The following is a 144,179-nucleotide window of genomic DNA, read 5'->3' on the forward strand; positions in this document are numbered from 1 at the left end:
CGCCATCGCCTGTTATCCTCTAGAGGGTACATTACTTGGAGGCTGGAATAGAAGTAGGACCAGGACTTGAATCCAGGCTCTTTGGTGTGAGATATTGGTGGCACATATTTGCCCCTATGATTTTGAATGATTGAAAAGATAAAATAAAAGACTAATTGTGACACGTGAATATTTTATAAAATTCAACACAACTATACATTTATTTATATACATTTTTGTATTTGTTTACCTAGTGCTGTTTTCATAGCACAAAAGTTGTATGATTCTAAAAGCAATGATATCATGCAACAGCCTAAAGCAGTCACTATTTGGCATTTTTCTGAAAAATAGCTGTTGACCCTTTTTTTTACATTATAATTTCTGGGAGACATAGGGAAAGTAAGTTAGAAAAAGGAAAAAATAAGATCAACAGTATGTGGAGTAAGATTTGCCTCCACTGGAAAAAAAAATGGTACTTCATCCTGTGTACTTGGGAAAAGAGATAGGATTGTGGAAATATAAGCCAGTATGTAGGTGTTGGAAAAGAGAAGGATGGGAGCCCATCACTATCAATTACATTCCACACTCTACATTAACATGTTGGCTTACATTCCAATGGACAAACACTGTTGTGTTTATCTCTGCCTCCCCAACAGTTTTCAGCACAGCACCTTTCTTTCAGCCACTCTCACTAAATATTTAATTGAATCTCAGGTGAAACTCTATTATAAGCTCATTCTAAGAAACCTCTGCCCTTAGGGCTTTGCATTTAATTCTCTTACTATCTAGACGGCATTTATTAAAGTTTGATGTTGTGTTTAGAGGTGTGAAGAAAGTGGAAGCTGGCTTCCTCTTTGTTTAATTTCTAGTTTTCTAAATGGTCTCCGTTAGTCAGAGACAGTTAATATTCTCATGAAAATTGTCCATATTTCTGTATTTTCACTCTGCATCATTAAGCAATTTGAAATAAAAGCAGTATAAATTTAATATTATTAAAGATATATTTAGAATCATGTGAAGTGAAAAAAGTAAGAACGATAAGGAGAATTTGAAAGGTGAGGAGAAGAAAACATAGCAGACAAGCTATAGCAACACATGTTTTATTTTATTTTTCCAGCATGATGGATTTTGAAAAGTGAAATCTGATTCCCTTGAGAGTATACGTTACAAACACTGGCATTATCACAGTTGCTAGAATCTTACACCGCCTCACACATTTTGTCAATCAGTTCCTCAAAAGTGCTTGTTTTTAAGTGTTTATGTTTTTGTAGATGACCAATTCTACAAATGTACAAAACCAGTCCATGAGTATACTGAAGTTTATTTTTCATTGATGGCATATAAGCAAGGTAATTCCAAAAGATTCATAGAAAAAATAAAATAAAACATGTATCTTGTCTGCTGTAAGCAAGGTAATTCCAAAAGGTTCATAGGAAAATGAAACTAAAGCATTAGTTTATTCTGGTACAAAAATTTGAAATCCACGCATAGTTTTTCCACTGTATTCATTTTCTTAAACTTTTGATATTCCTTTATAGTTTCCAAAAGATTTTATACAAGTCATTGAGCAATTTCATATATCTGACATACATATGTAATTTAAAATTTATATTTTGGTTTTAAAAACATTTTTGGAAAAAAAGATATCATTCTACAACTTAACAAGAGGAAATTGTGCAGGCAAGTCAATAAATAAATTTGTAAGATGCATGCACATGAGACCATGCACACATACAGTTTTACAAATACACATGTATGTTTCAATTAGCCAAGCACTTGATAGCTCATTCTTGGTTGAAAACTAGGCAATTCTTAAGAGAAATTAATGCAAATTACTGTGAAAAGTGGTTTTAACAATTGTACGCACTCAGTTAGCTAATGTTCTTTAGTCCTCCAATAAATGTTCACATCTTCAGAGATTGCTGTGTATTCATTTGGCCTAATCATCTTTCTCACCAATATTCAAATACTCATATATTTCTAAGTGACTGATGACAGTGGCATGCATGTTTCTGAATGACAGGAAATACCCATCTATCTGTGTAGCATCTGACATAATAGTAAAAATGTGTATGTTCATACTCCCAAACCTTGACCTGTATAAACTTACCTAAGACATGTAGAGTAGCATACACTTATGCTACAATGTGTTGGAGGTGGTTAAAGAGTGAGGTGCAAAGGGGAAAAGAAGAGAAAGCCATTTTGCTGGTTAATTTATATGGGAATAAGAATATAAAAGTTTTAATTTTATCTTTTTATTTTTGTTATATTTAGCATCTGCAAAGTTTGGTCACTTCTGTGCTTTATCCCTCTCTAGTGAATCACTATTGGTACTAGGGAAAAAACAGCTTGGTCAGTGAGGATGAAGGAGACAGCAATAAAAGTGCAGTCTGCCATCTGTTGATCTCTACTAATGAAGATGTACATACAATTATTCTGAATAGTTTTAGACTAATCAGAGACAAAGGCTCATAGAAATAGGTTATGGTCGTCTGTTGAACATACTTTTTGTTAATTATCTTTTTTGGAGGGCTTTCTAACAAAACATTTAAATTCATTTCACTAAGACAAATGTAGGGAAACTGACTTTTTAAAAAAGTGAGCAAAAATAATTTACTAGCAGACTACTCTTGGAAGGAATCCCAGAGTGATCCAGGGTAAAGAAGAGAGGCATGATAAAAGGAATAACTTTGTCAAAGAGGAAAATGGAGCCCTATTGTCACCCTGTAGCTTTGAAACATTAGAAGGCAAAGAAAGATTACTAAATCAAGAGATTATAGTAATAAATATGAAATATATTAAACATGCATTTCAAACCATTTTCTTCTTTTTGTGCCATTTTGCGGAATTTCTCTGAATGCAGTGAGTGAGACTGTTTCTCATTCATCGTAATTCAAGAACAAAAGGTTGCAGTTGGCCTGTATTGCTTTCCTTAGGGAACTCAAAGACGCTTTTATGGTTTTTCCTGGAAATTTCCCCATTGTTAAATGGTAAAATGACAGACTTCTTTCCTAAAATATTTTTAAAATAATGACATCAATTTAAATGTGCAGATATAATCCCCCTGGAGGCCCAGTGTTCTCTGTGTAGCCACTTTGAAAATGACCCATGACACTGACCCATGTAGTGAGAGAATTGGTCTGCCACTACCCCTCCCTAGCTGTCACCTCAACCATGATTTTGATAGTCATTATGAACAATCAGTGTCTGTTTCTTCTCCTGCATCTGCTTCTGTCTTGTTCCTTTACATCTAACCCAGGCTTTATAGGATCTCTTTGTGTACCCGTAAGCCTTACAGTTCCCACTGAGAGATTCTATCTGTCCCTAACAGCTCTCGGATGTCTCCTCTCCTTACATCCACATATGACAGTAGTTGTGCTGCATTTGCTAACAAATTGAGCTTGAATTATTCAAATCATTCTATTTCTGATGGAAAGGAAAACCACACAGTGATCAGGTGGTTAAGTACTATCTAAAAGCAAAGCTCAAAATATATATGTATGATCGTGTTAACCATCAACCATGGAGAAAAAAGACCACTTCCCTTTATGGACATGGCTTACAGATGTACTCCTTTAGTGATGTATCAGTCTCTTCAAACTGTTTCATGAGCATTTATGATGTGATTTGAGTCACTAATGTTAATATTATAGGTTCACAAGTTAGTATTGTTTGTATATATAGTTACAACTGTCCAATTCCACATAATGCATTAAAGGCCAAAGAAATGTGAACTTAAATTGTATATATTCATCTTAAATAATATGAAGTTCTTTAATTTTTTATGATAATAAAACTTGTCCTGGTAAAATTCATTGAAATGTAATTTAAACTTTTCTACATTAAGCAGCAGAAAGCAACAATACTTGAATGAAAACAGCATAAATCTAAATAAAGAAGTAACTATTTTGAAATTTTTTAAAAGATTTATTTACTTATTTTTTTATTTTTTTTAAAGATTTATTTTTATTATTTTTTCATTGGAAAGGCGGATATACAGAGAGGAGAGACAGAGAGGAAGATCTTCCATCCGATGATTCACTCCCCAAGTGAGCGCAACGGTCGATGCTCTGCCTATCCGAAGCCAGGATCCAGGAACTTCTTCTGGGTCTCCCATATGAGTGCAGGGTCCCAAAGCTTTGGGCCGTCCTCGACTGCTTTCCCAGGCCACAGGCAGGTAGCTGGAAGGGAAGCGGGGCTGCTGGGATTAGAACCGGCGGCCATATGGGATCCCGGGCGTGTGAGGCGAGGACCTTTAACCACTTGCGCCACCGCACCGGGCCCAAGATTTATTTATTTTTATTGCAAAATCAGGGATACAGAAAGGAGAAGAGACAGAGAGAAATATCTTCCATCCGATGAGTCACTCCCCAAGTGAGCGCAACGGCTGGAGATGAGCCAATCCAGAGCCAGGAGCCAGGAGTCTCTTCCAGGTCTCCCATGCAGGTGCAGGGTCCCAAGGCTTTGGGCCGTCCTGGACTGCTTTCCCAGGCCACAAGCAGGGAGCTGGATGGAAAGTGGAGCAGATGGGATTAGAACCAGCACCCATAAGGGATCTTGATGCATTCAAGGCAAGGACTTTAACCACTAGGCCATCGTACCAGACCCACTATTTTGAAATCCTTATGCCTTTTTTTTCCCCACTGTGAAACTTGATAAATTTCCAAGGGGTATTTCTACCTTGTCTGGCTGTTTAAGGATGAACACAAATGTTTAAAACTTCTGAGAAGAGATCTCATGTCCATCAAGATGTTGAAAAATTCAAGTTAGAGAGCACAATTCCCCAGAAAAGCTGCATGACAGTTGTCCAGTGCAGAGAAAAGGGTTGAGAACCATCTTATCTCTTCTCCAAGAGTATTTTTTTTTTTGCTTCTTTAATTAAATTACAATTTTTCATTGTTTTTTATTTTCTACAAATGGCATTTCAACAGTTTATTTCCTGAATTCAAACGAAACTGTTCATTTGGATTTTATCCCATATGCAATTACTACAAAGTTAATTTACTATTTAAAAGATGCTTTAAAAATAGTTACAAGACCAGAGGATGCTTTATATTCTCTTTTATGCTTGGGCACTTTCATAACAAAACAGAAATTTTAGTACTTCACACAGTACCATGTATCCCATGCCTCAAGAAAGGAGACTCAGTGTGAAAGACAAAAAGCCTTAAGGAATTCCTGCTTTACAAATCAGTCGTCCTCTTATCCTTTTTTTTTTTTAAGACTCATTTATTTTACTTGGAAAGTAATAGTTACAGAGAAAGAAGACAGAAAATAGAGACAGATCTTTTCCTCCGCTATTTCACTCCACAAACGGCTGCAATGGCCAGAGCTGGTCTGCTGCAAAACTGGGGACCAGGAGCTTCTTTCAGGTCTCCCACACAGGTGCAGGGACCCAAGGCTTTGGGCCGACCTCAACTGCTTTCCCAGATCACAAGCAGGGTGCTGGATGCGAAGTGGAGCAGTCAGGACATGAACCAGCACCTATATGGATGCTGATGCTGACGGGTGAAGAATTACCCTGTTAGGCCATTGCACCAGTCTTCCACCCTCCTTCACCCCTTTTTTTCTGGTCAGCCTGCTATAAATTTGACAGATGGAGTGAATCTCATTATTAATTAATATTTTCAAAATATTTCTTATACTAATGACTATTAAGAGCCAGTGAAATTATAAATTTTCTAAAAAATATAAACACATAAGTATATAAATATATTTATATATACATATATACATGTATGTTACCTGTGTGTGTATACACACATATGAATGAACTAAAGCATGGACAGTATAGGATCAGTACTGTGTCATTGTGTGGAAACCTGCCCTCTGCAATGCTGGCATCTGATATGGATACTGATTTGAGTCCTTTTTGCTCCATTTCCAATCTAACTCTCTGCTAATGCACTTGGAAAACTCTCAGAATCCCTAGACCCGAATACCCATTGGGAAGGCTAGAAGAAGTTCCTGGCTTCTGGCTTTGGCCTGGCCCAGCCTCTGCCACTGTGGCCATCTGGGGAGTGAATGGGTTAATGGGAGATCTGCCCCTCTTTCTTTCTGTTTCCCTCAGTAGCTCTGCCTTTTAATAAATAAATTATTTTTAGAAGTATATCTTAGTTTTATGAATTGACAGAAAGCTTCTGTTGACCAAAATAGTATTCTTAAAGTGGCTTACATATCAAAAGATGTGCTGACACAAATTGTGAAGGGCCACTAGCAAATCCTGAACACTCATTAATGTGCAATTATCTCTGCCCTAAAGGAAATCTACCAGTGGCTCCAGAGAAACTGTATTCCGTATTTTAGTGTGTACAAAATCATAAGGTCTATTTGTGAACATAGGAATAGGCTAAAACACATCTTCTCAGTGTGTGAAAGAAAATGAGGGAAAGGAAAAGAGCTTTTGACATTGAGGATGGCAATGATGCTGGCTGCTGGAGAAAGAAGTCTAAGAAGTTTTATCAGTGGGAGAAATTTTTCACAAGACTCAAACTATGTTGTCAGCTTGGAACAACTGCAAGAGGAAAAACATCACAAGGTTTCTTTTCTGATCCATTGCTTGTTACTCTGCTGTTGAAGAAAGAAAGGCTTATGAAGTATGTGTGGCTTTTCACGTGAAAGTGCTCCGAGAAGCCTGTTTTACCAGCATTATCAAACCTTCTAAAGACAGTTTTCTCCAAGTTTGTGAATACATGGCATTGCTTTTGCTTGTTTGTTTGCTTGTTTTTGATGGTTCTTACATAGTTGATTAGGGTGGGGAAGGGTCCAGGATCAGGGAAAATTGGGTGAGATATTTGTTTCCACATTTTCTTTTCCTTCTCCCTGTATCTAGGTGGAAGGCAGAAGCCACATCCAACCTCCCAACAACTCAGCACCTGGGGATGTTTTCGCAAGAACTCGTTTAATTGTTATGAATATCCTTATTGGAAAGTTTTGTGATACTTTTTAAGGGCATAAATATGAATCAGGCAAGGCCTTGTCCTTGAGATCCTCTAGACTGTGGATTCTAGAAATTCATACGTATTTATTATAGAACAATCCTAAATTTACCCAGGTGAATTATTATACATTCCACTGCCCAACTGAGTCTGCTGAACTAACACACTGACATTTGCAAAATGTGAGTAAGTGGGTGTTTGCTGCAACACTGAGAGCAAGAAACTCAGCAGTTACTGCTTAATTCTTATGCTTCTCAAGGAGTTAAAGGTAAAATGAAGCTGGATTCAACAGGTACATAGCTCATGTCCTAGTGTCCAGCTGGTCTGCAGTGCTTCCTTGGATTGCAAAATGGTACTTTGTTCTTCAATGAATTTTGATGATGGCAAAGTGAGCTCCAGTCTGTCTAAGGGCTACATACAAATAGTAGCTATTTTTGCTCAGGACCTGTAGCTTTTAGAAAAGAAACCCCTCAAGACAACCTGAGCGTTAAGATACAATCTACCAAGGGAAACAAGTGACCAATGAGGCCGATGATTAGGGATCTTGTAGAACTAGTAGTACCAATTCCTCAATGCAGCGAGTTTTAAGCTTACTGAAAGCCCAGCAAAGGAAACAAAGCTACAGGATGGAAGCTGGGAGACTGTGGAAGACTTTGAATTAACAATATGTAGCATTTGCATTGTAACACACTGTTTAAGGGATTGACTTCCACATCCCCTGTTTCTTGTTTCTATAACAGGAGTGACAACAGGTCTGGCTTCCTCTTACTGTTGAAGAGTTGAGAGGTGTCTTTCAGAATCAAAGGAGCAAAAGCTATAGATGTTCCAATCAAGAAATTTCCTAGATCAGGAAAATTCCTAGTCTTCACTTAATTGCAGAGGTTTGTGGCACGTGATAGGAATGGGCCTGGTTAGTCTCCATATGGGTTTATGTTAAAGGTACCCTGTCAGTTCACAGTAACAACATACTGATATTCCTCTGTCTCTACTACAAACCAGAAATATTAGTAGTTTTCACCACCAGGGACTTCCAGTGGAATAGAGGTATTGATTAAGATTGGGGGTCAAATAGAGCATTCATCTAGGTGTGTGGCACTGTCATTTAAGACATAGTGATTATAATTTGTCAGCACCTTATTGCATAAATCATATACGCGGCCCTATCTCTGGAACCAAAATGAATAGAGCAAGTAATCATATCAGTAGAAGACAGATCTCTACTTTCCAAGCAAATTTGGAAAATTGGCAGGCTTCTTGCATTTTTCTCCCAGCATCCTTGAACCCATAGGAAGCCCGCAGTCTTCCTATACTAAGGGAAGCCAAGGCCTTTTTTTCCTCAGAGCCAGTGTTAATGTTTGTTCTCTGCAGCCTCTAAGCCATAAGGATTGGGTGAGGACCATGTGTTCAGTATTTGGGCTAAGACACCTGCTTATAGTTTTCATTTCCCAAGTTGCCAGAATCACTGTTGCAAAGCCAGTAATTTTTTCGGGGGCGGGGGGATGTCCTTGAACTGCCCACTCTTCATGAGGAATTCCAGCTACAGTCGGTAGGGGACATTTGTTTCATCCACCCTTTGAAATATACTAGTTCAATGAACTGTAAGAAATTGGGTCTGGGTGAAAAGTGACTGGTTTTAAAGATGATAAAATTTTGAGTAATATTTTGGTCATTGAATAATGTGACTTGGCATGTCCTCAAGTGGTTTTTCTTGGGCCAGCAACCTCACTTTGTTCCAGATATCACGGCACAGTGAGCTCTGTGTTCTGCGGTTTGCTGTCCAAAAGTGAACTGCTCTGTCTCCAGCAGTACATCACAAATGGCTCTTATTCTCAGACACATCAACCAGGCTTGGCTGACAATATCCAGGTTTTCCAAAAGCCTGTCATTGATCATTCCATGTCTCCTCAAATTTCAAGCCAACACTGCCAACCTTAATCCTTGCTTCTCATTCATGAAGAGGTCAGGATTCCTCAGCATCTTAGTGTGAGTGCTGTTCATAGATCACTAACAATATGATTTCCCAGTGATGTCACTGGCTAGAAGTTGTAACTCTGGCAGTCTTTTTGTGACTCTTAGCTTTAGCTAAAAAAATTTTTAGGGTTCACACGAGTAAGTCCATCTTAATTTTTATTCCATCCTTGTGATTACGATCTTTCTTCTCTAAAACACGACTGATAATCATGTGTAGCTATTGTCTGTGTGTTCCTCATGGCCATGATGGACCTGTGCTGGTCTCATCTGATCCTGTTTGGGAGAGGAAGGGTTTGACAGCTAGATTTTCCTTTGGTTGGTCAGTGATACAGTATTCTGATGATGGTGAAGTGGGCCCTAATTAGTCTAGGGTATGTGTACAGGTAGTTGTTATTTATCTTTTTTTTTTTTTTTTTTTTTTTTTTTTGCTCAGGACTTGGGGTTTCAGGAGAGGAAAATATCAAGACAAGACTGAACTTCAAAATGTTATCTACTGGGGAAATAAATGACCTCATGAGTCCAGAGATTAGGATTTTGTTGAGTAGGTTGCACCGCTCCCCCATCAGTGAGTCAATTTTAGGGAAAATAGGGCAAGGATACTTAAAGCAGTTTGGTACACTGTAGGAAACTATGACCCATGAGTATCTAGCATCTACATTCAAAGCACTATGTAGGGTTTTGGTATCACAATGATAGAGAGAAGTGCACAGGGGAGAGTTCACAGAGTGAAGGAGAGAAGAGAGTGTAAAAAATCAAAAGGACCACCTCCCTCCAACTCTTGTGCTTATGTACTTAGAATGGGCTTCCATTCCAGGCTGTCTTTATAGTTGAAGATCTATTGAGCAATAAAGGGGTAAAGCTGCCACTGAAATTGTTGCCTGGGAAAGTGTCTCCAGTTATGTAATGATTAGCTCTTTCTCAGTATATAGTCAATAACTATAGCAAAATTCAAAACAGATAAGTTCAGAGTCACGAATCTTAACAATCATGCCTTAGTGTGATATCAAGAGAGTAAAGGTTTAGCTGCTACACTTTCGCTACTCAGGAAACTTCTGGCCGTAAAAGAGACTTAACATGAGACTTTAGTATTTTGTCCATTACAGTGTTTTATTTATAATAATTATTATTATCTGGTCATAGTTTACATTTATTACTACAGATCCTTAATAGAAATTTTTGTTCTAAATATATCTCTTTTTTAAATTCTGTATGTTATGACAGTCTAATAGGTATTGGGGTTTCCTCTTTCTCTCCCCACCATACCCTCCATTGCCCTCCTCTCCAGTCTTTCAATAGCTGTCTTTCAAGTGCCCTCAGAAGCCCATCATTCTGCCATTGAGGTGTCTCCCAACAATGTAGGGGCTTATCTGTCGTTTTGCTGTAAGACCATCCTTGTATTACAAGTAGGAGTATATACTTCTCTCTGTTTCTACCTATGGACATATTTATTTCCTCTGCGCTTTCATTATACCTCCCCTTAGGTACAATCCATCACGGGTTGAGATGAAAAAAAAATTTTAAATAAAATGAAATAGTCTTTACCTCCATGGTGTTGTCAAACTCATAGCAGGGGTATCAGTGTGACACTAGGGTGGCGCAAAACTGTCCAATATTTTCCTACAGAAACTCATGCTAGCGTATGACCCACGTGATTCAAAAGGGAGTACAGTACAGACTAGATGATCATTACCCATGGGTAGTAGTAATAACAGTAATAAGAGGGATATTAACAATCTCAGGTGATCATATGCAATCATTTTATTTCATGAATTATTGAATAATAGGTTATATCACAAGATCTTATTGTGCATAGTACAGACAGCTAGAAGTGTGATAAGATACAATTTACAGGTAAAATTTTTAGATTTTACATCGTATTATCTTATATTAAGGCAAACATGATATCTGACCCTTTTGAGAGTGGGCTCATTTCCCTCAGCATAATGGTTTCCAGTTGAGCCCATTTGGCCACGAAAAGATACACTTCACTTTCTGAATAGTTGAGTATTATTCCATAGAGTAGATGAACCCTAGTTTCCACATCCAGTTTTTTGTGGATGGGCATTTAGGTTCCTTCCATGTTTTTGTGATTATTGATTGTGCCGCTGTGAACATAGGGGTGCATGTTGCTTTCACATATAATAGGTATTTTTGATGTATTCCTAGAAGTGGTATAGCTGGGTCATATGGTAGGTAGATTTTCAGCTGCCTGAGTGTTCTCCATACTGATTTCCATAGAGGCTGTATCAGCCTACAATCCCATCAGCAGTGGAGTAGGGTTCCCGCATCCTCACCAGCAAGTGTTGTTGGTGGTTTTCTGTACGTGGGCCATTCTTACAGGAGGCCTTCTCTTTTTTCTGCTGCTAGATTTCAGTTGGAGTTACAGAATATGTAGTTACAGATTTTTCTACATTCTCAAGCTTTTGTTTCAGTTTACTAAATACCATGTCTCCACTGTTTGCCAATTTTGTGATTACTCCACCCCTTAGCCACATAGGCATATGCCAAATCAAGTAAACTGTTATCATGAAAGTCTCAGAGTTGTTACTCTCCGACCTCTTGATGTGCCTCCGGGAAACAATTCTTTCAGCCCATCACCACCAGTGGGAATCTAGATATGAGAACTTCCTTGTAGTGATTGGAAAGTGGATTTAGCAAATTATCCTAGTTCATGGGCTAATTTTAAGAAAATATTAGACAAGAATCTGTTAATTAGTGGAATACAGCCAGGTCTTTGGAAATAATAGTGGAGCAGATACCCCGGCATCAAATCCAAGAATGAATGTTCAGGCAGAGGTCAATTTCTTCTATACCTGATAGCTTAAATCTACAGCAGTTGAAATTATTTAAATGATATTTTTATTATTAAGTTTTTTATTGTTAAATTAATATTTAGCATAACTAATGCTAATAATTCTAATAGTATTAAATTTTGCTCAATATTGATAACAGAAAACAGAAAATATAGAAAACAGTAGAAGATTGAGATCATTTATTACCAAAGATATAACTACCTTCATGATTTTAATCATACATTCCAATTATTTTATTTTTATTTGTATTTAAAATACTGAGAGTATAATGTACACAAAGATTTCATAAATACTCTTAAATCCTTCCTATTCTTCTCTCTCTCTCTCACTTTCTCTGTCTCTCTTATATTACTTATAATCCCATTCATTCATAATTATAACTCTGGTACTTTTTACTAATTATTGTGTTGCAAACTTTTTATATTTTGCATAATCATAATAAATTCTAATTTTAATAGCTGTCTGATATTCTACTACACTGATAAATACATATTAATTAGGTGATTCCATGCTTCAATTAAAAGTATGATTTCTTAAAACATCTTTGGATTTAAAAGTGGTATTACTCTTGTATACCACAAAGCCATAAATTTATTGCTGCCCTATACTTCCATAGAGTCCACAGCATATAGTAAATTGGATAACATTATCACAGGCTTACAAGATCAAATAAATAGAGCAGAAATTTAGTAGCACAAAAATATATAGGGATATATAGAAACATTTGAAAACATCTTGCTGTGAGTGGCTGTGAAACTGACAATATAATGGCTGGTTTTGTCTGAGGCATCCTTGCTGTATGTCCCTTGAATAATGGTCAATAATTAAAGAGGCAAAGATCCAAATCAGACTATGACCTACAGAAAATGGCAGTGGTGTGCATTGTTATCAAGTAAAATCATCAGGGGTCATAATATTCTTGTAAAATACATTTACTCTTCTCTCTATTCTTACTTCTTTCGGGCTTATCTTTTTAAAAGACACAGAGGAAGACAGAAAGAGGTCTTCCCTCTTGTATTTTATACTCTAAAGGCAAGCAAAAGCTGTGTCTGGGCTTGTGCCAGCCCAAATCCAAGAGCTGGGATCTCAATCTGGGGGTCCTGCAGTGGAGGCAGGAGTTTGTGTCTTAAACCCCCACTGAGTTTCTAGTTATGTTATAAATTATTAGAATAACTAAATAGAATATATTGAGACAATGGTCAAAATAACTTGTTTTATCATTACTTTAAGGTTAATTTCATTTCTTCAAAGCATTTTGATGTTCCAAACTGATTTGGTTATAGAAATAAATATTTGTTTTTTAACCAGGCCACCATTTTCTGTTATTAAAAAATATATGGGTTCTGTGAAAACAACTGTGCATAACAACATGCCCCTGTATAATCAGGCTGTATAAATTCCTTCTTTCTATAAATAAAAGCCAGAGCCAAACATGCTTGGTTTCGTGTAATGTGCTCTTTGATAAAAACAGACATGAATAATGAATACTAAATAGGAAGCTGACTATATGAACAAGAAAGAAAATGCATGTTTCATATCAAAGAAGCCAGTCACTAGCATTATGCTTATTAAACATTTGCCTAAAGGAGAAATCTAATTTATTTCTTGTATGTATTCATGTTGTAAGGTTAATATAAAGCATGGAAGTGGATTTCTTGATCAGGACCATGATTCTAATCCATATAGAATACTTTCATATAATTTTCCAACATGAGTATCACACTCAAGTTCAAATGATAGTATTCCAGTTTTATTGTGAAACAGGAAGTCACTCTCAGTTCTTTCCTCATCTTGGGTCAAACCTTTCAGAAAAATTCTATACTCATAAAGCCATTTATGAAGGATAGAATTTGTAACTGGTATTAGACTTTTTCTTTGAGTTTCTCTACCAGATATTGTGCCCATAGAAGCCAGGATGGTGCCTTTGTATCCTTTGATGGGTGAATGGTAGACATCCTAAGTTTACCACTGAATGATAAATAAATAAGTTTCCTCTTATTTTTTAAACCTTGCTGAAAGGTATAGTTTTCCAGGCTGTCTCAAAGTAGAAATCTAGATTCTGAATTGTCCCTATTCTCTAGGCTAAGTATCTACCAGTGGTATCTTCATTCAGTGAATTTGACATCTGTGAGAGCTGTCAAGGTCTTCACTCAAGGATTGACTCACTTTTTCCAACATATTTTGACAGTGTCCTTTTGTGTCCCATCATCCTGGCCTGCTTTCCAATTGATTCTATGTAGTCTCGAGATCTACTTAATAAAACACAGATGCAGTCATTTCACATAAAGAACTTTCCCAACTAAAAGACTGATTCTAAGATGAATTAAAAATACTGCAGCATTACACATGCAAAATCTCATCACCATTATACATCCTTGGCATTTTTAGAATAATTTTGCCTTAGTTTCTTTTCCACCTACAGTAATTAGTTATACTTCAGAAATTGTATGTATTCTAGTTCTTCTGCCTAAAACACACTTACCGTTTTCCACAAAAGAACTTTTGTTCGTTCTTTTGTTTTTCTTAAATATTTTTTTTTCTTGGAAAAGCAAATATATAGAAAGAACTGAAGATAGAAAGATCTTTCATCTGCTGGTTCGTTCCCCAAGTGGCTGCAGTGGCCATAACTGAGCCGATCCAAAGCCAGGAGCCAGGAACTTCTTCCAGGTCTCCCACATGGGTGCAGGGTTCCAAGGCTTTGGGCCATCCTTGACTGATTTTGCAGGCCACAAGCAAAGAGCTGGATGAGAAATGGAGCAGCTAGGACACAAACCTGGCACCCATTTAGGATCCCAGATGTGCACAGCAGAGTTTATTCACTGGGCCATCACGCTGGGCCCTTATTCATTCTTTATTATTTATTTCTATGCCATGTCTTTTGTGAGCCCCTTCTTTCTTATTTTACATGACATGCACAGTGGAGTCGCATAGTAATATAATCACCCTGCCTTGATTGAATTCTGATTCAGTTGTTTGGCAAATCACTGATCCAGTTTATAACACAACTGTCTCACCACCACCAACAAAAAAAGACAGTAAAACTAGTTACCTCATAAATGCACTGTGGGCGTAAGTTAACACGTGAGAAGAATCTTTTTTTTTTTTTTTTAGAAATATATTTTTCTCTTTCTCAGCTTTTTTTTTTAAAGATTTATTTATTTTTATTGGAAAACCAGATATATAGAGAGGAGAAGAGACCGAAAGGAAGATCTTCCATCTGATGGTTCACTCCCTAAGCAGGCCGTCCTCAACTGCTTTCCCAGGCTACAGTCAGGGAGCTGGATGGGAAGCGGGGCCGCCGGGATTAGAATCGGTGCCCATATGATATCCCAGCGCGTTCAAGGCAAGGACTACTGCTACACTATCGCGCTGAGCCAGAGAAGAATCTTTTTTTTTTCACCAGAGTTGGTGAGGGTTGTTGGGGCTTAGTTGTAGCACCAGCTGGTGGAAGCTGGTACAAAGGGTTAGACACGTTGAGTTGAACCACAGGGCCAACTGGAGAGGGCACAACTGGAATGGGAGCGACCTGGGAGGGAAATAGTGGGCTCCTCCCTCGTGGGTCATCACCTTCCACGGGAGGGCATGGGAACTAGGACAGGGGCTGGGGTGGCTAGACAGACACCCAACAATATCCGTTAGGGACGGTAGGAGGAGATGGTTGGATGGAAGTAGGTTGCAACACCTGTTGGCAAGTATATGATCAGAAGGGTATTTGGGACAGACTGGGCTAGTATGCCATACATACTGGCAAGTCAGGGTAGGGGGTGGGCCTGGTTGGAGTTACTGTGGGCCGCCCTGACTGGGCTGCAACTCCTACTGGTACATGCGAGGGACAAGTGTGCCCAGGGCAGAACCAGGCGGGACTGCAAGAGGACACGGGTGGAGACAGAACCGACCCAGCAACTGCAACCACCAGCTGATCGGGGCAATGGACTGTGCCGAACCCTATGCTACTAGAACATGCAGGAATCTGGACTGGGAATACCTCAAAATTTCTTCGAGGATCTTCCCATTCAAGACACCGGACTCAGAGTCCTAACCAAGGAAAGACAGAACAAGTCAAGCAACAACCTCAGCTATCTGTTGGCAGCGAAATACTGGGCAAATGGAGACTCTAGAAGGGACTGTGTCAATCAATGGACTCTTCAACGACCACATCGTGCTTGGAGTGGCGAGACTGGCAGTGACCCATGAATGGTGAACTATTGGAACCACTTGATCGAGCATCTCGGAGCATGCCCCACGTCCGGGACTTAGGGTGGGTGGGAAACTGGGTGGGGCTTCTCCCTCTATATCCCCCTTTAGGCCTTGAACCTTTTTTGCCCCAATTAAATTTGTAAGGATTGTCAAAATTTAAAAAAAAAAATAAAATTATAAGAATAAAAAAATAAAAATAAAAAGATTTATTTATTTTTATTGGAAAATCAGATTTGCAGAGAGAAGGATAGACAGAAAGCAAGATCTTCTATCCCTAGTTTACTCCCCAACTGGCCACACATGCCAGAGCTGAGCCAATATAAAGCCAGCACCCAGCTCCAGGAGCCAGGAGTCTATTCCGGATCTCCCATGCAGGTGCATGGTCCCAAGGCTTCAGACCATCCTTGACTGCTTTCTCAGGCCACAAGCAGGGAGCTGAAAGAGAAGTAGAGCAGTTGGGATACAAACTGGTGCCCTTACAGGATCCCAGCAGTTGCAAGGCGAGGACTTTAGCCACTAGGCTACCACACTGGGTCAGAGAAGAATCTTGATGTTAGTGTTTGATAACTATTAAGTGGTTTTAGATAGCATTATTTGCTTCTGTCTTTATGTCCATTTATTCTTCAGTTATAGAACTTATTCCATATGCTATAATTATCTCTTTACATCTACTCTTTCCTCTAGACAAAACCCACTTAACTTGAAGACTGTGACTTGTTCATCTCTTAAAGTATTTGAATATCAAGTTCCAAACACATAGGGTGAAGTGAATGTAAAGTTAACAAGTATGTGAATAAATGAACTCAAATAGATAGTATGCTAAAATCATTTGTCTCAGTTCTACAAGCCAAAGTGATTTCAATTTGAGAAGGCAAGAATTTATGTGCTTATGCTGGTCAAATAAAACATAAAAGACAATTTTTTATATAGTCCCAGACTTGAAAACAATGTTGTAACATTTTCTGTTACAACCTTGAGTGAATATGGGAAGTTATTAACTCCAGCAGCTTTTGTACCTACTCAGTTCATGTTTGGTTTTAGTATACATTTTATTACATACTTTATTTTTTTAAGATTTATTTATTTTTATTGGAAAGGCAGATCAGATTTTTTTTGGAGAGGAGAGACAGAAAAATCCTCATTCCAATGACTCACTCCAAAAATGGTCACTGGCTGGTTACTGAAAGATGATATCCCATTGCTCCAACAGCCTTTGTTGAAGGGATGAAACTTTTCTTCTGATCATTTTCAGTTCTCTTGTCAAAAATTAGTTGCCTGTACTTGTGTGGATTTCTTTCTTGGGCTTCTATTTTGTTCCATTGATTTTCTTTTCTGCTGCTGAACCAATACAGGACTGCTTTGATGACCTTTGCTCTGTAGTATGTCTTGAGGTCTGGAATTGACATTCACCCAGCTTTATTTTTATTCTTCAAGATACTTTTAGCTATTTGTGGTCTCTTATGTTTCCAGATGAATTTTTCTATCATCTTTTTTATTGCTGAGAATATTGTTGGGATTTTGATTTGGATCTCATTCAATCTGATAATTACTTTTGGTAATATGAATATTTTGATGATATTGATTCCACTGAACCTGGATCATGATAAATTTCTCCATGTTTTAATGTCTTCTATTTCTTTTTAATGTTTTGTAATTTTCATCATGGAAGTCTTCCATGTCTTCATTAGGTTAATTCCAAGGTATTTTAAGGATCTTTTCCACTATTTGAAAGGGGACTGTAATTACAAATTCTTTCTCACCCATTGAGTTGTTCGTGTATACCAGGACTATAAATTTATTTTCATTGATTTTCATTGACTTTGTACCCTGCTACTCTTTCAAACTGTCTAAAGAGTTCCAATAGTCTCTTATTGATTCTTTTGGTTCTCTTCTGTGTAGAATCATATCATCTGCAACCAGGGATAATTTTTATTCCTCCTTTCCAATTTGAATTCCTTTCATTTCTTTCTTGCCTGATAACTGATAACTCTAGCTACAACTCCCAGTACTAAGTTGAATGACAGTGGTGCAAGTGGACGTCCATATGTAGTTCCAAATCTTAGTCAAAGAGCTTCCAATTTTTTTCTTCATTTAGTATCATTCTGATGTTTGATTTCTCTCATATTGCTTTGATGTTATTGTGGAATGTTCCTTTTTGCTTATCTTACTTAAGGATTTTTGCAGTAAGTGATGTTGAATTTTATCAGATGCATTCTCGACATCTATTGAGGTGATTATACAGTTTTTATTCTTCAATTTGTTTATATGACGTATCACATTTATTGATTTGCGTATGTTAAACCATTTCTGTATGCCAGGGTTAAATCTCAATTGGTCTGGGTGAATGATCTGCCTGATGTATTGTTGCGTTCTGCTTGCTAACATTTTGTTGAGGATTTCTGCATCTATGTTCATAAGTGATATAGGTCTGTAGTTTCTCTCTTGTGTCTCTGTCAGGCCTTGGTATTAAGGTGATGGTGACTTCACAAAAAGAGTTTGGAAAGATTAGTTCCCTTTGTATTGTTTTCAATAGCTTGTGGAGAATTAGGTAAGTTATTCTTGAAACATTCAATAAAATTCAACCATGAAGTCATGCGGTACCAAAGTTTTCTTTGTTGGGAGGGATTAAATTGCTATTTCAATCTCTGTTTCAATTGTACATCTATGGAGATTTTCAATTACCTCATGATTCAATTTTGGTAGATTTTATGTGGCAAAAAATCTGTCCTAATTTTGTAACTCTTTTTTTAATCTATTATTATTATTTATCATCATCATCATTTTATAATACAGTTCCATAGGCATAGGCTCTGGGATTTCCCTCCTTCCCTTCCCAATTCCCTCTTCCCTCACTGAGTTTCCCTATATCATTACTAAAGTATAGTCCTTCATACATAGTCATATGTCCATTATTGTGGGCATGGACCATGGCAGAGAGTCCTTCATCCTATTGTCATATGGTAAACAGTTTCATTGGGAGACCATCTAAAGGCTGGAAATAGGGATGCATACTGCACTGTATCCTCACATTTGGATATGTTAGTCTCCATTACACAGTTACTATACATCCCCTTAAATAAAAAGCCACAAAACAAAATCAACAACAAGAACAAAAATAGAAATTAACAACACCATGAAGTTAAATAAAATGCTACTGAATGACTAATGTATCAATGAAGAAATGAAAAAGAAAGTCAAGTACCTTTTTGAAATTATGTTATTGTATGATCAATGAGTCATTGAAAAATTTAATCAGAAAGAAGTGTTTTGAAGAGATGAAACTAACAAAAAAATCAAAATGCATGAATATAGTTTCCATTGACTTTTGCTGGTGAAATGTGTCTCCTGTAGTCAACAGATAGGTTTTATTTTTCAATCCAGTCTACTAATCTATGACATTTGATTGAACTTTAGCCATTTACATTCAGAGTTAATATGAATGGGTGGCAATTTGGTCCTGTCATTTTAGGAATGGGTTGTTCATTGATTTAGTCTTCCGCTGTTATTTTTTACTGGGATGCTCTTCCCATTTGCCTTTGGCTTTGGATGCTTTTCCTCTTCTCTGTCAAGAGAACATCTTGAAGTATCATTTGGAGGGGCAGGTTTGAAAGAGGCAAATTCTTTTAACATTTCTTAACTGTGGAAAAATTTTATTTCATTTTCAAAGACAAAAGAAAGCTTTGCTGGATATGCTATCCTGGGCTGATAATTTTTTTCTTTTAGAATCTAGAATTTATTGTTCCATTCTCTTCTGACCTGTAGAGTTTCCTGTGAGAGGTCTCCTGTGAAATTAACTGGCATTCCTTTATAAGTCAGTTCATTTTTTTTTTTATGTGCACATTTAAGAATCTTTTCCTTATGTTCGGTTGAAGAGGGCTTGATTATCATGTGTCATGAAAATCCCTTTTGATCAGTCCTTTGGGATTTCTGTACCCCTCCTAGATGTTGTTTCCTAATACTTTCTCCAGATTAGGGAAATTTTCCATTATTATTTTCTTGTAGCTTTTCTGATTTGTTGGCATGTGACTGCTTTGAATAGTTTCAGATTAGTCTATGTGTGTCTGAGGTATCCTTCATTATATTTCTTTTTTCATTTCTTATTCTACTGATTGATGTCATCTTACCTTCTTTTGATTAGCTGGATTAGTGGGGAATCTATTATGTTTATTTTCCCCAAGAACCAGTTTTTTGATTTATTGTTCTCTTGGTCTCTTTTTGGTTTATTACCTCCCTTATTGTGATATATTTTCATGTAAAACTTGTGATTATTTTTGTGTTGATTTTGCAGCTCCTTCAGATGTAGGTTTAGTCCATTTAGCTGATGCCTTTTTAGTTTCTTAATATAGGCATTAATTGAAATGATTAAATGATTTTTTTTCACATGCATAGTTAAGGATCTTTTCCTCATATTCATTTGAAAAGAGCTTGATTATGATGTGTCATGGCAAAGATCACTTTTGGTCAGTCTTACTGGGAGTTGTGTTTCCCTGCTGTATTTCGTTTCCCAATTCTTTCTCCGTATTAGAAATTTCTCATTTATTATTTCACGGAATTCTTCTTTAAACCCAACTTCTCTTTCTGCACTTTCTGGAACTCCCAAAACTCTGTTCAGACTTTTGATGATGTCATTTAATTCTTGGATATTTTTCTTAGTTTTATTTAGTTTTCCTTCCAGTTTTCTGTTTCAACATTTTTGCTGTAGGTGTCTTCCAGTTCTGAGATTCTTTCTTCTGCCTCATGCATTCTATTCTTGAGACTTTCTGTTGAATTTTTAAATTTGCTGTATTGTATTCCTCATTCCTAGTAATACAGTTTGATTTTGTTTCAATGCTGCCATTTCTTGTGTAATGTATTCCTTAAATTTCTCAAACTCCTGTATTTGCTTCTCATTATTTTTAAAATGATTTATAATGATTTTAAAAATTATTTATCCAGCAGTTTGTTGATATCTTCCTTAGTTAACTCTGAGGTTGACATACATAGTCTTTGTTCCTTTATTGAGGAGGTGTTAGCAACCTTATTCATTGTGCTTGTTCTTCTTTTGCCCTAGCCACTGCAATTCTGATTAGTAGATTCTTCTCCTTGGGTCCAGTTTTAAGCTTTGCCATACATAGGTCTGTGGGTCAATGTTACTGATCCCATTTATTACACAATTTTCCTCTTCCAGCAGTACCTGGTACCAGGGAGATATCAGCTGTGACATTAAAGAGATCGCAAGGCTGTCAGTGGTTCCTGTGACATGGATTTTTTTTCTTGCTGGAAACTGATGACAGGTTTGGGAGCAACCCAGAACTATTTTGGATGAAACCTTTGGGATATAAGTCAGTATTACTTTCCTGATGGGATCAGTGCAGTATGTTGAGGTGCAAGTAAGCTCTCTTCTGGCTTGTCATATGCACAGCTCACTGTTGTGCCTCTCCATTCGCTTTGCCACTGAAATCAAAATGGAACCCAAGGTGACACTGGTGGGTGGTCTGTGCTGTGAAATTTACCCCGTTCCCACACTTGTTCAATAGGACTCTTGCACTCTGCTTCTGCTCATATTGGAGTAAAAACAGCATGACCCACATTGTATGACTGGATTCACCTTCTCTGTACCCAGTGATGCCCCCTTCCCACCTGACCACCGATGCAGCTTTCATAGCTCCTGGGTATCTTGTTTGCTGTAACAGTACTCCACTGTATCTGCTGCTTCCCCATGTTCACAGAACTTCAGGTGGCCTTCTAGCATCAGGATGCCCTCTCCTATTTCCCAGGAGTGTGCCCTCTCTGCTTCTCCTCAGTTAATCCTTCTCCATCCATTTAAATGTTTCCTCATGCTATTCTGCCATTTTGTTCTTTCCATAAGTATTTTGTTTTAAAATGTTTCATTATTTTACAATCATACATAGCATCCCAAACACATCATTAACAATATCAGATATTAATATTTTTCACAACATTGAAATGCTCGCAAACTGTGCCCCATAAAATCAAAATAACTATAAAATTTCCAAATCTAACAAAGTTAGTTGAGTCAATTTGATCCAGCATTAGAATTGGTACCTGAACCATTGAAATGTTGATGTTTAAGGCTATAAAAGAAAACCGAAATTGTTTTCTTCAAACAGATTTAAATATTCTGTGTGTCTTCCTGATGGATTTCTGTCTCCTCTTCCCTGGGTCACTGCCTTTACTGCAGGTCCTACAGTCCTTTTCTGGTTCCTCCTCGGCAGACTCCCTGCTGCTTACCAGGAGTTCCAGAAGCTGTCTGTTCCTCAGTTGCAAAAATTGTCTTTGTACTTCATATTTTGATCACATATAGGTATCCCTTCATGTTCTAGTTGGGAATGCTAGATTTTTTTTCCTCCAGACTCCCACCATATTCCTAAATTTGTTCTCATTGAGCTTCCTTCAAGTCTCATACTTGGTGAAGTCTTTATCTTTGTTTTTGTGCTCTCCCCACAATATCACTGTAAACCTAGGAATTCCCTCTTCTTCCAGAATGCCTCTCTGCGACTTCTCCAATGTGTCATCTTCAGGGTAGTCAGTATAGCTCAGGGAACCTGAAATAGTTTCAAGAGATTTCAGTGGGAATCTTACGGTTTCCCAGTATCCAGCCTAGGAATTTCGAAGAATATAATTTCTGCAGTCTCTAGTGTTAAAGGAAATCAATAAAGCCAGCTAAGAACAAAGGTGTGGAAAAAGTAACAAAGAATTCTCAGCCATTTTTTAAACGAGATAATATTGCATTATATGTTGTATTAAAAGAGCAATATTATGTGTACTGCGTTATAAGATCCAAGCACTTATGATAAATAATGACATTGGTAAGTCATTTTCCACTATAATAGTGATTCTCCGGATTTTAGGGAACAATATTGAAAATAAGGAAAGAGCATCGATTCTACATAAAATGCACATTCAATCAATAAAACACTCAAACTTATAAAGGACTTCCTACTTAGTCACCTTTTGATAACATGCTCACCATTTTTCTTACTCTCTTCCTTCCTTCCTACTTTCCTTTCTTAATTTTTTCTTATTTATTTTTTAACTAGTGAGACTATGATCTTCTTGAAAAAGTTTATATCTCATTTCATGTCCCTACTCACTGTCTTAGAGGTTGGCTGAGCTCTGCGTTAAATTCTCAATAAATGATTGTTGTTTTGAATTGGATTAATTCTGAATTCGGTAGCTGAAAAAGCCAACATATCAATTTCTCTGAATGTGTTAGGAAGGTAGATGAAATGTGTCAAAAAAATTAGGCTTGATAAAGAATAAATCCAAGGAAAAATATCCACTAATATGACTCCAAACAGTATACATGAAGGTGTCAGTAAGTCTTCCGTCATGCCATCGGATGCCCAAGGAATGCTTATATTTTTGCATGAATTAGACAGTAAATGCTTAATGTTGCTTCTGGGAATATTTGCTTAATTTTGGAAAGTGGATCAAAAGAAATATGATTCTATTATGCTATGTTGTCTTTGGAGAAAAATCAAGCTAATATGAATAAACAGTAAGAGTTGAAATGATCCTTGTCAATTTATAAATTTTGATATATGAATTTAAATCTACATATCCTTTTTCTCTTGGGTGCCATATATTTCCTTAAACTGTGATCTTGCATTTTCCTGCTAATTCCCAATTTAAACAGTTTGTAGGTCTGAAAAGTTTTATATAAGGGTGGGGGAACTGTTGTTCATTGTACAATGTGAGAGTCACTACTGCAGTTGTCACACTTTTAGACTGACAGATAATTCTGTATTATAATTGGAAATATAGGTATATTTCATAATTTGTTATAGTCTTTAGGCCTTTTTATGAGACTTCAAATGACATTCTAAATGTATCTCTATTTTTTTTTCTGTGTGTACTAGTAAAAAGATCTGTTATTCTCAAAAGTCTTAATTGATTTTATGTGATTGTGCAATTAAGATGAGTCCTTTTAAATTCTTTCAATATTAGAATTATATATAATATTTGCATTTTATTAATATTAATTGACTATGCTTAGCAGAATTAAAACATGAAAACATGGCTGTATATTTCCATGACATGGTCTCCAAAGGCTTTTCCATTCCTAGTGTGAACACTTGAAAACTAAGACCTAAGATGCCTTTAACAAGGGTGGACACTTGGCACCGTAGTTCAACTGCCTTTTGGGATACCTATATTCCATACGGGAGCATTTATTTCAAATCCCAGTCATTTTTCTTCCAATCCAGCCTCCTGCTAAAGCATTCTGGAAGGCTGCAGATAATGACTCAAATACTTGGGTTCCTGACACCCATGTGGCACAACCTGACTAATTCCAGGCTCATGGTTTTAACATGATGGGTCCCACCCTAGCTGTTTAGTGGCATTTTATTAGTGAACCAGTGAAGAAAAGATTCTCTCTTTCCCTTGCTTTCACTCTTGCTCTCTGTCTCTCTTTTTCCTCCCACCCTCTCTCCCACTCTCTTCCTTTCTAATTAGAAGCAAATAAATAATGTTAAACATGCTAGAATAATTCACTAAATTCACTTATAACAATAGTAGAGCTACAGGGATTATTCCTGGGTGATGATTCATGCTGTTTCTTTATCTTTCTAGCTCTGGTGTCTACTTTTAAGTATCTTTTTCAACAATTAATTTAACAAATTTTTATATTTAATACATAATTTATGAACAGTAATCTTCCCACTGGACACTTACCATTTTATTCTTGTTTTCATTATTGGCTCTCCTCATATTCTTTGTAGCTATTTATATATATTTTTTCTTAGTGTTTTTTTTTCTTTGCATATAGGCACACAAAATTCATACATATGTATGTGTGTGTGGTTTGTTTTTAAGTTCATACCTCGTGTTTCCAACTCTTGTCTTCTAAGGACTAGGAAGTAACTTAATCTTCTGTTCATTCTTTCCTTTCATTGGCAACCATTTTGTTTCACTGTTTTGAAGTGATGCAGTAAGAGAAAAATGGCTGCCTTTTGTTTATTTCCTTGTACATTAGCGTAATGACATCATCAAAGATATTAACTTGAATGTACATGTCTCTATGAGCCCGAAGTTATATTATAAACAAGGAACATTTTGTTTTTCTTTTTTTTCTAATGCCCTAAGGTTTTTTATGTTTAGCATAGCTACTGTGTGCAAAAGGAAAAATGAAATGAGCATACTGCAACACATGCAAAAGAGGTATCCTTTAAAATTTATATAAACATTTCTACAAATGTTAAGAAAAAACAAAAGAAGATATTTGACATGAAATAGTCTTGATCAATGCGAATCCCACAAATAATATCATAAGGAATGCTGTAGAATATATATTTAAAGACTGAACTATTTAACTATTTTGTTTTTTCTGGCTAAAACTTAATTTTAAAATTCCAATTGATTTTTTTTTTATTTTAATGGATGCTTTTTTACGCAGAAAGCAATTTTTAACAAAAGACTTAAATGCACTATCATGCAAATTTTTTGAAGATTAACTATTGCATATTTTACAAACACTATCAGATTATTGTATAAATCTATAAAAATCTATTTTCTGATTAAATGTATGATGCTCCTGGCTTTCAGTTCTGTGCACATTGTTATACTTTGCATGTATTTATCATTAGATTTTCACCAAGAATCACAAGCAATAAGCTATCAAATACTAATTAAATTTGAACTAATTATTACAGAGAAAGGATATAGACTTTTTATTCAGTTATAATAACAAAATGGCTTTCTATTTTGAAATGCATGCTGTTTTTACTTTTTGAGAAATAATTTTCAGTAATTAAGATATCTTAAGAAAAATTATCTAGGTTTGAATACATACTGTATACCTAGGCATATAAAATATATAAATGCAATGTTTATACATCAGAAATTTTCTATAAATATTGAGTAGTTATCTCTGAAACTACTTGTTAGCACTGAAATCAGATAAGGTAAAGCATCTGCTGTATTGAGGCAATCTGTCTAAAATAAGTTACTGCAATTTTAAGAATTAATATGAAGCATATGTCCTGGAGATCTTTAAATTGAAATCTTCATTGTTCTTTTAACTCAGCTGCTCTAGGAATGTGTCATCTTTTCATAGATAAGTTAATCACTCACATCACTTATATACATCAATTAAAATGACTCATCTTCCCATCTACCTTATCAAAAATAATTAGGATGCCTGCTTTAATTCATATATACTATCTTTTGCTGATTGAGACCTTAGCTGCAGAGTATTTGATGGAAACAACACATACACGTTTAGGAAAAACCTTAAGAAAAAGAGGCATCAGCAATCTAAAGGTTAAAATGATTTGCCAAATCATTCGTTAGGGAGACTCTGTAATGTCATTTGTAGGAAATGCTTCCAGAAATCATACAGCAGGAAATAGCTTTTTACAAGTTCTCCTTCCTTAAATTACTCAGGCTCTTATTAAAATAAGATCTAGCTAAGTTCTTTTGAATGCCTGCTTAAACATTTTCTATAATAATAATAAAAAAATATGTGTGAAAGGTTTTCCATAAGTTGTGCTGCATTAATGACTTGGAGCAGTTTCTTGATCTGTTATTCCTTCCTCCTAGTAGATCTCAGCTGATAAAAATATCCATAGACACAGTGAAGTCAGTGGCACGCCTGGCTTTCTCAGACAAAACTCCATGTGATCACATATAGGCAGCCTCAGAGAGGCTGATGCCGTGCAGCAAGCAGTAGGTAATGAGTCTTTGTGCAGAGTGAAGCTCTTGTCGCTGAACAATAAAGCATATGGTACCAGCAATAAAACACAGGGCTGGGAAATTTCAGAAGATTCCGCTGAACCAGGAGGAGCTGTACCGTCTGTGATACTGACACATTATAAAATGATAATCAATTTATTTTGGATTCTAATGAATACAGAGTGCATGGACTAAGACATCAGCTATTTGAACAGGTTGGTGATTTTGTAAATTACTCCAACACTTATTTGTATTTGATGGGATTTAAATTAGGTGGGCTGATGTGTGTTTTGCTTTAAACAAAAACTTTGAGAGGTATTTGTAGTGTGCGGTGTGATACATGCACTTGAATTGACCAAATATGATTAAATTGTTGATGTAGTCAGATCTAACACACAAATGCTGCTATCATTAAACTTAAAAATTATTCTTTTAAGCATGTATAACAAAAAAAATTCACTAATTTTTGTATTCTATGTGTACAAAAAATAACATAAGATAGAATATTATTAAGAAATATGTCAAATAAAGAGCTTCAAATTTATTTTTCAATATTAAAAATTCTGTATTGCACTAGTTTATATGTCTTATAAATTACATAATATATCATTCAGAATTCATTTATAGCTTTCAGTATATTGTAAAAGAAATGTTTGAAATAATTAAAAAACAAATTTTAAAATAAAAATTTTGAAATGTTAATATTGCTAGCCATTGGAAATTTATTTATAATTTAGTAAGCCTTATCTATGCCAATTTTTATGCATTTAATTAATTGTTTCTTTTATCCTTTGACAATGGAATAATTCTATTAAACCTTTTATTTTGTAGATACTATTCACTCAAATGGAGGAAAAATAGCTAATTTTAAAAATGAGTTGATTAATTATGTGGTGATGCAGGTTGCTATTTGTTTGCCATTTAGAAAAGAATATGTGCTTTTATGTATATCTACAAAAATCTTTATAAACATGACACTCCTTTATCTAATCTAGAAAACAGCCACTTCTTGGCTTTACGAGCAATAGAGAAGTTTATGTGTCAAATATAGCGATTGCTGCGTGTAGGAAGACAAGGGAAGAAATAACTCCAGCAAAGAACAGCATAACATTGAACATCTTTGCCAAAGACAGACAAGCCTTAGGGCTATAGGCATCCCCAGATTTACATGCGTAGTTTAACTTTGCTCTTCATTCTCACTGCTGTATTGTTTTAAAGGCAACCTGGGACCTAAATTCTTCACAATCAATTTTTTGGACACCATTTAGGATGATAGTCTCTAAGACACTAGGGTGCATTTAACATTTTACAGAATTGCTATAGTGACCTCATGTATTTGGATAGTGACTAATATAAATTTATGCCTGTAAGGTGCTGTTTAAACCACAACAAAAAGAATAGCCGTGTGTCTGATACATGCGATATGTATTTCAACTGCAAAAAAATAAATAAATAAATAAATAAAAATAAAAGAAAGCTATGTTTCAAAAACATGAGAAGTTAATGAAAAATTTAAACTGGACTGTCACACATATTTAAATGAAGTATTTGACTATTTGGGTTTCCTTGGTTACCATAGTCGCTGCCGATTGCTTCTTTTTGTGGGAGGGGGTAAGCAGCGAGAGGAGTACTCTAAAGCAGACGCTAAAATGGTTGATCCCTTAACCTGCTTGGGGAGAGGGGATGCTGACAGCCCAGGAAAGCGGCGCCCACTCCCCATCGCCGTTCCTTCTCTCCGGTGATTCAGGTACCCGGCAGAGCCGCAATTGCACAATCCCTTACCCAGCATTCCGTTTCAGCTGCTGGAGGATTGCCTGAGCTTTATGCAAACGAGACCAGCTCCGAGGCTTCGACTGCAGAAGGGGGGTGGGAGGGGGCGGGAAGCAGCAGGGAGTTCAAAGGTCACAGGGCTGGTGGAAAGCTGAGCAGTTGCCTGGAAAAAAATGTACAAGGCTCCTCTGCAGCAGTGTTTTGCAGCAGTTAAATGAAGTGGGCTTGATTTTAGAGGGTGAAGATTTTACAGCGTCGGTACGTAAGTCCTTCAAAGTACGTGTAGGTATGGTGACATTTCATGATGCGCGTGATTTTATTTATTAAAGACACTAGTGAGAATTGGCTGGTTTAATTCACTGTGGTAGTTGGCAATGTGTTCCTGGTTTTCAGAGTTCCATTAAATGTTTTATTTAATTTTCGTCTTAGTTTTTTTTGAAACATGAGTGTTTTGTTCCACTGGAGCAATTTCCGACGAGAACAAATTGGATTTGAGCTTCTAAATAATATTTTTATAAGTTTCTGATTGCAAAGAGATATCTGAGTTGCAACAACCAGGTGAATATCAAGACTTACAACTTTTATAGGATTTTCACATTTTTAAAGAAATGTGTTTTAACGAACTGGTTTGTTAGCCTGAGGTTTTTCTGAAGTATCTGGAGTTAAATAATGAAGTTCTTTTGTTTCTATGCCACACAACATCGTGAGGATAGTTTTAATAAGTTGTGCTTAATTCCATGTCAAGAAAAGGTTTGGATCTTGAGAGTTTTCATATTTTATGTCTTCTTAGAAAAATAATCACTCATTGTTTAGAGGCTAAAATTTTCATTGATTTGTCTTTTACTGTAAATTATTTGGGTGGAGGGGGAATTTTTCAATAGTGGTGTTTGAACTAGTTATATTCAACTTCCTATGGTGTTTCAGCTAAGTTGGATTATAAAGTGATCCTCATCAGTGTCACTGGCAGGACAAAGTCTTTCTCCTTGCAGTAGACATCACACTTGTAAAATGTGTGATTACATCATACCAGCCTGCTCTGCACCAAACAAATGTGTACTCACTTTGATTCTTCATGGCGCTTTTTAATTTCCAAAGCATTGCTTGGCCATCTCATCAAAAATGTAAATATGCCAATCCAACTGTTACAATGTAGATGGGAAAAAAGCAGTGTTTTTATTTGCCTCAACTGTGCATCTTACTACATTACGGATTGTATGTATACAAGATATATGGAAAACATGTAGAAGCAAGTTAGCATTTACTCATAAAGTTATTGCTTTATGATTTTGTTTTTGCATGACATTTAAAAATAAATTTTATGAAGCTTACAAAGAATTGTTATACATTTAGTTAACCTTAATTATTTTCTCTGTCCTGGGAAATGGGATTTAATTTTATTAAAATGATTATGATGCGCTTTTATATGAAAACATTAGGGGTCTTTAGGCAGGATCAAAACAGAAGGACAGTCACTTAGAACAGTGAAGGACAATTATCCCAAATATTGATAAATTCACTTTGTGGTGACTATCCAGGGCCAGATGCTCAGACTGTTATCACTTTGTGGAGGCATTATAACATTTTTTTTCTGGACCTTAAAGATTAAGAAAAAGAATTCATGTTTTGTATCAGCTTTTAAAAAATGCAATAACTGCCATTTTGTTTTCATCTTTCCTTTGAACTTTGAATGAATTCAGCTCAGGGGAACGTTTTTAAAATAATTTCTTCTTATGTTGGTTAAACCGTGAGATCCTCTGGTCCAAAATAATGTTTATATCCTTTTGTTTATATATGTACATATATATATGTGTGTGTATATATAATACACATGTATTATATACACATATACTATAATATTCTGTATTTTATGGTGTATATAATATTTGCATGCACATAAATACATATAGGTGGTTCATACAGCTAAATAAAATATCTCCAACTGGTTGGTCATATTTAATCCAACTATTGTTAATAGCTAAACTTTTACCTTTAATACGGGTAGTGACTGTAATTTTCATCTTTTTAGCCCTGTGTTGTAGACAGAAGGAAAGGGAAGTACCAAGTTCAACATTCATTTAGGCAGTGCATTACCTTGAAGTTCTCAAATGCATCTCAAATGCATCAGCAACCACATTGTGAATGCAAAACTGAAAACTCAGTGCAGGCCAGGAAGGGGAGCCCACCAAGAATCCTGAAGAAAGTGTGATAATCGACAAATGTGAAATAAAGAGAATTGTTGTACTTCTGTGAGCCACGAGAGAACTATATATGTCTTGCCACTAATTTACAGCTTTGAATATCCTGGATAATTTATGTCCCTATGCAAATACACTCAAAACTAGTCTTTTTTTGCATCAGCTTGAGCCATACTATTCCTATACAAATCTCAGCAGCATGTATATCAGTAATTTCTAATCTGGATATTTAAAAGTACATGGAAATATGTATTGTGTAAATACAATTCAAATCAAACTTGAAAAGTAAGTGAGTAAATAACCTAAAAAAGAATTATTAGTGCTATGCAGTTAGAATATTTAAAGAAGCAGTGTTATCATATTTCAAGAAATCTTTAAAGAGTCTTCAAAAATGAACTTCCTGCTTCCTAATTACCAATCTGTCTTTGTCATCATTGGAAACTGCAGACCATATTGTAGGATTGGAAAAGATTTTAGGACAAACATGTTGCACTCAGTTTAGCGGCATGGAGCGTAGTCTAGAACTGACAACCTGTCATTTCAAAATCACATATGTACAATGTATGTTTTATTATCACTGTATTTGTCCTTCCCCTAAAATCTTGGAGACTATGAAAGAGAAAGAACTAAATTACTTGTAATGTATAGGAAAAAGTGCTCAAAGTAAATATTGAGTATTCAAAACTACCATGTTTATTTTAACATTGCATTTTAAAGAAACAAACAGTTGCCTTTTTATTGCCTATTCTAGATTCCTAATATAATTGCAATAATTTATTAAAGTGTGTAAATACAACAAAAGTATAAAGTGTTTTGAAGATCTTGTTAGGCTTACAATAATGTTTCTCTCATACTCTATATAACATAAATCAATTTTTCCAATAGCTAAAGTTTATAACTTCAAAGGCTAGTTTTAAAAAAAAACTCATAATTTCTTGAGAAGTACACATCATTATGCCTTCTGGAGTTAAGAGGGAATCAGCCTGTAATTGTTATGTGTGATTCCAAGCTATATGATGGGGTGCGAAAATTGACAATGGGTTAGTTAAGAGCTAATGTTTAATTCCTAATTCTGGTGCCACTTTCAATGTGTGCTCTGTTGCTACATGCAATGCGGTTTAGACATGACAGTTAAAAGTCACAAGTATCATCTTCTTCACCTGAAAGGTAGTAATAGTTTCTGAATTGATGAATATTTTATAAATATAAAATGTTGTAATACAGTGTATACAATAGAATATTATTCAGTCATAAGGATGAAATTTTGTCATTTGTAACAACATGCATAAAAATGGGTTATTATGTTAAGTGACATAAGCCAAGAGCGGAAAGAAAATATCACAAGATATTATTCATATGGAGTTAAAAATATATCATTGTGGTTACCTGAGACTGGAAAAAAGAAAAGGGGCAAAGAAACAGAAAAGGTTGAATTACAGGTATTAGGCTATAGTTAGATAGGAGTGAAGAGTTTGAGGATTCTATTGCCTGGTAAGGTGAAGACAGAGAAAGTTAACCTGAATATTTCTCTATAAAAACCCTAAAAGATAAAAATTGGGGGATATGTTCACTATAAATAGATGTTAAATGTTTTGCCCTGCCCTGATTGAACATTATACAATGTATACATTGTACCCCACAAGTACATATTCTTTTCACCTGTTAAAATTTATATAAATAAAATATTTAAAAACAGAATAGTCTGATGCGTGCCTGGCACTTATAAAAACTAACATTAATGTTGTTTTAATACATGGGAGTTGATTTTCTGGTGTTGACAAGTTCGATGTAAGCCGTAGCTGTAGAGCATCTTAGTTTTCAACAGCTGAAGAAGCACTGTGTTTACCAAGATAGAAACCTGCTAAGGTTTTACTGGAGATCAGGAGAGAGAGAGAAGGCAAGCACCAAGGTCACTAGGGTTCAACCTGTGTGAGAAAGCTTGAAGCATTTCCACCTAGAAACACAATCTTTAAAATATGGTGCAGCAACATCTACTTTTCCGAGCTCTCGTTTTCAAACTTTCCATCCTTGTGCCTTGGCTTCAGTTTTCTTAAATTTTGATGTTCTAAAGTGAAGGCAGTGGTTGTTCACCTATGCTGCACCTATGCTGCCAGAATATCTATTTCATCTGTAAATTCTAAGCTTTTCAAGGAGAGAGCCTGGTGTATATTTGGTGCCCAAGAAATGTTTGTTGAACCAATGCCATTTTGGAACATAAAGAGCTCAATTTTATCTAATGACATAAACATGCTGATTTCCTTGAGTCATGAAATGATCTTTGTGCCACAGATTTACTGCTATTTTGAAATTCCAATGTATCATAATGATGCTTACACATATAGTATCAAATGACTTACTCAAACATCTTTTTAAAAATATATATTCCAACGCTATATTCCAACGTCTTTTAAAAAATGTATAAAATATATCTGTGATTTTTCTTATGAATTATTTTAATAGTACCATGCCGAGACAGGACTTTCTGGTAAATACACACTGTACTAAGTGGGAGTAAATCAGAGGCATATAATGACTTTTTGCTTTTTTGAAATGTGCTTGAAGGGAAAAATTCCCTTAAATAACATTTCTGTAATATTTAAAAGAACATGGCTTTTTGTGACATATCTACTATAAACAAGTTTTAATTTGTGCCAATAAAACATTCAGAGACTTGAAAATCCAGGTATTTAATCTTATATTACATATTATCACTACTAATTGCTGCTTAATTCAATGTCAAATTCAGGTGGAATAACTACTGTATTCTGCCTTAGATTAAAAAATCTATATCTTGCCTTAGGTGGTGATTCATTTTAAAGATTGTCAAAGTACTTTTTTTTTTACTTCTAATTTTTAATCTTTTTAAATTTTTACACAATATCTCAAGTAGGATCCCAGTATTTGAGTGGTTATAGTTGTACAACTTGGTAATGTTTTGGTCTGGCCACTGTTTAAGAGTATTTTATAATTGCAATGTTTGGTTTTTAAGTTCCTTTTCCTTCACACATTTCTGCTTTCTCTGCAGGAAAAGGATATTATTGCTTTTAAATACCCTTTGATAAACTTTTACTAGTCCTATTTTATTGCTTCATCAGAAGCTTTCTAGAAGATTGAAGGAAACTCTTTCAGTGCTAGGGACAGGGGGTAGAGAGAATTATATTCCAATGCTACCATAGTTTTACCAAATTCATTGACGCTGGCATAATCTTTTTCCTTAATAAAGTTAACTTTTCCCAAATTAGGCTAAGTGCTATTTTCAAGTTTTAACAACAAGTATGTAATAAACTTTTCTTTGATTTTCCTTGGTATTCATGTTGTTAGAGTGCAGAAAATAAGCTTACAACTAGCAATTGATCAATTATTGGCATTTTAGAAAGACTTTTTCTAGTCTTGACTGTTTTTTCTGCTCTTATAAACTAAAAGCACGAATCTTAGTTACATTTACAGTTAGACTTTTGGCTCCCAGGCCAGGATGTGTCCCATTACTTCATATGCTATGAAATGATGATTGATATTTAGAGCCACCAGGCTTCAAAAATACTTTTTTTATGTGAATACTAATCCCAATGATGCAGAAGTATATGGCAACGTGGAGAACTTCTTGGGACCCATAAGTCAGAGTATAGGGAAGCTCTTTACTATTATCAATCCATCCTTCAGTCAACAGAACGTAAGTCAGTTTGGTCATTGTTGTTTCACATAGTAAGGGAAGAGGAAATAAGCAGAGGCACCAGTCTGTGTACAAAATTCACGTGGTTTTTTTTTTTTCTGATTTACTCTAAGTTAATGGGGGGTTCACTATACATTTGAGATTTTCACTAGGTCAGACCACACCTTGTACTCTAAGAATTGGAAACTAAGAATCACAGATGCCATCCTCTTCCATAAAAATTAGGTCACTTGTTAATAGCTGATCCAAGATTAGACTCTAATATGACAGGTTACTGAACAGGTTCTGAGAAGCATATTCTGTCTATAATGAATGTTAGACTCAGATGTGATAAAATGTTAACTAGCAACTGCTGATAAATACATGGGCCAGGTGCTGTGAAATCGGAAATGTCATTTAACTCTAGAGTGGTGCACAGAATATTTCTCAGAGAAAGACTCTGTCAACCCTAAAAACCCAAACTAGTGATATAGATTCTGAAGTTTCAATTTCTTTGTTAAAACTACATTGTAGGTTTGGGGAGAAAATTGCAGGGAATGATTATAAAGTATTGCAACAAAGTGAGTGCTCAATAATTACTCATAGAAGTTATTGTAAAACAACATGATGTGATTCAACCACTTTTTAAGAAAGACAAACACAGTTTGGAAAAGTGTTTGCTACTTAGATCCTTCCTGTCTAGAATCAAAATCAATTCAGAACATCCCTGAAGATGTAGTAGACTCATATGGAGCTGTAAGGTCATGACCCTGACAGGAAAGGGAACAGAGGCAGCAGATTCTGACTTCACTGGTACTCTGAAGGGTTGTGCGTACACTAAATTGTTTCTCTCAGTTCTGGATAATTCACCAAGTCACAAAAGACAATATAATCTCTAGAGCAGAGGTCCCTGTCTTAGGAGTCTATGAATAGATGGCATGTATTTGCTCTTAGTTGTCCCTCCCCCAAGGAAAAACATTTATTTGTTATTCATTTTACCAAATTCTAAAACTGCAAATTGTCAATCTGTACAATTGCTAAGATCAACTGCATATGAAGCAAATGAAACCTTCCACTCAAAATCACAGGCAACCATAGCAAAGGAAATTTATACATAATTGGGGAACTCCACAATCATTTTTTCTCCAACAAAAATATTTATTAGGCCAGAGTGCTCCCAGGGTTCTTGGCTTAAACAGACACCTGGACAAGAGAGGTACATTTCAGCCAATTTACACTACTCACACTGGCAATCTACCAGCAGCATTTTTCACATTGGTCATGGCCATGGAAACACCTTGCAGGATTTTACCTTGTAAGATCATTGCCAAATCCCTCTTCTCTTGGCAGGAGATGCACTAATTTCTTGCCAAATGGGTTTAAGCAGAAATGACCCCAGTATTTTGGAAGAACATATCTTTTTGTTTTTCAGAGAAATACATATGCATTTCAGAATGTATTTTGAGAAATAAATCTTCAAGAAGTACTTCCTTTCCCCTCATTTTCCTTTCCTCTTTTTTCCTTTTTATTATTTTCCATGAATTGCTTAAGTGACCTAAGTGTGATGGTTTATCTCATAATAAATGATTACATTAAATACCAAATTTGTAGTAGCATTCCTCCCAAATGCTTCCGGTAAAAATAGTATGCAATACAGTTACCATCTGTGATTCATTGGAGAAAATTTCACTGGGAGAGAGCCTAGTACACTCCTACTGAATTCTAATACTGGTTTTCTAAGACACTTGTAAAAAGTAGCTTACCTGCCTCCAATTTGGGTTATTTGACTTGAAAATTACAGTAACAATTCCAAGATTGTTGTACAGATTCAATAAGATAAAGATTGTAAAGTAAGTGGCACATGACAGATTTCAAGAAACTGAAGTCTTCTTTTGTCCCTATCACTTTACATCAGAGTTTAGCATTGTGCATTTCCTGGTCTACAGGTATTATATACTAGTAAAAAACACAATAACATAACTATATATTATAAGTGACATTTAAACACTGAAAAGAAACAATAGAATATATAATGCAAGCACAGGTGCATATAATTTCTTGGCTGGCTGCCTTTGAATAATTATCCTTAGGGAGAGGAGCTGAGATAGAGATCATTATGGCTGAAGTAGCCAACCAGGGTAGTAAAAAAAGGGAAAACTACTTAATGGCAGTTGGAATCTTTATCCGCTGTGGTTGGTGTCAGAGAAATGTGAGGCCACACAGTACTCAGGATTGGCCAAGTAGTCATATCTTACCCCTAGCTCTGCACACTAATATGCAAAAGTATGAAAGTTAAAAGGAAAGAGGGGAGAGATTTAAAAGTGTACACAAAAAAACTTGTAGAATGGAGTCAAAGGCCTTGTAAAAAGTTGAGATTTGTTCAGCTATTATAAAGCCTGTCAAGGAAGTCATTTTCTTTAGAAAGGCAACTGCTTAAAATAGTGATTATGCTATGTAACAAAAGCTTTAGACTATCCTCATTGTTTGAGTAACATAATAGTGCAAGGATAAAACACCACAGATAATTCAGTCATGTTTTAATAAAATTGGAGGTGACACGGATTTAATACAGATTAACTTAGTTTAAAATTTATCCAGATATTGAGGAGCATTTAGGTAACTGAAGATAGTACTCAAAAGAATCAAAACTACATAGCATATTAATTTTTAACTGAGTTCTTCTTTCTTAGGTATTAGAATAAAACCTGCATCCCATCAGTTGGACCACTGCCCTCTATCTGGCCCATTACAAAATTTGGTTGATGATTACATCCATGCACTTTTTTTCACAGATGAGTCACTCACTAGCATTTTCATCAAACTGTTTAAAATGATTTGGCTTCATCATTTAAACTTGATGAAGCAATAAAAAGTATCAGTTTACATTCTGAGGAAATGGAAGAAGAAACAACTTCTGTACAACTCATTCTAGATTCTGGTGCTTCTTGCTCCTGAAATGATCAACCTTGCCCTATCAGGTTTATTGGAATAGAATATTATCATAAGTTTCAGCATTTTGTGCTGTCTGGAAGAGTTTATTGGGAGACAAAGCAAATTATTTTATTCTTTGACAAATGATGAAAAAAAACCCATCATATGCCACATTCTTACACAAGTTTTTCAACAAACCACTTTGTCTATGCTCCATCAAAAGGGTGGTGGAAAAATCCTTGATAATGACCTTTGTAGACAAGGGTCACCTTTGCTTTGCTTAATCACAAAATTAGGAAAATCAAACAGACAAGAAACAACAAGCTCAGCATCCTAGTACAAGTGAACCCAGGGACCCTCTGTATTTCTAACAGAATGACCTTAAGGGCTCCTGCACAAAGGAAAGTGGAGGCAGGGGAAAGACCTAGCCACCCTGAAAACAGAACTTCTCATCTCTTTCATGCAGTAAACCAGGGGAAAGAGAATTCTCACTGAAGTATCTCATTACCATGCAACAGATTCTTGCTACTTCCTTTTAAATTCACATCTTCCCACATCAGTGAGATATGTAACCCATTAACTATAACCCACACCTTCACTTTTTCTAATTATTCTCCTTAATGATACTACTGCATTATTTCCTGGATTTCCTCTTTTTGATAAAGAGCAAAGCTGCCAAATCATGTAAGTGATTTTAATGGGAAGGTGGCTTTTCTTCCATAAATGTTTTTGTTGCTTGCAGTGTTTTACATTGTCACCAAAAAACATTAATTAAGATTGTCAGATAATATGTAAGATGCTTAGGTAAGTTGGAATTTCAGATCAACAAAAATAATTTTAGCTTAAATATGCCCAAGTATCATCTTTTTAAAATTTGAAATTCTAATTTGATTCAGTGTTTTTTATTTTTAGTTGTTAAATCTTTGCAATCACAACGTGGTTTTGAAATTAAGGTAGGCTGCTCCTCTGAATTCTCAGATTGACAATGTTAAGGCATACTTGTCTTTTTTTCCCAAAGTTTATTTCTTTTCATTGGAAAAGCAGATTTATAAAAGGAAGGAGAAACAGAGAAAGATCTTCCATCCACTGGTTCATTCCGCAGATGGCCACAATGGCTGAAGCTCAGCCATGTCAAAGCTAGGAGTCAGGAGTTTCTTCCAGGTCTGCCCCACAGAGTCAGGATCTCAAGGCTTTGGACCATCCTCCATTGCTTTCCTAGGCCACCAGCAGGAAGATGGAAGGGCAGTGGAGCAGCTGAGGCAATAATTGGCATCCATATAAAATGCCAGCAGTTGGAGGTGAAGGATTAGCCAGCTGAGCCAATATGCTAGCCCAAAGTTATATTTTCTGTTGCCATTGCCTTGTGATAGATCACAAAACATTAGAAATTAGGGACAAAATATAAGAAAACCTGACTTAAGACTTGATGAGAATGAAATGGAATAATTAGAGTCCATTGAGTTATCTGTGAAAACTGTAAAAAAAAATTAGGCCATCAAAAGACAAGGAATAAAAAATACTAACACATAAACAGCATCTAGCTTCAGTAATTTATCCAAAGCATTAACGGGCATGCTTTTATACATCCTCATTGGGTATCTTTAGCTGAACACTTGCTCATGGTCTCTTTATGCTTTCTTCCTCCTGTTGCTTCTCCCTTTGAGTTCACTGTTCTTTCTTTCCTTCCCATTAGACCAGTATTTAAATGAAAACATGGGCCCAGCAGTGAATTGACAAAGTATATTGATAAGTACAAAATAAGACAAATCAGCGTTGGACAAGCAGAGTGTATTGGGTTTCAGAGGCAGTGAAATGTATTAAAGCCTGTGAGTGATTGGAGGGCTCCCTGATCATAATGCTTCCCTTTCTGCCTACTGCCCATCAAGTTGGAACAGCGCAGCAGTTAGAACATTAGGTTTTAAACAGGACATATATAGAAATATAGGAGCTTAGATCTTGTAGTCATAGAACTCCAGAGGGAAAAAAAGGAATGGCCATGGCCATGAGCCATGAAGCTCTCCTAACCCTTGAGATAGCTGAGTTTTGTGATCTTTAGCTATACATTCAATTACATGACATAATTCAGTACTTTTTCAGCAGAAGTATTTTATTTAAGCTAGTTCAGAATTGGCTTTTTTGTTCATTGTGAGCAAAATTACTTTATCCAATTTTAACTCTTAGCTTGATTTTCCTTCAATCAAATAAGCCAGATACAATTTAAAGTAGGGGAGACAGACTGGTAAATGAGATGAACATGATTTGTGCCTGCGTGGAAATTTCAGTTTGAGAACATAGACATGAGAAAGTGAAGTACAGCTGTGGAAGGATTCCATTTATTTATTGGCAAATACTTATTGAAAATGTATTGTGTGTGTGTGTGTTTGTGTGTGTGTGTGTTTGTGTGTGTGTATCACTATTCTAGGCCCTTGGATTATCAGTAAAGAAAACAAAGATACCTACTTTTATGCCAGTTAACAGTGGATGATGATAGTGAGCACAAACAGAAATAAATGTTAATATACTATGAATTTAGATGGTGGTAAATACTGTGGGGAAAAAAAGTATTAAGTAGACGAAATAAATAAATAAATAAATGGTCTGTGAAATGACCTAGAGGCCGGAGAAATGACAACTTGGAGAAACTGGAAGATTCTTATGGTTAAAAAATAAAGCACAAGTCCAGTGGCTCAAAATGAGGATCAAGAGGTTAGCCAGCTGCATTGTTAAGGGCTTTATAATTCATTCTGAGGATTTTAAACTTTATCCTAAACCAATCTAAATCCACTTAAGAGTATAAACTATTGACTGATGTGACGAGTTTCACATTTTAAATTTATCATTTTGTCTGTAACCTGGAAAACATGTTGAAAGCCAACTGCAGGAATGACCGAATAATTAGTCCATGTGAGAAACAGTGGTGCCCTTGACCAGCTTGTTTTCCTGATAGTGGTAGAAGTGATAAAATGTTTCTTGTCCAGGTGTAGAGTTTTAGTTTTTCTTGTTTAGGATATATTAATGGGAATTCAACTTTATCTTTTATTCTGTGGGATTTGAAGTTATATAAAGCCAATTTGAAATGTTTACCACTGTTCCATTGCCTTCGTGATTACCAAGTTTAATCATGCCTCATCTTTGGGAACCAAAGTATTTGTGGGTGCTGAAGACACACAGCAGCAATAATTTACTTTTGCACAGGCATTCATTCTACCCCCCCCCCCATTTGTTTCTGTCTACCTGGCCGCAGAGTATCATTCTCAGATTGTAAGAGAAGAAACATAGAGGACTAATTAAGAATGCAGCATTTTATTGCAGAATCTTCTGCCTTGTGTTTTGTAAAAGAAAATTGCTTTTTAGTCTGGAATAAGGACTACATACTGGAAAGCAATAAGACATTTGGTCACCATATTGTGTTATGACATTTTGTAATGCTCACACAGTATTTTTCAAAGATTTATTTGAAAGGCAAAGTGACATAGAGAAAGAAGAGAGATCTTCCATCTGCTGGTCACTCTGCTGTGGTTGGATCGGGAAAGACAGGAGTCAGAAATTCTATCCAAGTCTATCTTGTGGATGGCCAACATATAAGTACCCCTCATCTACTGCTTGCCAGGAAAATTAGCAGGAAGATGGTTCACAAGTGGAGTAGCTGGGCTCAGGGTGACATCCTGATTTGGGATGGGATCTTCTTCTAGTAATGGCTTAACTTGTTATAGTCTCAAAACCAGACCATTATTACATTTTATTGCTGCAAAAGCAATTTAACAGGCAACCATTTTGATAGGTGTGTAGTAAGATTATGTTACTTCCCCTCCATTAGTTATTTGTTTTATTTATAGTTTACATACTAATCGCAAAATAAACAATCAGTATCTTACTTTGAAATGATCTAACTTGGGCCATTTCAAATCTAAAATTACATTCAAATTTCAACAGCATTCCCTGATGTTTTGCCAGTTGGTTACAAATCTAATAACAAGAATTGGGACTTTTGAATTTTTTATTTGTCATGCTATCTCTTTCAATTCTTGAAGATGTGAAGACATGTCATCTTCTGTGATAATGGGATATGGATTCCTGTAGCTTAATTGGGTGTCCTCTATCCTTGAGAAATCTGCTTTCTATTAGGATTCTGGAGATTGTGTTGTGCGGACGTGGAGTTTAGGAGGGTAATAGTTTTTGACTGTTCTCATTGTAATACCTTGTTATAAACATGTACTTTTAAAACATGGGCTTCTATCTTGTATTACTTTTTGCCTTGGAGTCTCTCCCTCATGAATTACTTTGCAACTTGTTTGAAGTGAATCATTTTAAAATTTATATCCTGTCCTACTTTTATTTCAAGTCTTTACTTAAAATATCTTCTTTTTCTCTTTACCCTGCTCAGATATGCATGAACATTTTATGCATTTCACACTCCTTGAGATGGAAAAAAATAATATGCTAATCTGAGTAGTGGTAAAATCAGATACAGAAAAGAGACTTTGTCCTCCAAAGGGTGGACAATGGTATATCAGTTATCACCATTGTTAATGTGGCAATCATGTAGATTTACAATACCGGGAAAGGGAACATTCATTTGGGACTCTTCTCAACTTCGAAGAGGTCAGCGTTGCAGATATTTTCTGCTTGAGTTCAAGCATCATGTTCTAACTCCCTTTGGTATCCCCTACTCTAGCAGTTAGCATCAATATAGGCTCATGCTAAGGTGAGTGAGTAAGTTGAAATTAAGAGTCAATAGGAAACATTAAATACTGTACTTATTATACCAGAAATCACACTAGGGATGGCCAAAGAAGAGGTATTGACTAGAAATTGAGTCCTGGGTTATGTGTTTCTATAAACTTGGTGTGTGATTATCTGCAGAGTCTAGTAAAATCCAAAAAGGAAATTGCTATAACACAGGCTGCATGTTAGACAAGTGATCCTCAAATTTGAAGATGCATCAAAACCACCTAATCTGATATTTCCTGAAGCATAAAGTGTTAGGCACTGCTTCCTCAGCAGTTCTGATTCTGTTGGATCTAGGGAAGAAAATGAAATTATAATACTAACTTTTCCCTCCCTGGTGATACTGCCACTGCTGATGTAGGTAGCACACTTTGAAAACACTGAATTAGACCCTGGGGAGCTGCAGATCCGGGCAAAAAACTTGTTCCATGATCTACACAGTAAAGGATGACTTCAGACACTTTCGAGTAGGTCTGAAATGATGTAATTAAATAAATCTGAGAGTAGTTAAGTCTTTCTTCCTGTAGATCTACATGACTGATGACCGTACTTTGACAGGAAAAGGAGACAATGGCTTCAGGAATTCAGATAAGAGTTAAAATTAGTTGACATAAATATGGTAGAAAATACAAGGCATAGAGCAGCCGCAGTAATACTTTCAACTAAGCTAATTGAACAATGTCGGGTCACACACATTTATTAAACCTAATTTATATATCACGTGTCCTTACACTGCAAAGAAACTTTCTGTGCTTTAGCTGACTGTGCAAATGTCAAGATAAAGTGAGGGAAAGTGGAGAAAGGGCAACCCAAGGAAAGGGAAAAGCCCAATCATCCTCAACAAGAGGCTTAGAAGAAACTGCATCCATTCACCATCCCCAGCCCCAGGCATTTAATGTTATCTCCCAGGTAAATAGCCTTAGGAGGTTTCTGAAAAAGTGGCAACAGCTTCAGCAACCAGTTAGCAAGGGGATTTCACTGTACTGCATTACTGAAATGAAAGCCATCTAAAATCAGTTGATTTCATGTGCTTTGTTGCGCTTAACAAATTGTGTGTGTTGAATTTTAAAACCGGAGCATAAAGTTTCTGCTTAAATTTTTTTCCATATTTATTCCATAATTTAATATCATGCCATAATCATTTAGGACCTTAAACAACATTGGTATTCATTTTCTTTCCAGGATGTCTTGAACTCAAAATATTGGTATTGCATTCAAATGAACTATATCTTAAAAAAAAAAATTGAAGCATTTTAGTAGCAGACACTGATTCAATTTTATTTTATTTATGTGCACTTAAAAATAGAAAAGAAAATGTGCTTAATTCTCCTTTTAAGGTAAGCTAAAGCTCAGCTTCTGTCTAAAGAGCCACATAAAAATGACCCTGGAGACCTTGGCTACACATTCAGGGGTCAAATATTTCAGTGCTTCACTGCTCCCATTCCTGTTACAGGTACATGTGACAGCGCTGCAGCGATGAGTGGAATTTTAAAGAGGAAGTTTGAAGAAGTTGACGGCTCCTCACCCTGCTCTTCTGTGCGGGAATCGGATGATGAAGTTTCCAGCAGTGAAAGTGCTGACAGCGGGGACAGTGTCAATCCATCCACTTCCAGTCACTTTACCCGTGAGTGCTGAAGCTATAGCTTATGATGAAAGCAGGTCTGCTTCTACAGTAAAAAAGGATTGTTCCATGTGTGTCGCTTTGACTTTCATTGCCCCCATTTTTTGTCCAATACAAGCAAAATTAGCAAGAATAATTAAATGTTTCTTGGAGTAATTCTGTGGATTCTATGCAAATGTGAAGTAAACCCAGGTTCAAAAAAGCATCTTCTCATAAACTGAAAAGGCATTCTGGGAGGACACGAGGACTATTTTTAGGAGTGGGGTATCTCAGTTATAATGAAAAAGGACTTAGGAGAACATTAAAAAGAGCTGTGAAAGCAGCCAGTCTCCTCGGTGTGCAAGCCTATGTAGTCGACCACCTCTTTCTTGCTCAGCCCTTTGTTCTGTGCTCCCCAAGGACAACTATTAAAACCTGCCACAATGTCAGGTATCCATTCCTGTCAGACATGGTAATGTGAGGTTTAAAGGAATAGCGGGAAAAACTCTGAAGTTAATACAGTCAAAGAAAATTAGACAGGGCTACCAGACACCCAAGTAGGTTTTATTTTGTTTTGTTTTGTTTGTTTAATTTTAAGTGGAAAGGCAGATATGCGGAGAGAAGGAGAGACACAAAGATCTTTCATCAGCTGGTTCATTCCCCAAGTGGCCACAATGGTCAGAGCTGTGCTAACTAGAGCCGGGAAATTCCTCCGGATCTCCCAAATGGGTGCAGGGTCCCAAACTTTAGGTTGTTCTCCACTGTTTTTCCAGGCCACAAGCAGGGAGCTCTAAGAAAGGTGGAGCAGCCAGGACACGAACCAGCACCATATGGGATACTGGTATTGCGAGGTGAGGATGTAGCAACTAGGTTATTGCACTGGGCGCCTAAGTAGTGTTTTTAAATGTATGCTTCTGAAACATGACAGTTTCACTATGTCACCATCTCATGATATATAACTAGTTTTAGTTTTTATTTTCATATATAATTATATAATACAGGATTTTATTTTGAAAGTGTGGCAACTCGAAAACCAATTGTCATTCTTTTTTTTAAAGATTTATTTTCTTTTTATTGGAAAGTCAGATATACAGAGAGGAGAAGATCTTCCGTCCAATGATTCACTCCCCAAATGACCGCAACGGCCAGTACTGCACCGATCTGAAGCCAGGAGTCTGGAACTTCTTTCAGGTCTCCCACACAAGAGCAGGGTCACAAGGCTTTGGCCATCGTTCACTGCTTTCCCAGGCCACAAGCAGGGAGCTAGATGGGAAGCAGGGCAGCCAGGATTAGAACAGGCACCCACATGAGATCCCGGTGCATTCAAGGTGAAGACTTTAGCCACTAGGTCACCATGCCAGGCCCCAAATCCAAATTTCTTTCTACATGAGGGGCCTTCAAAACTTCATGGGAAATGCAACTCTCCCAAAAATATTTGTATGGGATTCAAAAGATTTTATTGTCCTACCAATTGTGGTTCCCCTATGCCTACATGTGTGTATTTATTATATATATATATGAAAATAATAAATTACTCATTTTTAAATTTTTTAAAAATTGATTTAAAATAAGTAGAATGAAATAAACTTATTTATGTTATTTTTCATGTTATGCATTGTCCATTTTGTTTTATTTCAAAGCCCAAGAGACAGCAAAAGAGCCAGAGGTTGCATGCCCTGGTTCCTGCTTTAACTATCCACCACAGCCAGGGCTGCCCCAGCTAAAGCCAAAATGCCAAAACTCAACCTGAGTTTGCTCTAAGGGAAGCAGAGAGCAAGGTACATCAGTCTACCTGCTGCACACCATGGTGTGCATTAACAGGAAGATGGAGTAAGAAACAGAGCCAAGGCTCAAATCCGTACAATATGGGGCATGGCTTTACTTACTGCTGCACCAAACTGAAACTAATCTTTTAATTCCACTTTTTAAAGAAAATCTTTCTGATGTATACATATTTATGTTACTTCTTCTCCTTTTAACAATGCTGATAGTAAGTAATACTTCCCTAAAACTACAGAAAAAATAAATGAGGGTCAGAGAAGTTAAATATCTGGCCCAGGATCATACAGATTTGAACTGAGGTTAATCAATTATATATCTACCTCCCTACTGACACGTCCTGCTCCATAGTCTCTGATGTTGCTATTATTTCATTCTGCTCTCAATTATATATATTGGATGTGTCTTAAAAATTTTATTTATTGGGGCCTGGTGCAGTAGCCTAGCGGCTAAAGTCCTTGCCTTGCACATGCCGGGATCTCATATGGGCACCAGTTTGTGTCCCGGAAGCCCCACTTCCCATCCAGCTCCTTGTTGTGGCCTGGGAAAGCAGTAGATGATGGCCGAAAGCCTTGAGACCCTGCAACCCTGTGGGAGACCCAGAAGAGGTTCCTGGCTCTTGGCTTCAAATCAGTTCAACTCTGGCCATTGTGAATCACTGAACAAAAGACCTTCTTTTCTGTCTCTCCTTCTCTCTGCATATCTGACTTTCCAATAAAAATAATTTTTTTTTAATTCAAGTTTTCTGTTATAATTCAGAAACTCCTAAAAAGGAGTCAGGGCTGGCATTGGGGTGTTCTGAGTGGAACTTCTGCCTGTGACGCTGGCATCAAGTTCGCCTGTTCATAGCCTGCAGCTCCACTTTGAATCCGTTTCCTGTTAATGACCTGGAAAGGCAGTAGATGTCTGGGCGCCTGCACCTATGTTGAAAACCTGGAGGAATCTCCTGGCTCCTACTTTTAGCTACCCACCCTGTCCATTGTGTATGCGTCTGTGTGTCTCCCTTTCTATAACTCTTTCAAATAAATAATACCATTTTTTTTAAGAAAAATCCTGAAGTGAATTTTCTTAGACAGTGATAGAATGGTAAAAATCTATTTGGAGAAATAAACTAATGAGAATAAATGAATATTGTTTAAAAATCATAAATGTTAAAAAGAAGAGGCAAGTTTTGCTTTTAGAATCTAGAATATGTCACTCCATTGATTTCTTGCCTGTAGAGTTTCTTGTGAGAGTGAGAGGTCTCCTGTGAGTTTAACTGACATTCCTTTATATATCCGTTTATTTTTTTCACATGCCCATTTAAGAATCTTTCCCTTATGTTCGATTGAAGAGAGCTTAATTATCATGTGTCATGGTGAAGATCGCTTTTGGTCAAACTTGTTGGGAGTTCTGTGCCCCTCCTGGGTGTTGTTTCCCAATTCTTTCTCCAGATTAGGGTCATTTTCCCTTATTATTTCATTAAATGCATTTTTAATCCCAGCTTCTCTTCCTGTGCCTTCTGGGACACCCGTAACTCTTATATTTGGCCTTCTAGTAGTGTCTTTCAATTTTCAAATACTTTTTTTTGGCTAATCCAGCTTTGCTCTCCGAATTTTATTTGTTTCCCCCTGATGACAGGAAAACCCATGTATTTGTTGCCTACAGGAGACATAACTCACCAACAAAGGTCAATGGAAACTAGATTTCCTGGATTTTGACCGTTTTTTTGTTAGTTTCATCTCTTCAAAACACTTTCTTCTAATCAAATTCTTCAATGACTCATTGATCATACAGAAACATCATTTTCTTCAAGAGGGTTCTTGATTTTCTTTTTAATTTCTCCAGCGACACATTAGTCATTCAGTAGCATGTTATTTAATTTCATGGTGTTGTTAATTTCTTCTTTTTTTCCTGTTGTTGCTTTTGTTTTGTGGCTTTTAAGGGGATGTATAGTAACTCTGTGATGGAGACTATCATATCTAGCAGCATGTTATTTGACTTCATAGCATTGTAAGTTTCTATTTTTGTTCCAGTTGTTGATTTTGTATTTGTGGCTTTTCATTAAAGGGAATGTATAGCACTGTGTAATGGAGACTATCATATCCAGATGTGAAGATACAATGCTGTATGCATCTCTACTTCCAGACAAAGATGGACTGCCAATCTTGACAATAGGATGCTTAACTCTCTGCCGTTGTCCATGCCCACAATGATGGACATATGATTGTGTATGGAGAACTATACTATAGTAATGATATAGGGAAACTCAGTGAGGGGGAATTGAATTAGGGAAATCCCACAATTTCTGTATCATAAAATGATAACAATAAAAAGAAGTAAAATTAAAAAATAAAAAAATCAAATGTTAAAAAGAAAACTGCAGAAATCAGGTCTGAGTAGGAAATTATTTGATGGAATTTTGGGTCAGTGCTTTATCTAGGAAAAAAAGAGCCTATTATGTTTCAAGAATAATTCAATATTATTTAGAAAATGAACATTATGGAATAATGGAAAAGGAAAGGATTATTTAATAAATGTTTGCAGTGGCAATAAGTTGAAAAAGAAATAACTTAAACTCGTCTCATTACATATGCCAAAATATATTCCAATTTCATTAAATAAATTCTTTTTAAAGCTTTTGTAAAGTTTCATATTTGTCAGACGTTTGGTGGGATTTGTGAGCTTTAAAGCAATAGGGAAAAAATTCAATGAAAAATACTCAACATAGTGATTCTAAATGCTAAATTTATCTGCACAATATAATAAAATCAAAACAAGAGAAAAGCAATTCATATTAGAAAAATATTTTTAGTTAACATGCTCTGGTTTTTAGATTGCATCTTAAAAAAAAACAACATGTAAACTTCTGAAAAAGCCATACAATATACTTCCCAAACATAATCTGCGTAGGAAGAAACATAATTAACAAATGTTTTAAAGCACTTAACAGAATAAGAATAAAAATGCAAGACAGAAATAATACTACTCAGATTTTCTCCACGTGAAATTAGTATTCCTTCTACCAGTTAAGTAATATTGATATTAAAGTTGTAATGAACTTACACATGTAACGTGCTATTAATGGTAGTGATATTCAGAAAGCGCTTTAGCAATAGAAAAGATATAAAATAATTTCAGCGATGCATTTAAGAGAATTTATCTATAGGGAAACAAAATGTTAAACAAAAGGGGCCATTTGTATATAAGTTAAAATGCAAGCAGATAATGATAGCACCAAAAAACAGAGGTAGTAAAGACAGCAAAAGCAGATGAAATGTCTGAGAGAGAAATGATTCAGTATCTTCTGGTAACTAGTTCAGTTCATTTATTTTTGTGGTAGTTATGAATACTTCATGAGTACTGTCAAATGCTTATGAGATAATGTTCATAACAAAACACAAAAGTTTATCTGTAGTTTCAGATAAAATCTTTACAAGCATAAAGGCCAACAATGGAAGACTGTCCTAAAAACTAGAAGCAATTCTACTCTTGGGAGTTTAGGATGATCTCCTATGAATTTCATATTTAGCACTCTTGATTTTGTTAACATTTTATGTGTTCTCTAAACAATAAATATTTAAATATTTTATTGTTCCTACTTATTTTGCTTTTTTGAAAGGCAGACAGAATTCAGTAAGAAAGTTTCCATTCTGCAGGTTAGCTTGCCTTAGTCAGGGTCTATAGGAAGTCAGGAGCCAGGAATTCCTTCCAAGTCTCCCCTAAAGGATAGCAGGGATCTGTTACCTGAACCATCACCTGCTGCTTTCCAGGGCCAAGTTAACAGCAAGGTGGAATCCAAGAGTGGAGCCAGAACACTAACCCAGGCCCTAAAGAAGCAGACATTGCATTGTTTGTGCTACATCTCAGAGATTTTGATATTTTTGTTTTTATTTTCAGTTATTCAAAAAATTTTTTCCCTCACTGACTCAGGTCACACATAGCATCATTTGCTTCAAGAAGATTTTTTGTTTTCCTTTTCATTTCTTCAGTGACACATTGGTCATTCAGTTATTTAACTTCATGATGTTGTCAATTTTCCATTTTTTTCTTCTTTTTGTTGCTTTTGTTTTATGGCTCTTCATTTAAGGTAATAGAGACTATCATGTTGAGATGTGAGGATACAATGCAGCATGTGTCTCTGCTTCCAAATCAAAGATGTACCTACAATGAAACTGTTCAATGTATCTTGACAATTGGATGCTGGCTTTACCATTGCCCATACCTACAATGTCAGGAAACACTTAAATAGCAGATTGATGGACTTGTGACTGTATATGAAGGACTATATTATTGTAATGATATAAAGAAAATCAGTAGCAAGCTGGGAATTTGGAGAGGAGGGAATGGAAAACCAAGAGACTATGGAACCATATCACAAAACAACAAAATAAATAAACTTAATTAATACAAGAAGCAGACATTGCAAGTTTTGTCTTAACCATTACACCAAACAAGACCCCAAATTTCAAACTTAAGCATCTAAAAATAGTAACTATAACTCATTTGTTATTTATTTATGCAAAGTAGCAGATTGAAAAGGCATATTATTGTAACTTGCACTGTGCTTCAACCAACTAATGGACATTTTATGAGTTATGTCTAGGAGAAATTATTTTCCTATTGCCAAAAATGCAGATATTTTATGGTGTCCAAGAAGTTACTGAAAAGTTTCACCTCATCATTTAGCATCAGTGTTAATAGCAGTGCTTAGATTACTAAAATGCTGAATCCTATTTTATCAAATAGGATATGACAGAGATTTATCATGAATTTTAAAGATAACTAAATAAATTACTTAATTAAAAAGTTGCTCATTACATATGTATTATTGAGAGATACAAGGTGAGAAATATAACAAAGACTCAAGACAAAATTTCTATCTAGAATATTAGCTTTATAAAGGATTTAAGAAGAATATAAAGAAAGGTATTTTTAAGAATTTTATTTTTTTATTTTATTTTTTATTTATTATCTTATTATACAATTCCATAACCTCTGGGATTTCCTTTACCCCTCCCAAAATCCCCAAGAAAGGTTTTTTATTCCTAGAAATGCATTTGTTCGTCCAAATATTGACATACTAATTTTGGAAAAATCACATTATTTCATTTACATAAAAGTTGTTTCTTATCTATGAAAGCCTTATTCAATGTGAATCATGGTCATGAACCTTCAGAAGTGTTACTGATAAATCCTATTTCCTTTAGTTATTTCTCTACATTCAAAAGGAAACATTTTGTCTCACAGTGAAAATTAAATATTGAAGAATACCAAATCTCTATCATATTAAGGAATATTTAAGTTTCATATTGAAATTCTTTAGCATCCTTCTGATATTACTTAAATCTTCCTCATCATGAGCTATCTTTTTTAAATTTCAAATATTTTAGCTACTTAGTACTTTGTAAATAATAAGTTGTTGGGCAGCATGACATTTTGTTATAGCTACAAACACAGAAATTGATAGAGTGGTTCATGTCAGCAGCCATGTTAGTAGAACATTCCATGCTATACAAAGCTTTCTGTTAAAATACTCATTGTGTAGCACACCACATTATGATAACAACAGCTTCAAAATGTAAATCAATAAGGGTATTATGGCTTTTTCCTTGGACTTCTGAATTTTGCTAGGCAACTAGCATACTTACCAGTAATCAACCAAGGTCATGTCTTGTACTTCCCTTGAGACAGCAGCAGCAGATTCTGCATTGCTGTGGAATGCTTTGTTTCATCAAATCCCTGTAGCTTTATAACCAGTCAACTTGTACTTGAGCACTGTCAAAAGGAGAGCTACAGAGAAACGCAGGAGGATAATTTTTTTCCTGTCTTCTCAAGGCTCTTTGCACTTCATGTAAGTAAGGAGGAGCTGTGTGATGAAACATGGTCCCAAAAGGAGCACATTATATTTCCTGAAGCATAGTATTTCTACAAACGAATGTATAGTATTTACAGTTTAAAATAGCAAGAAATAAAACATTTTCATGAAAGTTTGTAGTGGATGCCTTATATAGGAAAATAATTTTCTGATCTATAAAATACTTGCAGATTTGCAGATTCTTGAGTTCTTTACAATCAAAGGTGTTTTATAATTAGGAAACATTATTATATCCATATTATAAAAGTAGAAACTGAGAGATGCATTATAACTTTCCCAAGAGCTGAAATTGAAAGTTAAGACTAAGTAAAAAAAAGGAAAGCAGCATATATGAAGATAACTTCAAAATTCTGCTGTTAAGAGATCCTCAGACCCTCTGAAGCCCCTATGTTAGGGGTTGTAAGCTGAGACCAGGAACCAGTTGCATGCCATATGTATGATTATACGGATCTTGACTGCAGACATGAACCAGCTGAACCGCTGGGTGGGAAGCTCAGTCTGTTGCAAATATGAGAGTCATATTGGGATCATTATGACTGCAGGAAGATAGATTCAAGCCAGCAATCTTTTCAGAAAGTGTTCACTTGAATATGCTATAGGATCCCCTGAAGGACGCAATGGAACTAATATCGGATCGTTTCATCTGAGGGCTCATGAATTTCAGTTCCTCAGAAATGTCTTTTCCTCTTTCTTCCATTCCTCAGCTATTTAAATCCTATACCTTTCTAAAACGTTCATATCAAATATTTGTTTTTCTGCAAAAACTTCACTAAGCATCTCATGTGCATCCTTTTCACCAACCCCTCAAAACCTCCTGATATTTCACTGACAATGATTTCCCTTCCCTCCAGGCCAATGTTTTCCATCAGGAGCTATATGATGCCTCGATGAACCCATTTTGTCTAGTCTTTCCTTGATCATTCTATCTTTGTTTCTTTCTTTTTATTTTTTTTTCCACATCCTTTGTGAGCATTGCATGGTTTCATTTGCAAGACTTTCCCAAACTATAAGGGCTTCAGAAGTTTCACTATTCCAAACTCCAATGATTTCAACATCTCCCCCTTATCAATTTTTTAAAATTTATTTTCTGTATTTGATTGAAAAGCAGAGAGAAAAATGATAGACAATCAGTCCAAGGGTCAAAGATTCACTCACTAAATGCCTGCAACAGTTAGGAACTTTTAAAAATTTATTTGACTTGAAAGTCAGAATTCAGAATTATAGAGAGGAGGTCAGGGAGAGTGCTCTTCCATCTGCTGGTTCACTCCCCAAATGCTGCCACAGCCAGCTTTCCCAAGCCATTCACAAAACCTGAGTCAGAAGTGGAGCAGCTGGGACTTGAATTGGAGCCCAGATGGGATTCTACCACCACCACAGGCAGAGAACCAGTGTGCAACACCGTTATGCTGGCCCCTAACAGCTAGGAACTTAATCTGTGTCACCAATGTAGGCAACTGGGAACAAACTAATGGAGTACAGATTAGCAAGATTTTGGAATTAGAAAAAAAGAGCCGAGACTCCAGCCCAGGAACCCTGCAATGGAATACAGTCACCCCCCAGGGCATCTTCCCCACTATACCGAATACCCATCTCCAGAGGTGCCTCCACTTTTATCTCATCATCTAGTTTTTACCACATTTCATTGCGTATTTCCCACTTGCCCCATTATTTGTCATGCACCTTGTTTGAACATAAGAATGCTTAATCCACCCAAATAATTCCTCACAAATAATTCACTCCATATCCATTTTTCATTCCACACATCTGAGAGTATGACAAAACTGTATGTTTTCCAGTTTAGCTGCTCATTATTGTCACACAACCATCCTAAAGCTGTCTACAGTCTATTTTTCTCTTCTTTCTGAAAAAATACAGCATGTCAATCAGTCTCCTAAAGTCATTTTCCTCTCCAACTTCCACCTCCAGCACAATGGATCTCCTTGCCTTCCTGTCATCCGTACCCTGCATTCAGCTTTGTTCTTCTCTGCATGTCCTTATTTTAATGAGGACACACAATGTGAATTTTGAAAGAATTACATGTATGGTCATTAAAGGGAGGACAAGCCCTTAAGTGCCTAGCATCTATTAAGTGTTCAGTAAATACTTTTGTAAAGGGATAAATTAGGATAAATTAAGTATTTGCTACTTGCCAGTCACTGCATTACCACCAGGGTCTGGAAATGCAAAAGTAAATGAAACATGATCCAGGTTCCATCAAAACTCACAGTCTAATGACACATTAGCACTTCTCAAATCCTTACTGCATTCTCTTCTAAACCATAGTTACTTTGTTTTCCTGTGAGATTTATTCCTGTGAGCTTTACTGTTCGTAGTTCTTACTACCTAGGCCCTATTTCAATTACTGTTACTATTTGATAAATAACATTCAGTTTTGTGAAGAACTATAGATTTAGCAATTTGAAATCTTATAAAATAAAAAGATGCTTTTATTGTAGGACTTTATAATGGTGTGGATGTTAGTGGAAGTAAGTACCAACCTGTGAGCTATGTGTAATTTCTGTTCTTGATAAGGGTCATGATGATATGCTCATGCATCAGTTATATGTGACTGCCTATAATGGTGAGCTCTATTTTAAATGGGGCTGTTGAATTGGATTCTCTGCAGCTATTTTTGAAGGAGCTATCAACACACTTGAGAGATGCCACATTTCTGTCACATTGACCATTCTTTGAATCATTTCTGGGAAAAAGTCATTTCTGAGTCAGAGCACTAACATCTAAAAATATAGTTTAGTTCTTGTTTGCTAAGTTTTAAATTCAGGATCAGTATTTCACTATTAGTTTTAATAAATGGTGATATCAGGTTTAGCTCTTTCAGCCTACTGAAATGTTCCTAACTATCCTTTGTGTTCTTACATAGTTGTCTTTTTCTGATCAGTCATGTCTTATGGAAATAGATTTAAAATCCACTAATCTATCTCCATTGGGTTGCATCATCCAAGTGTCTGTCGTCTCTCCCCTGCACCACTGCAGGAGCCACCTAGATATGCTCTAAGCTTCCTCTCTTGTGCAAACTGTAGCCTCTTCCACAACCACTTTCAATCCTTTAGTTACTTCTAACTGGACTCATTTCTGCAGATTCCAAAACCCTGTAATGGCTGAGGCTTTGCTCTTCTTTCTCTCATCCTCCCAACCCCATCCACATGGGTCTCTCTTCAGTTAAGATTGTACTTGAAGAAATCTTCCTGGAGCTGACTATTCACACTTCAGATATCAGTTCAAATTTCAGGGTTTTTTAAAAAAATATATTGGTGATCTTATCTAAAGCATGCAGGTCCAAAATCTTCATCAAATATGTGAAAGTTCCAACAGAAAAGGGATAGATAGGACAAAGTTGCTTTCAAATAACCTAACCCAAAAGAGAGAGAGAGAGAGAAATTGAGATTGAAAAAACATAGGTACTGCTGGGTTACTATAATATCCTCTACATTTTCATAAAATAAAAAATAGCCATGATATATTAAAATACAAATATCAACTTCCTCCTAACATCACTGTGAAAAAAAATCTATGACTAAAAAAAATGGGCAACCAAGAATTTTTAAGAGAGTAAGTAAAAAAATATGTATACTTACCCTAATAATAGAGCACAGAATTTAAAATGCTGAAATAGTTAAAACCCCTGGAAGTAGCTCAAGAGTTTGCACATGAAGCAAACAGAAACAGACCAGAATTGAAATGGCAATTTGGTATGTGACAGAGGAGATACTGCAAATGAGTTTGGGGAAAGAGGAACTGTTCCAATAAAAGACTTTTAAACACGATGATAAAATTAGGTTCCTACCTCATACTGTATGTGAAGATACAAGTGAATTCCCAATGAGGGAACAATCTAAATGTATACCAGCAATAAAATAAAATATAAAATATAAAATGTGTTAAGCAGGCATGTGGTGCAACGTTTTAGATGCTTCTTGGGACACCCACATCTATATCAAAATGCATAAGTCCCAGGTCTCATTTCTGCTAATGCAGCCCATGCTCCAAGAGCTCCAATGGCTAGATTTCTGCCACCCACTTGGGAGACCTGGATTGTGTTCCTGGGTCTGGGCATAGGCCTGATCCAGCCCCAGCTGTTGTGGGCTTTGGGGAATTACATTATCTTCTTGAATAACTCTGTTTTCACCTAAGGGAACAAACCACAATTTGTACCTTGTTTATAGTATAGTAGTTTACATCTGCATATATGCATTGTTTACAGTTTTAGTCTTGTTTGGCAAGGACCACAGCATCAGAGACTTCTGTGCCAAACTCGGTCATTAACTAAAACCACATCTAAGAGATTTATTTATTCCTTTCTTTTTGTGTAGTCATACCCAAAGACATTGTAAACTATTTGCATGAGTTCTTTTGCAGGTATTCACTGCCTGAGTCCTAAAATGCAGGAAGCTGTACCTTCCCCAGATTTTATTTTCTGGGCTCAATGGTGACATTTAGAAAAACTATCCATAGAAATTGTTTCTGTGCTTATTATTGACATAGAAAGTCTCACATAACCTTTTATTTTTCCACTACTGTGTTAGCACAACACCATTCCTTTAGTTGACTATCAATAATATGGCTGTCTTGTATTTGAAGGCAAAAGTAAAAGTATTTTAATTGGTCGTGTTTGTTCTATCCATAGTGCTTCAGTTGAACTTGATAAAGTGAGATCCACTGCAATTCATTGAGTTTGTTGTGATTAAAACTCACTACCAAGGACCCAAAAGATCACCACTCTCATTTTAGTTGCATTACAATTAGCTCTAATTTGGGTTAAATCATTGAAGTTATTTCATCATTTGCAACATATTACACTCTGCATAACATTCAGGTATTTTGTTTGGCTCTAATTAAAGTATGCCTTTCAGGATTCCTATTATTTTTAGTGTCATATGTGAGGACATATAGGTGTTTTCCATATTTTTTTCTGTGTACTATTATTATATCATACACTTATGTAAATCCAGTGGAATACTTCATCTTTTGCATGCAATTTGTGGACAACAAAAAAATAAAAATTGTAAGAATTATCTTAATGGATTTTGTTTTGTGCTGTCCTAATTAAACCAATAATACACTGAAAATATGGTATAGAATTATAAAAAATTATTTAATAATATTAGACTGAGTGCAATTAAGTGATGTACTTAGCATAGGGAGTGTATATGTATATAGCTCCCTTGATATTAAATATTTCAGATATAGAATATTTTTTACAAGTAAAATCTTTATGTACACAATTTTTAAAATATTTGTTGATTTTTATCGGAAAATCAGAATTACAGAGAACAGAGAGAAATATCTTCCAACTGCTGGTTTACTACCCAAGTGGCTGGACCAGTTGGAGCTGAGCTGATCCAAAGCCAGGAGCCAGGAGCTTTTTTCTAGTCTCCCATGCTGGGTGCAGGGTCCCAAGACTTGTGCTTCCCAGGCCACAAGCAGGGAGCTGGAAGGGAAGTAGAGTGACCAGGATATGATATGAATCAGCACCTGTATGGGATCTCAGCACATGTAAGGTGAGGACTTTTATCCACTAGGCTACATGAGCACAAAGGAATATTCTAATAGAAATTTTCTTCAGAAAGTCATAGAAGAATGAAATAAAAGGTGTATTTTGTCAGAAACACTTTTAAAAACACATACTCATACAATATCATAAAATTAATTTATACAACTGAGTATCTTCTCTTGTTTGTGTAGTAATATTTTAATATGGAGAACTCAACCTTGCTTATCAACAAAATATGCAGTTACTCAAGCTGTACTTTTTTTTTAGGCTGTACATTTTAAGAGTCTCTGTCTTAAAATATCTTCCATCACATGGATAAATATCCCCGCCATCATTAATACGATCCCTTTGGGAAAGCTGTTAAAATCCACATATAGGTAGTAATAAAATCCACAGATAGGAAGTAATCCATCTGGCTGTTTAAAATGTAGTATCTGAAGTAAGATTACTTAATCTACTTAGAGGAAAGTAATATCTTTGACCTTCCATTTAGTCATCTATAAACACCAATAAAAATAGTACCTGTATTTTAAGCTAAAAGAAGTGAATACAGGCAAAATGCTTTACATTGTAGTTTATATTTAGTAAATGCCCAAAAACCATTAGCAGTGGATGATAATGGTAATGATGATGCTTATTCCAAGGAATAACAACTCAGAATCTATTAAAAACTATTCTGGAAAATGAGACAGAGAATAGGACTCCAGACAAAAATGACATGTGACAGTTATATTTTTGATAGAGTGGGAAGAAAAGCTTGGGAATATCTACATTAAGGATGCAAATTCAGCTACCATCAGATGCATGCAGATCATGTAACTGAGAAGCAACCAGGTGTGTGACAAGAGGGAGTGAATCACAGCACTTAAAGATGTAAGGATCTTGAGAATTTGCTCTTGCCATTTTTTCTGGCATTGTTCCTAAAAAAAAATCATGAATTCAGAATAATAATCAGAGCAGTCATAACTGGCATTTATTGAGCTTTCATTAAACATTCAATGAGAGAGACAGCACTGACATTTTATGAGCATTATCTTACTTAATTAGCCACAACCTAGGAGATATCTGATGCTTGGAAAGATTCTAATAGCTACGCGAAATCACACAGCTAATCAGCCCTGGGACCAGCTTTGGAGCCTACCTCTGTGTTAGTCTGACTTCAGGTCCTGTATTTTCATCCATTATATTAAAGTAATGTTCCCCATGATGATTCTTGAAAACAGCATTATCAATCTTCCCCTGACATCACTTTTAAAACATCTGAAAACATTGTATTTCCAACCAGTTCAGAAAATACAGTGAAGCTAATTACCAAGACACACTTATGTTCGATTTTCATTGAGAGAGGCTCAACCAAAAATATGGATTGGGTTTAAACTGAGTATGCTCTATTTGTTTAGTAATCCTTCCCACAGACATTTTGACTGACATAAACACAAAGCTATGTTTTCTAAGGTCGTGACTGATACAACTATGGCCTCTGAGATTTTCTTGAAGCTGAATTACGCCAATTGCTTTGTTTGTTTTAAGTAGCATTTTCTTTTCCTCTGAGTATGAGGAAAAAGCAAGAAAAGTTGCGGACTGTTTCAGGGGAGGGAAAACACTGGGCATTGTCAGACTGTGCAGCTAGGCTCATATCTTTGCAGGAAGTGCTTCAATGCTGTAGAGTCGGAGGTGTTTTGGCAGCTGTCTTTCCGTTTATTGACCGCACCAGGCTTTGGGCTCATTAGCATCAACCATTTGCAGGAGAGTAGACCTTCTTAATGGAAACGTGAGAGCTTTTATGAGTGCACTCCAAGGTATGATTTGTGGGAAATAGTCACAGCAAGAGTTTGCTTCATGACTTTCAGAGTCATTCCCTGCAACTCAAGCACTATCAAAACATCAATAAAGTGAGACTTTTGTGTAAATACCAGGACAGAGAAATAAGTGTTTGGCACAGATACTTCTGGCAGTTTTTCTATGACGTTGACCAAGAACAATTTGCTGGAAGAAGCGGATATAGTAACTTGATGCTTGAAAGCGAAAGAGGGAGGGAGAGAGGGAAAGAGGGAGAATAAAATAGTTATTGGATTGAAATGTATGTTTATACATTCAGGAAAAGAAAAAGGAGAGCAAACAGGAAGTAGTGAAGATTGGACACCTGTCTTGGCTCACACGCACAGAATACCCAGCACTAGGTGGGTATGATAAAAGTGCAAATTACAAAATAATTGCCGTGGATTGAGTTACCCTCTCTCTAGGTTCCAGTTAAGAGATGGATTGTGTGCTTTCCAATCTCGTCATAACTTTGGGTTTCCTTTCAAATGATAAAAAGTTGAGGCTTTTTAAAAACTGCATTCACTCTTATGTTTTATATACATTGATATAATTTATTCTCACTGAAGTGCTATAAAGTAGATACTGTTTTAATGCTAGCTTAAAGATGAAACTGAATTTTCAAAAAGTTTGGTAACTTTTTCAGAGTTCTACTCTTTGTTGTGGAGTTACATTCAAACAAAGCACAGCCCAATTCCTTCAGTGTTTGAAATCTTACCCATACTATAGAAGCCTCCAAGTACATACTCAATGCAGACATTTGTTTTCTTTCCTGGCATTAAATCAAAATATTCTTTATTGTAACTGTTAAACATTTTATGTGGGTGAAATTTAGTTTTTTAAATATAAAATAATATTATCAAGTTAATTTAAAAAGTCTTTCTTATAAGCTTTTATTTATGCTACCAAAAGGTAAATACAATCATAATTTAACACATTTGCTCTGCCTTTAATTGTTTCCATAAATTTTAATTCTACTTTTTGGTTAATATATATAAAATCAAAAGAAGATGTTTAAGTATTAAATGTTGCTTACTATATATAAAAATTTCCTTGAAACATTTCTTTTCCTGTGATTGTGATCTTTCTTGATAATCATTTATCTCCCCAACTTTTTGTTTTGCTTTGTTTTTATTTTTATTTTTTTAAGATTTATTTATTTTTATTGGAAAGGCAGATCTACAAAGAGGAGAGACAAACATCTCCCATCTACTGGTTCACTCCTCAAATGGCCACAACAGCTAGAGCTGAGCCAACCCAAACCCAGGAGCTAGGAGCCCCTTCTTAGTCTTCCACATAGATTCCAGGTCCAGGATGGCTTTGGGGCATCCTCTACTGCTTTTCCAGATCACAAGCGGAGAGCTGGATGGGAAGTGGAGCAGATGGGACATGAACAATACCATACGTGTTCCCAGCTGTTGAAGGAAGAAGATTAGGCAATTGAGCCATTGTGCCAAGCCCAGGTTCTCCAACTTTCAAAATCTCATTATGAATGGAGTATCAAATTTAATTACCTTCCAATTTCTAAATAGTAGATCCACATATGTATTTAAAGTATTGTGTGACAAAGTACTATATTATCTGCATCCATTGCTCCAAAATTGAAGGACATTTGAATGAAACATAATCACTAGAAGAGCAAACTTGTGAAAGAAATTTGTTTTTTACATAGGAAATAATTTGTTTCATTTTGTGAATGTACTTATTTTTTCCCGCAAAATTGTATTAAAGCCAGTAGGATGTTAGACAGGTCTTAATTGGCTTGCATTAGGCAATAGTTAAATGTGCAAGAATGTTGTTATGTGTGGTCATATTAAAGCTAAATTAACAAGCATATAATTATACTAATTGCCATGTAAGACAATAAATACTCAAAACCCATAATTTCCTATTTTAATAGATTTTGTTTTTTCATATACTTGTGAAAATATTTATATCCTTTATAATTTCTTAATAGGGAAAATTGAATAACATTATGGGATAGCTCTTCCAACAAATCAGGGTTTGATTTGTTACTTACTAAATTGTGTAGATCTAATAATACAAAGTGAAGGAAGCAAATCAAGGTTAAATTTTGCCATATTGCTTTTACTTCGTAATAACATAAAAAACTAAATATTCCCTTAGTATTCAAAAATTGCTGTCAAGGAAATAATTCACATCATTGATGAAACAAGAGTCCATTTACTGACTTACTTAAATGGCAATAATCAACCAATGTTCACATCCAAAGTACACTACTTTGTCATTTACAACCAGGAATTTGTTCTTAAAAATTAACAAAAATAAATTAATAGAGACTTAAAAACAAATCTATATGTGCCTCATTTTTACATATGTAAAAATTGTACTAAATGCATGGCCTGCATGGCAGCCACAAATGGTTAAACATTTCCCTAAATGCTGCTGGGTTAGCTCTGTCAAGCTTATTTTAACTCACTAGTCATTGTGTTTGATTTGAAGATTTTCTCCACTTTTTCGCCTCAAACCTTTTGTGTTCTTAACTAATATTACAACATGTTGTTAAATTTTCGTAAATACTAGCTCATTTTCTTTTTTTGTTGCTCAATCATTTCAGTCTTCTTTCATGTAAACTCTTTTTTTTTTTCATACGTGTGATCAATTAACTCAGTTAGAATTTGAGTGTCAAGTCAGAGTTTGAGTGTCAAGGTCAGGCTTAGTTCAAGACTGACCGCTGAATCAACTTCTTTTTCCTCCATTGTCACAGGACAGATCCAATTCTGAAACAGCTGCAATGTATATTCCTTAATATTATAGACACCAGCTGGGATATAGACATATAAGTGAAAGTGTATCGTAGTAGCTGGAAAATTCAGTTCTGAATACATAGTACTCAACCATCTTTATACACAGACCAGAATCATATAATACTCCAGCCAGCATGAATAGTCATCTCTGTAATGACAAGTGGTTTTGCTAGGCTGTTTAACAAGATGCTTTAAACATTAAGTGTCTATATTTTTCCTTTTTTGTAAATTGAATTACATTGCAAACATACCTGTTACTGAAATCAGCATTAGCTCATATTGACTGACCACCAAAACAGTTTTGTTACTTATATGGGGTCTGTAAAATTCACAAAATTAGGCACCCTTGCTATTGAGGAGTACGAGCAGCAGGAAGAGGCTATGAAGCAAGAACAGGTGGAACACACACATTGTGTCACTGCATATAAATAACTAGTCAGGAAACCTTAGCTACCCATTTTCCTCTTCCTGTTATCCAGAACCCACACAGAACACATCGTACCTGGGGGATGATTGTAGAATGTTAGAATAATAGCCATCACTGAGTTGGGAAATGCTCAGAGGTGAATTAACCACACTATTTATCAAAGCAACCACATTTTAAACTGGGCTTAAAGAATGACTTGGTGACATACTTGAAGTTGGAGACAGTAGCACCAGCAGCAGGCTGTAATGGTTTATCCTTACCAATGTGTTACTGATGTGGTATGAATTTGTGAGACAGTTCAAGGTGCTTAAATACTTTAGGGATATATCATTTACAGAGAGCCTTGCCACTCCTTCTTTCAGAATAAATACAAAGGCTTTCAAGGCTTGAAGAAATAAGTCACAAAATCCAAGGTAGTATTGGTGACTTTGTTTTGAAAAAAGGTCCTGAAGAAGCAGACCGGGTGTGTACATTATAGGAGAAGTGTAGCAACATCCAGAAAGAGAACAACAGAAAAGAGAACTAATGTTGATTTTCTTCAAATTTATTATTTACCTAAAATTGGCCTTGGAACAATGAAGAGGACATTTCTGGATGTTGAAATTCAAATTTAACAGAAGATGGTTCTTGGTGTGGAACATTGGATGGTTGTAGTTCCTTGGTGCTAGGTTTAGTTTTGCCCGTCCACTGCTATCCCTTGCAGCTTTGATCACAAGCTTCATCCCTGGGAAGGAAGGGTGTACCATTGCAATTGGTATACTGCTTCCCTCTTTCAGTTATTTCTGAAAGCACATTGAGGCCATTCCTGGATTCCTTTCCTAGTTTTCCATCTCACTTTCTTCCCAGCAGGTGCAATTTCCCTCAAGCATTCTTCCATTTTGTGTACTAAGAATAGGAGACAACACAGAAACAAAACATGGCTTGGCACTTAAGGAACTCCTGGTTTTGTTGATGGGAAAAGGAGAAACAAACAGTTTCTGGTAGAGCATAAAATGAGACAATAGGAACAAAAAAACTTGTGTGAGACAGCATGGTAAAGAATATTTCTTTTTTAAGGTGGTATGGAGATGTTAGAATTTCCTTGCTTTATTTAATTGAAAAAAAGAGGAATTAGTTCAGGTTTTCATCATTGTCACTGTTCGTCATTTGTTGTTGTTGTTGTTTTATTGGTAAAGTTTGTACTACTGGAAAAAATAGTCTCCATTAAGTAATCTCAGCCCTATCTGATCTTTATACATGTGTGTGAGTGTTCATATACACACATTCCATTCAAATGCATGGTTTACCTTCCTCGATTGCCTGGACCATATTTACTTGTTGCCTCTTATTATTTTGATTTCCCACTTGATATCCCTACCCATGCATGCTATTAGATGTTGCTTTCCATTGGAATGTTTATTTTGCTCTTTAGAGCCTTCAGCTACACCACTAAGAGAATTTTCTTCACATCACTTATCACATTCCCCTACTTTCACAAGTCCTGAAAGGCATGCAGAGTTTTTCTGCTAGTTCTGCTCTCTCTATTCTATTTTAAAACCATTTCTTTCTAATGGGTATCCCTATATATTTCTGTCATCTTTTCCACATTTAAAATAATAACTGAAATGATGATATGAAAGAATATCTCTTGATTTGAATTGGAAAAGTTCTTCCTTGCAGATAAATATCTTAATTCTATCAGCTCGATTTCCTTTGGTTCATGAACAAATTTCCCATCATGTTGTTATGCATCCCTGCTTCCCCATTCCTCTGTTGACTTTACAGATCTTTTAATTTGTTGGTTCTGGATTTACACATTTTTCTAAAAGTCCAAAAGTGTATGTTTTTAAGAATTATAGACTAAAACAGAACACCTACTTGAATATGTTTGGCATTTGCATTAGTTTATATTCTATCACAAACTAACAGTAGATTTAGCTGTATTTTAGCACAAATTTATGACTTGTGCTTAAGTATATCACACAGCTGAAGCAACAGACTTTTGTTGCTTTCTACACAGAGGCAAAATATAAGCAGTCTGATACTGATGAAGTACCCAGGAGGTTGGAGAACCACCTTGTGACTGAACTTAGTTGCTCTATATTGTGGCACCTTCTCATTCTGCCTGTGGGTGCGAGTTAAGGAAAAAGTATAATGTCCCTGAAAAAAATGATTCTGCAGTTGCCATATACTATTCCCAGTCACACATTTTGATCAGAAATTAGTCATATGGTTCCATGTAACTGTAAAGGAGGTTAAATCACTATTGTTAAAAATATATAGTTGTTTTTTGAAAGGTAGAGTAACAGAGTGAATGCACATGCAAGGGAGAAAGATCCTTGGTCAACTGGTACACTCCCTAATGGCCACAACACTAAGGTGTGGATCATGCCAAAGCCAGGAACTGTATCCCGGCATCCCACACAGATGGTCAAGGCTCATTTTTCCCTGCATTCCAGGATTCATATTAACAGAAAAAGCTTGATCAGAAATGGAGTAGCCAAGACTCAAACTGGTTCTCTGATACGGATTACTAATGTCATGAATGGAACCTTAATATGCTGCATGACGATGCTGATCCCAGGCTGATCTTAGAGTTATTTTACCAGGCTGTTCCACTTGTAATCCAGCTCCCTGCTAACAGACTGGGAAAGCAGCATAAGATGGCCCAAGTGCTGGTGCTCCTGGCATCCATGCGGGCAACACGGAGGAAACTCCTGGCTTCAGGTTGACCCAGCCCTGATCATTGTGGTTCTCTAGGGAGTAAAACAGCAGCTGGAAAAATTTCTGTCTGTCTCTCTCTCTCTCACTCACTTTCAAATAAATATTTTTTAAAAACCTTACTAGAAAATAAAAGTGATGATTTTGGAGAAACTTACTAATGTCTACTACAATACACACACACATGCACACACTACTTTTCTTCTCCTCCAACACAAAGACAAAATGTTTAAGAATTTGTACTCCAGATTTCAGAAGAACTTCCATTGCCAAGACTGTTTGGCATAAACAGGCTTCACTACAACATTTGCATACCTAATTTTTATACTCCAAGACAGCACTGTCTTAGCTGTAAGATGTTTCGATGGTGGAGAGTCACTGATTGTCTCATTCTCTCCTCCCTCTGCTTCAGTTTCTTGCATTTCACCTAGAAGTGGCTGCTGTCTTGCTTTTTTTGTCTCTTAGTGTTGCTGTGTCTGCCCTTATTGCCTTTGCTTTCAGAGCAATCACAAATGAAGCTGCTCTTGCCTGTGCTCTCCCCAAAGCTGGCTGGCCTTCTAATCACAGCAGGTGGAGCCTACCTGCCTCATTCTGTCAGCTTCCCTGGAGCTCTCGCTGCCTGTCCCCAGGCCTACAAACCAGAGTTAAAGACCCCTTAGGGACCTTGAACTATTATCCCAGCTCTACCACTCTGTGTCTTCTTTTATTGTAGTCCCCAAAGAAGGTTCAGGAAAAAAAGCATCCTAAAAATTAAGGGTGAGGACAGGATGTAGTCCTTATTTTTTTATGATTATAGCCTCTTATTAAAGGATTGTCATTTATAATAAACATTCTAAAGCTGAAGGTAAAGCAGTTGTTCTGATCCCACAGTACCAGATTATGGATTCTGAATATATGTGCCCCAGCCTGGTTCCACATGACTCCTGAACAGAACGAACAAAGGCTTCCATGCCTGCTTTACACAACCACCAAAAATGGCTTCCACCAAGCCAGCCTGTTTTTTGTCCTGTAACATTCTACAAAGCCAGTCTTTTTTCTTTTATGTAAGCTCAGAATTTTCTCACTTTCAGGGATTTGAAATTACTATCAAGGTCCTGCAGGCTTATCCATTTTAAGGAACCATGGTACCTATGTAGTCCCATGCTGGTCGACTGCTCTAATCCATTGTTAAACTGACACCCCATAAATTCCCCCTGAGAGTTCCTCCTTCTGCATGGATTTTCTTCACTGAGCTCAGAAACCTTCTTTTCATCCCACAGCCCAGGAGGAAAGGAACAGAAAAGACACTGATGTCCTCACCTTCCCCCAACTCTCCTTGTTTCCTCCTCCTTCTTCCACAATACCTCAGTCCTTTATTTATTCTTCCAATCCAGTATTCCCAGCTGCCCTGTCCCAGGATTCTCACAGAAGTCAGATGTCATATTGCTCATCTCTACCACCAAGAAATGTCAGTATTTTCATTTTAGAAAGAGGAAACCTACATAGGGAAGTTATGAAGTCTGGAGTAAGGGAGAAACCAAACCGTGGTTGCAGCAAGATTAAAATCCACACTTACACACACAAACACACACACACACTCACTCACACACTCACACACACACTCACACATTTGTCACCTTCCTGTGCATTTGTCAGGCGGTCTTTAGAGAAGCCATGCAGAGAAGTTGAAATAACATAAAAGTCCAGAAGATACACTGCATCATTTCAGTACATTTTAGACAAGCCACTAACCTACTGAAAATGTCCTCCTCTTTAAAATGGTGCCAGGAATCCATTTTTTCATTCAGCAAATTTACAGTCACCTACTCCATGCCAGTCATAGTTGTAGACTTCAGGGATATGACAAAAGTAAAATGTAAAACAGACACTGCTCTAAAGGAACCAACATTTTACTAGGCAGACAGGCAACAAATACATATCTCTTGCAAATGCTCTGATGAAATAATAAAGAGAATGGGAAAAAAAAACAAGGATAAGAAAACTCTTCCCAGCAAGATGAAACTTAAAAACAGTCCTTGAGGCCCAGTGTGACAACCTAGCAGCAAAAGTCCTTGCCTTCAACATGCCAGGATTCCATATGGACAACAGTTCTAATCCTGGTGGCCCTGCTTGCCATCCACCTCCCTGCCTGTGGCCTGGGAAAGCAGTCGAAGGCGGCCCAAAGCCTTGGGACCCTGCACCCACGTGGGAAACCCAAAAGAAGCTCCTGGCTCCTAGCTTAAGATTGGCTCAGCTCCAGCAATCGTGGCCACTTGGGGAGTGAACCATCAGATGGAAGATCTTCCTCTCTGTCTCTCCGTCTCTCCTGCTCTATCTGCCTTTCCAATAAAAATAAATAACTCTAAAAAAAAAAAAAACACAGTCCTGAATCAGCTAAGGATGGGATGTATGTGGGTATTTGAGATAAAAGCTCTCTCGACCTGATGGTTAAGGTGTTGGTGGAAAACCTCTGTCCCATATTGGAGTGCCTTGTTGAGTCTTGGATCTGCTCCCTATTCCAGCATCTTGCTAATGCAGCCCTTGGAGGGCAGCAAGTGATGGCTCCAGTAACTAGGTCCCTGCCACCCACGTGGGAAGCAGGATTGCGTTCTAGACTCTTGATTTTACTCTGGCCCTGTCAACATTTGGGAAGTGGATAGGAGGAGGAGAAATAGTATCTCCTTCTCTGTGTCTCTCTCTCTCTCTCTGTCTCTCTTCACCTGAGTACAAAAGGGTTAATTTTTAATAGTAATTAACTTAGCAGTTTGTAAACATTATTACAGTCTATGCAGATTGGTGTATTATGGGTACATAAGTATCTGTCCCATTTTGAATTATTGCCAATGTTTCCGTGTCCAAAGCATGGAACCCACACTTGAGGGCTGAGCACAGCTTGAGGCTAACTGTATTGCCTCGTTGCTGTAATATGCAGTTTGTTTCCTCTCACCGCACCCGTGGCTGCCTCATGTTCTGTCACAGTTCACTACCACTGCTCTCTTCATCCGGGAGTCAAGAGGGTTCACCCTAGTTGTGGGGGGCAGGGATCATTCAGAGGTGAAGGCACTGGATTCTTTTACTCTTTGTAAACATAAATTTACTTTTATTCTCTTCAAAGCAAGGGAAATTCACATGCTTTCCTTTAATTTTCCATACCTTTGCTCGTTCCCTTCCCCATGAAAATCATGAGGAAGAGTCTTTGTTTCCCTATGTACTGGGGTGTTTCTGTGGAGCCTGTGTTGCTGGCTTCCCGTCCTTATCAGGTGGCACAAACAGCTTGTTCTGGCTTTATGATTTCATTTACTTTAGAAAAGGTTAATTCTTCCTGGCTTCCTTCCCATTTTAGCCTTTGCTGGGTATCTTGGGTGTTCTATTAGTTATTTCTCTCCTTTCTGCCCAATGTTTGATTAATATAGAAATCTTGTGGGGAGCTGCATAACTGGACTTGGTCCTCCTCAATGTTCTCCCGCCTTCCAGGCCTCAAAAGACCCTTACCGCTAAAGCAGGTCCAGCCTCTCTCCTCTCTTTAATAAATGCAGTAACTTTCCTGCCTTTTTTTTTTCCTTTCTGTATTTCCCATTCTTAGTATTTTGTTACTCTTTTCTTGTTTTGCTTTTCATTACTTAAAACCCTTTGTCATTTTCTGTGGTGGCCCTTTTGCACCCACTGCTCTTTTTATTGTAACTGCAGGTGGCTTTCCTGCAGTCTTTTCTCTTTCATTTTGGGTCATTGAAGTAGGCACAGCCTACCTGCACTGAGAAATGGCTTGTAGCAATCTGCCAGCAGTAGCCTTTTCTGCCTCTGTTAAAAGACTGCACTGTTAGTAACCTCTCTGAAATCTCCCTCCGCCCTCACATTGCATTAATGGAACAACATGCAAACCGTATTTTTGGTGCTCTCCTATTAGATAGATCACCTTCTTACCTCAAAATAATGTTCTAACCAGTGCACAACACTTTCTTCCTTTAACCAATTGACCTTACTTTTCACAAATGACTCTCCCACCCATTAGGAAATGTGATTGAACCGATGTCCTTATTTGCTCAGCATCTCCCGGAGACACAGTCAGAGCATACTGTCTTCTCACTCAAGAATGAACAACCATGCTCAGCAAGGTCGTACACCCTCCCTCTGCAGGACACGGCCAACAAATAAAGAGCTGCCATTCAGGCCCGTTCTTCACTCGGCCAGTTCTCTCCACCACACCCTTCTCTACAGAAACCAGCCAATTTTTACTAGAACTGTTAACTTCTCAAACTGTCTGCTAAAACAGACCAAAATTGCTTTTGAAAAATTGTTGGATTCCTGAAGGAAATGGGTAGTTTTATCCTTCGCTTCTTCAATGGAACCGTCACAGAATTCTAGCAATCCTGCTCTGGTATTTTTTTCTGCGTTTTCCACATATTCTCATTACAAATGTTCCCTGAGGGATGGGTTACAGCAATTTCTTATACACCCCTCAACCACAAACACTGTTTTTTTTTTTAAAAAAAAAAATAGTTAATCTGGTTCTGATATACCAACTTATGCCATTTTCCTTCATTTTCCCTGTCCTTTTTTATTGACCAGTGTGCCACACCCTGTCGATTTTTTTGTGTACTTTCTGTCTGCCATCGTCCACTTCATAGACTAGTGAATCTCAAAGAGCAATTCCCCCAGATAGAGGTGTCAGCATCATGTGAAAACTACCAAATCAGAACTGCTAGTGACAGCCCCAAAGATCTCTATGTTTGTTTTTTAACAAGTGCTCCAGGTAGTATTCTGTTGGAACCGGCTGGTTCAGTCTTCCTATTCACACAAATCTTCAGAGGTTTCATGTTGGTGATATGTCACGGGATAGGGTAAGAACATTTACACCACAGAGGCTGACAAACACTACAAACGAGTGTTTTATGTCCTCAGAGTCACTAATGAAACATTTCCTAGCTACACACTACTACCACATGACTGTGATAAGAGTTGAGAACATTTTCATAGATGATTTCTGACATTTACTTGCTCAGGGGAAACAGTCTTTGTTCTGCCTCTTTGGCCTCCCACAAAGGTGCTCTCAAGTGGGTCCCCTTTGCCTCATGTCCCAGCTATCACTGCGTTTGCCTTTTCCTACCATACTATATAACACACAGCAGCAGGCTGGAGAGCCCTGCATTCAACCCATATCCGTTTCAATTTTTGTAGCTATGCCTTCTCATGCCGTGGTTTATGTCTCACGCACACAGCTAGAGCTCCCATAATTTTCTCCAAAATGCTATGAATTCAGAACACTTATGGTACCCATTTTCCTGCAAAGTGGTTAAAATAGGGCAGGCTTGCAACTTATTCAAGGCAATTTGGTTATAGATCAAGTTAGAAGAGAGGCCAGAAATCAGAGGTAAAGTGAAGTCTTCTAATTCCAGAATCACTTATGAAATATCCTGGCCAAATAAGAAATTGATTCAGAAATCAAATTAGCAAATATGAAGCTGCACCACCAGCAAATTACTATGTTTGTGAAAACCTAAATAATGGCCTAGACTAATCCTTTCCCCCACCCTCCTTTAGTGTGTTCATCTTTATTTATGTTCTGATTATATTCTGCCCTTCATTGATTCCCTCTTTTATTTCCGCTTGCCCTGACTCTGGCATTCAGTGAGCCATTTCTTCTCTCAGATCTAGAGGACCAAAGCTGATTTCCTATGGTTCTGTTCTTGCCACTTGAAAGAAAGGTTGCAGCGTTTTCTTTTGTACTCAGGTGAATTTGATTGCTTAAAACAAGCTTTCTTTAAAAGACTCTCTGCAGACTGTACTAAGGCTTAATCACTGTATCCAAATGTAGACTAAAATAAGGCCTAGGGTGCGTTATCCAAGAATGCCTGTTCTTAAATGTTTGAAGAAACAAGAAAGCTCCTTTTTTTTATCACCTCTTCTACCTGAAAAATTAAATTCTAAAATTTTTGGTGAACAATACATTAATCCTGAGTATGTGTGAGTATCGAGTTAGTCTTTCTGTTTCCACTAATACTGTATGTAGAATTACAATAATTATTTCTTTTGCGCCTACGTTTTCCTGCCTTCTTCCCTAATCTACCTCCTCTGCTTTGTCATCTTTCCCTCCTGGCCTGACGGTTTGACCAGTTTCTAAAACTTTCTGGTGGAGTGCTTGGGAACCCATTGTATTCTTCTAAATGTCCCTGACCCTCGATGACATGAGCAGTACAGACTATGGACACATTTTGGGCAACTATGAGGCTCTGTCAGGAACCTGAGCCCCTTCAACGAGGGAACAGCTGCTCCAGTCTTTGTCTCCAGGACCCTCTCCACAATCATTGACACACTGTGTTTACCTCTCTCTCAGTTATCAAGTGAAAGACAAAGCAGTGATTTTATGCTACATCTGTGCATGGAAGTCTCTCTCACACACAGTGGATTTCAATAACGTTTTAGGAAATAGTGACCTTGTATAGCTATCCTCTAGTGGAAATTTATCAAAAATTCCTTTATTTATCATATCATAAAACTGATGCTCTTCAGCACTTTAATCAGCCCTTTGATCCTTCAAAACCAGTTAAGCAAAGGCCTGTTGGCTTCAATTGTTCCACAAACATTAAAAGCTTACCAAGAGATAAAGAGACATGTGAAGGCCCCTGGGAGGCTAATTATTCGTTCAACAGTTCTTATTAAGATCAGGTTTTTAGTTAAATGTGTACCTTTTTTATTATCCTCAAAATAAGAGATTTATTACTTGTAATAAACATTATACAACATCGTAACTTAGCATAATTGCCTTGCTATTGCAATTTCTCCGAACAAGATAACTTCTGAGCATATTAGAGTTTTCAATTGAAATAATAAAGTAAATCACTTGTTTCCGGTACATGCTTTGTATACTCATGGAATTTCAGGTCCCAGTGACTGTGACTTTAGGGGAAACAGCCAAGGGTAAGGGCCAACATGCGTACTGAGAAATGGTTCTGGCAAGTTGTGAGTGGCCACTCACAGAGACAAGTGGTACCAGTGACGCCTGTTTATGTTGTGACATCAGGGAGCTGTTTACTTTGGGGAAGATAAGAGAAGTGTACAAGTTGCCAATCTTCACTGCAAATCTGAGTTTACTGACATATATTTTGTTTTACATATTCTATTGATATTCTGTAACTCCTTACCAATGCCCTTATAGGAAACCCCAGCAACTGCCAGCTGTCCTATTGATATGACTTAAGGATAGTGAGAAAAACCACGATACGCTCCATACCATGAAAGTGGAAACAGAGAAGTTACAAAGATCAGTAGTGAAAAAATTAAAATGTCATTTTATGTAATAGTATTTTTACATCTATGATTTATTCTGTAAATCCATGCTCAACTACAGACATCACAAGCAAAATCCATATTGTGAACACCTTTCTAAAACATTTTTAAAAGATTTATTTGTATTTTTTATTTCAAAGACAGATTTTACAGAATGAGGAGAGACAATGAGAGGGGTTTTCCTTCTTTTGTTTACTCTCTAAATGGCCGCAACCTCAGGAGCTGGGCCAAGTCAAAGCCAGGAGCCTGGAGTTTCCTCTAGATCTCCCACATGAGCGCAGTGTCCCAAACATTTGGACCATCCTCTGCTATTTTCTCAGTCCACAAACAGGGAGCTGGATCCAAAGTGGAGCAGCTGGTACACAAACTAGCACCCGTATGAGATGCCATGCTGCAGACAGAGGACTAGCCTTCTATACCCCATGCCAGTCCCTTGACCATTTTTTATTATGTAGCACTCAACCATTCATTCATCACATATTATTTATGACTGCTTTTGCGCTATTCCAGCAGAGTTGAATACTTGTAAAACAGAAAATCCCACAAAGCCAAAATGTTTAATATCTGGTCTTCTAAAGAAAAGCTTTGTTGGTTCCTGCAATAAAATATGTATGAACCTATGCAAAAGAATGAGTTCATATGCCAGTAGCCTTGACGGCATTGACTCAAGATTTGCTTAAAGCAGTTTTACACACACTGTGCTGCCTGACCGGGTCATAAATGATAATGAAATAAAACCATAATCACACTAGAGATAATAGAAGGTAATCAAGCATTTTAAGAGTGCTTAGAATACAGCATAAGAATTAATTCTGAGTTTAGTGAGAAAAATGTTCTTTTTATTTTCTTACCATGTCACTAGACTCAATCCATTAAGAAACAAAAGTAAAATCAGAGAAACCAAAAGTTCCCTTTCCCCATTAAAACCTATTCCCGCAGTGGAACTTTAAAGTCTTTACAGACTCAAATGTAGTAATCGGCAAGCTAACCATTTCTGTTTCCATAGATTTTCATCAGAATACTTTGTTTTGATTCATGAAAAAAACTCAATTAAATGGCTATTTTTTTCTGAGATATTTCTGATTCTGATAACATGCTTTATGGATCATCTGTATATTTTGTTCTTGTTGCTATCAGCATTTTGCGATATCAAGGTTAGTTGACACAGCATGGACTAAGTGATTTACAGTTGGCAATTTGTTTCCTATCTGCAATATTGAAAACAGTTATGCCACATGTAGGGCTCTGCCAAGAAAGAATACAACCTGAGAATACCTAACAGTGTGGCTGACATATGCATATCCTTCTCTTTTATCTGTGATTCTGTATTACTTGAATATTTTCTCATCCCACCTTAACAGAAATCTTCCTGTCACTTTATTAAAATTAGCAAAAGATCCATGTGAGTAAACCTGGCACTGACTGATTCATTTAGTCTTTGATAGCATTCATCCCCATTGTTACCTGATAACATCAATTCAAGTGATTTCAACCTAAGGACAGCTTATTTTAAAGGATTTGATATACAATAACATTAATTTTAAAAGCATCCACAATTGTCTCTTAATGTCTCTTTCCATCATTTAAGTCACCTGCAACCATGCTAGCACATAGATGATTACCCTCCTGTAAACTGTGGATTTTGGCTCTTTATCATTAGAAAGAATATAAGAGCCAGACTTAAATCTCCAAATTTCTGGCATGGGTAATATTTGACTTCGCTGTTTTTCTAGAATTCCTTATGAACCTTCCTAAGGTGGTCTTTAATTTTTAAAGGAAAGCAATCTCTTCTGTAAAATGTGACTTTAGTTTATTTAATATCTTTATGCCTTTATTTATTTTCCACAAAACAACTTCAACTTCTCCACTCATGGCTTTTCGTGACTCTGTACTGAATGTAAAACAATATCTAGTCTGTGATCCGATTTAAACCTGAAACAAAACTAGACAGCTTTCCTCTTCCGAGTTGAAAGCTAGGTCTATTTCCTACTCCTTAACTCATTTCCTCTATGCTAAGCACAGGGCCTAGCACATAATAGGTGATCAGTAAATGGCTGTTAAGTAGATACAGCAACTAAAGCACAGGTAGCACAGTGTCAGCAGTCACTTACTGTTTGCCTGGATGTGTTCTGCCCCTTACGAGCTGTCAATACTCCCCACACTGTTTAAATCCTCTCACTTCCTCCACACTCCTGCTCCTTTAACAGAAGATTGATTTTTCATTGCGTTTCATAGCACCCCTATTAATTTAGTGCATCCACTCTACAGATATGAATTTGCAGAATATTTTGGTAAGCTACGTCTTATAAGCACATGTAGATTATCTAGGCTGTTTGCTAGAGAGTTTTCTACACTCAGTTTATAGTGAGGAACAAGATTGCTCTTACAAACTTGTCTTTTATTGGTCAAGATGAATAATAGATAAACATGTAGCGTCAACCAATGTTGTGAGCTCTGAAGAAAAATAAAAGAAAAGGAAACAGAGAATGATGGTGAGAAATTATTCCAGACAAAGAAGTTAGAAAGGATCTCTCATACCTGGATCCCATAAGGAAGGGCCCCAGGTCCTGTGCCAAGCACTGAGAACATAAAGCCAGTGTGTCACACTTTTTTTGCTCACAACCTATTGAAAACCCCACCTGCAGGTGGCAAGAACGACACTTCAGCATCACCAAGCAATGTAGCACACCTGAGAAAGTAAGGCATGCTACCAGCTCCTCAGGCTGACAAGGAGCATGAGGTGAGGGCAGAGCCAGCCTGGAGCTCCCGTCCCTGTGTTCACAGCGATGGAGAGAGCTGATTGCTCTCCCTCTGCGCATTGCTGTACATACTGAGAAGCCGCACAGCAGCACATCTGATGACTGGGAGAGCTGCCAAAAGCACGAGGCCAGGCTGGGCCCCTGATGCGCCTGTCATCCCCCTTTATGTCTGAGAAACTCGCTGTGATCATGGTGGAGATGAGTGGGCAGAACCTAGACAGACTTATTCTTTTCTCTCCATCGCTTTCAGAACTATGCCCCAGCCCCACACAGAATTATTCATCTTGCTCTCAAGAGCCTGCCTCCATTTTCCACCCAGGAGAAGAAATCTTCAATAGAAGCTTTACATTGCAAAGTTGTTAGAAACGCTTGCCCTTTCCTCAGAGGCACTGTGCTCTCCAGGGTAGTCAGGCGCTTTAGTAAAGAGCTGGCATTTGCAGCAAGCAAGTGAGAAAGAAAAAGAATGATTTGTGTTCAGATAGGAATCCTGTATCAGAGAATATTCATGCACATGGAATAAATATCAATTCTGGCTCTTCAAGTTTATTTCTGTTCATGTACACAGGAAAAATATCAATTTTGATTCCCTGCTTTTATTTATGATGTAATTTGCACATGAAACTATTTTCTGACTGTATTCTCTGTATTTTTATGCCATGGTAAGACAGTCAAGGATGGTGTAGATGCTGTTCGGAAATAACAGGAATATGGATTCCGTGGTCCAAGTCCTGTGCAGCTCACCCCAGCGAAGGTCCAATGGACACTATTCTGTGGGAGAGTAAATCCATTTTGCAGATTCCCTGCATCTCCTTGCTCTGCTCCTCTTCACTTCATATTCATTCTGTCTTTCCCTCCTGAATCGCTCCTCTGAGAGTTGTAATGTCACCTCCTTCCGTTATGTAGAACCCTTCAGCTCCCTCCAGTTTCTGTCTTCCAACGTATTAAGCATTAATTAGCTCATTAGCTAAAAACCCTTTTTGTTTTTTGCCAATAGTGGAGCAGAACAGATTTGGTTTACTAATAGCAGCCTGAAACTAAGGGCAGTTACTAGACATTCATGTCAATTGTTATGGGATAAAATCAGCAAGTGTTCAGAATGCCACAATTATTGGCCATGCCTAGCTCTGACTTAGGATAGGTTTTGTTTGTTCTTGGCTAAAATAGCTAATAGATTGGTGTAAAGTATGGCAGACAACAGGCAAGTCACAGAACTAGCATTCTGCATTGATTCAATAAGGCTGTAGCAGCAATTCGTAAAATAGCTTAGAATCAAAGGAGCAAGTTGAAGTCTGCAATGGGAAGAAAGAGCTAAACAAGGCTTTGACTGTCACTAGCAAGCTGAGCCCTAACAAGGAAACAGAAAATGATTCCAGAATGAAAAACACAGCTATGTCAAACTCTGAGATTAGATTTTTTTGATTTTTGTCTTTTGTTTTTCTTTTTAAGGTTTGTTTTACTTCAAAGACAGAGTTAACACAGAGTCTTTTCATCTACTTATTCTCTTCCCAAATGGCAACAATAACCAAAACTGGTCCCAGCTGAATCCAGGAGCCTGAAACTCCATCCACACATCTAACAAATGTGTGGCAGGAGCCCATGAACTTGGGCTATCTACCGCTGTTTCCCCAGGCACATTAGCAGAGAGCTAAATCAGAAATAATGCAGCCAGAATTGAACAAGTGCGTGTGTGAAGTGCTGGCATTGCAGGCAGAGAGCTGGCTTGACCTACTGTGTCCTAATGCTGGCCCTGTCAAACTGTTACATAGACATGGGAACATGTCAGCCCTAGATGGTGGAACAGATTAACTACATGTATACCTGGCACTGCTTATGGAAATGGAGATACTAATATTTTTCCAAACTCATCCTCACCAATTCAGCATTAGATAGGATTGGTACTGCTCATCATGATTGGAATAGAAAAGGAATGACACATTATAAGTATGATTGAATGAGTTTCTGATTATATCCTTAATATTGGTCCCTAGATTTAAAATTATTTGTTCACAAATGCTGAAATTTGCTAAGAATCTTGATGTGTGTGCAGAAAATTTTTTTGAAAGATGTGACAATTGATAGACCGCTCAGTAGGTTTTTGAAAGCAACTCTTTATACTCCTACGACAGCTGGAGAGTGTTATGATTTTATACTATTTGCAAATTAATTTAGAGAAAATTATACTTTATTATTATTGTTGTTCTTAGATTTATTGGTGAAGTTGAACACTATTTTATATATTTAAACATTTTAATGCCATTTCTTGGTTACTTTTATTCATAAACTTTGTTCATTCATCATTAGAAAAGTGTTCCATAAACAAAAACATGGGGTCAAAAAAGAAAAAAAATTTTACATACGTAAATCACTTAAAATTGAATGTAAAGGCCTTGGAAACTGCGCTTGAGCGGGAAATAGGAGGAAGTGCTTGACAAGACTACTGAGAATTATGCTATGCAATTTCAGTTTGCTCAAAACAATTAAGAAAAAATGGACATTGTTGAGAGGTGATTCTCTTTCAAGGTACAAGAGTTGAATCCTACTTTTATACAATGCAGTGTAGTCATTATTCAGCTTAATGTGTTCCCTCTTATCCTAAGAAACATAAACTCTGAGAAAGGTAAAAGGAAGAGACCTCTTTATGCTTCTCCTTTGTTTTTCTGCAGCCCAAGCCTGAGGTTGCATTTAGCTTTGGAAAAACATTTCTAGTGACAAGTGGCCCATATATCATGAAGTATTGTAGATAAAAGGTGGTCACAGACCCCTTTGGGGCTGATTTGATTCATGCAGTAGTAATTGTACACCTCACAGATGTACTAACAGAGCTATGGCCAATACCACTCCTCAGAGTTGCCAAAATCATTCTGAAGATCTCCTTGCAAGATGCTTGCAAGAGGAAATATCTGTAAGCTGTGAGGAGACCTGGAGGAAAAATAATAGATTTCACAGGAATAAAAACACTTCATTAAGCATTCTTTAGGAAGCCCTTTGGTTTCTAGATCTCTGCAGGGATTGTTTTGTTTAGTGTCTCAAACAACGCTTTCACCTACCACGTGACAGCACTTGTGGAATTATTACACACTGAATAAGAGGAGCAGTGACTTGATAAAAATCATAGCCAAAATTTATATTGAAACCATGTGTTTTAAAAGAGACACTAGCTTTGGAAATTCAAATGCCATTCATTTCATTTAGAATGAAAAATATCCTTCAATAAGAGATTTATTTCTTCTTAGTTTTCTGGGGAATCTAAAAGTTCATATTCTTTATAGTAATAATAATATATTAAGGTGCTCTTTTCTTTAGATTTTCTCTGTGCTTTATTCTGTCATGTAGAACCCCAATAAATTGTTAGTTGGAGTTGCATGCTGAGAAAGTTAGAGAGTGATTCTGTTCTTTCATTGATATTTGAAGGCCCCCTTTTTTTATTTTTCATTTATTTAAGATGAACAAATTTCAGATATTCCTATATTTCCATATATAAGAGCATAATGACTCCCCGCCTAACCCTCCTTCCCACGCATGCTCTTCTCTCCCTCCACTTTCCTCTCCCACTTCCTTTCATGCTTACAATGGCATACTTTGTTTTATAATTGCAAGCCTGACTCTCCACAAAATAAAGAATTCAACAATTCCCAGATATTGTGATCCCTAAATGTATAAAACAAGCCAAACCCCATGGATTTTGTGCAGTCTTGTCTATTTTTCTGGAGATCTAAGGATGCACTGCCCTGACTCCTCCTCACCTGAACCACTTCCCAGGATTCTGCTTACCACGAGCCACCTTGCAGGATGAGGTAATGTCTGCCTCTGAAACAAAGAACAGGCGTGGTTGCTCAGCGCTTCCTCTATAGCAATGGGTCACAAAGTTGATTATGCCCTTGGTGCAGTACAAACCTATTATGTGTGTCACCCATCTATTTGACATCTCCGCAGCGGCCCTGTAGAAGCCTTTTTGCCACTGCTGCTAGCTGACCTGCAGACAGTATTTTGTCTTTGACACAGGAGTCTTTTTGCCGTTAGCTGTGAACACATGAACAAGCTAACTTTTTAGTTTTAGGGTAAGTGCAGTCCCTGATGTGACAAATCCCTGCCCTATGCAACTTACATTTCAGTCCACATAATTTCATTTATGTCATTCTTTGCTTATTCCTGATTCTTGTCTCAGGATCTCATCAAATGGGCCTTTTCCTTGAGTCTCCTCATCAGCATGAATCACCACCAAAAAAAGGAAAAAAATTATTCATCTTAAGATCACAATAATATATTACTTAAATTTTACAAGAAATTATTAAATCTTAAGTAGTGTGATTTTTCCCCCCCTCAGGACAACCACTGCTCTAAGGCACAAATGACAATTTAAATACTCAGAAGCAAAATCGTTCTGTAGATCCATCGCTAATGGACTGCTACAGGCAGAAGGTTCAGTGGTGTTTTTTGCTGGAGGTCAATACCAATTAGTGATACATTGTCAGCAGGAGTTCTCTTTCAAAATCGTTTTATAATATTCAAGTAACTCTTCTCCCTTCTGGCTTCCTGCATTTTAGAGATAGGTTGGCAAGCTCCTTATTGGTGGGTGGTTTAGAAATTTGTTAAGGTGCAATGTTGCTTTGTTATGCTATTATTTTCTGATATGTAAAACAGCATATTTTAAATGGTTTCTAAAACAAAAGTTATGTGTGCCCTCCAGCCATAAGGGCAATGAGTCCTCTCTTCAATACATGGATTTTTTTGTTTGCTTGTTTATTTGTCTGTTTGGGGTGTGTGTGTGTGTGCGTGTGTGTGTGTTGTTTTAATCATCTCAGAATCTAGGTAACTACCAATTAGTGAAGGAAACAGACTTGTTGAACATAAAGCTTCAGGAGGAAATTGATAAATACCATCTCACCTAAAATATCTTTAGGAGGTGTAAATACTTCTTAATTTAGCCCATTCTTGAATTATGCACTCATTTCATTAATTAGATGGTATTTGTTAAGTGAATGCTAACACTCAGCACTGTGCTTTTTCCCATGGCCTCCACTGTGAGTTTAGGGTGTTCCCCAAGTGCTGAGTACTGCAGGAGAAAATCAATCTCACTCATCCTTTTTATCATCAGTACCAAGGAAGAGAAGCTTTGAGAATGTGTGGAAGACCACTTACCTAAGCCTCTGGGTACTGTAAGACGTCCTGGAGGTAGCATTTAAGCCAAATCCCAATTTTATTTTTCTACTTGATATTAGGCAATAATGCAGTGTCAAACATGGGGTTCAAGCAAGTTCTTGTCGTATGTGAACAAGTGTTAGACATTGATTTAGTCCATTTGAGCTACCATTACAATGTCCTGTGAACTGACTGGCTTAGAAATAGCTGTTTGTTTCTCACAGCTGTGGGGGTTCTTGTATCTAGTTTATAACGGCACTCATGCCACTCATAAGGATGCCACACTCATTATCCAATTCATCTCCCAGAGGCCCTGCATCCTGATGTCATAACTGGTAAGGTGAGGATCTCAACATGGATTTTAGAAGGACGCAAACATTCCAACTGCAACTAGTTCAGAGAGCACTATAAAAGCCTGAAGCATGTGATCAACCAAAAATATTTAAAGTAAAATTGAAATTTTCTTTTCACTTGTATACCCGTCTAGGATCACTCATTATATTTAGGAAAATGGAGATGTTCCAGAAAGCCCAGTGCCCCTTCACCACTGTCCTTTGAAACCTGGTGCATTTTTTTCCCCCAGAGTAACAATGTTTAACATACATGACAGTCAAAAGTTGAACAGCTACACTAAAGTTCAGCTAATGAAAAGTAGAAAAGACCACAGTCCAACAGGAAAGTATTCAAGGGCTGTAAGCAATAATGAGGTGAAAATGTGTTCAGTTCTTAACCCTGTAGCCAGGCCTCTGTTCTCAGTACAGAATCTAACAGAGAACGACAGTAAAACAGTATTTATTAAATGTTTCCTTTTATTATTTTAGCGTCTTTGATTTTAGGGGGAAATAGACATCATAAAGCATGTGTAGGCTTTGTTATAAATAAAATCTTTCCTCTGGATTTCTTCCTTGCTGGTACAGTTCAAAGTTCAACTGCATGATCTTTGACCCAGTCCTGCTCTTCAGAATAACTTCAAGAGATCTTAGAAGAGTTGCATGGCTTTTGTTACTATTGAGGATTCGGTTTGTTGTTGTTTGTCAGTGATACTATGACCCGGGTTATATTAGGCTTGGCGGGGCTATATTGTGGAGTCAGATAAAATACTGTTTGGGAAGTCACTGAGCAGGTACAAAATGCTGTTTAATCCTGCCTCTACGGAACACTCATGGTGGTACTGAAGAAAATGTAAAAGCAACAAAATAGGTTGGTAGAGCTGAAGAATGGCAAATTTCTCCTTCTGCCATTCTGAGAGAAGGCTTCATGTGGCTTTATTTCGCATTGAGATATTTCCATGTCCCCCAAATATTTCGCTGGTGGTGGTAATGAATTGTATTGCCCTCTTGTTTATAACAGTGTGGCCATTCTGCTGAGGAGCCATATGGTTCCCATTTATTTTACGGTGTCTTTGACATCAGGAGAATTGCTGAGACAGCAGAGGAAAGTGCTTACACGCTGGACTGCAGCCAACAGCGCGATTATTTATATTTAGTAGAGACTACCTTTTCTTCCAATAAGAATTGAGAAGGCCCTAAGATATTATCTATGTTGGGATTTGAATAAAGCTAGAATATTGGTTTATATCTTTTAGAAATAATTGTTCCTTTAGTGGCAGTGAGATTTGTTTTTAAGCCTGAAATATTGGTGTTTAATTTCACCTATGAGAGAATAGGAAAACAAGCTGGGGGGAAGTAGGGTGTACTTATTTTAGCTCTGATGAGAAAGAAGCATACGTTTTATTTGGTTTAACGATATCAGCAAGGTAGTACCGTACATATGTAATTCTTTCCGTCTGTGTTTTGTGAGGTTTTGTTTTTTTACAAAGGTAATTATGTCTTACAAATATTCCTGTAAGGTAGATAAACACAGTTCTGAACATACTAAAGAAGAAATAATAGAAATACAAATGGTCATTAATATAATTTGAGTAATGGATCTTAGCAAGAATTGGAATTCAGATTTTAATTGATGCTATTATTGAACAAACTGTTTTCCAGATGTCAGGAAAGGAAATAATTCCTCATATTTATTAGCAGTGTGACAAGCTGAAAATGAAGAAACAACCTTTAGAAAGGAGAAGACAAATAGATATTTCAATAATATATTCCATATGTAAATGTTAACTTTGGCTGCGTGGAAGTCTCAAAGATTCCCTGGAAAATTGTAATGTGATCTAAAGAAATATAGATAGTGCAGAAAGAGAAAAGAGCCAGTAACATTTGGTCAAAATTTTGTAAAATGACTCTCAATAGCAATGTTAAACGGCTTGCTGAGTCTAAAGATGTTACAGAAAAAGAAAAATTCCCAGTATTTGGGCAGAGCCAAGCAGAATACTAGGTTTAGCAAAAGCATTTTAATATTGTGTTATGCCTCAAATATTTTGCTGTAAGACTCTAATTGTATAAATTTAACTTTAATGATATATCGTGGAAAGACACATTGAGTCAGAAAGAAAACTGCATATGTTAAATGTAAGAAATGGAATGACAAAATTCATGATGCTGATAACATGAACTGAAGCAACAGGAAAGTCAAATATGAAAATTGGAATGGGGTGAGCATTGTGGTCCAGCAGTTAAGCTACCCCATGGAACCCCTGAATCCCATGTTTGAATGCCTGGGTTTGAGTCCCACCTCTGGTTCTGATCCAGCTACTCATGTGCACACTGGAAGGCATCAGGTGATGACTCATGTACTTGGATCCCTGTCACTCATGCAAGATACCTGAAACAAGTTCTGGAATCCCAGTGGCAGCCTGGCCCAGTCCTAGTCATTGCAGACATTTGGGGAATGAATGCACAGAAGATATTCTCTCTCTCTCTTTGTCTCTTTCTCGCTATCCCTTTCACACACACACATACACACACACACACACACACCACACACCCCACACACACGTCAATGTGCCTTTCAAATATATTTTTTATATAAAGCCAAAAATTTTTAAAGGAACAAATTAAAGATCAGTACATTTACTGATCTTTAAATCACTGAGTGGTACAGTTTTTTGCTCTATAATCTAATCTAAACTGGCTTTAGTTCAATACCCACCTGGAAAGTAATGACATTTTAATGAAGGCCAATTTTGCACTCACATTTTCAGAAGAAAGTCAATTCAATGCAAAGGACAGTATTGGTACTGTACATTATATAGAAAGATTAGATATTAAAAAACACGTAGTTTCTTTTATTTCTGCTCTCAAGTTCTAGGGTTTTGCTTTTTGTTTTAAGATAATATTTAAAATAAAAATGGTTTAGCCTTTTTGTTTCCAAATATCATTATTACTTTTCTTAAAATCAATACTAAATGTTAACTTTTGGGTATTTAGATTTTTCACAAGAAATAGAGGAGTAGCAAGGGAGGCCTTCAAAATAAGTAGCAATATGTGAATGAAAAAGAACTAGGAAGTTATCACCATTTACAAATTAATGTAAGTTATTTATAGCATCAAGTCAAAAATTTACATTTAAATTATATATGAAATTTTGAGAATTTATATCAAAATCTCAGGCAGTAAATCTTTTTTTTTCTTCCCCTAACTGGAGAATTTCAATTAGACAATTAGTCTGTTGAACCACTCCTAGAAATTCAAATGTAGTCTGCACAATGCTGCTGAGCAGCCTCGGCTGTGCCCGTGAGACAGGAGAGAGCTGAGAGAGCTGTTTTCCTCCATGCAGATCTCTCACTTGCCAACATGGATGTAGCTGACAGACTGAATGGATGATGACGTGACATGCATGTTCACGATGCAAAACAAAGCTGTAGTCATCCCTCAAGAGTCATCTTTTCACAGCACTTCTGCCCTTGCTGCTTTGTTCTAGTTCTTTATGTGCATATGCAGTATCTGCACATAGCTTGATAAAAATGTTTCATGTAGTCTTACATGGAGCTTGTTTTTATTTTTGGTAAATTAGTGGTAAAAAGAAGATTCCCATCTTGAATTATTTCATTCAGAAACTCAATACACCAAAGATCTTATTAGTCTCTTGAGTCATCCAATATGTGTATTTTCATTTTAGTATTAAAGTTGAGAATGCTGCCTCTAAATGGTTAACCTCATAATCCTATCTGTGAATTACAAACCCAGAGCACTTCCCTGGAGGACTGAAATCAGAGTGGCTTTTTCTTATGTATATTTATCATGTTTTTAAAAATCTTTATTTTCACTTTTTGTTTTAGAGACAGAGTAACAAAGAGAGAGAGACACACAAAAAGAGAGATCTTCCATCTAATGATTCATTCCCCAAGTTCTCCTAATAGTAAAGATTAGGCAAGGCCACAGCCTCAAACAAGAAACTCCATTTCGGTCCTAGGCCCTCATCTGCTCTTCCCAGGCACATTAGCAGCAAGCTGAGTCAGAAGGACAATGATTCTGGGACATAAACCAGGCACTCTGATACGAGACTCAAGTGTTGCAAGTGGCAGCTTATCATACTCTCTACAGTCGATTGTTTTGAGATGGGCAGAGTGCAGTTAGGTGCTGAGGACAGAGGTGCAATATAATTCCTAAAGTCTTTAAAGCTATTATCCGTAACAAAGGGAAGCAAGGTCATCCAGTAGAAAGTCTTGAATTCAAATTCTGGCATATCACTTAGATGAGAACTACTTTTTTGCTTGATCTTTATTTTTGAATGCTTTCATACTATTAAAAGCAGTACTGTTTTTTTAAAAGGACTGTTATTTGTTCTTCGCTAAGTGGATCTTAATATGTGCTGCCTCTGTCTCAATTCAAAGTATCTTTTTAGAAAGGGGAAACACTTCTATTTTAAAACATGGATAAGTAATAAACATTTGATATGTTTTTACCCAATATTTGGAGAGAGTACCTTTCTTTTGTTTATGATCATGTGTGTTTATAACTGAATAATGATTTGACCATAGCACATGAAGCAGTTGAATTTATACCCTTAATATAATCTGAATTTCACTTCTGATTAAACAGAAAATATTCCCAGGTGCTGTTTATCTCCCTTATCCCTTTCATTTACCCATAGTCCATAATATATCTTTAGCATGAGTCTTGCAGTTCCTCCCCTAAAATGGTGTATGATTGCCCTGCATGGTCTACTTGAACAAAATGACTTGAAAGAGATAATGAGGGCAAGTGTTTCTGGAGACCTGAGGGTGTGAGTCAGATAAATCAAAGCAGACAAGTAGGATGAGAAGAGATTGCTTTTGATTCAAAACGAAGCCTTTTAAAGGAATTAATCCTATGATTCTTGGTTGCTACGTCATTTTACCCTTCTCACAGTGATTAAGACTTGAGACCATGTGGGTGATAGTCCTGATCAGAGGGGACCACCTTGACAATTACATCAATTTAGACAAGACCATAGGAAAAATTTAAGAGTTATTTCCAAAACTGCAATGAATTTTAATAGCATTATTCATTGAAAATGGATTTCATATAAATATGAGAAATAATATGCACACTTTCTGAGACCCTGAGTTTTTTAGCTAATATTTATTTTTCTTTTTAATTTTTAATGCTACAGTTCCATATGATTTTAAAGCAGAAATTTTTATTGCTCAGAATTTCCAAGGTAAAATAGGTTAATTTCTTCATTCTTGCTTTCCTCCCACTAAATCTCCCCTATCAAATCATGGAAAAATAACCTGAAAAGATATAGAATAGGCCTGTCCTGGCTGCTTCAGAATGTCTGGGGCCATCTTGGCTCACGGGACTTGAGGGCGATGAATTGCGGCCTAGGAACATTCATGAATAAGGCCACAGTACGTGCAGGTGAGGACTGAATCCTGGGGGACACCCAACAGCAGAGGCACTGTACTTGCAGCTAAGCTGGGGAACTGAGATCTGGTGGTTTGGAGTGGAGAGATTGGAAGATCTGTATGGGTCAGATCAATTCACCAACCCACATGGAAATCCTGAGATGGGCTCGTTAGAGCAGAACATCACTAACTGCCACACACCAGCCCACACGAAAGCTGTGGTTGGGGGCCTGTCTAGCAGAGCTAGATCCCAGTACCTGACTGAGTATTGGAACAGGGAACAGGTCACACTAGGCAGGGCCATGATACTAACCAGCACAGGAGAGACCCAGGTCTGGGGGTAGATTCTTTGGCGGGGTGGGGATAAGTGTGCCCAGCCCTGTGGAAATACAAATCCTGCTGGTTTGGGGTGGTGACGGGCTGAACTAGGTGTGAACATGGAACCCACTAACACTCACAGGTACTGGGGCTGGAAATAAACTGGTCAGGTCCAAGCTGCAGCATCTGCATGTGCAACCTAAAACAGGGTATAGTGCGGGCCAGCCCACAACATTCACCAGCTTATAGAAAGACCAACATGGAGGGGCAGGCTATGCCAGGCAAGGGCCTAGCACCTGCTGGCACATATGAGATCTGTGTCTGGAGTGGACCAAATGGGGAGAGCCTGGGAAACTTCCCTATGGGGTCATTGCTTCCACTGGTGACCATGTGGTCCAGACGTAGGGGTCGGGCAAGCTGGGCAAGGTAGCCCCATCCATTGGTTAGGGTGTGTGTTGGTTTTCGAAAGGGACAGAGTGGGCAAAGCCGAGCAAACCTTAGCCCACTGGAGAGTGTAGAAACCAGGCTGGAATGCAGGTCATACCGGGCTAGGGTATCGCATCTACTGATTTATGTGAGACAAGAATAGGAGCAGACTGAGCAGGGCCAGGTTGCAGCACCTGCCAGCAAAAGTTGGAACTGGTGGCTGGCTAGGTCAGGCCAGGCTGCAGCATCTAAGGTAAAGACTAAGATAGGTGAGGGGCTATGCCATGCCGTGTCAGAGCAACTACTGGCACACAAGAGATCTGTAGATAGTAATAGGCCTGGTTGGGGAGTAAAGGGGATGCCCTGACTGGGGTGTGATTCCCATTGGTGAGTGCGAGGGCCAAGTTGGGGGGTACAGTCTGGTCTGGATATGACTGCAGAATCCCTTGGCACGTGTGTGGGCTAGGACTGGGATGAGCCAGACTGGGCTAAGTTCTAGCACCCGCTGTTGCTCATGAGAATCATGGTGGGTGTAGGATGGGCTAGTCTAGATCTCTGCCCCTGCTGAGCCATGCGTAAGCTGTGTTTGGGTGCAGACCAGCTTTGGTTGGGCTGTAGCACCCAACCAGAATGGACAAGGGCCAATCAAGAAAGGCCACTGTTCCTGTGGGACAGGAGGTAGACTAAATAGGGCTGGCCCATGGACCCACTAGTGTGTGCAAGATCTGGCACTGGGAGAGGTTCTAATGGACCCACTGGTGTGTGTGAGATCTGGCATTGGGAGAGGTTCAAATGGAGGAGCTTGGTAACTCCTCTGTTGGGACACACTCCCTACAGCTGAGTGCAAAGACCAAGACAGGAGCAGCCCAGACCAGACCAAAATACAGTATGAACTGGCATACATTTGGCATGGGTCAAGGGCAGGCCAGGCTGGGTCAATTAATATCATCCCCTGGCAAATCTGAGCTCCACAATGGAGTGTGGGCCAGGACGCAACACATGCCAGTCCACATTAGAGCCGGGACTTGGGGATGGCAGGGCTGGGCTAGGCAGTATCTCCCACCAGTGTGAGCTGGAATTGGGAGTGGGCCAGGCCAGGCCAGGCTACAGCACCAACTAGCAAATGCTGAGTTGAGGCAGGCCTTGCCAGACTAAGCTGCAATACCCAACCAGCACATGTGAAACCCAGGGGGTCGTGGGAATGAACCCAATCGGAGAAAGATGCTGCAGGGACCCCACATCTGGACCACTATTTCCACTGGTGAGCATGAGAGCTAGAATGGGGGTATACCAGGCTGGGCAGGGCCACAACATCCAATGGCCTACATGTAAGCTGGCTCAGGGAAAAGCCAGACTGGGCTGACTGTACCTTCTGGTACATACATAAGCCAGAGTGGGTGTCAGTAAGTTGGCCTTTGCCACAGCATCAGCTAGCGGATGCTGGCTTGGGGTCAAATTCTGTCAGGTGCATGCATGGCTAGACAGATGGTGGTACCCGCTGGCACCTGTATGGACTGGATAGTGAAGCTGGTTGGAATAAACTGGGCTTCATTGCTCATTGACATGTATGAGAGCTGAATAAGATATGGGACAGACAGGGCAAGTTAGCGGTACATAAAGCAAGCACAGGAACCAGGGTAGGGGGCAGGCCTGGTGGGGGTTAGTGTAGGTTGCTTCAATTAGGCCATAGCTTCCACTGGTTTATGTGAAGGCTGAGTATGTGGTGGGCAGGACTGTGCTGGACTCCCACACCCACTGGTTTGCATAAAATACAGGGCTGGAGACAGAACTGACCCAGCAATTGCAACTACCAGTGTGTGCGTAGATTGATTTGGATGATGTACTGTGCTGAACCATGTATTGGCAAGCACACACAAGAAGCAGGTCTGGGGTGGCCTCAGATGACGTTTCTTTGGTGATTCCCTACCATCCGAACCACTGAACTAAGAACCTCAACCATGGAGAAAATTGCAGGTTTCATGGTCTGACCATGAAGTGCATGTGTCAAATCTGGGCCTCCTCAGTGGCTCAGACAGAGCAGTGTACAGCATATTCAAATGCACATGGAGGAAATAGAAACACATTGGAGCCTCCAGAGGACACCTGGTACCATAGCAGAGGATGGAGGAAAAAACAAATTGATCAACTACTCCAACCAAGTGTTGACTATGAAGATCTGGGCAGATGGAGACTCTAAGTTAAACTATAGCAGCTGGTGGATTCTGGAGAGATTTCATCATGATTGGAGTGGTAGGAATGACACAAATTCAGGACTGTTGAATTGTCAAAACCTTTTGAGAACTTCATGGCATTGTGAATTTCTATTTTGCTTTCTATTGTTGATTTTGTATTGTGGCTTTTCATTTAAGGGGATGTATAGTAACTGTGTAATGGAGACTCTCATATCCAGATTTGAGGATACAATTCAGTGTCTTCTCTACTTCCAGAGCAAAGATGGACTCCCAATGAAACTGTTAACTATATCTTGACAATAAGATGCCGGACTCTGCCATTGTCCATGCCGGCAATGATGGACATGACTGTGTATGAACAACTATACTATAGTAACAATAAAGGGAACTCACTGGGTGGGGGAACTCAATGGGGCTTCCCATTGAGGGAAATACCAAGACCTATGGAACTGTATCATAAAATGATAATAATCATGATAATAAAGTGTAAACAAATTTAAAAAGATATAAAATAACTAAACATCTGGCATTTTTCACTTGAGCAAAGCATATTAGAAAAAGAAATGGATAATTGTTGATCCAAATAGAAGAATTCATATTTTCCACGATTCTCCCCTTGTTTGACGTGACACTAGACTGTGTGTTTTCAAACTCCATTCCAAATTCAGGGCAAAAAAATACAGATGTTTGTTGCTTTCTGTGTTCGAGGTTACAGTGGAGCTTTGCTGATAGCTGCTAACATTAAAGAGAACAAGTGAATATAAAGGGAATGAGCAATTTACTGCGCATATTTTGGCCTGAAGTGGCTGTCCTATGGCAAAACTGGTGCACCATAAGCTGTCCCTGTGCATGCGGAAGTCATCACACTTGGGTGGAATTATACTAATGGCTTCCACAAAAGGCTGAAGTGTAAACCAGAAAGCAACTTGATTATTTTTAGTAAGAAAAAGAAAAACTAATGAGTTAGCCAGATAATCCTACAGGCTTGAATATATATTACAGTTGTTAAGGACAAATTAGTTTGTGCATGTAGGAATGAAGCAATAAGAGCTGAATTTTCATCTAAAATAAATGTGAGTAGCACTTAATATGATCCTACTTTGATATTTTGATATACTCATCCTTGAGTGAAATCATAATATTCAGGATATTTATATGATCAGAACGTCTTTTTTCCTTAGTGATACTGAAAATATATTATACAATTCTTAGTTTTTATATTTCCTTTCTAATCTGTTTTGTCCCTGAATCATCTTATTATGTATTTTATAGTAAAAAAGTTGTTTACTATTAACACACATTCTTATTCTGGCATTGTGAAATAGTCATTGCAATGTCTCTTCTCCATAGGTTTTTGAAGATTAATTTACCTATAATTCAGTTTAAGAGAGAGGGGACAACACAGTGAGAGATCGTCCATCTGCTGGTTCCTTTCCCAAATGGCCCCAATGTCCAGGATAGGACTAGAGTGAAGCAAAGAGCATGGAGCTCAATTCAGTTCTCCCACATGGGTGCAAGGGTCCAAGCACTTGAGTCATCTTCCATGCTTTCCCGGGCTTAAAAGTAGGAATCTGAGTTATCAGTGGAGCAGACCAGGTTTGAACCAGTGCCCATATCAGATGCCAGCATTGCAAGCAGTGGTTTAATCCACTGTGTCACATGCTGGCTCCTCCATTCATTATTACAGTGTTTTTAGAATGTTTGAGTTCAGGAAATAGCTCATCTCAACCACTCTGTGCTCTTTATTCACATGCAAAGATCAATTACCTGTACAATCGATAATAAGCTTTCAGTAACACAAGTGTGGCCCATGTGCTAACTACAGTGATCTTCTCAAGAGCTGTCTCCTGGACAGTCTATATGTCAATTATTCTTGCATTAAGACTTCCATTTCAGGATGGTAACATTGATTGAGATAAAGTAAAAGTTGTGGAAAGACAGTACAAAATTGCTATGGAGTATGAGAAAGGACTAATCAGCTTTCCAAAGCAGGAATAAAAGACACATTCTCCTTTCTCTCTCTCTCTCTCTCTCTCTCTCTCTGTATGTGTGTGTGTCTTTCATGATTTTGCCTCATAGTAGTAAAACCAGCACTGAACTTTAGAGAGAAACAAAGTAGAGTTCGATCCTTTTGCAAAGGGCAGAGTTTAAACTGTAATATTGGGCAGGTTTGATATTCCCTAATAAAGCAGATGTGTTGGATGAATTTAGTCTGCTTCCCAGGCTCCAAGAACACAGGTTTTTTAATGCTCTAATAGAATCACTGGGAAAGGGACGTGGGTGGCTCCTAACTTAAGCAAAGTCACAACTAAAACTTCCTCCATTAAGGTGATCTTAATTATACTCCCCAAGCTTTTGGATCACTGTCTTCACAGTGCTTTTTATACCATGCAAATGCTAAAATAAGCATAGGAACATGCCTGAAGTATAAATCCTAGGAGATAGAAGGAAGCACCATCCCTAGCACAATGACAATGTGATCTCCAAAACTGGCCAGAGTTGTTACTCTCAAAAAGCCTTAGAAAATCATCTCTAAACTCTGACATTAGGGAAAGGATAGTTTCTAAGAGAGGATAATGCAACTGATTATTCCAGAAGGATAAAGAAGTTCTATAATCTAAAACTACTTAAAAAGATACTTGGTATACAGACCAAAGATGGACTCCCAGTGAAGGAATTGAATACATCCTAACAGTAAGATGATGGACTCTGACAATATCCATGCGTACAACGTTGGGAAACACTTCAATAACAATATGATGAACTTGTGACTATTCATGAAAGACATCCATTGTAAAACTATAAATCAAGGGTGGTGGGGAGGAGGGGCCTTAGGGTAGGGCATTGGCAACCCCAAAGCAATGGAACTATATCATAAAACAAAATATTTTTAAATGTAAAAAAGACACTTGGCTGGAATACCATAAACTGCTTTAAAAATCGTGTGCTAGAATTATCTGAGAAGCCTATATTAATAACTTTTGAAAGCCTTCCTTCAAACTTCGGCCATGTCGCTGGGGTGAAAAGAGCCCCTGCACTGGCTGCTGCAAAGGGTGCCCCAGGTGAGGCCAGACTCAATGCTGGGGAATCAGGCTGTGGTTTGGATATGGCTGCAATCTCCCTTGGCACAAGTGAGCACACGTAACTGGGCTAGACTCCAGCACCATCTGGTGTGCTGGAGAACCTGGGTAGATGTAGGATGGACTAGGAATGGTCTCTGCCCCTACTGAGCCATGTGTGAACTGTGTCTGGGTATAGAAGAACTGTGGCTGGGCTGAAACATCCAACAATAAGAACTGGAATGGATTGAAGGCCAGCAAGGAAAGGCCACTGTTCCTGCCAAGACAAGATGTGGACTAAGTAGTGCTGGCCCATGGACTCACCAGTATGCACAAGATCTGTCATAGGGAGAGGTTCTGATGGAGGAGTTTGGGAAACTCCTTTGTCCAGGACACAGTCCTTGCAGGTGAGTGCAAAAACCACAATAGGGAGCAACCCAGAGCAAGCAAGAGAAAGACACCCACAGACATACATTTGGCATAGGTCAGGGGCAGACCAGATTAAACCAGTTCACATCACCTGCTGACGAATCCGAGCACTAAAACAGAGTGTGGTTCGGGCCAAATTTGGTCACAACACATACCAGTGCATATTAGGAAAGCCAAGGTGAAGTAAGCCATACCAGATGTGGTTGCAGTGCCCAATCAGCACACGTGAGAACGAGGGAGGTGGGGCAAAGACAACAGGGGTAATACGTGCTCCCCGACTGGACAGCCACTCCCATTGGTGAGAGTTGGGATGTAGGCAGAGCATACCAAGCAAGGGTACAAAACCTGTGGGCCTCATGTGAACTAGATCAGGGAAAAGTCAGGCTCGGCTGACAGTTCCAACTGCTGCAAACATAAATTGGAGTGGGTGAGGGTTGGTTGGCCTCTGCCACAGCATCAGCTGGCAGAGGCTGGCACAGGGAGCTAAATCTGTCAAGTTAAACTCCAGAATCACCTGGAGAGTGCATAATCTGGGAGTGGGAGTGGCCTAGTGGGGAGATAGTGGGCACCTCCCTCTTGGGTTACACTCCCGCTGGACAGCATGAAAACCAAGACAGGGCTGACTAGACAGAAAGGCAACTGCCAGTATTGTGCGGACTGGATAGTAGGGCTGGTTGAGTTGAACTAGGCTTCAATGCCCATTGACATGTATGAGAGCTAAATGGGATGTGGGATAGACTAAACAAGTCTGCAATACATAGTGGCAAGCATAGGAACCAGGGTAGGGGCAGACCTGGTGGGGATTATGGGAAGTCGCCCCAACTAGGCTGCAGCTGCCATTGGTTTGCGTGAGAGCAGAGTATGAAGTGGGCAGGATCAGGCTGGACTGCAACAACCATTGGTTTATGTGGAAGACAGAGCTGGAAACAGAACTGACCCAGCAATTGCAACCACTAGCATATGCATAAACTGATTGGGGCGACAGACTCTGCTGGCTCTTGTACTGGCAAGCACACACAAGAATCAGGTCTGGGATCACCCCAGACGAAGTTTCTTTGGAGATCCATCCAACTGAACTGCTGACCTCAGAACCCCAACTATGAAGAGACTGTGCCTGCCAATGGATTCTGACGAGATTTCATCATGCTTGGAACAACGAGATTGGCAGCACTTTAGAACTACTTAACTATCAAATAGTTGATAGGACCCTCGGAGCATGCCCCATATTGGGGACCTGGGATGGGTGGGAGACTGGATGGGGCTTCTCCCTTTGTTTCTCCCCTTACCCCAGATACAGAAAAAAAAAATGATATTAGTGTGGAAACAATGGTCTTACCCACCTTCCTTTAACCCTTGCCCCTTTTTGCCCTAATCAACTATGTAAGATTAACAAAATAAAAATATATTTTAAAAAAAGAATCCCTTCAAATCCTTTTCAAATCTGGAAATTTTTGTTGCTGGAAGATTTCTTTTCAGTCAATCATATTTATGGTTTCAGAGCAAGAAAGATAAAAGTTTATGTCCCCAAAACAGAGGTTGCTGCTTGCTATGAGATGGTAATGGATGAGATTGTCAGATCTGGTAACAGATTACTGGGCAGATTGTTGAATTTTGCTTTCAATGGTGCTTTTTTACATTTTGACAAATTCTTGTGTTTTTAGATGACTTAAATATCCCATTGTGAAGTAGATCAGAGCTTTTAAATCACAGTTGAAAATTGTCTGTTGCCAGGAGTACAAATGTGTTTCTGTGAAGGTAGCTGTAAATAAATGGAAGAAAAACACCTACATGTTTCGATGCATTTCCAATCTCTTCTGAAAAAGTAAAATGATGAAGAGGGGAAGTTGTAAAAACTGGATTTTTGTCCTAATGTTATAATTTTTCTAATCACAAATCTGTGTTTCTCGTCACTGGAATGGAAGTGGGCAGAGAGCATTATCTACTTTTCACTAATGTACCCCAACCATCTTGCAAGTGCCAAGCATGTGGTAGATCTTCAGATCATGTTAATGGAATGAGTGAATCCATAAAATTCAATTAAGCATGTCACTCTCTATTTAACTTGAATGCTTTGAATAGAGAAGAGACTAATGACTTTGAGCTTCCTTAATTAGAAATTTTAGCAAGTCTATATGAAACTATAGTCACTTTCCTTTTTTTGTTTGCATGAGTTACATTCTTCTAAATCAAATTCACTATTGAAGTCAGCAACAGTTGACATCTTAAGTCCAATGTCTTAGCCACTCAGCCATCCTGGTACAGGCAACTTCCAGAAATTCTGTGATGCTAGACTCAGCCTAATTTACCTGCACTTCAATGGGTTGAGCTCTCCAATATAGCACAATAGTGAAAAGTCAGGACTCCAGAATAATGACTCCCAATTTTACCACCAGTCAGATGATCTTACGCATGCTAGTCTTTGGTAACTTCATTTGGCAAAAAGGGCAACATGGCAAATATAAACTCAAGAATTTATATGGAAAAAAAAATCATTAAAATGAAGTTCCTTTCCTGGAATGACTTGCAGGAAGCCCTTAATAGCTACTGCTAACATAATTTTTCTATCCATGGATTTCTCCTCAGTTCATTGTTTTTGTTTTTCTTCCTGGGCTGGTATATTTATTTCTTAGGATTACCACAGAAATGCATTACATACTAGGTGGCTTGAAGTAACAGAAATTTCTTTTCTCACAGTTCTGGAGGTTAAAAGACCAAAATTCAAGTTTTGGCAGAGCCCCATGGATCCCCTGAAATCTGTACTGAAAGGTTTTTGTTGATATTGCCCTAGGTATTGTTGGCTTGGGCAGCATAAATCCAGGTCCCACGGGTATTCTTCATGGCTTTCTTCACACCATTTTCTTTCTTTAATGTCTATTTATAGATTTTACAGCAATACTAGTAGTATTGGATTTCAACCTTACAGCCTACCTGACTATCCTGACTTAGTCACCTCTGTAAACACTCTTCTTCCTTGAGAGACATTTTGAGTGTTAGAACTTCAGTATGTTCACAGTTGGGAATGTGCAGATACTATTCAACTTGTAGTGCCATGATATTATTATGTCTTCTAAGGAAAGTATGGGTTTCTTTCCCTGATGTGAAAGCATCCTTTCATATGTCATCTGCCTGAGAGCTTTTAGGTCCAGTCTAGCACTAGACAGCTGTTACAAAATAAGTCACCCAAACTCCAGAAGCCTGGGTTATTCCAATATAAGATGAAAGGACCAGGCCTGATGGCATGTACCACATAATCCAAATCCAAAAGATTGTGTTTATTATGTAGAACTGGCTTTTTATTGACAATGGTGTGCATTTTAGCCTCCTTGATTTATGAGCATCTTGATATCCTTAAAAATAGCAGTGATAATTCTGACCATCACCACATAAAAATAACGAAGTATGGTGATTAAAAGGCTTGATTGAGCAATTCCAGAATTTGTACACATGTATCAAAATATCATGCTGCACTTCATAACTATATGTATAACTTTGTAAATTAAAGATCAATAGTAGAAGAAAAAGTTTTGATATCTGTATGAAATTTTCAGCTATCTCAGCAAATACCTGGATTAAAATCCCATAGTCTTCAAGGTTCTTTATAGAGCATCTTGTTAGATTTGATTATTAAATTGTCTGAATAGTGACAGAAATCTTTCTGTGCTTTTTTACTCTCTTTTGGAATTTTCCAAAATCCATAGACACGTTTTTTATGCTAAGCACCCTGCATATACAAACAAGATGCAAAGGTGTGAGGATTTACATTATGTGTTATTTCTGAGGGTACTATGACAGAGCTCATGTGAAAATCCTAAAGCCAAAATTTAAAGGATTAAGAGAATGAGAAGTTACTATCTGTCAGAATCACCAGCTGTTGACAATTTTCCTGAAAACTGTACTGAGACTACCATGAAAGAAATATTACAACAGCTACTCCTTAAAAGGAAACAAATACCAATTTAAAATGCCTGTATAACGATGATGCTGGGTAACAGTTTTAGAGCACCCTGGCCAAAGATCATGCAGTGATATTTTCTTGGATTCATCTGAACATCCCCGCCATAGCCATTCACTGAATTGTTTCTCTTTCAGCATCCTCCATTCTCAAAAGGGAGAAGCGGCTGAGGACCAAGAATGTGCATTTCAGTTGCGTCACTGTGTACTACTTCACCAGGAGGCAAGGCTTCACAAGCGTGCCCAGCCAAGGTGGCAGCACCCTTGGCATGTCCAGCCGCCACAACAGCGTGCGCCAGTACACGCTAGGCGAGTTCGCGCGTGAGCAGGAGCGACTGCACCGGGAGATGCTACGGGAACACCTCAGGGAGGAGAAATTAAACTCTTTGAAACTAAAGGTAAAAAAAAAAAAAATAAAAACTGATTTTTTTTTCTTGAAATACCATAGCCTCGCAGAATTTTGGTTGAATCAGTCACTTTTCCATCCATATTGACAAACCCAATTGCAGTTTCACATACCAGGCTATATGAGCTTTGTGCAGTGGCAGTATTGTAGCCAGTGAGGTTTATCTGAGGTGTGATTGAGGTTTCTCTGAGATGCAGTGATTGCTGATCAAAAAGAAAAGCGAGAAGTGAGACATGGACCTGACATTGCTTATTCATTCATTCCATCCATACTTACTATTGAATTATTATTAGATTACACGCTGTGCCTGTGCTGAGGCTAGCAGGTAATGCAAAGTAGCTGTGATGCCACTACAAGATCTAGTAACATGTTTTTTACTTCATGGCATTGTAAATTTCTATTTTTCTTCCTATTGTTGATTTTGTACTGTGACTTTTCATCTGAGGGGATGTACAGTAGCTGTGAAGTGGAGACTAACATATCCAGATGTGAGGATACAATGTAGTATACATTTCTACTTCCAAAGATGGACTTACAATTAAACTGTTTACTATATCTTGACATTAGGATTCTGTGCCATTGTCCATGCCCACAATGATGGATATATGACTATGTATGAAGAACTATACTTTAGTAATGATATAGGGGAACTAGGTGGAGGGGCGAGGAATTGGGGCTGGGATAAAGGAAATACCAGGAACCTATGGAACTGTATCATAAACTGTATCATAAAATGATAATAACAACAATAAAATGTAAAAAAAAAAAAGAACTTGCAAATAAACTGGAAAGAAAAAGATCAATCAGGTTGTCAAAATACAATAAAATCAAAACTTTATTCCATGCCATTAAGGACAGTAAAAGATACTTTCAAGTGTGTGACAGGGACGTTGACAGGGCACAGGGGAACAGGAATCACATTCTTAGGGAACAGATATAAAAATCTGGAGTAGTAACTAGTCCAAAAGGACTGCTAAGTGGATGAGGTACCAGAAGAAGCTGTAGCAGCACTGTGAGCCTGTAAAGGCATGCAGACGGAACAGGGATAGGAAGAGTGAAGCAATAGTGAAGAGTGAAGCAGGCAGGGGACTGTTGTAAACTACCACTATGATATTTATCCTAAGGCCTTTAGAAGTCAGCAGCAGGTTTAAATTCAAGGTTGGGATGGTAGGATAATATATTCCTGTTCAGTGATGTGAAAATGGGTTTGTTGAGAGGGGTAGTAGCATCATGGAAGATACTTCAACAGTACAGGATGGAAATAACAATAGGTTAAATTAGAACAATGGCAGGGGAAATGAAGATGGACGAACACAGAGAAATTTAAAAATAAAATCAAGGGTACTTGATGACACTGGATTTAGGAAAAAAGAGAGGGAGGTTACCAGCAATGACATCCACTTGATGTGGCTTGTGAGAGTGCCATTCGCTGTGACAAGGCATGAAGGAAAGCAAGTTGTTGGGGATTCAGGGATGGTTAATTAGCTAATTTTGTGATGTCTGAGTTTCAGAGTTTAGAAATTATAAAGAGGTACCAGGAAGCCATCCAAGGGAACACATTAGAAAATGAGTGGAGAGAAAAACAACATACAACACAGAGATCCTTTTGTCAGCTAGAGACACTCATTTTATTTGGACTGATCCTTCCTGTTATAAATACATGGAAATACTCTCCCATCATAGTCTAATGACAGTCTTTCTTAATCCTGGGAGTTTAACATGAGCATCATTTCTCAAACACCTGAAGCACAATTATGCACGTGTGTGATACTTTTATTCATATGTGCCTGGTTCCCAATTGTATGACTATTGAGGTGAATATAGCTTAGTCTGTAGCAGACGTCATATTTCTTTTGACCATATTCTTGGCAGTTTTCCTTGAAAGTGCCTTGAGTTTTTGAAGTAATAATCCACTATTATTGTTTGCTTTTAAGGTTTGTGTATTTATTTATTTGAAAGGCAGTATGGAGAGTATAAGAGACAAAGAGATCTTCCATCTTTTTGTTCATTCCTCCAAATGGCCAAAATAGCCGAGGCCAGCCCAGGCCAAAGCCAGGAGTCAAGAGGTTCATCTATGCCTGCCATGTGGGTACAGTGACCCAAGAACCTGGATCATCTTACACTGCTTTTCTGGGCACATTAGCAGGGAAGTGTATCAGAAATGGAGCAGCTGGAACTCAGATGCCCATATGGAATGCTGACATTGCAAGTGGCTGTGCTTGCCGCATCACAGCACAATCCTGGACTCTATTATTGCTTTTTATGATGGCTCTGCATGCAATTTAACTTACTAATAATTCTCAAATTTTCTTCTGAAACCCATACTCCATGATTTAATGTGCTGCAAACTAACTATAGTCCTGTCCAGAGAAAAGTCATTCCCCAAGATCAAATGTTAGTACAAAAATACTAATGGAAGTCAGACATTGATTTTACTTGACAGGTAGTTTATAAATATTATTTAATCTAATCCTCATGAACACCCTGTGGACTGATGAGTAATTAAAGCATGTTTACAACTGAGGAAAAAGGCACCAAGATGTTAAACAACACAAAGAAAAAGCTAATTATATTACCCTATAACTTCCTATTCTTTTAATTGATTATCTTCTATAGTCCCTGGAAAGACAATCTTTGTATCTATAGAGATTTGTCCTTCTCTGAGATTGGTAGTGTGTGCAGTGATTTGTAACAGCTGGTACACTATAACGTTATCTGAGAACAAAGATTTACGGCTGTGAACTGTGAGTCACATCAGATACTCGGTGAATGTTAGCATGGTAGCCTGAAACCTGCCTTCCCTATTACACAGAACCTGTTTTGATAGAGTGATTTGTATCCTTCTCTGCACATGCTGCTTTGCCTTGTTTAACACGCTGAACAAGAAGAGAAGCAAAAGCACGCTGATATCTACTTTTGATTCATTTTTATAATTGTACTTTGTGTTATAAGGTGAAGAGGATGTCATATTTCAGTGTTTTGGGTAAGGAGAAGCATGCAATTTCCCCTTTGGTAAATATACAAACAAAAATTACATTTCCAGATGGATACAAAGCTAAAGAGTAACAGTAGAAAAAGTATTACTGATTTGTTAACATAGATTGTAGCATTGTGGTGTTACAGATTAAGCCACTGCTTTGGATACCCACATTGCTTACCAGAGTGACCAATTCACATCTCAGATACTCTGCACTTCCAATCTAACTTCCTTCTGATATCTCCAGAGATAGCAGGGATATCAGTACTTGGGTTCCTGTCATTCACTTGGGAGATTCAGAAGTTCAGGACTCCTGGCTCAGCCCTGGCTATTGGGCATTTGGAAAGCAAACCAGCACATGGAAGACATCTCTGTTCTCTCTCTTCTCATCTGATTTTGTCTCTATCCATCTACACATCTGCCTTTAAAACTAATTAATTAATAAAACCTTTTTAAAAGATCACACCAATGCAGACCAATTTTATAATTTATAAAATTAATTAATGAATTTACATTGGAATATCCTTGGGGAGTAGGAGATAGACTAACTACAATTCCTCTAGCATTATCAACTTTCTGATTGTAAAAATATTGATTATATCTGCCTAGGATTTAGTTATCCAGAAATCTAAAATGAACCCCAAACATTAGCTATCCAGAATTCTCACTCTGATACCTGAAATTTCACTGTCAATATGAACGTTGTTTGAAAATTGCAAAACAACTGTGACCAAGTCAGTTCTATTTCTTTGACTTGGACAACACAAGGATCACTGGCACAAAAGAGGTGCCCAAAGAGAGAAGCAAGGATTGCTGTGGAGGCACATTTCCCACCTTGATTTTGCCTGAATCGGTCCTAAGTGGCAATGATCTGGCTTTTTACTCAAGGTAGAGAGCAGGCAGCGTCTGACAATTTTCTACAGCCTCACTGTGGAGTTCAGGTAAAGCATCCTAGGAGATTCCCTGGACTGATACTGAGTAATTTCCTTTCTACTTGTTTGAGAATCACAGTTCTGACAAGCAGGACAAGTTGCTCTTGCTCTGTTCCTCCGTGTCTTTCCAGGGTGTTTCTGTTGAGAACCTTACACACAATGGCACTGCCCCCAGAGGACTTTAAAAACATGAGCAAAAAGAAAAATGGGTAGAGACATTTGCGGATGGTTGCTTATAGCACATCTTTTAGAAATAGAATAAGAGTATACACTTAGGTTTTGATAATGAAATTGCTTTTATTTAGGAATTCATTTCTTCAGGTTACTGGTTGGATATGATTAGATTTGCAGAACAAACACATTACATTTGGGAAGCTATAAGTGCATCTTTGTGCCTGATATCGTTGGTGTTTCAGACACTGTGAGTGATAGAGAAAGCTGATTGAATAAAATGCATGCACCTAGAAGAAATAACTATCTGTTGGTTTGTAAATTACACACCACAGTCCTTTTTCTATGTCAAGTCCATTCAAACATCATACTCTTCAATGTAATCAGTGAATTCAGCTTAATACTATACTCTTTTCCAAATTAAGTGCTTAGATTCCATCATCATCTGTACAAACTGTTGAACAATTTCATTAGCCTTTATTCCCATTTTACATGGCTCTGAAATGAACTTAGCAGCCATTAGAATGTGCTAAAGAAGCTTGGTGTCCCACTTGCCTTAAGCTCTACAGTATATAGAATTAACTATTTTGCTTTAGGACATTTAATTAGCTTTCACAGCTTGGACTCTACCCTATTTCTTAATGCTTTTTCAAACGACAGTTCTTCTTTTCCTTTCTGGAGTAATGGTTTTGGCTCCACACTGGTTGCCATTGCTAGTCACTTTTTGAGGTTATTCACAATTTCACAGTAATGTTCCTTGAGTAGTGCTTGCTATTTGTTCTTTCTGTATTAAAAATAAACACACTATTTATTCTTTCTATATTGAAATTAAACCCAGACTGCATCTCTTTTGTAAATGATCAACTTTTAAAATTGTGTTCATGTATTTTTCATTTCAATGTTTGGGATGAAATAAGTATGCTTTATTCAATAGCTTACTCATGCAGCATTATAATTCTCTTCTTCACATCCAGTTCTGCCACTTGTATCTCTTCAAAAATGTTGTGACTTCCATTCTAGGTAGAAGATCTAATTCTTTGGATTTGATTGTAACTACTTCTCCATGTTATACTTCTTTATTGGTTGTGTTAAAATTGTTGGTCATGATATTTTTCAACTGCGTTTAATCCTACAAAGCTTCTCTGTTAGTCTGTGGAGCCTACACAGCAAGTTAGTGTTGGAGCTCCCAGAACATAAGCTAAATTGAGGCCTAACTTCAACACCAACTGGAAGACTTTAATGTGACAAACACCTGCATGGTCACATGCACAACCTAACTTGACAAAACACAGAAAATATTCCTAACCAAAGTAGTGGAGACTGTGAAGATGGGTTTCAGCCCCCGCATATGTGCAGCACATTTAAAATATATTCTTTCAAAATATTGCTGATATTTAACTTGACATGGAATAAACACATTCAACCAAATATTTAGATTTTTCCTGTGCAAAAAACACTGATCTTTTAAGTTAGGAAGCCAATTGCAGAGATTTACTGATTAAGACATGTGAGGGAATTTATCTGTGGGGGTTGGCTTTAACCAGGGGTGTAATGGATCCATCTTGTTAAAGTTGCTCAGTGAAGTGGTTGGAGACAATGCTTCACAGTGGTAGCTTGAAAAGGCTATGATGGAAATAGTTGAATCATGGAACCTGACAAATATGAGAATTTAGAACTTTCTCATTTGTTAACTAGTTGCTAGCATTCACTCGGACACATCCAGCTTATTTACTTCTGTGGAGAGATGTAATGTTGGTCTAAATCAGCAGGAAGCAAAAAGGAACTTAAAGTTTATATGTCTTAGGACCGGCACATTGGCTCACCTGGCTAATCCTCCTCCTCCAAGTGCCACCATACCATATGGGTGCTGGTTTGTGTCCTGGCTGCTCCATTTCCCATCAAGCTCCAAGATGATAAACTGGGAAAGCAACAGAATACAGTTCAATGCTTTAGCATTTTCCACCACATGGGAGACCCAGAGTTTCATGGCTCCTGAGCTCCTGGCTTTGTATTGCAGTCATTTAGGGAGTAAAACAGCAGATGGAAAAATCTTTTTTTCCCTGCTCCTTTTCTCTGTGAAATCTGCCTTTCCAATAAAAACAAATAAATCTTTTAAAAAGAAATGTCATATGTCTTAAATAAGCTCATAGAAAGTAGAACTAAAGGATGTTCAACTAGGGTGCCAAACATTTTGGAATTCCTGCAGTTTTTTTCATAATGTGCATTTTTAATCAACTTTTAAAACTGTCTCATATTTTGTTAAGCTTTCTGAAGACATTTGTGAAGCAATTGTGATTTTGTGTTATTGAAATAAAACAAACAAACGTTCCTAGTTTTTCAAAGACATTGTCAAATTGGTTTCAAATCGCCACCTGCAATTAGCTGTTAATGAGCTGAAGAACTATACACAAGATTTGGCTGAATATCAAAGTGATATGAATGTTTGCCTTGAGCTTGCCAAAGGCTTTAAAGATGAGGTCATTAATCCAATTCATACCACAAAGCCAGGAATTCCTTTAATTAAACATATACCCTATACTTTCCAACCTATAATTACACATCTCTGATGACCCAGAACACAATGCTTTTTAAAGTTGCACATTCCATGTATGCAGCTTCAGTTGTTAGAAAGCTCTCCCTTACATTAAGAAGCCTACAAATCTAGACTCTAAGGTGGACTATGTCAGCCAATGGACCTTGGAAGTAATTCCTTGACCTTGGTGCAACAAAATGAACAGCATCTAAGAACTATCAAAACCCCTAAACTTACTCCACATCGGGGACCCTGGAATGACATTGGATGGCTGTCCCCCAATCCTGGGTACATAGAAAGTTGGAATTTTGGATCAGCCTTCTCTACTTTCCCCAGATACAAGAAGAAAAAAAGAGATTGGAGGAAGTTGTCTCATCCACTTTTCCCATTCCTCAACCCTCCCTACCCAAATTGGTGGTCCACATCAAAAAGAAAAAGAATTTGTTATGAAAACCAAAGAAAGAAGGCTGCTAGACTCACATTTTGATGAGAATTTGCTGCCCTCTCCTTTTCCCCAAATTTCAAGTATTTGAAAGCATTGTTGCAAGTATTTCAACATAGCCTATGGGATCTTTGTGTTTCAATTCTACAGGATCAAACCATTAATACTTTCCACCAGTCCTGCTATAGCACTGGTTTTTGGGGTTTTTGTTTGTTTTTTTTTTTTTTTTGCCCTTTGTTGCTCCATTTTTTCTCCTCTACATTCAGTGATAATTATTACTGTCCATATCGTTGTATGGGACTAGAGCTGGACATGGTGATCCAGATGGGGTCTTTCAGGAATGTGTTACCTTCTCCTTTCCCAAGTTACAGATGCTCTTCATTCCCATGGATATGTTTATTGGCCCTCAATCAATTTGTTCCTATGAAGCTGGTAGTAAGTCAAAAAAGCAAGAAACACACAAACACACAAATACAAATCTTTTAAGCCAGGTTAGCATGATGCAAATCATTCTTACTTTCTCACTTTAGCTTTTAATGCCTTTCCATGTCTCTTCACAGATGTTGAACTGAACAACTATAACTTAATTTTTTTTTTGCTTTAAAGTACATAATTTATCTGGGCCTGGAAATTTTCACAGGAAAGAACAGAGTACATTTTTACAATTTCCCCATCGTCATCTTTTTCTAAACATTTAACATTTTTTTAAAAATTGATTTTATTTTTATTGGAAAGGCAGATTTATGGAGAGAAGCAGACTCAAAGAGAAAGATCTTTCTGAGCTGATACAGAGCCAGGAGTCAGAAGCCTTCTCTGGATCTCTCATTTGGGTATAGGGTCCCAAGGCTTTGGGTCATCCTCTACTTTTGTCCTAGGTGACCAGTGGTGAGCCATAAGGAAAATGGAGCAGCCAGGATATGAACTGGAGCCCATATGGGATCCTACCAGATGCAAGGTGAAGATTTATCCTCTAGGCTATTGTGCTAGACCAAACATTAACTTTCTTTTTACTTTCAAAACTTTCTCATGTAACTCTTCTCTAGCTTCTAATTTGAGTCTCCTTGAAAAAGACTATGCAATTGGAATAGGAAATAAGTTAATTCTGCCTATGTCTTTGTATCTATACTTCCTTTCTTTCTGCTTACCCAAATCTTCCTCCTTGCTAATCTATAGCTTACACCTCTACCTTGTTGTGCATACCATACTATTTCACACATATTATACAGTCATTTCCATTGCTGACTGGACCTCCTAGTGGCAAAATTGTTGCGCATCTGCAAACTCCAAACTTAGTACAGCGCCTTGAACTGTAGCATAGTGATTAATAATATTCATCAACTTAATTCAGCATATTTTAATAAATAGTTTTTATTCATTTTATATCTATTTGCTCACATATTACTTTATATACCTTATCCCTTGCTATGGCAAGATCATGGTGAAACAAGACAGGCATGATCTATGTTCTCAACATGTTCACACTGTAGTATGGAAGATATACATGGAAGGAAGCATCAAAAGTAACATATTTGCAAAATTCAGCAGTGAGTTTAACTGGCTAAATGCATGCCAGGGTGAATGAGTCAAAATTTGCTTGAGGAAATGAATGGAATAACACATTGGTTGAACCAGATCCTAACAGCATCTCCTGTTTGTGCATCCATTACAAAAGCCACCTCTGCAGGTCCGCGAAACAGACACCAAAAAGAAGTGCTGACTGTGCAGGATATGGTATCTTTTAACTGCTCTTTGTCTTTTCTGAGCTCTTGCTGTCTGGGGCTGAATCACACCTTTTAGTTCTGAATAAGCTAGTTGTAAGAAAGTGGGCATACAGCTTTGGTTGCCTGTCCCACAGCATTAAGATTAGTTCTTCGAGTATGACTGCAACCTTACCCTTTTTCCTGCTTTTTTATTAATCATCTATAATTACTTCTAAAATTTCTAATCGAAACCAGTCTTACAAATCTGGTCCAAGCTTTGGAGACAGGTAAGTCTGAGTTTGAATCTCCATATCATCACTAATTAGGTATTTACATAAACTTTGGAAAATTACCTTATCCAAGCTCCAATATTCTCAACTACAGAAAACACTTACTTCATGAGATTCTTGTGCAAATTAGATGAGACAATTATATACAGTATGGAGCTCAGTGCTTGGTACTCAATATGAGATAGCATGGGTCATCCTCAACATCATCATCTTTAGCATAATTGGCAGTAATCAGAGTTTGTGAATTGAATTAGTTTTCTACATTCTTATTTCCACTCTCATTTTCATATGTGTTAGCTCTAATGACCAGGCAACTGTATTGCTGAGCATCATTGTTAACTGTGGAAAGCATTTTCATTTTTGTTTTCTTTTCCGTTTTAATCCATGTGTATGCTTTCCTATTCATAATCATTTTACATTGAGTTAGTTATGCACCAGGCATTTAAAAACACCAAAAATATCATCTCATTGAAATTGAAAGTGAAATGATTCAACAAGATATAGATCAATAAAAGACTAAATTAAGATTTTCATCTCAGCCCTTTATATTTCACTCTAAGCAGTATGATAATTGTTCACTGATTTTTGATAATTAGTGTGCTCTACCCTTCAAGTGTGTTCAGATATACAAAATCTTGTATTCTGTTAGGCTTTGAAAATTGTTTACTCAATAGAGAGCACAAGTTAAAAAATATGTTCAAGTTCTTTCTAAAATAGTTACAGTAGTTTATTTATAAAATGAGTCTAGACATAGTGCCTCAAGACTCAAGTCCTCTCTTAAGTGTCATGACAGGAGCAAAGCAAGCACATTTACACAGACAAATCTTAACCTTGAAATGCTTACAATTCAGTACGGGTCAATTCATACAAATACAGGATACATTTAACCTAAGATAAAGACCACCAAAGGAAAGCATAGATTAGGTCATTCACCATGCCTGCAGGTGGCTAAGGTCAAGCACTGTTGTTTATTTCCTTTCGGTCCCTTGCTATGGACGAACCCAAGGAATGATACTATGTAAGTCCAGTCATCTGGATAAGTTATTCAGTAAATGAATCGGGTTGTATTCCACATCAGATTGTTGAAATACCTTCTTCCTACACTGGTCATCCACCTGTTCCTCCATTTCAGGTTTAAGGTTCCATCTACAGGTCTTCCTCACCCCACAACCTGATCCACTCATAGCTGATCTCCCTACATGCCCGTAAACGTACTTGCCCACTCTAAAGTAGCAAATCCTATGGACTGGACTGAAATTACTAGAGTCTCTGCACTTTGACCTTTTGAAATAAAAAACTGTGTCTTGCACACCAATTACCTAATACAAAATAAGCATGGTATTTGATAAATACTAAATATATAAAAGTGTTTAGTTATCATTTACTGGTGGCTAAGAGCACGATCTGTAAAGTGAATGTCCGCATTTATGACTACGAAGCATCCTAAGCAAGTAACTTAACATTCCTGCACCTCAGTTTTGTCATCTGATAACTGAAGTACTAGCAGTGTTTACTTCAGGAGATTCTAGAATACTAAATGTCCTAAAGCAACAAAGTGCTCTGAATAGTTCCCTGACACATGGATTGCAAAACTGTCATTAACATTTTGTTATTTTGTCATAGGTGTTTGTATCTGTTCTCATTTATCTCAAGCAAGTGGCTGCTGCTTGGCTTTTGTTTTTTCTCCTAGCATTGCTATTTCTGCCCTTATCCAATGTTTGCTCTTTACACACACACAGAGTGAGAGAGAGAGAGGGAGAGACAAAAGCAGATTGACGGTCAGCATTATTTGAGAGTATGCTCAAACCAGTTTTGAGAACCTTTCTTTGAAATTTTAGTGAGGTAATACTATTTTGGGAGAAAGATCAATAAATTGGAAATGGTCTAAGGCCTAGACTGAAAGTATCCACTTTAAAATAACGTGTGTGCTACTGCATGCTGTTTAATGGCTGGATGAGTTCTTTAGACATGTTGTGTTTAATTTAATGTTAGAATCCCAGCATTTATTAGTCACAGAAAGCTTTCTGCCCTTTAAGAGACAGCGGGATGAGTTCTGTAACAGGAGTAATGAGACTCCTTAATGCATAAGATTTTTAGGCTGCATTTGATGTGCTAAATTCTGAAAATGTTATTCATAGTGTTCTAAAAGTCCTGATGTTTTTAAATACTTGGCCAAAGCTTACTTTGTGTTGACTTTTAGACTTTGCGTATTATCTAATAAAATCCTTTAAAAAATAACATGCCCTGATGATGTAAAGTGGATAATTTATTGTCATTGTAATATGATGAATTGTGCAAGATGGCATAAATACGACAGAACATTGCGAGTAATTGAGAAGGAACGATTAAAATGCATTCATGCTAACCAAGTGCTTAGTGTTGTACCTGTGCCAAGGAGTCAAAAACTCAAGGAGCTTCACACGGATAAGCCAAGAATTATGGAAAAAAATCTCAGTGCATCAGAGTGACAAAATGAGAAAGGGAATATTTCCTGCTTAATAAGCAGCTTTACCTGTTGCAAAAGACTAAGTATATTTTTGTCAATTATGTATTTTAATATCTTAGAAAATCAGATCTTTACAGACAGAAATATGCAAATTGTTAGTAAATAAGAGTTAGCAAGGTGACAACCACAATTAGTCAAAATAACATCTTAGTAGAAACACCAAAGGATGCAATAAATTACAGATTATACAAACTAACAAAACTCCGATAAAAAAAGAATATCCATCTTTACAAGATCATGGGTTTAAACTCTGAAATATTTATTTGTATGATCAATATAATATGGTTCTATACATAAGTATATAGTAACATAAATAAGCATTTCTTGAAAATACATTTCAATGATTCTTTGTAAAATACTTTAATATGCACTCGCTGTTGTGCTTTTCACTTCATAAACATTTCTTTATATGAAGGCCAAGTTCAATCTTGTGTTTTTTACTTTGAAATATTCCGAGTTGTCAACTTTGAGGGCATTGTTCCAAATAATTATTCTTATCTAAACATTGGCCTGTTTCTTTTGAAGGTGAGGGAATGATATCTGGTGTCCCCAGAGTATTTTAACTATGATGAACTGCTGTTATTATCATCAAGCATGGTAGTAATTACAACTAATGAAATTTATGGAGTAATAAACTTAAAATACCAGCTATATTTACAACTTTTGTGCTATATCTCTTAGGGAGTTTCTCTGGATATATATTCCTGTGCTGTTCTTCAGTATAGATTTCTTGCTCATATTCTGAGAGACTATCCTCCTCTAAATTTTTTGTGAAAGAAACATTATGTATGGTGGTATAAGAGTTAGAAATAAAATACTGTCCAGTGCTTACTGACAGATGAGGTTCATTCAGAAAAGAAACATAAATAGAAGCCAAATAGTCATGGATACATGAGGCATGGTAGTCAGCATGAGCTGTTACATGGCAGGCACCACTTTGTACAAAGGTTCACAGGCAATCCTTTCAGAAATAAGTTTATGGTTTTGTTGTGTTTGTTCGGCTTTTACCAGCACTGTCCTCTCTCCTTGTGTTACCGAAAGCTTGCTGACCTGATTACTTTATATCAAGTACTCTTAATGTGGAATATCCTGTAGAATAATCATGTTTGCAATCCCAGTAGCACAATGAGTGTAAGTGTATTTCCTGGTGCATAATCTAGCCAGAGCCCAGAAGACAAGGTTATTATTTCAAGGACATGTTTACTAACTTTGACAGTGATAGATTTCATTAAGATGCTATCACATCTCAATAAGGACACATTTATTTCAGCAGCATAGCTGATCATCATCGCCTAAATCCTGATGGGCATGTGTAAACTCTGGTCTTTTTGATGCTTCAGACTGAAGCTCCACAATAGTTCCCAACATTAAAAGATAGAGTTCCAATTAGCAATCTTCTGTTACCAATACATTTATAAGCCTATCATTTTAATATCCTAAAGACTTCTTCTAAAGAAAAATAAAAATACGTGATTTAACTCGCAAACACTGATTATGGGCACACAGCCATATGCAGTAATTCATCCTTATAAAGTGTTGACACAGGGACATTGGCCCCTGCCCAAGCTTAGTCTCTCACTTGCTGTTTTGTGTTCTAGATGACTAAGAATGGCACTGTAGAATCTGAAGAAGCTAGCACTCTTACAGTGGATGACATTTCTGATGATGATATTGATTTAGACAACACAGAAGTAGACGAGTACTTCTTCCTACAACCCCTGCCAACAAAAAAACGAAGGGCGCTACTGCGAGCCTCTGGAGTGAAAAAGATTGATGTAGAAGAAAAGCATGAGCTGCGAGCCATCCGCCTGTCACGAGAGGACTGCGGCTGTGACTGCCGTGTGTTCTGTGATCCAGAAACCTGCACCTGCAGTTTGGCAGGCATTAAGTGCCAGGTAAGGTCTTAGATTTCAGGGCATTCACAAACAAGTCATGATCCACAACCATTTTCTGAAGACACTGCTGTTGCATGCAATAGCATTTCTCACATTCAGAAAAAAACACTGTGGCAAGGGAAGGGGTATAGTTCAAAGAGAGATGTACTAGTTCAAGGACATTTGGGAAATACCTATAAGATGTGCTGTGAAAGACAAATCCACCAGCTTTTAATGGAAATTAATTCATCTTTGATTCCTATATTTATTATTAGTTTGTTTTGGGGTGTCTCACCAAAATTCAGAAAGACCATAGCATCTCTAACACACCCATTGGCATTTTCTGATCCATCTATGGGATATAAATGGTTGTGTATAGATGTTATGGAGTAGTGACAAAATTACTGGATGGGAACTTAAGAAAATGAAACTGTCTCTGCTATTGGCGGACTAAATAAAGTTGGCAAGTCAGGTAAACACTCTAGATTCAATTTCTTCATTCTTTTTAAAGAAATTTTATTTTTGATGATGTTTACATAATTGAGTAGGATGCATGCCACATGAACCACTGACCAGGGTGGGAAGATCAAGGAATGGGGGAAAATGAGACAGCTACCTACAATTTTTTCTTCCTGTATTTGGGGAAAAGGGGCAAAGGAGGGGAGAAGGATGCTCCTAGCAGCCCAACCACATCATTATCCATGGATGGGGGACAGCCACTCATTATTATCCTAGGGTCTCCAATATAGAGCATGTTCTATGGGTACTACTTAATAGGTTTTGATAGTTCTGAGATGCTGTTCATTTCATTGCTCCAAGGTCAAGGAATTCCTTCCAAGTTCCATTCGCTGACATAGTCCACCCTAGAGTTTCCACTCAGATACTTGCTCTCAAAGCCTGGTTGGGAGAGTTGTCCAATTTGCTCTGCCCTCCATTTTCTGCCATGGTACTAGACATCCTCTGCGAGCCTCAGTGAGACATCCCCCATTTGTGTCTGGCAATACCACCCACTACACAAGCTTTAGCAACTGAGGAAGCCCATTCTGACGCATGTACTCTGTGGTCAGACCACAGATCCTGTGATTTTCCATGTAGTTGACGTTTGGACTCCAGGGGTCCAGTTGTGGGGGTCCCCAAAGAAACATCACTAGAGGTGACCCCAGACCTGACTCCTGTGTGTGCCAGCCAGTATGAGGCCTGGCTCCATCCATCACCCACATTAGCCTAAACACATACTGGTACATTCCATCGTCTGGTCAGTTCTGTCCCCAGCCCCATCTTATACACAAACCAGTAGATGCTGTGACCCTGTCTACAACACATTCGGCCCTCACACACATCAGCAAAAACTGTAGCTTAGTTATAGCAGCCCCCAATAACTCCAGCAGGCCCAGCCCCATCTCTGGTTTCTGCACATGCCAATGTGCATAGCACCAATGGGTGCTACAGCTAGCTCAACCTGAACAGCCCCACTATCCACCCCACACTTATGCTCATGGGTGTTCTCGCCTGTCCAACCAGGTCCACCCCAACCCTGGTTCTCATGCTCACTGGTGGGAGCTGTAGTCCATCAGAGGGGCTCCCAGAGTTTCCCTACTAGCCCTAATCCCAACCCCAGATCCTGCAGTTTCTAGATGGTACTGTTGTCTGACCTGACAGGACCTGTTCCTATCTCTAGCACTTGTTGATGTTATGGCAGAGCCCAATCAGCCTGCACTTACTGAATCATACATGCAGCAATGGATATGGTCATTTAGCCCCTAACTCAGCTCACATACAAGCCAATGAGTTTTTTTTAACGTTGCTCAGCCTGGTCCACCCCAAGTTCCACCTATCATGCTCACCAGTTGGAGCAGTGGCCTGGCAGGGGAGTCCCTACAGCTTTCCTGCTGAGCTTATCCCTCCTCCCCGGGCCTCACATATGTTGGTGAGTGCTGTAACCCAAACTGGCATGGCCCACGTCCCTTCAATATTCATCTGCAGGTGCAGCAACCTGGCTCTGTCCAACCTGCTCCTGGTTCCAGCTCATGCTGGTGGGTGTTGCAGGTCAGCACAGCCTGGCCAGCCCCCAGTCTCATCCCTAATATGAACTTGCTGGTGTTACAGTCCAACCCAGCCTGTCCCACACGCTATCTGGCTCTCACAACTGTCAGTGGATGCTATGACTTGGCCCACCCTGGCCTGTCCTCAGACCTGACCCATACATATGCCAGTGGGTACTGTAACCTGACCTAGTCTGGGCTGCTCTCAGCCTTGGTTCTTATACTCACAGGCAAGGACTGCATTCTGACAGAGGAGTTCCCCAAGCATCTCTATCTGAATACTTCCCAGTTGCAGATCTCATGCACAGTGATGGGTCCTTGGCCTAGCCTGAGTTGGCCCACTTCCTGCTCTGGTACTCACCAGCAGGTACAGTGGCTTTGCCCAACCAGGTCATACCCATTCTAATTCTTACCATTGGTGCTGCAGCCCAGCCCTGCCTGGCTCACCCCCAGACTGACTCTCATATGATTCAATTAGTGTGGAGATCTAATCCTGCCTGTTTTCCACACACCATGGCTCTTGTGAGCACCAATAGGTGCTCAAATCTAGCCCAGTGTGGCACACCACAGATCCAGGCCACACCCATGCCAAGGGATGCTACAGCTGTGCCCAACCAACTTCATCACCCCAATTCCAGTTCTCATATTCACCAGCGAGAACTGCAGCCCATCAGGGGCATCCCCTTAGTTTCCCTACCAGGCCTGCTCCAAGGTACAGATCGTGTACATGCCAGTGGTTACTTCAACCCAACCCAGCATAACCCATCATCCAGCATGACCTTTGCCATTGGGTGCTACAGCCTAGCTCTGCCCAGCCTGCTCCCATCCCTGGCTTTCATACAAATTGGTAGGTGTCAAAACCTAGTTCAGAATGGCTTACACCCCAGTTTGGCTTCTGTGCTTGCCAGTGTGTTACAGCGTGTCCCAGTCCTGCTCGGTCTGTTGCACCAAGCCAATACACCTACCTGCAAAGAAGACTAGCAGCCTTGTCCAGCCAGACCAACACTCATCCATGGTTCTCATACTCACCTGAGAGAACTACAACCCACCAGTGGAGTTCTCCAAGTTTTCCCACCAAGCACACTCCCAAACCCAGATCTCATGCATGCCAGTGGGTTCTACACCCTTACCCAACTTAGTCTGCTCCCCAGTCTCTGCCTTTATGTGTCCTGGTGGATGTTGCAGTGTGATCTGTTCCCAATACCAGTTCTCATGAGTGTCAATGAGTTCTATGGTTATGCATAGTTTGGCCCATCACCCCACCCTCAATGCCAGTTCTTGAGCAAATGAATGGGTGTTGAAGTCCTACAGGGATAAATCCACATATTCCCAACAAAATCTGCATCCAGACCCGGTTCTTTCATGTGCTGGTTAGTGTCAGGTTCCTGGTCCCTGTTCTGACACTCACTAGCAGATACTGTGGTCCTACCCTGCCAGGCAGGCCCCTCAGCCCTAGCTTTTGTGTGCACCAGTAGGTGGTGGTTGATTCCAACTAGCCCTGTTCAGGTCCCCCAACTGGGCAGGTGCATTGATCTGACTCCAAAAGGTCCTCTGGTTTCCTTCCTCCAAACCATCCATTCTCAGCCCCTTTCTTTACCTGTAAGAACAGTAGCCTGGTTGATGGACGTCCCCCAGAAGTCATTCCTCACCTGTTACATTCTCCCTCAGCAATCTTCCCTCCTACACATTTGTTACCCACTTCCCTTAGCAATCCACAGCCCTCTTGCCCTTGAGTGCACAAGTTCCCAGCCTGGTCTTCTAGCAGTATGGTGCACTGGCCTGGGGTCCTGTCCACTTTCCCAGGGCCCATGCACACTTACATGCGTGTCCTCAGATAGCTTCTGCTGGTGTGCCAATATCTGCCCACCCCTAATAAATGACTATACTGGCACACTGATATATTGAACACAAATTTAGCGTTAAGCATTCCACCTGTTTTTCTCACAGCAGTGTTAACATTTGCCTAAGTACAAGGTAACCTACACATTTGCCTACAGCTGGATGTGGTTTCTTCATTTCCAAAATGAAAAAACTAGCCCACATGAGGAGTTGTCAACTCTCAACTCAAAGACCAAATCCAACCTGCCACATGTTTTTACAGTGTTAGTGGAGTACAGCCAGGCTTCACTTTTTGTTGCTTGCTTTATGTATTGTCTGATTGATTTCATGCTTCTTCAGCAGAGTAGAATAGTTGCCATAGAAACCACAGGCCCACAAAATCTAAAATTTTTACTTTTTTATCCTTTTGGGCGAAGGGAAGCTCATCACCATTACACAGTTACTATCTGATGCTAAGGTTTCCATTACAGGTGCAAACACAGAGCTCTTACGATTTTGGTAGAACTGTGGCACCCAATATTGAATGGAGAAATACAGAGCAAAACATGCAGAGAGCACTTATACAACTTGGCAATAAGTGTGTAAAGAGTGAAAAGTTTGTTTTATTCCAACTAATAATATCAAATTCTAGTTTACACTAAAGTGCTTGGAAATATCCCCTATTACCCTCAGCTGGTTAATTATACCTTTAAAAACTTAAAGGTTAAAACTAATGGGGCAGGGGTATCTGGGAGGAGGTCTTAAAAAGTTCATGGAAAATGCCTATAATGAATATTGCATAGCTTAAGAGCATTTGTTGTTAATAAAAAAAAAAAGTTTGCTTTTTGATGTGATTCATCCATGAAATTTTTCAAGGGCCCATGTATAATTTCACAGTGCCCTGTAATTGGGTAAGTGTTTTTAGGTGAAAATTGGGAATTTTTTTAATTAAAGGGACCACTGAGGCAGATGAAACAAGAAGAGTGTCCCCACCAACAAACTAATATGTTGCACAACAGAGGTTTCTCCAATTAGAAAAATACTGCAAGGTGAACATGTGGCCCAGTAGTTAAGATGCCAGTATGCTGTGTCAGAGTGCTTTGGTTCAAGTTCCAGCCTTGCTCAAGTTCCAGCCTTGCTCTTGGTTCTAGCTTCCTGCTAATGAACTGTGGGAGGTGGTAGTGATAGCTCAAGTAAGTTGGTTCTTAAGACCTACATTAAGAGCGCTAGGCTGAGTTCCCAGCTCCCGGCTTTGGCCCAACCCAATCGCAGCAATTACAGACAGTTGCAGAGTGAACTAGCAAATGAAAGAACTGTCTATCTGGCTCTCTCTTTTCCAAATAAATTTAATAAATAAATAAAGCTTGCAAAGAAAGAGAAAGTAACTTCAGTCTGCCTCTGGCATCTGTTGCTACTTTTTATTATGAACAGCAGAGTGATATCCAAGTCTGACTCCCCTTCCGTACCACAGGAAATGTCCCATGTTTCGATGACAAGCAGGGCAAGACTTTTTCATTGCCAGGACTCAGCTTAGCATATGGATTGCTTTTTGGAGTCTGAGATTCTTGATGGACTCCTCAGAATACCTTTCAGTTGCCCAGAATTCCATTTACTATAAATGAAGCAGTCACAATACTTACTGATTGAAGAAGTGAAAGATACTGAAATCAATCACACTATCTCCCAAGCCCAATCACTTCCACAGTTGGGGTCAGAATGTTCATCAAAGGTATTGCCTTCCCTAGAGAAACCTATAGTCCATGGAATGGGATGGGAAGGAACACCGCCAGAACCTAAACACATGAGGTCACCAATCACAGTCACAATCATCATCACATGCCCCCTTGGAACAAGGATCCAAGAGAATAAGGAGGTGATACAAGAAGAGCAAATCAAAAGTGTGCCTCATATTGTCAGTCTGGGTACTTCAGTCAGAGAAGTTCATTGCATGAGCAAAGGGGGAGGAAATCATGCAAGCCAGATTAAATACAGTAGGTAATGATCAGTACAATGAATTTGCTTATTAAAAATCAGGCCTGTGAAGCATTATTCACAATATCCAAGCTATGGATTCAACAGAGATAGTCAATGACAGATTAATGGCTAAAGCGCATGGAATATTATTCAACCATTAAAAGGGAATGAAATGCTATTATTTGCAGAACATGTGGATGGAACTGCAAAACAGTATGTTCCATAAGACAGAGACAGAGAGAAAATATTACATAATCTCTTTTCTATGTGCTAGCTGGATGGTGATCTCACAGAAGCAGAGAATGCACTAGTGGTTACCTAGGGAGCTTGTCAGGAAGCAGACAGTGAGAGAATGTTAACAGGTACAGGAATGCAATTGTGCAGCTGGAACAACTTCTGGTTTCTATAGCATGGTAGGATAACTATGGTGGAGAGCAATTATCTCACAAGGGCCAGTGGGGGAGGTTTGAATGTTCCCAACACAAAGAAATCACATGAGAGCTAATAACTGCCCATAGCCCCGATCTAATCATTATAAAATGCATTGTAGTTTGCAGTGCCACACTGTACCCCATAAATATGCACAATGGCTATATGTCACATAAAAATAATTAATTTAAATTCAGCTTGCGACCAACGGAAGTAAAAGAATATGAGGAAAAACAGAAGCATTAAAAAATGGGATCAGGATTAAAGGCCTAGAGAAGATAAGGAGAGAAGAAACTGGGCAAAGGAGGGAGGGGGCCAATGAACGAAAAATACCCACATACACCAATAAACCCATTTTCATTTGGAGTTTATGCTTGAAAACTAGTTAGGGCCCTCCATTTTAAACCTTCACTTCCCCTTTCCAATTTAGTTTGCAGTTTGATCGCCACTTGCTCTGTCCTAAGTAGATTACCTAATTCAAAGGGGTTGCTGAAAGGTACTGGATTTTTGTTTGGTTTGTAATGGTTCCATGGTGCTAATCTCTGTTCTTCCTCCCAAGGTGGATCGTATGTCCTTCCCATGTGGCTGCACTAAAGAAGGATGTAGTAACACAGCAGGTAGAATTGAGTTTAATCCCATCCGTGTCCGGACTCACTTTTTGCACACAATAATGAAACTTGAACTGGAGAAAAATCGGGAGCAGCAAATCCCCACACTGAACGGCTGCCACGGGGAGATAAGTGCTCACACTAGTTCCATGGTCCCTGTCGCCCACTCGGTAGAATACTCTATCACAGACAATTTTGAGATTGAAACTGAACCCCAAGCTGCAGTACTGCACCTGCAGTCCGCTGAGGAATTAGATTGCCAAGGAGAGGAGGAAGAAGAGGAGGAGGATGGGAGCAGCTTTTGCAGTGGAGTCACCGATTCCAGCACGCAAAGTCTGGCGCCTAGTGAGTCAGATGAGGAGGAGGAAGAAGAAGAGGAGGAGGAGGAGGAAGAGGACGATGAGGACAAGGGAGACAGCTTTGTGGAAGCTCTGGGCACACATGCAGAGGTTGTCCCACTTCCTTCAGTCCTTTGTTATTCTGATGGTACTGCCGTTCATGAAAGCCACACAAAAAATGCTCCTTTTTATGCCAGTTCCTCAACTCTGTATTACCAAATAGATAGCCACATTCCAGGAGCTCCCAATCAGATCTCTGAGAACTATTCAGAAAGAGATACTGTCAAAAATGGTACCCTTTCGCTGGTGCCTTACACCATGACCCCAGAGCAGTTCGTTGACTATGCCCGTCAAGCAGAAGAGGCCTATGGTGCCTCCCACTACCCAGCTGCCAACCCATCTGTGATTGTTTGCTGCTCCTCTGCTGAAAACGATAGTGGTGTGCCCTGCAATAGCTTATACCCCGAACACAGGTCCAATCACCCTCAAGTGGAATTTCACTCATACTTGAAAGGCCCCTCCCAGGAAGGATATGTCTCTGCACTGAATGGTGACAGTCACATTTCAGAGCACCCTGCTGAAAATTCTTTGAGCCTTGCCGAAAAGAGCAGATTGCACGAAGAATGCATCAAATCACCCGTGGTGGAGACTGTCCCTGTGTAGTAGCTGAAATCATTCCTAGGACCAACTCTTCTCCTATTTAAAGCACTGTATTGAATTGGATTTCCTGAGTGCAACATTGTTTTTACTGAAGTCTAAGAAAACTTGGACTGTGGTTAATCTTCCAGACTATATTTTGTTTTCTCCTTTCTAGCTACATGACTGTGGCAGTGCACAAATACAGTCTCTGTAAGGATTTTAAAAGATTTCAGACTGTTTTGATAGAAAATGCTAAATTTTAAAAATGCATATCTCACAGTTGCCTATCTGTCAAACTGTGTGAAACCTGCCAAGCTGTGTAGATCAGAGCTCCAAGTTTTGGATTATCGGGCCCGTGCAAGATTGTTATCTAAGACTGGGAAATACAGTTTAAAGTCCTAATTTTCAATATATCTGAAGACGAAGGGGACTTTTTAATGTAAAAGTTATTATTATAAGTCAAAGATTTAATTGCCCCATGTGTATTTTATTTATAGTAGTCTAGAAGCCACAATTCAATGAAAATGAATAGCAGCATGTTCATTCAAACTGAAGATGCATAGCTAGGACCACAGAGCATGCCCACTTGGATTGCATCTCGATCCATTCACATTTTTATGATCATTACTGATCAGATTTGCAAATACTTTCCTAAGGGTGAAATAGGCCTATTTTTGCTATTTTGGACAAATAAATGAGTGTATATGTGCAGGTCCTTCCACAGTTCTCTCTAAGGTTAAAAGTTAGGACAATCCTGTGGTGAGGGTCTTCTTCATTGCCCTCCCTCAGTTGACTCCAGAGATGGAGGTAGAAGGAATTGCCTTTCTTTTGTACACAGCAGCATCTTCGTTCTTAGCTTGGACAGCACCTTTAAACTCTACCCCCTTCATCAAAATGCACTTTAGTGCCCCTTCACGATACCTCGTGTGGGGTGGGGACTGACGACTCTTTGAAACAAGAAACATAAAAAAAAAATAGTTTTTTAAAAAAGATCTGTAACTATTTTGAAGTTCACACAGTTAATACAGAGGAATCATCCAATGATATTCATGAAGGAAAAATGACCTAATTTCCTTCAGTACTCTGAGTACCTGACTCAGTAAGGGCAGAGGAGGCTGAGGAAACATGCAGAAACACACCCTCCACATGCAGTGTTGGCTCCAGCCTGATAAATACATCCATTTAAAACATGTGTGAAACAAGATTGCCACTTGGTGATGCCAACTGAAGGGGTGGCCTCAACCCAAATACTCAAACCAGGCCTTCCTCTCCAGCATCTTGTTGATTTGTCTTGCCTGAGACGATTACCAGAAAAATCCAGAATGCATTGTATAATTTCTAATTACCTCATGTTCTCTATTGAAAGGGAACAGATAGAAAACATGCACTCCTTCACCTTTAGATTATCCATATTTGGTTCAACAGAGGACTTCTATAAAATAGTTTAGGTAACTAACTAATGTGCTCTACCATTTTAAGACGCAATATAACTGTGCTACATCTGTTTCACATTTTTGATCTGTTGTTATATCATTTCACATGTTTTAAGATTTTAGAAATGTGGACACACCTTGCTACTTGGTGACTGCATAGCAACTCATTTTTTGTCTTTTAGACTTGAGTATTTAGAAATACAGATATAAATGTGTTGTAGATCTCAATTCTTTTCAAAGATACTGTTTTATTTAATTGAACTTTAAAATGCTTGATCTAGAGAAAGGTCTCCAATGGAGACATTCCTACAAAAACTTGATTCGAGGAAAACATGTTTACTTGGCAGCTCTTCCACTGTGCAGTTGGTTCCTGTTCCTTCTCTTACCCACCACTCAGCTGAAATTATAGCAGTTCATACTGAAATTAAAGAAGCATTTTAGTTTATGATTATGACAGGAGCAGTAATTAAGAGAGTAATGTTTCCTTTGGATGATCAGCTCTTTTGGCTAACTAGGTTGAAGGTTTGCTCAAATCCTAGTAGTATATGCTGAGTTATCTGCAAAGTTACAGAGTTTAAAAGTTCATGGCAAAAACGATTTCCTCAACCAATGCACCCTAAAGAGCACTGCCCAAAAAGAAAGTGACAAGAACTGTTGCTGATTTATGCAAGCACAGGTATCAATCCGCCATTCCGTATTTGCTGGACACGTGTAAGCTCTGGAAGTTCTACATGGGAAATACTCTGAGATTATTCCTGGAACAGAGTGAGAAGAGTGGGGTGGAACCAACTCTAGCTGGGATTGAGCTGAAAGATGGAATGACAGTCTGGTTTCTAAATAAGATTTTAATTTTAGTTCAGCTTTATTTTTACAAGGAAGTTCGAAGCTACTTGTTTTTGGCCTAGTCTCTGTAATATAGCATTATTCTTCCAAAAAGATGCTTTAAAAACAGAATGTTTCTTGTTACCTCTTTCTGTCTTATTGGAATAGAAAGTTACTGCCCTGCAGAAAAGAATTCACCTTCAATCATCACAACTTTCCTTACAAAGTGTCATATAACTTATTCCTAAATATTTCCTACAAACAATATATACAAGCTGCACATTTTAACAACTGATATATACCTAACACACACACACACACACACACACACACACACACACACACACACGTTCACCAAAGTAGAGAATGACAGATTTTGATCATTGGCCAGGAACGAGTAATGGATGACTTTTTCCTACCTAAAATCTGGTTAGACTTTGATCTAAATTCTTGGTTCAAGTTGCAAATGATGGAATCATTTCATTGCTACATCATTTCCCAGAAAAGTGAAAGAGAAGAGTGTTCCACATGACTTTTCTTTTCTTCACAGTTAATAGTCGCTCCAATTAAACAAAAACTGCCCGCGTGCCAGGAAAGTGCTGCAGTTTTTCTTTTAAAAAGAGGATCAAGCTAGATACAGCTAGTTCTGATACTTAAGATCTTGATACCCAAACACAATAACCTGACTTGGCAGCTGTTGTATTGCTCCTGTAGTACAGCTAACCAAATTACAGTGTTTTCCATACACAACATTTTAGTCATTCATGCTCAATTGCAAAGCTTAGTGTTCCAGATTCTGTTGTTTTAGTACCATCCCTATCCTGTTAAATAAGGTTAATGCCCAAGTTATATTTCTGGCCAAATTCATTTGCAAGTCAAGTGGATCTCCAGCAACATCCATCTCTTTGGTTATTCTTGATTTCTTTTAGGAGACAGAAATTCATAAAAGAGTTTTACTGAAGCACCCCCCTTCCAAATATTTTGAACATCAATCACTAGATACATTCACTTGTCACCTGTCTTTTGGTTGGTTAAATGTAATAGTTACTTCTTGAAGGCCAGACTTTTTTGTGAGTGTGTCAGCCACATGATCAACTATGAAAATCTTTATAATCGTGTTTGGAACAGCAATACCGTTCCCATTCAAATAAAATCACAAATTCTAGAAACACTAACTACAAATTGATGAAGAAGTAGAGATTTTGTCAGGCTCTCTAAAATTTGTTCTTTAAAACTTGCTGCTCTTAGCAGATGTGTTCTAGGCAGAAGTCTGTTCTAGTTATCATTAAACAGGAAAATATACTGTGAATCATTTTCAGACATTGCATTATTACTTATTCTTTGATTTAAAATTTTATATTGTTGTACAAGTTTATAACTCTTTGGTCTTAACATTCAGAATGTACTGAGTATCAATTATTTCTTTCCATAATATTTATTGGACACCTGCTGTGTTGGAATAACTGCTCTGCATAGTAAAAAGAGAAAACACTTCCAACTCTAAGAGGTGACAATGTCGATAGTAGTGGTGGTGGTGATAATGATGATGATGGATAGCATGAAATAATCAAGCTTATTCATGTCCTTTTAGTCTGGTTTTACAACATGACATAAATTGCTGAGTAATTATATGCAAATCACAACTAAAATATGCTGCTTTTCCCTAAGCTAAGGAAATCCAATGACTTTTTTCTTCCTTCTCCCCTCAACTTAAGTGTGTGAATTAAACATAGACTGAAGCAGCTTAAAAGATTTTCAGCTAATTGGTTCTTCATTGTTGAACCTATATAAGTAATGTATATTTATACCAAAAACTCCTACCAGACCATGATGGGTTTGATTCATACATAACTCTGAAAATATTTCAGAAAATTTTGAAAGAACTATGGAAAATAATCACTTTCCTTCTGTACATTAGCTGCCTATCAACAGAAAAATCCTGTTCCCAGTTCCAAAGGCATCTCATTTTTAATTAGAGTTTTAAATGATCTGGTTGGTCATTAGAAAATTGTCATCCTCAGCAATCAACAAGGGATTTGTTAGATCTAAATAGGAAACTTTCTGTTTCGCCACCACAATTTAATGTCTCCTTAAAATGGCATCTTGCTCTTACTAAAAAAGAAAGAAAGGTTTACAGTATCATTATGATCAATGTAAAAAAAAAAAAAAAAACACATAGTAAGTGCCTCTGGGCTTCCAAAGGCAAGATTTGACTATAATTAGACCAGGTTTACTATATCCAGCACCAAAACTTAAGGCCTTGAACACTCCTAACATAAAACTCCAACTCTGATTGCATTATTTTTCTAAAGCTGGCTATCTTATGCTGGAGCAACTTAAACATCTAAGCCAAATGCCACAGTTTTGCACAAATAGCACAGCTCATCAGAAGTTTTCTGATGAAAACTTCTGTGTTAAAGAATCTAATTGGCTTAATTGACAGAATGCCGGTGATTTGAAAACTCACTGGAAATACAGAAGCATCAGGATATGAGTGAGGATGGAGTATAAGCTTAATAAGTGGCAGTGTCTCCCAGGAACTATGAAAGAGTTCCAGCAGGGGCAAGCTAGGCCTTATTAAACTAGGAAGTTCACATATGGCAGCCCAAATCCTAGAAGGGGCAGTTGCAGCATGGAAACCCTCATAGCCCAGCTGGTGCTCACTTCTCCTGGCCAGCATTCACTACTGTCAATTACATTTCATTATCTCTAGGGCATGCGATGTTTTAAAAAGCAAAAACACAAGCCTATGACATACTAAAGGAGCTATTTTTAAAGAATACAGACACATTTTATAGTAAAATGACTTGAGTTGTTGTTAAAAGTAAGAGATGGAAATAAAAGAACTCTTCTTTCATATTTTACTACTATATTATATATTCCATAGCTCATGGAGTCTGTCCCTGCCCAGTGTTACTCTGATTCCTTTTCTGGCTTTTCAAGCTAAACTCACTTCCTAAATAATGCGAATGTTTGTTTTGTGCTCTCCTTTTGAAAAACAGGATGGCACGCAGGAGCCTGTGTGTGTAACCTGATCCAAAGCCTAAACCAGTGTCTTTTCAGTTGTCTTTTATGTAGATTTTTTAAACAATTTTTTTTTAGCAGATAGCCTGGAATTTTAGTAACTATAAATGCTTGTTGTATCTATGGAAAATGAAATAATTGCAAAGATTTAAGTCATGCCGGTGACTATTTTCATTTACTTGTGATGAGTATGTCACTATACAGGGTAATTGCTTTTTAATTGACCCTTTTCACTTTTTCATAGTTCAAGAAAAGTCACCTCTAAAGCATCATTTTGCTTCATCTTTGACAAATTTCTATAGAACAGAAGTTTCAAATGAATATGATAGACTTTATTTTGGACAATCTTTGTATTCAATATGATAATGATGTCATTTCTCTTTGCATTATTCATTCATTACCATAGTGGTAGTCAAGATGAACCAGTAACTCACTCTGTGACAAGTGAGACCACTTAAACATTTTAGTGATAATGCATATTGATTAAAAATATCTGAAAAGGCAAATGTGCACAAAAAATTTGCTTTGTCTTTATCTAAGTTAATTTATATGACTTAATTGAATCTTTCTGCTGTAATTTTGGAGTATGTTCATTCTTAGATAACTCCTACTTCTCTTTTGGCCTTCTTTCAATGTTTTTAACTGGCGTAGGGCTATCTTAAAAGTTATTTATTAATAGGTATTTGGAAGAAAATTTACTCAGAATATGTGTCTTTAGAAAAAGATCTAGGAAATTCTATCACCAGAGATCTTCATTACTTCCTATTGCCATAGTGGCTAAGATCCTCCACTCTTTTTCTCAGTCATGGTTTTGCTATTGTCTACAAAAGGGAAAAATATTGGGGGAAAAGCAGAGTTTTAGAACCCTAGCTTTGTGACACATTTTCTCCTATTTATTTTGTCCCTCTTTTTGATGTTACAAACCCAGCTTTTCCTATTAGCCACCCATCTTTAAAACAATTTCAAATAAAGAAAGGGGAAGAATAAAATCTGAATCTGAATTATTCTAAAAAGAAAAAAACTGAAATGCTGAAATATAGGAAAGGAATTGTTGCCTTTGTTCTTAAAATTCAGTGTTGATCTTTGAGTGATTTAATGCTACCCAAATAACACTGCAACCTAATAGATTCTAAGATTTAGTACTTGGCAAAGTCATTTTGTGCCAGCATCATGTAGTATCCACTGTCAAAGATTTCTGTCTTAACTCCGATTTATTAGGCATCCGTCATGTCAAACGGCTCTCCCAGAGTAGCTTAATCTTTTCAAAGATACAATTGCCAACTGTGTGTGAATAATAGAAAGTTTGAGAGTCTTCTGTGTTCTTCAAATTTTATAGTCCTAACACTCAGAGAGATCTCCAGAGGTCATGAGGCTCATCCATCTCCCTCCAGAGAGAACTGTCACTCAGGCATGCCCAACAGGACAGATACCCATCTATCCTTTTTATTATTATTATTCTTTCCTTTTTCATTATTATTATTTTCTATTATATGATTTTGAAGGTATAGGGATTCCCCGCCTCCACCTCTCCTTTCTCTCTCCCCATGGGAGACCCATCTATTCTTAACATCTCCAGGGAAAGTGGTTTCCCTGGCAACACAATCCAACCCTGTTAAGTCTTCTTACAATGAGAAAATATCTTGGCCAGTCTTTGTGGGAGAGGCACCTGGCAACAGTTGTGGTGATTTGGACCATTGTGCTGGGACTCCAGGGAAGTTGGGTTTTTCCCCTACATTTGCTCATTTGGTAATTCCAGAAGCATTTGAAGAAATTAGATCTGTAAGGAAATGAGTACTGAGATAGTGTTCTATAACACGACCTACATTTGACAAATAACAGCTGGAGTTAGCTTTCATTCTTGTTTTTCATTGCTGTTATGTCAGGAGGTGATAACAAGAAAAGTGACCTTCAGATCCCCAGTGACAAACATCAAAACTAGGATCAAGTGACTCAACTTTTCAAGTGTTCAGTTTTCTGAGAAGTTAAAATTATAAAAAGTAAACATTTTCTATAAAGTGGCTTCTAAAGAGCTCATCAGCAAGCTTTTTCTAAAATGACCAAAAAAGCATCCAACTCTTCCCACTCCTTTCAGGGAATGTGAGACTAGCTGTGAAGATTCTAATGTGGAATAAAATAATGGCAGAGATGCACTCTGCCACTTATTCAGTCTCAGCCTTTGTCTTCATGTTACACAGACAATGGCTGCTTGCTTTCTCAAGGATCAGGAGAAAGATTTGAAATTTGTCATCTTGACAAGGCCTGAAAAGAGAGAAGTCTTGGATGATGATGATTTTTTTCCTGCTGATGACATCACTCAACCAAAGCACTTCCTATAGCTCTCGGTCTTTCTATTTGCTTGGAGTTGGCTGTGACTCCAGAAGACAGGAGCATCCCTGAAACTAATGTTTCCATTTTTCCACAGGAATTGTTTCAATCTAGGTACAGCTGTTAATTTCCTCAATACCAATACTATTGTGAAATGACAGCCACATCAGTGCAGTTACACTCCACCAATATCACTAGGGGAAATGACCCTTTGTGTTAAAAAAAAAAAAGCTGTAGAATGTTCATGTAAAGAATGTAATGCAATTTGGCCCATGTTTTAATTGACTCTAGACACCTTTATGGAAATAAGTCTGAGGCGTAGTTTGTGCAACATGTTTCAAAAGTGTTTGGTGTATAATAAATGCTAGACATTTACAGTACAGAGCTAGTAACAAGAAAAAATACTTTAAACCTGTAGATTACAACTCTGTTCCTAAGAACCTCAGCCTTTATTGTGTCTTAGTAAAGTTGATCTGCTTTCTTTTCAGTTTATTGCATTTCTGGTGTAATAGCCTCTTAAGATAGAACTATTAATACATATGTACTGGTTAATGCCTGTTAATGCAGAAAATAGCACTTTCTCATTTCAGTGTGTTTCCCTCAGTGTCACAGGGTATATCAATTTGATACAAAAGGTCATTTGACATTAATCAAGAATACGTTTTCCCAAGCTAAACTATTAATTTATATAATTGGTTGCATAGATAAATGTCACATTTTCCATTGCCATTATCTTGATCATAGTCTTAAAGCATTAACTGTGTTTCTACTTTCCAACTTCCATAGAAATTTGGTACTTTTGCAGATCCTGGTGAAATCTGGCCAGCTGAATGTATTGGTAGATTAAATGATGCAGATAATATCAAGCTTCTATGTAGAGCCATCCAAATACTAGGAATGGTCCCTTACACAAGGAAGTCTTTTGGGAGTATCTGTTTTAATTCTGCCTTTCGTTTTTTTGCTAGCAAAAACAAAAAGAAGTAAATTTAAAAGCTCAGAAAAGCTACTGCACTATGTTTTTGACACTACGATTGGTTTTATCTTTCAATTAATTTTATTATTACTTTTAGTCAATAGCAACTGTAATTTAATAAATGTTTTATTACAGTTATATTCAATCTAATGACTTACAAAGGTTGAAAGAAGAAAATCAAACTATATTCATACAGTTATTTTACACTCAGATGTCAAGTTGTGTGTAGCAGTTTCTAGGTTGATTTCTCTTGTGTATAACATCAAAAATGCCAAAGGGTAAATGAAATAAGCTACAGTAATATTCAACAGAACTTAACCTGGACCTTATGTTGTAATAATTTATTCATATTAGCTATAGTCTTCTGTATTTATATTTTCAGTATTTATTATGAATGACATGGAAATTTGTGTATTTATTGTGGCTTTTTATTGCAGTGTGTATATATATTACAAATAAGCCTTTTTAAGTCCTATACTTAAGTTTCTTTTATTAGTGGCACTTGTATTATGCTGTACTTTTTATTATATATTGTACAATATCTTGTCCATTTGTTTGCAGCAGAGTAAAATTGATTTCTAAGTTGTAACTGGCTTTGCATTTTTATTGCATTTTGTGAAAATCTCTGGTTTTTACATCTTCAACTGCAGTCTCTTGTTCTGACTGTCACAGCACACACAAGAATGCCCTCCTCCCTCTGTGCAGCAGATAGCATTCTTGAAATTTGTGTGTGAAACTGGTTCCTAGGATATGGCTCATGACATTATTATTTCAAAGATGCATTAACTTTATTATGATGGATTCCTAAGTGGAGATGCTTGCAACACTTTCTTTTCGTGGCTCTTCAACCCCTTCATCAAGAAATGATGTGTAAACAAACAGGAAGGCAAGGGGACTCTCAATGTAGATGAAAACAGTAGAATACTTTTACAAAGACACACGCAATCTCTTCTAAGTAATATCCTTTAATTCAACTGCCTATTAGTGTTTTTGGTTTTGCTTTTCCAAAAGCAGAATCTGTGTGATTTTGTGTTCAGAATATATTCAAAGGTACTTCAAAAAGTCTGTGGAAAATAAATTTTTTAAATATTTTGCTGCAAAAAAATTTTTGAAATCATCATACTTTTATCTGCTTATCTTTTATTTCAATGTTTTATTTGTTTAGTCATTCATTTGCAAGAGAAATAGACCTTTCTCCACCTCTGATTTACTCCCCAAATTCCTGCAACAGCCAATGGTGAGGCAGGGGGAGCCAGGAAATGAGAAGTCGGTCTGAGTCTCCCAGGTAAATAATAGTGATTTGCCTATTTGAGACATCACCTGCTCTCTCCCAAAGCACACGCTACCAGGAATGATGGAATTGTAATTGGAACTGGGACCCAAACCTATGGCTTCGAATATGTGATGTGGACCTCACAAGCAGCATCCTAGGCACTGGATCACAGTCTCCCCCACGTGTCTCCAAAGATATTGACTTAGCCAAGTTGACTTAGCCCAAACTTAACTTTTATTGGCAGCAGAATGAAAAGATAAGCTCCTATCATTTGCAAAATACTCTCCTATATAGCCATCTGTTTTCTTATGCCTCCTGACAAAATCCAAACTCTTTAAATGCTTCACAAGCTCACCTAAAATCTGGATACACAAACTTCTCCAGCCTTTTTGCTCTTCAGATTGATTTCCTTCCCACTGTCCTCTCCTGTCATGTTTTAACAGATGCCCTAAGTTACACCTGCTACTAAGGCTTCCCGTACTTCTGTTCAGCTTGACCCTAACTGTGGAGAATAAGCACCCCCTGCATACAGACCCATCCCAACAGCACAATTCTAATAACCATCTACTTGTTCCAAAAAACACTATAACTTGCCTGTCTGATTGTCCTAGAAATTGATTACCTGTTCTCTCACAGCCTCAGCAAACATTTATCAGAGCCCCTTGAAATCTCACTGCACACATCATTTAAATATCTCCTCCTTCCTCAAAAGTCCCTGAGATCCGAAATCTAACAACTGAATATTCTCAGAATATAGCTTAAGACCTGAAATATAGCAATTGTTTAACATATAATCATTGGTTGTGAGTCAGACTGCTTATGATCTACATCAAAGAATTGTAAAACCTATACTTTTAAGACCCTATGCTACTTGGGAATGGGGCAGGAGAGCAGAGAAATCTTCCATCTCCTTAGAATGTGTGAGGAAGATGTAGAGTATAAACTGTCAGGAACATAACAGGTAACTCATAGGCAATAGACTTGAATCAACATTATGCAATAGTAAAACTACAAAGACATACAGGAGGATCAAGAGTGATCCTGACAACCTCTTAACAGGAAATCATATGTACAAAGCTGGCGGGGGTGGGGGGCCCCAGAGTGGAGAAGGTGAACAGGAAGAGGCTTGTATCCCAACCGTTGAGACTACCGGATCCTCACTAAGGACTATCAGTACAAGCACCAAAGACTACATCCCAACTGCCAAGGATACCACAGGGAATTGGAGTGCCTTCGGAGGCCAAGAACTCTGAGGTCATCCACCCCCGTTTGGATCTACCACATGGGATGGAAGAAGTCCAAATCCTTCCTCGCAGCATTGAAGGTCATCAGAACAATAGCCAGGAGCCCTGAGCAGTCCTTAGATACAGAAGAGCAGTAAACTTCCTTCAGGACTAGGGAGAGGAGTTTTTTCTGGTCTTAGTTCCAACTTCGGATCCCCACCCTCTCTCACAATGACCATCAGGGTTGCTCCAGAGCCACCCCCCAAAACAAACAAACAAACAAAAAATTAGAAATTAAATAGAGAACAACAAGGAAAGCTTAGAACCAGACAGGAAATGGTCAGCGTGGATTCACATATACCTTACTAGGTAGGACACAAAGATTAGTTACTCCTTACTAAGGTATTGAAGATTTCTCTGCACACCCCTCCTAAAACTGTTCTGCGCCTCAACTGTTGACATATGCCTTGTTAGAGTTACAAGCCAATTTAGACTATCCCAAAATCTGCCAAGTTCAGCCAAATTATGCTTCAACACTATAAATTGCTAAATTCTATAATGAAAATAGACACGAGACAGCTGAATAGTACCCTATAGCCATTTTAAGGAGTATAGAAGCTGGTTGTATATACACTAAAATCGAAATGTCAATGAAGTAGTCACAGGATGTGATCAAAAACTTGCATTTTTTTAACATGTTGGTTACTCAATACCATGGCAATTAATTCCATGTTGTAAATTGTTGTTGATGTTATGTTGTGGCTTTTCATTGGATGGGATGATATTCTGTCAGCTCTGCCTTCAGACCAGAGATGATCTCTCCAAGAAATCATTGAATTTATCTGGACAATAAGATGCTGGACTCTATGCTTGGTATATGCTTGCAATGAAAGAATCTTGACTGAATTTGAACTGTATTACTACAACAAGGTGGAGGAATCCACCATGGGGGGAGGGTATGGGGAAGGGTTGGGGGAATCCCAGAGCCTATGAAACTGTGTCACATAATGCAATGTAATTAATAAAAAAAATTATCATTGGTGCAAAAACAAGTACAGAAAGAAACGTAACAAAATATATATACTCATGTAAAGGAACTCAGATAAGGCAGAGGTACCTGGCTAAAAGGACAGAAAATTCTCCAGACTCAGGGAGAGAGGGAATTTCAATAGACAAGAACATTCCATGGTCCACAATATCCATCAATTTGAGGAATGGCAAATCAGAACTAAGTCACTCTCTTCTATGCAGAGTAAAAGAACCTTATTAAGAATAGGTAATGACTTACAATTGATGAATCAGATGAGAGAATAAATTCAGATGCTACAAAACCCTAAAGATCTGTACAAAGTGATTTATGCCTGTAGGGAAATTGAGAAAGCCTGAAACTATTGGAAAGGAAAACTCAGTCAAATGAAAGGAATAATCCTGCTAAGAAGGGAATATCAGTGTGGCTGAAGCACACTCTGATTGGCAGCACAGAAATGCCAGTGTAACAATCCTTCTTCAAGAACACTAGTGCGTCGAAGACTTACCCAGCTTCAGACACTTCCAGAGTATGAAGTCAAGAAGGTACTGCTGGACAAACCAAGATAGGGATTGAGGTCATTATGACAAGAAGTCGGTGATCTGATGGCCTGTTAACACATGTAAGATTAAAAGCAGTATCACAAACCCAGAATAATAGAATATGGGGAAGGACTTGAGAGGATAGATGTCATTAACTGCAAATGGGATCTTATACAGAGGAATGCATAGGTTTGTGTTGGATGGGTTGAGCTGGCAGTGGTACATTCAAAACACAAATGGGCAGGAGGATAAAGGAGGCTAAAGCTTACATAAAAGATGTAAGCTTGGGACTGAATGAGGGTTTAAACTGACAGAAACGTACAAAAGGGAAGGCAAAACTATTAAAAAAAAAAAAAAAACAAGGCTAGTATTTCAGGGCCAGCATTGTAGCACTGTAGAGTAAGCTATTGCTGGCAATACCAGCAGCCATTGTGGAGTCAGCTTAAGGCCTAGGGGCTTCACTTCCCATCCAGCTTGACTAATGTGCCTGGGAAGGCAACAGCTGGGGGCCCTTGCCACCCAAGTGCCACACTTGGATGGAGTTCTAGTTGTTGGCCTGACCCATTTCTGGTGTTGAAGTCATTGTGGGAGTGAACCAGTGAATGAAAGATCTCTCTCTTCATCTCTCCCTCTCTCAGGCTGTGTTTCAAATAAAATCAGTATGGCTAGTATTTTCTGAGTCTGGATGGAGTTGAGCATGAAGTAGAGAATGAAAGGTAATATTCTCTCTCCCTCTCCTTCTTCCCACACTTTCCCTCTCATTCCTTCAAATAAAATATAAATAAATCAATTTCTCAGAACAGGCCCTCCAGGATTCTCACCAACTTCTCTTCCTATAGAATAACCTATAACCCTAACAACCCAGCTTATCATAGAACCACAGTTGATATGGGTCATTTTCCGGTTTCACTATTAATTCTATATTTTTTCCAGCTTCAGTAACCACTTCTGCTGGTCTCTACAGCTTATGTGGCAGTACAATCAGATCTAACAGGCAACTCCATGGAGTTTCCTTTCTCCTGCATTTGAGAGGGGCTTTGAAAAGAGGGGCTTTAAACTACAATTTATGTAATTCCACCTTACCATTGAACTGTATGAAGCCCCTCACATAACAGTAGAGACCTAGTTCTTCCTAATGATCATCTCTACCACGAGTACATTTCTTGCTCCCTAAAATTTCCAGGCAGCAGCAGCCTAAATTCTCTGAGAATCTTTCATCTCTGATAAAAGTATCCCCCTAGAATTGTGGGAACACAATTTGGGAGGCCAGCATGGTGGCATGGCCAGCTAATCTTCCACCTGCAGCATCTGAATTCCATATACTGCCAGTTCAAGTCCTGGCTACTTCCAATCTGACTTCCTGCTTATGGCCTGGGAAAGCAGTGGAGGATTACTCAAAGCCTTGGAACCCTGTACCCACATGGCAGATTGTTCCTGGTTAATGATAGAATCAGTTTTGGCCATTTTGACCATTTGAATAGTAAACCAGTGGGTGGAAGATCTTTCTGTCTCTCCCTCTCTCTGTAAATCTGCCTCTCCAATAAAAATAAATCTTTAAAACACACAATTTGGACAGTGGGTTGTTTTAAGTGAAACCTAACCAGCTTTTACCCAGTGACTCCCAGACCCATATAGTCTTCCTTTTGATGACATAACATCATCACTTTGCATCTGTGGGAATTGGCTCCAACATCCTCAGGTACATCAAAATCCTGATGTTCACATCCTCACATAAAATGCATAGTATTTTCAAATATCCTATACATCTTCCTATATTATCTAACCCCTGCCTAGATTACTTGTGGTATTTTAACAATTTAAATGTTATGTAATTGGTTATACTATATTGCTTAGGTAATAATGACAGAAAAGAAAAATTCATATATACTTCATGCTGAGTGTTTATATGCCTCCATATCTATATGTGTGTACTCCATATGTAAATATGATTGAATTTCTGGATGCAGAAATTCTTCATGAATGGAGAAGGCTACCTATGTTACTATACAAAAGATTTTTGATTGCTGCATCTTGGAGTGTGGTCCCATGCTTGCAGAGCATCATGAGTGCTTCAAATTCACCATCAACAGGTTAGTCTATACTCTTCCAGGCCAGATATTCTGGATTCTATTAAATGATTAATAAATATAATGGCCATGCACTTAGGGCCTCATATCTTTTTCTGTAAATTAGTTCACTAGCTCTGATATGAAGTTATATGGAATCTCATTTGATAGACAAAATAAAACAGTGTGATTCCTTGCAAACGTTTGTTAGCTATGGCCTTGCTATTAGGAAAGATAAAATCATATTAGGGATATATGTCTATTTATATTTTTTAAAAATTCAAAACAAAAAGTGTGAATCTTTCTGGAACAGAGCAACCCAATGAAACTAACCTGAAAGCAGGTGTCCATTTAGACTCCAGAGGAATAATGCCACCCCAGAATTCCGCATCAATCCTTATGGCTGGAATCTGTGCATATGGCAGTTGCTGGAGCTTCATTAGCCATGCTAAGTGGTATGTCAGGCATATAGGCCCAGGGATAGCTCCGTGTATTCTACCATCACTTACTTTGTGTGCTTATTGCAACAGCATTGAGGTGGTTTATTACTTGAGGCTGGCTGTTCGCAACTGACCCAGTTATTCCATCTGTATCAATACTTTACAAAATGAGCATGATGAGAGCTACATAAAGAATTTTTAAAATATTATCATGACCATGTTAGAATAAAAAAACATGAAATTAATTTTAATGTCATGCTTTGCTTAACTTAATATATAAACATTTCAATACAAAAAGAATAGCATTTTTAACCCTTCTTTTGTATTACTAATGCTTTGGAATAGTTGTCTATATTTTTAAATTATGAAGTACTTAAGTAACATTGAACAGCACAGCTTCATAATATTGTATCTTCTGTGGTGGGTGCTCCTCTTGCAAGTATTGATAGATGATGCAAACATCTCCACATGCCCACTCTCACATGTTCCTACCCAGAACTTTCTTCTCTATGTTCTGATCTCCTTCAGATTCCTGCCCTTCCACCCATGAGTCCATGTAAGTTCCAACAGAATGGCTATGGCTTTTTCTTTAAAAAAAAAAAAAAAAGGATGATCAGACGTATCAAAACTTTGCCCATTTTAAGGGATTTTGCTACCTAAACTGGCAACCTACCCTTGGGTAAGGGAACATTGTAACTACCATCTGATTTCACCTTACATTGAATTTGTCTCATAAATGGGCATATCTGGAAGCCATAATGATAATTTTCCTTCTTAATCAGTTTCCCACAGGGTTTCTCCAAAGAGCATGTTTAATGAGCTAAAGGAGGGGGCTGGTGCAGGGATAGTGAATGACATGGAAGATAACTGCCCATGCAGCTTCTCTGTCTCTTCCGGTCCTGTTCATGCTTGACTCTACATGTAGAATCCATGTTACAATGGATTGTTGCTATCCCTGCTTCTCTGACTTAAAGGTTTTTTTAGAACACAGTTCATGATGCACCTATCCAGTGGCACAAAGTGCTTGGTGTAGTGTTGTATAACACTTATACTTTCTGAGGCCTCAGTAATATATCAGGCCTTGTTTTTGAGAAGTCATATAAACTACTGCTGCAAATGACAGTGCCATGATCCCACAGCCTGTGTTATGACTATATCACTGAAGCTTGTCATAACACAGCATCATGACTTCCAAATATACAAGCTAAGTAGCAGGGCTCCGAGCATAGCAACCTACACAAAACCCAACTCAAAACCGGTGACCTCTCTCATCACTTGGTGTATTGTTCTTGGATGTGGAACATGCTGTATCTAGAAATGAAGGAGGTTTACCAGAAAATGTGTTTTCTTCATTCTGGGAGCTACAATATGTAACAGTTTATCTTCACAGTGAAGGTGCTGGCAACCAAAACACTACAAAATTTCTAAAGATTATTCAGGTCATGCAGACCCTTGAATCCTCAAAGGGCCTGTCTCCAATCATACATGATGCATTTTTTACCAAGGCCACCAGCATACTGAAAACTTTCGCCTATCTGGTCAGATAAGCATAATGTGATAAAGAAATGGCATTCTGGGTAATACTCACAGAGTTAAGATTTCTTTCTTTTTTATTATGACAAAGCACAAAATTAAGTATATATTGTTGCCCATTTCTTGTGCATGCAAACAATTTCTGGTCCCCTTTTTCTAATTACAAACAAAACTAAGGACATGATCCACATACCCGAGTTTCCTTAATATGCTCCAGGAAGCTGCTGCATCTATCACAGCACCTCAAATGAGGCTACCACTTGATTGAATTTACGCTAATTTATTCTCATTCTCCAGGATCTGAGTTCTGCCAGGATAAGTCTCTGCTCTACGTGATTTAGATGAAGAAGCAACAGGGATAACTACCTCTGTATACTTTATGTCCGCAAGCATACCACTATGTCTAGTAGTTCCTTTGAAATAAAAGCTTTTGTGTTATTAACTAGTTTTATTGTAGCTGTTGGCATGCAAAGAGTTCAGACACATCCACCTGAATTTCATCAGTTACAGATTTCCACTCTCCAGTAAAAATCCAACTCAGAAATAAAATGTGTACTAAACAAGTTAACCTCAATTATGTACATGGAAACACAAAAAATGAACATTGTGTGTGTGGTCATAGACCCAGATGATTCACTTTAAACCAAACCTTTGCCAGGATTCTATTAACTTGTCTTACATGCTTGCATTTTAAATGGTAAGGTGGAGGAGAGGAGGCATGGCAAGGCTGCTACTCTTCAAATATCAAGGTCAAGAGACTCAGTGTCAAGCAATCCTTTAAGGGTGTGGGTGTTCCTTTTTCCTTGTACATAGCTATAAAGTTAAGTGGCTATAGGTCCCTTTTAGGAAGAATTGGGAACATTTTACCATATATACTTGCTTGACATAGGTGATCATTTTCCTCCTAGGATCCTGGTTACTTTAGTCAATGAGTTCTCAGACCTGGAAAGGGAACAAAATACTGTAATGTCTGCTTTCAGATGCCTGGTTAGTTATGTATATTTCCTGTGATGGTATTAACTGAGAAGTACTCTGGTTACCAACATACCTGTTTTGTTCCTAGGGGTATTGCATTCTACTAAACATAGTAATCGCAGTCCATGGGTTAGACCCCCTCAGCTACCAATCTGTCTCTACTGCCTATTATAATTACATTCACATGAATCTTATGTGCCACCATTAATCCCCTATTATTTTAGGGATTTTGTTATCCCCACTGCACTTGCAGTGAGCCACATATCATCAATAATGGGGTACACATTATTAGCCAAGCAACAAAAGTCACGGTCCTTATATTTTATCTTTAAAAAATAAAGATTTACTAATTCATTAGAAAGTGATAGTTACAGAGAGGAAAGACAAACAGAAAAATCTTCCATTCACTGGTTCACTTCCCAGATGGAAGCAAGAGCCAGAGATGAGCTGATATGAAGCCAGGAGCCAGGAGCCTCTTCCTGATCTCCTGTTGGGTACAGGGGCCTAATGACTTGATCATCCTCCACTGCTTTCCCAGGCCATAACCAGGAGCTGGATTGAAAATGGAGAAGCCAGGACATGAACCAGCAACCATACGGGATGCTGGCACTAGAGGCAGAAGTTTATCCTACTATGCCATGGCACCAGTCCCCAAATTTCATCTTTCAACTATTTTTAATGCCAATACTGTAATCAGATGTCAAATTTGGTTTTGAGAAATTTTGAAATGGAATTTGATTTGGAGACTATTTGTTAAGTTTCAGCTAACAATGAGAGCAAGTAGAAGAAAGCAGTTGAGCAGAGAGACAAGTTAATACAGGCCTAACATAGCCTTACCCCAATTCAGGGAATTCCAGAGCCCTAGGACCCACCGCAGGTGTCTTCCAATGAGACAACACAGTCAGTTGCACATTTTTTCATGTGATCGATCACTAGATGAAAGTCGTGCTTTTGAAAAAGGCAGCTCTCTGAAACAGAGATAAGGAATCTGGATGTTATAACTGCCTGTCCACCAAAGCCTTTAAAAGAAACCTGTTTCAAAAGAAGCAAGTAAAGATGGAACAAGAGAAGTTGGAGTAAGAGTGAAGAGACACAAGGAAAGTCTTGAAATTAAGTTTAAAGAAAGTACACACAGTTAGTTTTAGAAGACATGTCCCTAATGAGAATAAAACTCCACATTGAATCCTGAGTTCAATTCTGATTTCTGCAGTTTAAGAGAAATATATCCTACAGAAAAGCATTCAGAGGTGAGTAATCAGAACAGTAAGTTCAGTGAAAACTGTAACAAAAGAGGACTTGTTTATAGGAAAATGGGAAAAATCTGTCGGGGGGGTGGGAGTTTAGGGGGAATCCCAGCCTATACGAATTTGTCAAGAGACAAATATATTTTTAAAAAGAGGACTTGTTAAAAGAACTAATGTTGACATATTAGCATGAGTGTATTCAACTTAAATTCATTTTCTGTGAACTCAAGTGATAGAAATCTAAATAGACAGAAGTGACCACAGATTACAGAGGATATTGCTAATGACTGAAATAAAGGAAAAAAAAAAAAACTTCTGCAGCTGTAAGTTAGGAAGGTGTAGAGGGATAAAGGCATTTTGGACCAAGACAGCCATTATAGATAATTGCTGAAAGTTCATATTAGTCAAAAGTAAGACCGTGGAGAAAAGAAAAAAGCAAGAATAAATATAAAGTTAATTCTAAAAGTGAAGATTGGTATTTGACATATGTAACTCTTGATGACTGCCTTGGTATTTTAAAAGGAGGAGTCTGACAGCAAGGGAGAAAATGGATAAAAGAGAAGATAGAAAGCAGAGAAACCAATAAACATCATGCTTGATCAATTGTGAGCGCATCATGGTGTTTACAATACTTGACATTCTGTTTGATTAAGTGGAAATCTCAACATATATCAGCTAAACGAATGCTCAAGGGCAGAATCAATGGTTGTGTCAAGTAACATATGTCAGTGGGAATATAGAGCAGCCAACATGTTTAAAAGACATGTGAAAGACTAAATGGAGAAAAGGGTGTCAGAGATAGTAGATGCATTTCATAATGTGCTCTTAGTGGAATACTAGATAAGTTTTACAAATTCATGGAGAAGTGAATGAAAAGATAAATATTATAGTGCATAAAGACAAGTACTTACTAATTTGATTGTTAGGATGGGAAGCGTTGTCTGGAGCAGCTATTGTTGTGGTCGTTTGGACAGTGATACTACTCATGCCAATAATATGCATTTTCCTTTAATTTTATGAAGTACCATTATGTTTGTTCCCAATGAAAATATTGAAAGAAATGTATTTGGCGTACCAAAAAGAAGGAAAGAGAGACTAAATTTGGAAATCCCACCAATAATCAATATGCTGCTGAAGTTTCTCAACAAAATCTCGACTAATATGCTTCCTCATAGATATTTTCTGTGCACACATCCCTGATAATTGGCGCCACCTTGTCAGTATGAAATGGACTCTTTTTGTCAAATGTTGTCTGTTAAAGCAAAGCAGCAAGCCAATTACTGAGATCATTCAGATGAAAATTTTACTTTTGCCTGAATTAGCCAGAGAATTGAAGCATAAATGGACCTTTTCACTTGACTGATTGAGATAATTGCTTCACTTTTCTAGGGGAGACCTATAGTTGTGAGGCCGAGTTTGGTCACCAAAACATGTTTGTGATAGGCATTATTGACTTTCCTTGAAACAGCTAGGCTTGGCTAGATGCCGCACTCAGATCCTTGCCCTCATCTTTTTACTGTGTGAAACAATGCAGAAAAATTTCATCCCTGGGAAATTCAATGCTTGAATTCTTTCCTTTTTGGCCACCTCTAAAATATGTCAGCTCAAATCTCCAGATAAGGTGAAGTGGCATTTTGGGGAATCTTGGAGGAGATTGGCAGGGTAGGAGATTGGTTCAGTGGGTGAGATGCAAAAAGTGAGAATTAGCTCCAGGTGCTTGGGAATAAATGGTTTTTCCTGAAAGGCTTGGGTAGGTGGACTTGAAAGAAACATGTAATTTACATTTATTATCGGAGGGTTGAGAGGAGTTAATAAAGAGACCTAAATGGGGACAGACAATTAAAGCAGCAGCAGGGTTCAGATCAGAGCCTTTGGCCAGGATCCTGTGTAATAGAAGCCTTTGTAACAGCATGGCACATAGGAAAGAAGAAATCTAAAGGAACAGCACAGCATCTGAGCTTTGCTTCAGTGCTTGCTATCTGGTGGCCTTCTATGACAGTCTGGGAGTATACAGGAAGGGCATAGTTGTCACTGACCTAGAAATTTCACCAAAAAAGCAAAGTATCCAATAACAAAACCTTCATAAACTGAATCTGTGAGAAAAGGTTGTCATGTAAATATGCTTGTAATTATTTTGCGAGGGCTCCCCTTGCTGGCCAACCTGCAGAATGTCCTAGAAGCTAATGGCAAGTTTCACTAAGGGAATTTATCCATTTCTATAGTTTCTGCACTTCAAAAAAAAAAAAAAAAGTTGCTAAGGTAAATTTTATTTTCTAAGTTATAATATAAAGGAACAAAAATCTCATCCATGGAATTTATAAAATCCATCAGAAGTGTTCTTTAATTTTTATGTTCACTCATCTTCAAGCATTCAAGCAGATGTTTAGAGTCCAATATTAGGTCTTCAGACCATAATACAAAGGTTTCAACTCTTAATTTTTTGCATTTTATATTACGTACAACTTGAAAAGCTGTTTGAGGTGTTGAATAAGATCCATGCGTGCATGCACCTTTCAGATCAGGATTGACCTAGCAAAGTAAGCTGCATTTTTCAAGAGATTACATTTACAATGAGAAGGCTATATTCCAAAGTAATCTTAAATTTCTTTTTGCAATGTCTTTAGTATTACTTTAATTGTGGAAAACATGAACATTCTAGAATAATTAACATTTTGTAACATTAACAAGTCATTCAGATTCAGTGATTTTGTAAAAGGAATAAACTAGCAAAGTTTAAGCCATGCATTAAAAAAAAAAATGGTGTATCTCTCCTTAAGTGTCCCCAAGGACAACCCCACAAGAATTTGAAGAATGACAAATAATGTACTAAGCATGTAACACCGAGTTTTCTTACAGGTTATGTATGTCACTACTTATCTACATGTAAGGACTGAAATGCAGGTGTTTGACCTAGTGGTTAAGATCACTCCCATCTCATATCGGAGTACCTGAGTTCAGTGTCCACCTCCAGCTCCAGACTCCAGCTTTCTGCTAAAATGCAGACCTCGGGAAGCAATATGACAGCTCAATTAATTGCAGTTCTGACACCCATTAAGGAGATCCAAACTGAAGTCCAGGATCCTGACTTGAAGTATCTAGGTCATCCCTGGCTGTTATGGACGTTTGGGGAATGAAAACCAATAGGAATTCCCTCTTACGTTCTATTGTTTCAATTATCTGAAAGTAAGCTTTAATTTATTTTCTAGCTTTTTGTTTGCTTGCTATTTTGGAAAGGCAGATTTTAATGAGAGAAGGAGAGACAGAGAGAAAGATTTTCTATCTGCTGTTTCACTCCCCAAGTGGCTGTAATGGTGGGAGCTGAGCAAATCTGAAGCCACGAGCCAGGAGCTTCTTCTGGGTCTCCCATATGGGTGCAGGGTCCAGGGCTTTGGCCCACTTCTATTGCTTTCCAGGCCACAGGGAGCTGGATGGAAAGTGGAGCATCTGGGACAAAAGCCGGTGCCCATATAGAATCTTGGCAGATGCAACATGAGAATTTAGTTCACTAGGCTACTTCGCCAGACCCATCTTTAATATTGTACAGGAAAAAAGAAAATGGCTTTCAGAACAAACATGGGTGAACACCACCAAACCCCACTACATTAACATTAAATGAGTAACTTTTACTTGATGAAAGAAAGAAGAGTAGTATTTCTGGGCTGAGAATCAAACACAGTGACGGGATACAGTGAAATTTATATTTTGATCTTTTATTATTTTTTCACACCAGAAAGGGGCCTAAACATCCCATTTGCTGGTTAGGTTTAATGTTTGAACTTCTTTCAAAGTCCTACTTTTTACTGAAATAAATTGCACTTAAATTGCACTCTTCAGGGATTTCACAGTGATTGATCGAGTCTACTGTTTCAGGCTACTAGGGCCGGCTGTGAGGAATGGGTGAAAGGCGTGAGAGCAGCTGCTTTCAGTGCCTGCCTGGATCTTGAACGTTGCCATGGTGACAGCTGCCAGCGGGAACCCACTGGGAGTTCAGTCAGAGCGCTGGCAGCCAGAGCTTTGTATCAAAGTGTGCCATCCTCAGCCTTTCAGAAAGAAGATAATGAACTCTTTAGCTGGGGTGCTTCTGCTTACCAACCTCAGGGACGGTTTATTCTTGCTTGAACTGTCAGTTGCCACATGTCAGTTCACACACAGATCAATTCTGTTGCCTCCTGCCTCCTGTTCACTTTCCTTATCATCTTCATACTCTACCTCATTCTTGCCCCCTTTTCATAAACACACAGCTAAAAAGCTATTAATAAAGTAGCCTCAATTCATAAATTTAGAGATAATGGAAAGTCCAAATAAATAAAGCTAAAGCAATGCTTCCCTACTAGACTTTTCTATGAATGAAAATGGACCCTGTTTAGCCTGTTTGCTACAGTAACCTACAGTAACCGCTGGCTGTCAGTGGCTTCTGCACTTGAAGGGCGGCCAACACAGCTAAGTAACTACATTTTTAAATTAATTTAATTTTAGTTCATTTTCATTTCAAATAGCTACATGTGGCTAAGGCTACTGTATTAAATGGCATGGTTCTAGAATTGTATTTAAACTCAGGGCGCTGTGCGCTGGGCGCTGTAGCAGCTGCAGCTGCCCAGGGAAGAATCATGTTATCAGCCTCTCTCATTTGAACTAGCATGTTTATTATCTGCTCTCAGGCTTGTTGTTATTATTACCGCATCAGGTGGGCCTTGGTCTGCATGAACTGCTGCTCATAAATTTAATTATGTAGCTAAAGAGGAGGAAAAAAGGGAAGCATAATGGCTTGGGTTGTTTGCAGGTAATAATCCTCTAGAAGCAAAGGTTAAAGGGGAAACTTGTGAGACAGGTGCAGTGATCTATCACACTGCTTCTTCATCTGCAGCATCTGCATCCCATATGGGCTCCGGTTCCAGTCTCTACTGCTCCACTTCTGATCCAGCTCTCTGCTTATGGCCTGGGAAAGCAGAGGAGGGATTGGTCCCTGAGTTTCTGTAACCATCCTGGAGACTTCAAAGAAGCTCCTGGTTCCTGGCTTTGACTCCACTCAGCACCAACCATGGCAACCACTTGGCAGGGCAGGGGCGGGGATGAACCAGTGGATAGAAACCTTTGTCTGTTTAGAAACCTTTGTCTGTTTCTCCTTTCTCTCTCTAAGCCTGCCTTCCAAATAAATATAAATCGCTTTGTAAAATGGTATATTAATAATAACAAAGTAACCAAAAAGGGAGAAAATGTGTCTCTTTTATAAAATTTATTTATATGAAGTCAAAAAGCATTGCAATACTTCTCACCCTATCCTACCTCCTACCTGCATTCCCCACTCACCCTCCTCCATCCTTCTCTTTTTTTTTCCTCTAATTTTTCCAATGGTGTTTTTCATTTCACTTTGCAATAGATGTGACTGAACAGAATATTAGCCTTGATTCTGATGAAGGACTTAGCCATAAGTAGAAGTCATCAATGCTAACCATTGATTTCATGCTAATTAATTAAGCTTTTGTTTATTTGATCCAAAATTATTTTATATATAAAAAGATATAATAATATTTACTGCTTGCTTACAAGTATGACAGGAGCTTTATATAAGTCTCAGGCATTTCTCATGACAAAGCTCTAATAAGGGATTAATATGCATATAAACAAGGGATACAGAAGTTTAGGAGGGCTAAATGGCTAAGGTTTCTCAGCTATAACTTGCAGTAACTAATATTCAAGCCCACATCTATCTCCATGCCTAATTTCTTCAAGTTCAGTATAATTTTTGTTAAAGTCCCTTGCAACTCTTAAGTATCACTGTTGTGAGTGTAAATTACAATTGAAAAGACTGGCATTGTGGCAAAGCCAGTAAAGACACTGCCTGTGATGGTGGTATCCCATATGGCCCCTGGTTTGAGTCCTGCTATTCCATTTCTTATTCAACTCTCTAATAATGACATGGGACAGCAACAGAAGATGGCCCAAGTACCTGGACCCGTGACAGCCACATGTGAAGCCTGAATGAAGCTTCTGGCTCCTGGCTTTGTCCTGGCCAAACATTGACTGTTATGGGTATCTGAGAGTGAACTAACAGATGCAAGAACTCTCTCTCAGACTCTGGTTTTCAAAATAAACAAATCTGTAATGGTAAGTAAATAAGTAAGTAAAGTTGAACGAACTTTAGTGTAATCAGAAATAGAGTTCTTAACCATACTCTGTTTTACAAAAATGATTTCAGATCTATTAGAAATACATTCACCAGGACCCATCTAAAATGAACTCATTTACTTTTTTTAATTTTTATTTTGAATGTTTTAATCTTATGACACAATTTCATAGACTGGGATGTCCTCCCCACCCCCAACTGATTTTCCCCATGTTGCTACAATAGTATAGTCCTTCATAAAGAGCCATGTTTCCATCAGTCTTATTTCAGTGTGTCCAGACATTGCTTGTACAGACAATGTCAGACACTCCAGCATCCCATTGTCTACACATTTCCAACAGTTTCACTGGAAGTCAATCTTTGATGTGGAAGCAGGGATGCATATTGTATTGTATCATTTACTTTTGACCCTGATTCCTCATTTGAATCATTGTAAGAATTTTAACACAAATTGATTCCAGGAATTGTTCTCAAATGAATTAGAGGAACATGTTTTATTTGTTTATTTTTAAAATATTTGTTTATTTTTATTGGAAAGGCATATATACAGAGAGAAAGAGAGACAGAGAGGAAGATTCTCCATCCAATGGTTCACTCCCAAAGCCGCAACAGCTGGAACTGAGCCAATCTGAAGCCAGGAGCCTTAACCTCCCCTGGTCTCCCATGCAGGTGCACGGTCCCAAGGCTTTGGGGAGTCCTAGACTGCTTTCTCAGGCTACAAGCAGGGAGCTAGATGGTAAGTGGGGCTGCTGGGATCAGAACTGGTACCCATATGGGATCCCAGTCCAAGGTGGGGACTTTAGCTGCTACTCTATTGCGTCATGCCCATAAAAGACATATTTTTAAAGACGAAAGAAAAAGTCTCAAGTCAACCAATGTAGATGGCCTCTACCAGCCAGAAAAAGGAGAAAAAATGGTTGTTAGATTGTCTCCTAAAGCCCTCAGAATAGATAATGCTCTGCCAATTTCTTTAAATTTCTAATCTCTGTAACTGTAAAATAATATGTCGGCATTGTTGTCATTCACTAAGTTAGCAGTAATGTGTTGCAGCAATAATTGGACACTAGCACAATGACCTAAAAATATAATATACCTCAAATAAAACATATTATGTAGAAACCAACTTCAGTGCCTCTCATATTGTGAAAGAGCCTACAAGATGAACTTAATAATTCAACTTCACTTGGAGCCTTAGGGAAAATCCAGAACCAAGTAGAATTCTGTTCCTTTGGTTTCTTTTATTTTGGCACTCAAAGTGACCTTGTCTAATCTAGCCAAATATTTTCTATTTAATCCCTGTATATGCATACCCCTACTCCTATGGAAAGACAAAATAGAAGACATTTCCCTCCCTCCACCCCCGGGTGAGCTCCATCACTACATGTTTCACTATCTTGGTACAAACACTTCCATGCAAAGACTTTTTAAAGCTCATGGAACAATGGAATTAAAATTTTTTACATGTTGCACAAGAATTTTGGAATAATAGATAATATCACTATCTTTTTGTGTGCTTTACTAGCTGTTTGTATAAACCTATCGCCTTTTAAAAAATTAAGTTTTGAAATTGATTTAGAAAACATAGCCATATAAGAGTAAGAACCTAAGAATGAGGGCAATAAACCCCTTTTCCTAGATGCATTTGTGCATTTCAGGTCATCTGATCCACTGCAGTATTCCGTTTCTTACAGCAACCAAACTAGGATGTCAACAGGAAATAAGTGAAGAAAGCATTCTCTTACCAAAGAAGTTTGTGGTTCGGATCCACTGGCTGCCTCTGCCTTGCCACTCAGGTCTCTGAGAGTCCTTGCTTGACGATTCAATCCATGGCACTCAGCTACTAAACTCTGTTAACTTACTCCTTTTTTTTTTTTTTTAATAATCTTAGTTGATTAGGGTACAAAGG

At 37.9% G+C, this 144,179-nt stretch overlaps 1 protein-coding gene across 2 annotated transcripts; it reads left to right on the top strand.

Annotated features, from left to right (window-relative positions):
• Positions 1–26,539: 26,539 nt before the first annotated feature.
• CSRNP3 (cysteine and serine rich nuclear protein 3) lies at positions 26,540–118,204 on the top strand. Of its 2 annotated transcripts, XM_040972074.1 has the most exons (5): positions 26,540–26,790; positions 43,302–43,472; positions 95,709–95,968; positions 109,126–109,422; positions 116,224–118,204. In XM_040972074.1, exons 2-5 carry the CDS (start codon positions 43,325–43,327, stop codon positions 117,271–117,273), a joined length of 1,755 nt encoding a protein of 584 aa, XP_040828008.1. In that variant the 5' UTR covers positions 26,540–26,790; positions 43,302–43,324; the 3' UTR covers positions 117,274–118,204. The 2 variants fall into 2 exon arrangements, with proteins under 2 accessions (XP_040828008.1, XP_040828009.1); XM_040972075.1 differs by lacking the exon at positions 26,540–26,790 and having other exon boundaries at positions 43,292–43,472.
• Positions 118,205–144,179: the final 25,975 nt, after the last annotated feature.

This window comes from Ochotona curzoniae, unplaced genomic scaffold (genome assembly GCF_017591425.1).
Source record: "Ochotona curzoniae isolate NIBS_2020 unplaced genomic scaffold, NIBS_Ocur_1.0 contig_2210, whole genome shotgun sequence".
Taxonomy (NCBI): domain Eukaryota; kingdom Metazoa; phylum Chordata; class Mammalia; order Lagomorpha; family Ochotonidae; genus Ochotona; species Ochotona curzoniae.

Bases quoted from the DNA above. Each gene is read 5' to 3' on its own strand.
- CSRNP3 (XM_040972074.1), top strand. From the start codon at position 43,325: ATGAGTGGAATTTTAAAGAGGAAGTTTGAAGAAGTTGACGGCTCCTCA. The intron at 43,473-95,708 runs GTGAGTGCTGAA...TTTCTCTTTCAG, and splicing joins CACTTCCAGTCACTTTACCC to CATCCTCCATTCTCAAAAGG. The intron at 95,969-109,125 runs GTAAAAAAAAAA...TTTGTGTTCTAG, and splicing joins TAAACTCTTTGAAACTAAAG to ATGACTAAGAATGGCACTGT.